At 45.3% G+C, this 144179-nt stretch overlaps 2 protein-coding genes across 6 annotated transcripts; both read right to left on the minus strand.

Moving 5' to 3' along the window:
• Positions 1-5676: 5676 nt before the first annotated feature.
• Positions 5677-108571, minus strand: LOC135909752 (atrial natriuretic peptide receptor 1-like). Of its 5 annotated transcripts, XM_065441816.1 has the most exons (23): positions 107706-108571; positions 67790-67942; positions 66566-66723; positions 62925-63060; positions 61303-61397; positions 60787-60919; positions 60614-60698; positions 50225-50345; positions 48941-48994; positions 48101-48166; positions 40803-40883; positions 38929-39033; positions 37858-37929; positions 36803-36965; positions 35428-35583; positions 34137-34305; positions 29978-30130; positions 29142-29265; positions 26697-26765; positions 11507-11681; positions 8959-9057; positions 8782-8873; positions 5677-6747 (listed from the first exon to the last, which is right to left on the minus strand). In XM_065441816.1, the coding sequence occupies exons 1-23, from the start codon at positions 108448-108450 to the stop codon at positions 6658-6660; spliced, it is 3294 nt and encodes a 1097-aa protein (XP_065297888.1). In that variant the 5' UTR covers positions 108451-108571; the 3' UTR covers positions 5677-6657. The 5 variants fall into 5 exon arrangements, 4 of the variants coding, with proteins under 4 accessions (XP_065297888.1, XP_065297889.1, XP_065297890.1 ...); XM_065441817.1 differs by lacking the exon at positions 48941-48994; XM_065441818.1 differs by lacking the exon at positions 11507-11681.
• A 9845-nt stretch (positions 108572-118416) lies between these two features.
• Positions 118417-132874, minus strand: LOC135909777 (uncharacterized). The gene is made up of 6 exons (XM_065441843.1): positions 132797-132874; positions 130967-131319; positions 130246-130469; positions 127174-127454; positions 125214-125489; positions 118417-118878 (listed from the first exon to the last, which is right to left on the minus strand). The coding sequence occupies exons 1-6, from the start codon at positions 132817-132819 to the stop codon at positions 118533-118535; spliced, it is 1503 nt and encodes a 500-aa protein (XP_065297915.1). The 5' UTR covers positions 132820-132874; the 3' UTR covers positions 118417-118532.
• Between the last annotated feature and the right edge of the window lie 11305 nt (positions 132875-144179).

The raw sequence follows: 144179 nt of genomic DNA on the forward strand, positions 1-144179 counted from the left end.
CGAGGTACGGCTCCAAAGGATGGTCTGCGCGGGGTATATCCGCTCATGAGTCGCATTACCCTACGTGCTGCATTGCGGATTAGATGAACTAGTGGGGACCTTGACCAGTTTTCGTACATGTTAAAAATTGGGGAAATCACAATGATTTCTCGGCGACTTTGGTCAACAGTTGTTCAGGAATAGTAGGGAGTGCAGAATACCTGAGCGTCTTCAGAAAATTTCTTCATTGGCGCATACCTCACATACTATTTTTTGCTGTTGCTAATTCATGATAAAAGAGCTATATGTAGCTTTTTGTACCAAATATTTTCTACATCTCTGTTTACTTGCTTGATGTCTGAATCGATTTAATGTACCGAAGCAATATCACCCATGACGGACACAGTAATGTAGGACCCGGTATATTTTAACGAGTTGGAGTTTTTGAAAGGCCAACTGCAGCGAAATATCGAATTACGTAAAATGCCCTGTAAACATTTGGTGAAGCCAAGCACCACGGCATCCGCTAACCACAAGGGGCCGGGTGCATGCCTAATCTTGTTCGGTGCTGTTTAAAGGTTGTTAATAGGCAATCACCAGGCCTGCAGTTGTGCCAAGTTTGCTTGGATTTTATGTACTACTAAAGTATAACCAATTCAGGCAAAGCGGTATGTCGTTCCAGTTGTCCTCTAGAGCACAGATGCGGTCAGAAATGGAGTTCACTATTTTGTGCTCGACAGCGGAACTATACAGCTGCAAAGCATGGCTATTGTTTTGTTCGACATTGAAGCGGGAAATTATAACTGAACAATGAACTGAACAATTGTTGCGCGCATAATGCTCTGTTGTCTTGGGGAAGCTGTGGCGCAGCTGCACAGCTGTAAAAGTTATCGATGCATTCTCTGAGAAACATTTCGACACTTGCCTATGACTATTCAGATTGCCAAATGTAGCCCCAAGAGTTGCTGCTTGCGTTTTATTTCTCTTTTCTTTTTCTATGGCTTATATGTAAGCAACCATTTTTCATGTGTACGAACGGCAAATAAGCAACAGAAATTTAATTATTCACAATGTGTGGCTGCGACAATTGAGTAAATTTTCTCTGCACTTTCAGACTGGAGGATGACCTGTACGAGGGAAAAGCCGTCTGTCAGAAGTTAACAATTTACACGCAATGTAAACGCGTTTTATAGCCAATAAATTGTGGGCTACTAAACATTGCCTCAACACGTGAGAGAAGCGACTGGAACGTCGGATGATTGAATAATTGATTGATTAAATTTAACACGTGAGATGACGTATGATGAAGTTTAACGTCCCAAAGCAGCAACTGGGCTTCCAGGAACAGCGTAATGCAGAGCCACTGACTATGTTTTATTTTTGTAATTTATTAAAAGCGCATTTAAAATTTAAACCGCAGCCGTGGTCTCGTAGTCCGTTGCCCGCCTCGGCTGAGAGTAGACGTTGGTTCAAAACTGCGCTGCCGCAGCTGCAGCACGTTCGACAGTGAATTCTGATATCAGAATCAGAATCAAATGCTATAGTTTTCTTAAATTTTTGCAAGGTAGGTACAGAAGCTAAAGGTATAGCAATACCTGTCAGATGCCTCTGAACGTGGTTACAAAAAAATAATAATATTTTACATACATTGTAAGAAGTTCGCAGCATGTGGCAAGTGTCTTTTATACAGCAAGAAAGTGGTATATTCAAAATTCATTTTAAGAAATTTATACACTATGAAACAATAGAACTGGTAGAACTTCGTATACACAGTGTTAAAGTCAATTTAACAATATGTGTTGCTAGAAAAAAATACATACGTTACAAAGAGAAAAGTTTATAATTATTGGATAAAGTGAAAGTGGATGCATTGGTTAGTAATACATTCTTTAGCTGTTTCTCAAAGGAGTTTGGATTAATTTCGAAGTCCTGATCTCTTTAGAATTTAGGAAGAAGCGACGTTATCTGATATATCATGGATTGTTTTCCATAATTATTTCTTGTTATTGGCATGTGTCGTTTTTGCTCTCTTAACTAGAAAGACGATTTATCATTGCTGCTGTTTATGTATAATTTTTCATGATGCACAAATCGAAGTAGCTTGGAATAAAATATTTTGGTCAGCTTTTAACATATCATGTTTTAAAAATAAAGGCGGCGTTCTGATAATCCGCGGGCTGCCTTTGTTGCGTTCGTAGCAACGAAGTAATCGTTTTTGCAATGCCAATAATTTATTGTAACTGTGTTGTCGTTTTCGGTACTGAATTTACAGAGCATGATTTGGAAAAAAAAACAGTGCATGATACCTATATTTTATCAACAACACAGGGATGAAAGTGGCGGGCATTTGTACAAACACCTCACACACTTTGCAAGTTCTGTTGCTAAACTATAGATGTGAGCATTCCAAGGTGGGTGTTTTGAAATATTATACCAATAATTTTCTTGGCCTGACTCTAGTAATAGACTCCCCTTCAAATGTAATTTGAACTAGTTTTTAATCATTTTATGAAATGTATGAAACAGGATGTATGTGGTCTTTTCTGCATTCAACTACATCTGATTCACCCTTAGGCAGCATGAAAGAGCCGACAAATAATGATTTACATTTGTTTCGAGTGTTTGTAGCTCTTTCGATGCGAAGAACACGTTTGTGTCGCCTGCATACATGATTATTTCAGAGGAATCAGGAGTATTTAGTAAATTATTTCGATAAATCTAAAAGAGAAGTGGTCCTAGTACCGATCCTTGTGGAATACATTGTGTTAACATTAGTTTGTAAGATGTTATAATAATTACCTTTACTACTTGCAAACAATTTTTAAGTAATTATCAACCAACCTCTACGCCGTGCCCCTTATACTATACCTTGACAATTTATTAAACAATATTTCATGATTAATGCAGCCATAACGCATTTTTAATGTCCAAGAACAAACCAAGCATGTAATTTCTGTTTTTAATAATTGTTATTATTTTATCTTTAATAAACGTCAAAGCTTGGTCCGTTAACTGATACCTTTGAAAGCCATACTGGCTCTTTCTTAATACGTTGTGCTTATTTATGAAAGATATTAATCTACCATGTATGATGCTTTCAAAAATATTGGATACAGTGGGTGGGACTGGCACCGGTCGATAATTTTAAGCATATCCCTTCTACCGCTTTTATAGATGAGTGGCACTCTTGCTATATTTAAAGCTTGTGGAGTGATACCTGTTCTCAAAGTAAAGCTAATAATGTGGAGAAGCACATTGCATATAATGGTGAAATATACCTAATTTTCTACTGCTTCTATCTCATCGATACCAGCTGCCCCATTCTTGCGGGGTCAGTCGGTTGTAAGAAAACAGAAGATTTTGTCGGAACGATATGATTGGAGAATTTATACACGCATCTTCATTGTCAACAGGATATGCACCCGAGCTGATAAAGAAGTTATTCCTGCCGTCCCCCAAAGCCAGACGACTTAGGATTGAACCGTCTGAAGCAGCTTTGGTGACTTCATTACACCTTTGTTTGCTTTTGCCAGTCAGAGTGTTAGCCACCTCCCAAACCTTTTTATGATTGTCAAGTATTCTTCAAAAAAAAAAGGAAATATTTTGGAAATATTCTCTTTTTGCTCTCTTCAGATCAAAATTCACAGTGTTTCTGTGATTTTTATAATTGACAAATAATTCTGAATTTCGTGACTGTACGAGTGTTCAGCCATGAAATCGTACAGCTTTGGCTATTTTGGCTTTGTCAGCGTTGGGTCTTCCCGGTGTTTAATGGTGTCCAGCGCCCGTCATAGAAAAGCAGAGTAAAAGGAAACATAGCTTTACCTGTTATAGTGGCAATGCAGCCCACGTTGCCCTTTCCAGTTGTAACTGGGAGCGTGATGCGCTAACCTTTAGCAGCCAACTGCTATAGAGTTGTACCGATGACCGCGGCGACCGGATACACCGAAGTCAATGGGAGACACTCGAAACGATGGAGACACTCGAAACTCTAGGGGTATCGACGTTTTGAAATTAGGCCAGCAGGAGCGGCTGCACAAGCAGACTGAGACTCCGGTGTATACTTTTCGATGCTCACGCCTGTCTATACTTCTCTGGCACAGATGATGAGTAAATGCTGTGTGTGGGGAGCATTGATTCTACATGTTTCTGCGGCTGCCCGCCACCCGCAGCTATTACGAATTACGCTATAGATATTCGGTGTATGGCTGCTGCTGTTCATTGATTGAATGGTTGGGTTGAACGTTTGAAGACTATGTAAAGAAGGGCTCAGAAGTAATATTGTCCACATGTGATTTTTCAGCATGGGCGTAAAACTTATTGTACGTAATAGTTCTTCGGAATCCCGCAAGGTGAAGAGAAGTAATTAATAAAGGGGAAATCAGACATCCACCCGTTCGTAGCAATTGCTACAAAGGTAACCCATACGGGTTCCTCGAAAGAAAAGCTTCAGAGTTGAAGAAATATTCATCCTGGTCCGGGACTCGAACCCGGGACCACCGCCTTTCCGGGGCAGCCGCTCTACCATCTGAGCTAACCAGGCGGCTAGCGTATGGCAGGGCGAAGTCGAATTTGTCAACAACACACGAAGCAAGGGCAAGTGTTTGACGTAATAGTTCTGCGAACGGGTGGATGTCTGATTTCCCCTTTATTAACTTATTGTACAGTGGCATTTTGTTATGGCATTCCTCCACCTCTGCTAGGAATCCTGCCCTCGACCTTGTCTTCAGCAGCAGAAGACCTTATAGTACGCTGGCAGCATGGGTATTGAGACAGATTCATTCGTTTGAGGAATCACACTTCTGGAAGTGTGATTCCAGAAGTATGAGAAGTGTGGAAGTGTGATTCCCACTACTCCTCTATAGTGTATGCGGTTTCCTTGTGCTCGTATTTATTTATTTATAAATAAATACGAGCACAAACAAACCGCATACACTATAGAGGAGTAGGGGGCGGCCTTCTTAACGTCTATCGTGAAGGCCCGTAGACCACAAGAATATTAGTAACGCGAATAAGGTATTCTGCGCGGATGTTCTTTCCACAATCCACAATCCACAATCCACAATCAGTCCACAATCCACAATCCACGTCCACAATCAGAGCTAAAAGCTCTAGGCTAGTGCCCCCAAAGAACATCCGCGCAGAATACGTTATTCGCGTTACTAATATTCTTGTGGTCTACGGGCCTTCACGATAGACGTTAAGAAGGTCGCCCCCTACTCCTCTATAGTGTATGCGGTTTTTTTGTGCTCGTATCTCTCTCTCTCTCTCTCTCTCTCTCGTTCGCTCTCTTTCTGTTTTTATCGGCCTGCTCATTTTCCCCGTTCAGGGTAGCCAACCGGAACTACCTCTGGTTAACCTACCTGCCTTTCTAGCATATTCTTCCCCTCTCTCATGTCTAGTTGACACACATCCTTGTGAAACGGAGTACGGTAACAGTCAAGGGCCAAACTGAACGTTTCGTCGTAACGCTGAAGGGTGGTGCAGTAGAAAGATGGGCGAGTTGGAAAGCATGCTTTCTTATCAATCAGCGCGAAAACAATAGAAGACACAAAGTTGCAAGTACACAGTGCTCGCCCCATGTCCTTCTAACTCTGTGTCTTCCGTTGTTTTCGCCCTGAATAATATGAAGGGTGGTGCGTGCGCTTAAGTCATGTTGCACAACACGCACGCACGCAGCAGGAAATAGCAACAATGTTTGCATTTTTGTGGCGTTGCCAGATTTTTACTTCTTTCTCACATGAGCGCACGGGGGATTCTGAAATCGCATGAGTGTGGTACATCGCCGAAGCAAAAATGAGCACCATGCGCACGGACTGTTGTTGAAGAATAAATAATTTGTGTGAATATGTTTTGAGAGTCCGCAAGTAACGGCAATGAAAGGTCTACCTCACAGTTTTTTATGATAGTGCCAGTGCGGCAAGTTATTGCGCGCAGGTATATTAATGCGTTGTTTGTGAGGAACATGCGGCCCAATAAGTTTTTGAACTCAGCTGTGGTCTTCAAACATGACCTAGCTAGAGATGCAGTATCCTTGTCCTTGGGGATGCTTTGCTTGTACGACGTCATATACTACACAAAACACAGCATGTGCAGTCGCCCACAAAGGCTTACGCGACACGGGATTTGCGAAAAAGCTGGATACCTGCGAAGCCTGAGCCCATAACCTCGAATTCAGTTTCAATGTAAAGCCGTTTTTGAGACCTACATAGTCTTATTCAATAAATTAACAGCAGAGGTTTACATTTGTCGGGGAACGCGTGTTCCATATACTTTTGTGGCCGCCTATGCATCTTTCCGGCGACAATACACAAGCAGGACAGTAGATGGTTGCACAAGCGTCAAGTCTCGGTCAGTCATCAAGCGTCACAGCAGGAGCGAAGCCGTCGTGGCACAGCTGATTGGCAGTCTTCAAATCTCAGCGTGATTTCAACACAGCTACGTTTCACGCATAACTCAGCACACTCATGGCACAGAACAACGCCTGACGCGCCAGTAAGACAGCGCACGAATGGCGTATAACTCGGTTATTCCAGGTATGTCTGCGCCTCAGGTCCTTCGCCGGCAGGCAGCGGTATCACACCGGGCTTTGGTTGAATCTGCCAATGTGGACGCTCAAGCCGGACAGTTGGAGATCACTAGGACTAGCACCAGTTGGCGCAGCGATGACGGCGAGCCTCAAATCATGACCTTCTTGACACCGTCGATGGCTCGCAGATCCTTGGAGTGCTCGCCGAGAAGCCAGTAAGTGTGCATCACGCCTTTGCCCTGCGTGAATTTATGTACGATGAGGGCGCTGCCAATACACGAAAACAGTAAGCGGAATAGCCGTGCTTATGCTTTCTGAGAAGCAGCTGAATATAGTAAAAAGAAAACAGTGAACTACGCGCAATAATTTCTTCTTAACGGGGCAGCTCCTACGTATGCATGTCTGTCCTTTTGTGGATGGATTTTATCTTATAAATAAGTGACTGTTCAGATGCAGATCTTTCTTCAACCCTACAACTATACTGTGCTCGGGGTGACTACAGTCTTGTCGTCGTCCTGGTGATTACCATCATTGGCCGGTGCTTCCAGCTGCTTTACTTCTTGACAGTTTTCTAGTTAAATAGCCTGGTGTCAATTATTTACTGACTATCAGGTGCCCTTGAATAGCGCATAATTTATCATTAATTGACTTAGTCACTGTTGTGTTTTCGTCATTCAAAAGGGCTAGCACGACGCAGTGGTCTTTACAGCTATGGAATGTTCCTTCATTACGCGACCTCTTCAGTAGTGCTTCTCGACAGCAGTTACTGTCGCCAGGCTGACCGACGCGACTGACGTGCGCCATAGTAATATTCCGGATGCAGCTATTTATGCAAGACAGCTTCTAAGCTCTCTACTGTATCATATAAACTTATGAGCATCTGCACTTGGAGGCGTGAAAAATAAGGTAGGTGTTGTCTAACAAGTGTTGAAATGTTACTTTCGTTTCACGTAACCGTTCCTAATGACTCAGAACACAATATTGAGGTTGTGCCTGGCACCACTATTATGCGCATTTTATATAGACAGAAAATTCGACAAAATTAACCAACGCACTTTACGGCCAATAGCGAGGAACGATTACGTGTGCGGTTGTGACCTTCATTGTCTTGACATTCTTCTAGCCAGCACAATTTCTACTCTTCATCCGTAGCAGTAAACACACAACTAAACTCATTGCAAAAAAAAAAACGGTAGAAATAATCTCACGATGGCTGTCGGCGCTAAGGCGATTAGCATTCAAGCAATACAGCGGCACAGTGTATTGCTAAATACACCATTACTTACAATCTGTAGTGGTCAGATAGAGATGTCTATTGCTTCTGGTTCGTTACCAATTGCACATATGAGGTGCACATATGAGCTGGATGGTGAAGTGTGATGCACTTTTAAAAGTTTAGATTCAGTAATTCCCCTAACAGCTTCAGCGTAGCGTCGTTACCGTTCATCTATAGCTCTGCAGCCCTTTCACGTGGCATCTCCTAACTGCTAGGGAGAACCTGTCACCGGTTCGATAAATAGTCACGATTGGCGTCGTAGCGGGTGAAACGTGCAGCTATCGTATTTTGTATTAGGTGACGTTACGCATGTGCTCGGCTGGGGAGCGCGAAGTTTCAGAGCCTAGATAACAGGCAGTAGCAGGAAGTAGGCTGAGAATGCTAATCGCATTAATATTGACACCGCACTTTGGTTGAGCACATAAGAGTCCTCGCTGAATTCTGCATGTTCATTTCCGCAAGGACGTCGACGCACCTACCTAAAGATTGGCACTTGCGTGGCCACCTATCCAAAAGAAAACCGACAAACTTTTATACAACAAAAGTTACTGCTGCCGTCAAATCTTTCGCTTAACTTAATTGAACAAGGAAGCACCTCGTGCCTTTTAATTCTGATCGGTGCCAACAAGGTTGCGTAATTAAACTGGAGACTGCACAGGACACATGCCAAGAATTACTGCCATGGCGTGATATTTTTCTTGTCTTTCTTTTCTTTTTGTAGAATCACAAACTAGGATGAGTCGTTGATCACTGCCAGCCAGCACAAAGATGCTTAGCTCCTACTTGCACGTTACAATACTGTTATATAATTCGATTAATGTGCCCTTGCTTACTATTCCTACGAAAACGACGTGATTCGAATACTGAATCTCCTAAGACTGCCTTATGAGTACAGTAACTAAATGGACGGAATTTATTTTGATATTACCGGGCTGCATGCGAAAATGGCTTCATTATATAAAAAAACGAAAACATTGAACTCGACTCAATCACACACCTTTATGTCAATGCCCCCTCGTGGTTCCAAGTGAAATGTTCCGAACCTCTCAAGGACCACCCTGGTATCGGGGCTGACGTGAATGCGGAGCGCTGTAAGAAAGCAAGAGTGAGGCATGCACGAAGCCAGCTTGTGTCGACAGGACAGCTGACAGCTTTGCATTGAAGGACAACTAACCTTCGCCGTTCGATTCCATCCTGGACGCAGTGTTGACGGTGTCTCCAAAGAGGCAGTAACGGGGCATTTTCTGTCCCACAACTCCAGCGCAGCAAGGACCTTAAACGAACGCGAAAGGAAGACAATATCAGCTTGCTTATTGTTCCTAAAGCTCGTAAGTATTTTAGAGGCAAGACGTAATACCGCATTATATTTAAAACAAGAGATATGTTCACAGAAAGATCGTAGCTTCAACTGATGAACAGTGGTATAATAAGGAATGTCGCAGTAGTCTACGTTTCGACAAGGATGTTTCTTTTCTTCAGAGCAACAAATGACAGTTCGTCTGCTGTGGTCCGTACGAAGAAAAGCCAAGTCCCCTTTCGAAAGGTTGGCTCTAGCGACATTCCATGTTCTGCCACTGCGCATTCTATCGAGTCATTTCAGAGCCTTCCCATTTGGAAAGATAACGTACAAAGTCCATATATGGCGGGCTAAAAAATGTGTTGCACCAAAGTATGCCTTTGCGCACTCGTGGTGCGTCTAGGATTCAACGTGTATGTTTCATTTTTTTTTATATAGACAATGAAAATAACAAGTAGCGACAACTGTGAATCACGTCACTAACTCTTTAGTGGGTGAGCTATTAGAGGAGAAGCTAATAGAGGAGAAGCAATGCGCAGACGCAACGATGGCGGCGAGCAAAGTTGGCAATAGTCGAACATCTGGTGTGATGGTCAAGCACGTCGGCTTTTATACATGAGTCGTCGAAGCCCCCAGCGTAATAGCTGGTGCGCGCGTGTTTTCCTGAAAGTACTTCACAATTCGCGTCAGGCCAACAAGAAGATTACACAAGGTTCGACGACAAAAGACAACAGATAGAACTAGCGATACCATTCGGGAAACTTTCCATACGTGCAGGCGTTTAACATATGTTAGCTAGTGAAAAGCGGTCACGGGAGCAGGACAAACATGTACACATGTGAATAATCACCTAAGCTATTTTCTCACTCAGGCATCGCATAATTTAGCTGGTACACAGTTCAGTACGGTTAACAAAGATTATAGCGGAAGAATTCACACCTAAAATGACATGGAACAACAAAATGCCTGATGTGATACCTAATAATTAATAAGAACAACTGAATATAGCTTGTACGCTCGTCATTAGAGTCACTAGACGCCTGCGGGTTGTCACTTGCGCATGCGCAGCATGGCAGTGCGCGTGCAGTGACATCGTTTCGGCATGATGATGATGGCAGCACACCCTTAAGCAATATTACACTCTTTGGGTGTTTGGGTCGTATCTTGCCAGACAACGATAATCGTGATCTGTCTTGTCCGCATTTGCTTCCTTTAACGCTGCGAGCCAGGTAGTTCCAAATCACGAACGGCATGCGCGTTATCAGCATTACAGTGCATTCTCGACAGGAAAATAGCGAGCACACCTTTTTTAAGAAAGGAAACGCAAGCAAGACAGATGACCATTATCGTTGTGTGGCAAATCAACACCCCAAAGAGTGTACATTTGCTTAATAGTGCAGACGCTGTGGCTTTGTTGCTGTATCATTGTGTTACGGATATGAAACCGTCGTGGTAAAGAGGCAGACGTCAAGACATTCATGCATTTCTTTATCATGCTGATTTTCCTGCGACCAATTGGAATATATCTCTACTGTATATTCGACCTTCGTTTCTATTCTGTTTTTCTTGCATTGACATTCACGTGGGTGCGCGACAACGTAATTTACTTATATTTTAATTTTGTTTAATTTCCTGTACTGCCGTGAATCGCATTGTAAAATGCAGTCAGGACTGTAGTGAGCTCTTCCCATTGTTTGAGGGCTTTCGTAGAATTAGTAAACATAAGAGGATGATGACAATAAATATTCGCGATCCGTAGCGTGCACACGAGCACGACACGGCTGGCAGTTAGGTTTCTCAGTTTGACGTCTTCTCCTGGTGTGCAGCTCGACATGCAGTGAAGCCGTGACTGCTTTTAGGTACGGCTCCTTTTGTCAAAAGAAAAATTAATTTGATTTGATTTAATTTTGATTTGTTTAATAACTGGACTTGCATAATGGTCCGTGGGCCGCAAGCTTATACTTTATGACGCCGCAACACTGTGGCACTATAAAGCAGAAGCTACAGCTCTAGTCAGTCATAAAAAAGTGTGCTCATGCAAATCCACGTGTGCCTTTGCGTCACAACATCGTATACTTTCTACTCCTACTCCGCGTTATAGGAAAACATAGTATGAATCCGCCGTAGTAACAAAGCGACTATATATAGTGTAGCGCTACTAAGCCCGAGGCCATGGGATGGAATCCCGACCGCGGAGGGCGCATTTCGATGGCAGTGAACTGCAAAAGCGCCCGTATATTGTGCATTGCTTGCACGTTAAAGAACCCCAGGCGGTGAAAATCATTCCAGAGTCTCTCACTACGGTATGCCTCATAATCAAATCGTGGATTTGGCACTTCGAACACGAGAACTTAATTTTACTCTTTAAACATAGTGTGCAGTATAAGCTGCTCAAAGCCGATCAGTACGATTGCATAAGGCTCACCAGTGTGGATGCCGATCCTCAGCTTGAGCGTGTCGTCAGGCCTGTGCCTGATGCGAAAATTTCGTATGGCACGCAGCAGACTGAGCGCCATGCGGGCCACTTCCCGGGCGTGGTTGTGGCCATTGCGATCTGGAAGCCCAGACACAACCATGTAAGCGTCCCCTATGGTTTCTACCTTAAAGCAAAATGGGGAAGAAAATCACACAAGCCAAGCGTCAGCCGTCCGCCTCCCAACAACGACTTGCAGGCAACAGACATGTTTGAGAATCAAGAAAAAGTGAACCTTAAGAGAGCGAACTTGGCAGACTACAGCATAAAGCATAGCACAAACAAAGTTATTCGGCGGAGTCACCGATGTCTTTTCCTACCATTTAATCAATGCAGCAATAAACGGTTGTTTAGGCGCGCATGATAGTCTTCGGATGTTGTGGAGTATACTTAAAGGCAGTGGCGCGTCAACCTAGCATAGGAATAACGCAGCGAGATGATGACATGCGATGAGGATTAGAAGTGCCTCATAGGTCGGCAACAATAAGGCTCTTGTTTCCTGTTTGCACGTTTTCTGTTGCCATTTCTTATCGCCGCTATCGGGTGTCTATCTATTGTTTCTGTCATCCGTGAGCTCTGTGATATCTCTGGGTAACCATGCTACTTTAATAACCTCGTTAAATTGCAAACTCGTAGTAAAGTTACGAAGCACAATGTGGACAAGTGTTGTAAGAGTATGTTTACTATTCTAATATATCCCACCGAAAGAATGAGACAGTGTACGAGCACACACACGCACGCACGCACGCACGCACGCACGCACGCACGCACGCACGCACGCACGCACGCACGAATGCACGAACACGAGTTCGCATCACCGTTAGGCAAGAATGTGCAGGCAAAAATGCGCTCTTGCGCAGCAGATGAACAACCGTGGCCAAATGAAGCGGCAGAAACCCAACCCGCACTGACGACGCAGCGCTTAGTTATTGCGCCGGCACGTGCCAGGCATATCTCCCGGTGGCCCGGTTTTGCACATATCGCGCATTCGCTTTTCTTGCAAGTTTGGCTCCGTGCCTTCATTACTTTTAAGCGGGCAGCGGGAGAGTGAACGCAACATACAGGAGGAAAAGAAAGAGAGAAGCGAACCCGGACACTTATTGAATTTTCGAGCGCAACGCCATACATGCAGCCAACGACCGGCTGGAGGCTTCAGCTCGATGCACTGACGACGGTGTGCACTCGTGCGAAACGCTGGCGTAGCTGCTCACGCATATTGCGCCCCCCAATATGCTCGGCTACATTGGAGCCGCTTTTCCGCGCGAACTGCGTTCCTTCGGTTGCTGATTGCAGCCGTTCATGCCAGTTCGGGCACGTGCTCCGGCGCTGTCGGCGCTGTCGCTGCATAATCGGTGCATCGCTCCCCCACTCATGTCGTCGCTGTAATGTGAGCGTTCTGCACGCAACGGAGAATACCGGCTTTTTCGTGATGCTTTCATGGCGCACGAAGTGACTGCTGCATCGTGGTACCATTGACGCTAGCAGTATCAGGCGAAGCCCGTTCTGAGAATGCAGGACGTATACACAAAGCATCACAAGCGGAAGCGAATCAGTGAATTGAGGAAGATAAAGTCTGTACGATACGAAGTGTGTTAGCGTGTCGGCGGCGAAGGCGTCGACAATTTATTAGCGTTTTAATTTAGCCTTAACCTTTATGTCTCATCAGTCGCACATTATCCGGAAGCCCTTCTACTCAGAAGCCTTGAAGCGAAATCTATCGTCGGCTCCTACTTCAGCAAAAATTACGCAGATACCGCTCAGTGTTGGAATTAATGTTATGCTAAGCATCTTGCAGATAGCTGGTTATGGCACATCGTTAAATATTCTGCAAAGCGTTACCACACAGATGAAGATGTTTGCGTGAGGCGAGCCATCGAGGGGAGGGGGTTGATCGACGCGAGCGTGTGTATGACGACGGCAGCATGGCGACGATGACGGGGACGATGGTAGTATGACCGCGATGACACAACTAAATTGTTATACTCAGCCACGCAAACGTTATGGTCGTGTGTCTCATTGTTACGACATTAACCTCATGCAGTGTTGATGTTTATGCAGCACAGCGTTCACAAGCTATGCCGAAATATGAACACCCAAGCAATAGCACATGCCCATTGACACAACAATAAGGTAGCCCAAGTATAGGAAATCACAAAAAAATGTAATTATGGGGTTTTACGTGCCAAAACTACTTTCTTTCTTATTATGAGGCACGGCGTAGTGGGGGACTCCAGAAATTTCGACCACCTGGGGTTCTTTAACGTGCACCTCAATCTAAGTACACGGGTGTTTTCACATTTCGCCCCCACCGAAATGCGGCCGCCGGGGCCGGGATTCGATCCCACGACCTCGTGCTCAGCAGCCTAACACCATAGCCACTGAGCAACCACGGCGGGTATATATATTTATAGGAAATCTAAGAAAACGAAAAGAGCCGTTGAGTACACTGCGCTGTTCTATTAGAGCTTGTGGGCTTTAGAGATAACTATAATTCCACATTAAATTCACAGGCTTTATGTCGTTATTCATTGTTTGTTTACTGAAAACAGATGCGCTGACTGACACCACTTCGCCGGTCAAGCTTCCGTGCTGTGTAAACCGGAGCACCGGTGGCACAAACCAGAATGCCGCATCCGAGGTATAGAAAATCAAACAAGGGGTTCGATATTATGCTCCGCTTGATTAGGCCGTCTCTTTGCTTTGCAGATACCATTGAATCGAGAAGATAAGTAGGAGTAAAGCTTTTATGTCGTGGTTGATTGTAACGTTATGCGGGACAGAGTTGCGCTCTTCTGGTATCCTTAATTGGTCGGAATTATATCGTACTATCTGGCCCACCATACAAAGAAACCTGGCTATCAATCCCAACAATACATCCAATCAAAAAGTATAACCATATGTCGTATATCCACTGTACACGTCTGAACATCTGTGACACATGATTTATACATGTTGTATCATCAGTGTCACTGACTGTGTAAGTCAAGTAAGTTTTTGGACTACTGTTCGGTGACTGTTGTGGAAGTCTACAGTGCACCGGGCTCGCACCTTCCAGGCAGTGTACAGTGCTCAGCGATTGGAACGCGATACTTTGACAACTTCACGGCGGGTGCTTTTCGCGCCACTGGTGAACTCAAGAAAAAAGCGGGGGGGGGGGGGAGAGGGGGGAAGTGCAGTAACAATGCATCAAATAGGCTCTCGATTTCATGCGATACAAGAGTTCACCAACTTGGTGCCACCAGTGGCTACCGGTGGCGCAGAAAAGGGTCGGCAGCCACGCGCTCGGAGTTTCGCTTTTCAATCGCTGAGCACTCTACTCAGTATACAGTGCGTGGAACTGTTATTAGATTTTATTCGTATCTGAAGCAATACATTTTTTTGCCAAACAAGCAGTGCCGTAACTGGGTGTTTTAGTGGCTCTATCCTTCATCTATGCGGTTATTCTTATAACAGGCTCGCCGTAGTGTACCAAATGTCTTCTTTCTGGTTCTTTAATGATGCTCATTTTACAGCGTGGTAGCTAGACAAAATAAAAAAGGGACGTAGACGTAGGCCGTTTTCGAAGTGATTTTATTCTCGCCAGGTGTATACCAGGTAATTTTCTTAAGTTGTGACAGACTTATTAAACATCTCCTCAGATTCATAGCATAATCCTATCACATCAGCTGGATTGTTTAAAGTGGTGCGCAGTACTTGCGCGATAAATCGCAGTTTGGTTCTAGCAATTGACAGATCTTCAATAACAAATCTTGTAGGGTGCAGGAGGGTGCAATCTTGTAGGGCGCACCGTGAAGGAGTTTGAAAGGAAACAGAAGATCTACTCGATTACGTCGGCATGCAGCGAAGTACGGACAATGACAATTATCCATAATAATGCTAGAACAGGGTCCAGTGTCCGTGTTAGCAAAGTGGTGATATATGTTTAGACACTTTTTCTGGACCCGATCTGTAACGCAACTGTTGATTCTAGAAATGTCATTCCAGAAGATCGACGCGACATATCGTTGTGTAAAACCTGCGGAAAGGTGTAGACCTCGATAGTCCGCAAACAGAGCCGAAAGAGCGCACACCTAGCTATGCAACGCGTTTTGTGTGAACATAAAAATGTCAGGTTGTATTAAAAAGTACACTGAGATCATTGATCTCACGGTCCTTACACATTGGTACAGACTCTATGGAAAAAGAAAAAGAAGTGCTTACTGTTTTGCGGGTAAAATTCATGAGTTTGGCCTTGGAAGCATTCAATATGTGGTTATCTCTGCACTACTTAGAAAAATAAAGCCGGTCGGACTTCAGTATGCGACAGTCATGAACAGGATGAATTTCCTTAAAGTTACTGATGTCGTCAGCATATAGAAGGAAAGAAGAATTCTGAACAGCGGAAAGAACGTCATTATAAAAATAAACAAAAATATCTGGTCCTAATACTGATCCTTGAGGGACGCCGCTAGTTGCCATGTAAAAAGAAGTCGTTTGGCCGTTCACTTTAACATAACAGGATCTATCAAGAAGTGCGCAAGAGCTTGACAACTGACGAGTAAAAACCAAATTGAGTAAGCTTGACCAGAGGCAGTGGGTTGCTAACTACATCAAGAGCTTTGCTGAAATCACAGTTGTGGGGATGCGCGACCCTCGCGCCTCCCCTGATGTTTTTCCCGCATAGCGCGTCTCCTGTTCTCCCGCTTCGCTGCGTGGCCTGCGTGACGCCCGCGCGGTTGATGTGGTTGAAGCGCAGTCCGAGAGATGGCGCGAGTGTTGCGCGGCTAACGCCGCGAGGTTACTTGGGCGCCGAAAGGAAGGCGCTTGCTCTCTTGGGTTCGAGACAGCCAGCAGGCCGCACGAACCTGCCGCGCGTGCAGCGCCCCCTTTCCCGGCGGGGGACGTCTCCCGCAAGTGCGCGGCGACCGATGCATCTGCGAAACCGCCTCGCGTGGCCGCCTTCGAACGCGCCACGATTCGCGTGACTATACACGCGAACGACCAGGCGTTGGGATCCAGCATGGAGCGAACATATTCGCTCACGAGGACGCGGTGAGTCGGACTTCTAGATTTGTCGCGCGCCCATCGGCATGTTTTGTGGATAGCAACTCGGCTAGCAGGCATTGATGTATGAAAGGTGCAATAAATGCGCTTGTGATTGTTTGCACTACTGTGTTGTCGTTCCTTTGTCCCAAGAGTACGGTGTGAGAATTCCCACTCAGACCCCACACAGTAAATGATGTCAACTTTCTCGCCCTGGATTACCGGCGTGGAGATCTGTATCATAAAGCTTGCGAGATTTGTGATAGTGGAGCAGCCAGTGGGAAATCCATGCTGATTCGGAATTAAGAAGTTCTTCACAGTAAAAAAAAATATATATATAGATGTTGTGAAGAGCAAGCACATAGACGTTAGACGTGGCACACAGAAGAGAAATGAGGACACCGAGAAATTAAAAATTTCGTTTTTACCGCCAGACATAAATACAAGAAAAACACGAGCCGTTTTCCTCATCCAGGTAAAGTGGAAGTTTTCAAAGACATATCATATAACGATGCCAATATTAAGGCAAATATACTGCCGTAATAATTTATAATTGGGGAGGGGATAACCATCAGAACCACAGAATAGGGAAGGCTTCAAGCGCTTGAGGCATTTGCTGATGAGCGTTTATATTACGCAGCAGCAGATTAATAATAATAATAATAATAATAATAATAATAATAATAATAATAATAATAATAATAATAATAATAATAATAATAATAATAATAATAATAATAATGCTTTATTATGCACCACTAGAAGAAATACATTGTAGGTGGGCCTGTCGAAGCCTGAATGGCTTGTGTGACTAGGCCCGGCAGAGTCGGCAACAGCGATAAGGTCGGGGTGTGTACAGGCGCTGCCTTAGTGCCGACAAAACATTGTGCAAACTAAAAAAATAAAAAATTAAAGGTAATTAATACATGTTATTTCAAGGGAAAATGAACATTTTTCACACTTAGGGATACAGATGACCGTAACAAAATTACATCAAATAAACAAAATACCTGCACTACGCAGCAATGGAAAACTCAAATGGAAGATGATTTCTTTCAATCCCTTTTTGACTGAACCGAAAAAGTTTCGTGAGGCAGATAATTAAATATTTTTGGCACAAAGACACATTGTCGTGCTTTGTCATATTTTGTTACTGGACGAGGAACATTGAAACGCGTGTTGACCCTCAAAAGTCGCGGGGCTACATATTTCTCTCTGAAATGGTAATTCCAAAAATTACGAAGAAGCACAGCTGGCTTGGATAAAAACTGAAATAAATAAAAACCCAATGCCGAAAAGAAATTGTCATGTGACACCTGGCCACAGCCATTACGCGACACTTCTCAATATATTTTTCAATAAACTGTCAATTCTCATTTGCCATCTCAATGCGCAGAAAGCAAATGCAGTGGTTCCGTATCGTAATATACTGTACGCGATAGCGTACAATGCAGTTTTCTTTACAGATGATGGTGTGAAACCTTTTATATTAAAGAAAGCAACCAAGCGGCACTTCTAAGTTTACCACAAAGATAGGCTAGATGATGCTGCCACCACATGCTGCTATCAAAATACAAACCGAGATATCGCTCACAGTCTACGTACGCAATTAGCCCCGAGAACGAACTACAGGGGCGCTGCGAGCGCTGCTCGCGTGACGTCAGGGCAAGGACTCGCGCCTGTCGCCTGCTACAGTTCGGGTGTTGTCCGGGCGCTTTCTGCGGCGTTTTCGTTTGTTCGCCGTCGTTCTCTCTGCTTGTATACTTCGTCTCTAATATATTTTTACGACGTCTTCCGTTGCGAACACTTATTGAAAGAGCTAATTTCTTAGACAACAATGCTGCTCTCAAAGGCAATGCTACAGTGCCAGCCGAAAGAGCGCAAGAGAGCCCATTGCGGGTTTTTCATGCGCCGATGGACAATCGCAAAAAACGTAGCATACAAGAATCCAGGTATGATACCATACCTGCAGCGATGCAACGAGTATGTCACAAACGCTGGCTATATATGACTTCTACAACAGTTACGTTGATTTTAATCCGCTAAAACAGGTTTGCTCTCGACGAGTAGTTCATGATATATTATAGAATTTTTGCATTTCTTCACAGAAACGCTCGGCAGTAACACGGGGACTTAACTAATACTGGAGTTTAGATTCTACAAGCACCGCTTGCTTCTTTAACTGCTTGTCAATATTAGGCGGTTCTTCCCGTGTTTATTTTAAGCGGCGGAAATTTGAAGTAAAGTTAATGAAGGCTTACAGCTATTTACAGAATACAAATAGGAATGTGCCAATATATATTTCCATTTCCATGATACACGTTCAACTCACTTGAGAAATTTACTGGTGCTTGTTGCTTGAGGAATATACATGACGAATCTGTTTGGCGAACTGACACAGGCTGCTCGGCCCAATTTTTTTTTGTGAAGTGTGCCTATTGGACCACATGGCTGCAGCCAGAAAGAAGTCGAAGCATCAATCATTAGCAGTATGGGACATATTGGAGATATCGAAATCCCCCCCACCGGTGGAGGGTCAAAAATCAAGCGAAAGTATGTGCAAGGCTTGTGGTGCTTTCTTTATGAATGTTTGCGTTTGGATTGGAGCAAACTTTATTTAGTCTGCAGTTGGGCAAGGATCTCTTTTATGTACCGACGAAGCGAATCCGGTTAAGCGAAACCGGAAATTATCCGGTTGTGTAATTAAAGAACGTTGGATCGAGACATGGTGAGACAGAAGGTGCTTGAATTTTCCTTTTCTAGGCAATCTAAGCTGCGCTGTTGTAGCTCGAGAATACTTTAGCCATTCCAGTTGGCGCTGTAAAAAAATGCTTTATGGTTTCAATTCGAAGTTGTAGTGAACTGATGGGTTTCGCGAACATAGCGTGCCTCGCCATACCGACAGTCGATTGCTACCGTTACGTGATCGGGGGTGTGCCATATTCTCGATAAAGGCTACTGAGGGCCACTATGAAACATTTCATCACGATCTCGATTTTAATAACGAAACTTTTCTCTCAGGTGATTGCTACTATGGTGTTTGTGAATTAACTATGTAAATGCTCTACATGACACGCCGTCGTATTAGCAGCCATGAGCAATTGGAGGCCTGTTTCAGAGGAGGATGCAAGTAGCAGCAAACTTTTTCATAAGAAATGCGCGCCTATTTTTTACGCATTAATGAATGTCCATATTTGAATAGAAGTACACATCAGAGTAATAAGAATCATGATGACAGCTTCGCTGGGCAGTGTCTTTCTAACGTCGGGTAACATGCTGACGCCAATTATCAATATTTTTCTTCAATGTAAAATGCGATGTCGCTCATAGCTAAATACTAAGGGAAGGAAGGAAGGAAAACTTTATTTGGTCCTGCAAGTAGTGATAATTGATCACTAAGCGGGCCGCTCCCACGTCGGGACAGGAAGGCCAAGCCTCACGGCCACGTCGTGAGCCTGCTGGACAGCCCAGAATTGTTCATCCAGGTCCGGGCTGCGAAGTGCAGCCTCCCACTTGGACGCATCCTTGATCGCCGAGTCTTCAATTCTTTCGCAAGACCAGAGCATGTGTTCGAGCGTGGCTAAAGCACCACAATATTGGCAATAGGCTCTGTATTGGCAATAGGCTCTGTATACGTCTCTGGATAAAACATGTTCAGTCTCCGTGGGCGAGGATAAGTACCAGTCTGTAGTAAGCGTAATGTAAGTGCCTGAGCCCTGTTTAGTTTAGGATGCGGCAAACTGTAAACCCAGTGATTAAGAAGGTAATACTTCGTGATTTCATTATATGTGGAAGGGGAGTCTCTGTTCTCGGGGAGTACCGCCACGACGTTGCGCGGGGCATAGCGGAGGGTAAGATCTCGCGCTGCCTCATGAGCGGAGTCATTGAGATTCGGAGGGGCTCCCTCGATCATCCCAAGGTGAGCAGGACACCAACATAAGTAGTGTTGAGAGATCTCACATGTCTGCATAATTTTAAAAGCAACCTTAGCCACCGAGCCCTTCTCAAAGGCCCTAACGGCCTACTTTGAATCGCTATATACAAAAGGCCTGCGCCTGTCGACCAGGGCGAGTGCAGTAGCCGCTTGCTCCGAGACCTCTGGCCTATCAGCCCGAACGGTAGCAGCGTTAACGACACTGCCCTCATTGTCCACGACAACTACGGCAAACACCTTCCTCTCCTCGTTAAAAGAAGCATCTACGAAGCCAACCTTCTGATTCTCATCCCGAATGAGTCTCAGTAGGCAAGCTCCCCTGGCCTTTCTTCTACCAACATTTCGATCCGGATGCACGTTCCTGGGAACAGGCTTGACGTGATACCGCCTTCAAGGGAATACCGACATGAAGCTGCGAAATCTTCTCCTGAGGAACACCTAACTCTCTCAGAATCTGCCGACCCTAGTCGTAGCCGTAGAGAGACGCACCATCTGCGTCCTCTCCTGAGCCTCAGCTATCTCATCCAAGGTATTATGGATTCCCAGCTGGAGAAGTTGGTCGATGCTGGTGCACACTGGCACTCCCAACACTTTCTTCGTGATCTTCCTAATCTGCGTGTCAAGCTTCTCCTTCTCTGATGGTTTCCACTTGTGCATGGCCGCCACATAAATAAAGTGACACAACACATATGCGTGCATAAGTCTAATGAGACTATCCTCCTTGAACCCCGTCTGCCTGTTGGCCACCCTCTTCACTAGGCGTACCGCATTTTCTGCCTTGGCAATGATCTTCTGGATCGTCAGAAGATCTTAAATCATCACAGAAGATCATCATCAGAAGATCATAAATACTGAGGGAATGTTTAATGTTTAGCGAGGCATCATACACAACTTCGCGTGTTGAATTTGCAGACATTATGTTTACGCAAAATTTACGGATAGCTATGGCGCTTATGTGCACTGCAAAACCAGTAGACCCCTTTAACGCTACATAGCTTGCGATATCCAAGCCGCAAAGTTTCTCGACTCATGCCCTTTTAAAGAAGAAACTGTGGCTAAGGCATGGCAGCTAAAAGAAGCCGACGTATCCTTCAATACGTACGGCTCGAGCCACCCATATCCCAAGCATACACGAAGGAACGAGCGCGCGCGGCAGCCGATCGCGCCGGAGTGAGTGGCGTCCTCGCCGTGACGTCACTCGCGAGAAGGCGCCACTCCCAATTCTCGCCGCTAATAGGGGTACATGTGCATGAAACAGCGCTGATCATGCAAGTATACTGGGATTTTTATTGCTGTAGTGTTTAAGGGATTTCCAAAACATAGTAATTGCTTCTTATTAATATTTACGTTAATAGATTCTTTTTTTCGCAAACCAGTGCATTACATTATGTATTGTATTTTGCAGGGCGTACATAGCCTTTTCATAATTTAAATGCTTTGTTAAAATGACCGTATTGTCTGCATATTGATAGATAGTACCTTTATAAATTACTGGAGGAAGAACGTTTATGAATATATTAAACAATAGGGGTGATAATATGGATCCCTGGGGAACACCGGCTCTAAGCCATTGTTTGTTACTGACAGTTTCCTTATCGACCATAACTATCTGCGACCTACCACGCGTGCAGTTTCGCAGTACGTTGTGAAATGGTCCTCTGAATCCCATCAAAATGAGCACACAGGTGGATAAGTTGTTTTCAAATGCAGCATATATTTCATCTGAAAGTTCTTCTAATGGGCCAGTGGTACCTCGATTCGCCACAGAACCAAACTGCCTGCGCCACAAAATCGAAAACTTCGTTAAAAAAGACGTCATGCATTCGTACAGGAACTTTTCGACTATCTGAGAAAATACTCGCAAAATTGAAACTCGTCTATAATTTTTTGCATAATGTTTTCTGCCTTCTTTAGACACCGGCTTAACGATAGCCGTTTTTAGAGTCTCGGGAATTACTGCGGTTTCTAAGAAACCATTAATTAGAAATAGCAAGATATTTGAAAGCACATCGAACTTTCTTCGCAGAGTGCCTACTGATATTCCATCTATTCCTGGTGATTTATTCTGCCGAAAACTAAACATATTGCTTTTTAAGTCAGGCGTTGATAAGCTAGGCAAAAAAGCGGACGCCGACAGAGATTCCTGCTACGTACAATGATTTCTCTGTTGGGATAAAGCGTTTTCAGAAGCACGCGAGAAGAAATGGTTGAATGAATTAAGAACTACTGTTTTGTCATCTGGATATGCGTCAGCGAGTTTAGAAGCACGTTGCTTCCTCTCTTAAGATTATTTAATTATGATCATGGTATCGTGGGACTTTTGCGTGATTCGTTGAACTTATTCAAAAAATAGTTTTTTCCGACTGCCCTGTTTCTTGCCATTCTATATTCAGCTTTTAATCCTTCATTTTTAGTAGCACGCTTGCAGCACTTTCATGACCAATATCTAAATGATCCGGCACGCATAATATCAGCATTAGGCCAGCTAACATTATTTCTGGACTTTTTTTGTTACAGTATATGTACTCAGGCGCTCAAAGCGTCTAAGTTGATTGCAGAACTTTTCGTATACGATATCAGCAGCACTGCCATAAATAAGCAAATACCAGTCGAAATTAGAGATGTATTGGTCATATATTTTTGCATTATTGATTTGAATTTCTATTTTATTTGTTTCTGTATTTCCAGCTGAGTCATGTTCTTCAGCTAGAGAAGACATGGAAAGGCGGCATGCTACAAAACAGTGGTCAGCTAACCTCTGACTTATGACCTCTGACGCAAGCAGCCAAGGAATAGTCAGAAGCGCGTACCGCTCTGTGGTCTATGCAGGACTCTACTATTCGGTTATCCAAGCACTCTTCTCTAGTCAGGTGATTTAAGATGGATTCCAGACAATAAGAAGACAAAACGGACAAGTAATCGGACACATTAGTTGGCGTAACGCCATAGCGCTTTATGTTCAAATCTCCAGCTAAGCGTAACTGCACAGCTAAACCCCATTTGCCTAGTATTCCATTGAGGTCCACCAAGGATCGCCTCACACTGTTACACGGTGGACGATTTAACGCAAGAAGGATTTAATCGGCATTCGAAATATTTATTTTTATGGCTAGGCATTCCGCATGTGTGAATGTTATATCTACTGCAGACGCAACATACATGTCATCAACAAAAATCGCTATACTACCTCCTCGCCATCGTGGCCGAGTCACGAAATGTGTACGATAACCAGACAGCGTAAACATATCGGCGCATACGTGTGGTATATTTATTTCGGTAAGAACAAAGGCGTCAACGTAACTGCTGGCCGTTTGACTCCGCTATCTCTCTAAATTCATTCCAATACTTTCGGAGGCTTCTTATGTTTACGTTGCCGAGAGTAAAATTATGCTGTGACCTCAGGCCAAACGCATCTTTGAAACTTCTACAGTAATAATAATAATAGAACAACAACAACAACAACAACAACAACAACAACAACAACAACAACAACAATGTTCTAATTAAAATAATCAGACATTAGGACTCATTTTACCTAGGCTACCCGAAATAATTTCTTGGCAGCATTAGAGCTGTCAGCTCTAGTGCTCTTTCTAAAGCACAAATCCGTAAACAAACACGCCTTCTCTATTCACAAGTCGAGACACTCAGTGTAGAAGTATCTTTTGTTTACAGCAATGTAGCTTGTTTAATTCATGTAAAGACCACTTGTGTACTTTCACAGCAGAGTATAGAGTATGTTTTTTGCCCTGGAAGTTAATAATAATAATTGATTACATCTTCTTTTTTTACTTTTCTTGTTACTCCTGTGCCTGTACAATGTAAGCATCGCTTTCACTGAATTCGATCCCGGTCTTATTGTCCACCGTTCACGTATAACCTATCCCGGTGATCACCTGGCTGGAGCGCCGCTCGGGCCACTGACGAAATGCGGAATGGAATAGCACTAGAATAGAATCGTTTCATCACACTGTCGCATCGTCCATACAAGAACCTAAATTAGTCGGCTCTTTGGAATCGTTTTGAGTGACGGGGTGCGTCTAACGTGCATGTACATTCATATAAAGAAGCTTCTGTTTTTGCATCGGCTCGCCGCCGACGCGATCCAGAATGGAACCCGTAACCCGTGTGTAAGCCAACGCGGATTTGACAATATACTGTGTGTGTGTATGCGTACGTATGCGTGCGTGTGTGTTTTTAGACCATACAGAATCTTTGAAAGTCACCTGTGGCAGATAGCATAATACTATCATTGAGCTGGTTTACTTAGAGGTGGATATTATTACTTCGAACATAAATGAAGATGCATAAGCGACAAATTCACAAAAATTTACAGATGAACTTTTAGTTAAACATGTTAGGCACATATTGCAATTTGCGCATCCTCTTGGAACGAATTTGCAGGATGACACCAGTTTTGAATGACTCCAGTTTCGAACTATTACTTCCCGAAGTGCGCGAAAAGAAAACATAGGTGTTCCAGTTACTTGTTTGCTTCTATGTATTAATGTATGAGTAATGTATGTATTATATTAATCTATGTATTAATGTATGTATTAATCTATGTATTCTATGTATGAAAGGGCGGTTTGTCAAAAAAGTAAGCGGAACAATAATGCATTCTCACCGCAAGTTTCACGGAGCAAATCTCGAAACCCGGGCGATCCTCATAATTATTTGCAAGGGGATATGCTTTGCAAGCTCACCGGTTACAATTCGTAAATTGAAATATGTGCCGCTAAGTATTGACCAAATAGTGAAGTAGTCGATTTTCGTTAATTTGCTGGCTGATCTTTTCGATTTCTCGTGCTGGTTCTGTCCGCAGCTTCGAGTGATTCAGCTCAAGAACAACCATTATGCTATCTGACACAGGCAAATTTCGGAAACTCTTTATGGTCTCAATAAAAATAAAGCGTATTCTGCGGAACGTAAAAGTACTTTTTACGAAACGGCATCAGTCTTCCTTTTGCCCTATTTCTTTGTCTTCCTCCAAAAGTCTATGTATAAAATCTTTTTCAGCAAAGTCATGTGCCTTGCGTGCATTCGCATAAGTTTAAATTCTTCACTAGCTAATGTCAATAACTTCCTCTGCCGCATAAACGCCGAAGAATGCGGGAGGTGCGAATGTTTGCTTGCGAGGGCGGTTAAAGACATCGAGGAAAAATTGAGCGCATCCGCGCATGCGCCATAAGGAATCCTTAGTTGTGAAGTGAATGCCAAACCGTTATATAAATACACCCCATGCGCATTAGCTTCGCAAGCTGTACACAGCAACTATGCATGCGTACATGCATGCATGCGTACATGCATGCGGACTCCCCAAATAACTAGTTTCTGTGGCGCCATCTAGTTCATTTCATGAGAGGCGCGACCGAAAGCAGTGCTCCCTGGACACTCCACCCCGAATCAATACCCCGTGTTGGCCGCCTCCGAGAATGCTGACGCGGCTTTGGAGCAAACGCCGTTCCAGGCCGGCCATGCCACGCTGACAATCTCAGAGGCAATGTTTTCTGAAACACTCCGCACTGCAGCATGTTGCTGATAGAGGGCGCAACCGGAGAATTGACGCTCCTAAGCTAGCTGCAGAATCACAGTTTCGTACAGATGCGTTTATAAGGCAACCCGCTGCATCAACTCCCATGAAATTTTGTGTGTTCAACAGGAGTATAAGAAGCTACATCTAGTGACTGGATTTTGCGAAGTTTTGTTTTCGGTCATGGAATGTTGCACAATGCTGGGAAAAATCGCAAACGCTATGCAGACATGCGCTTTGACATATTTACCACTGAATTATTCAACAAACTATTCATTACATCACTGTAAACTCAGTCTGTTAAGCTCAGTGTTCAAAGCAGGGGCGCATAATCAATATGCTAAATTGTAGTGTATGTAAATTTATAGCAACCACTACCTAAGTTCAACCATAACTATCGCTGAAAGAAAAAGAACATTTTATTTCGGGGTCTGCGCCGAAATTGTCAGAATTTAATGCATCCTACTTCCCTCTTTGGAGAAATCACGGAAGTCCATAATATGCGAAGAACAGCAGCACAGAAAAATATTAGAATAAGTTAGTCAATCTACTGTAAAAATGCTGTTGTTAATGCAGATGAACTTATTGGCTTGCATTAATATGCACCACGCAAGCAACACGTAGAAATGTAGGGACGAAGCACTGCTACCCACCTTGTAAACGTCGAAGTCGCTGATGACGGCGTCAAAACAAGTGTACAAATCGTTGAGAAAATCTACAACCTGATATAAGAAAAAGACAAAAAAAGAAAAAAAAATAGTGTCCTGTAATACCACATTTTATGAAGTGTATGCACATGGCGAACATATATATTCTCGCTTTGAAGTTACAGCTATACTAATAAATATGTTCCCTATAACCACGAAAGAATCTGTAAATCAGAAATTCGTCCGACTATGCAAAAGAAGTGATGTTCGTTCATTTCCTAATTTTGCTTATAGAAGGATGCATTTGCGGTAACGAACGAACGAACGAACGAACGAACGAACGAACGAACGAACGAACGAACGAACGAACGAACGAACGAACGAACGAACGAACGAACGAACGAACGAACGAACGAACGAACGAACGAACGAACGAGCGAGCGAGCGAGCGAACGAACGAACGAACGAACGAACGAACGAACGAACGAACGAACGAACGAACGAACGAACGAACGAACGAGCGAGCGAGCGAGCGAACGAACGAACGAACGAACGAACGAACGAACGAACGAACGAACGAACGAACGAACGAACGAACGAACGAACGAACGAACGAGCGAGCGAGCGAGCGAGCGAGCGAACGAACGAACGAACGAACGAACGAACGAACGAACGAACGAACGAACGAACGAACGAGCGAGCGAGCGAGCGAGCGAGCGAACGAACGAACGAACGAACGAACGAACGAACGAACGAGCGAGCGAGCGAGCGAGCGAGCGAGCGAGCGAGCGAGCGAACGAACGAACGAACGAACGAACGAACGAACGAACGAACGAACGAACGAACGAACGAACGAACGAACGAGCGAGCGAGCGAGCGAGCGAGCGAACGAACGAACGAACGAACGAACGAACGAACGAACGAACGAACGAACGAACGAACGAACGAACGAACGGACGGACGGACGGACGGACGAACGAACGAACGAACGAACGAACGAACGAACGAACGAACGAACGAACGAACGAACGAACGAACGAACGAACGAACGGGCGAACGAACGAACGAACGAACGACCGAACGACCGAACGAGCGAGCGAGCGAGCGAACGAGCGAACGAACGAACGAACGAACGACCGACCGACCGACCGACCGACCGACCGACCGAGCGAGCGAACAAGTTAACGAACGAACGAACGAACGAACGAACGAACGAACGAAAAAATAAATAAATAAATAAATAAATATGGCAGAGCTGGTCTCACGATGACTGTCGACGGTACTGCGAATAGCAACCGAGACATGTAGCGACAGACCATAATACCGACAACCCGTTTATTTATTTAACACGTGTAGTGGCTCCTCTGAGACTTGTTGATTCAGCTGTATGATACATACCCCGATCTCGTTCCACTTTGCTATGGCACTCGCCTACCAAGCCTGTGATTGGAGGCTTACTGTCGACTGTATGCGGCTGATGTAGTGACAGCGGAATGCGGAAGAAGGATTCATATCGATGGAACGACAAAGGCGTATACCGACGATGGGATGGCGACAATGACGTGTCGGTTCTTGAATTATTAGGATGGTAAAACGACGATCACGCGACGACGACATGAGCACAATTAGAGGCCGATGACCGTGTGATGACGACTGCATGACGACAACCGGACGATGAAGCGAGAACGATGACGATCGCACGACCAAGATGACGTGGCAACGGCGATATGACAACCGATGCATGATAGCGTGTGTCTGACAACGAAGAAAGGATGACGATGGCATGAAAACTACGACACAATCACGATTGAAAGACGATAGCACGCCTTTGATATTACTACGAACAAGGAGTGACGTCGATGGATCGACGAAGGCAGTATGACTACGACGGCATGACGGCTATGAGATGATGATACTCACGTGATGACAACGGTGAAACGACAGTGTGACGAAAATGGCATGACGACGTACGACTGTATGTGGAAGATGCAGGGACGACGATGGCAAAACAATGGTATGATGACAATCGGATGACGACTAGTGTATGATGACAATGGCGTGACGATTATTGCATCACGAAACCTGTATGACGACTGTGGCCTGACGAGAATCGTATGATGAAGCTGGAGAGACGACGGTAGCACGATAACGACGGCATCAAGACAGTAGTCTGACAATGGATCAGCTGACAATGACGCCCTGACAAGGACGCCATAATCACGATTGAATAACGGCAGTATGATTACAGTACAATGACAAGAAAAAAATTGGCGTCGTTGAAACGGCGATGGCATGCCGACGATGCCGAGGATAGATAGATCAACAGAGATAGGTAGGCTCAAAACCACTGAAGAAGGCAAACAATGCAATTTGAATAAATAAATAAATAAATAAATAAATAAATAAATTGAAGCAAATTGCTATTGATAGGTGCCCGCTGGCTTTGGTTACCTGAATTGGAGTACTGGATGAACACATGGACGTGAAACCAACTATGTCGCTGAAGTAGATTGTGACGCTGTCGTACAGTTCAGGAATCACAGCTTTACCGCGCTTCAATTGCTCCGCAACAGACCTGTAAAGAAAGCAATGATTTGACGACACTCAGGTGATGTCGTGAGGTTGTGTTTGGACCGAAAGAGTAATCTGAAGCTCCCCACAAAATAAGGCTATTTAAGTACGTGGCAAGCAGTTTTCTTCAGCTCTCAGAACCTCAGAATGTGTTTTAAATATGGTGCGGTTTGAAGGCGGCACAACTACCCTTTCCACCGTTCTCTAATTGATTGCTGCGTGTCAGGACCAGCTGCAATACCGCTCTGTGCTTGTTACAATCTATAGGTGATTGGTGGTAGTTCTACCGGCCCAGTTGTTTGTTACGATTTCTTTTGTGTGTGCGATGGCGTCTCGTTGCGCACTGCTTAGATGGATACATATAGAGGGGCTTGACAAGATGTACTGCACAGTTTCATGGTAGCCCTATAAAAACTGGTGAACAGGAACATCCTTGGTTTTTCATGAAAAGTTATCTCATAAATGAATATATTTATTCACAAACCCCAAAGCCCTGTCTCACTACTTATTTGCTCTTTTGTTATACTTAGCATTGAAATAAAGATGGTAAATTACTCAACGTCGTAAGTGGAAAAATAAACCGTCGACAATTGGAGTTACCGCGCTAACATCATGGCATAATCTCGATATCAACCATCACATTGTAGTCTTCGTGCGATGCAGTTAATCAACATGAGAAACGTGTCTAAGTTTATAGATCGCTTAAAGTCGTATACCTTGGCAGCACTTCGTAGAGAAGCTCCTCGGATTTCCGTTTCTCTTCTAGAAACGCAGCCGTCCTCTGTTCTACCAGAACCTCCAGCTCGTTGGCATACTGCTCCATGCGAGCCATTATGTTGTCCATGATATTCACTTCTCCATGGTAGCCCCTGCACATTTAACCATACTACTACAAAATCCCATCGCTGTACGCCGAGTATTTCTGCGAAGATTTCATTCCAGGATTTCTAGTCATTAAACAGTGGGCTGTGGAAAGCATAGCCACCTTAGATTTCTCTTTCTTCTATAGCATGACTTCGCTACTTCTCAGGTATTGTCGTTACTTTCTTCTATTTTTATGGAACTTCAGCTGTAACGCAAATGTTACGGAAAGGAAACGTTGCTGACCGTTCATCCGCCGCCAAATTTTAAGTATACAGCCAGGAGCTGCAGCTAAATCTTTTTCAAGGAAGGGGTGGGGGCTCGCATTTGACTAGGGGAAGGTGGTACGGGGTAAAGTGGGTGCTGTCGCGTGTTATTTTATACTAGCTATGCTGGTACGCAGAAATTTGTCTACCCCCTCTCCCACGCCTTCGCGCCGCTTCCCTGGCTACGCCTCTGAAGACAGCGCATACAAGTTCTTTAAAAAAGGTGCTTATTACTTGAACAAGAGGTGGTCCTGCTCCGAGAATCGAACTTGGAGACCACTGCCATAGAGTTGGCAGCCGTTTAAGAATCAGCTAATCAGGATTTTAGCAGACGTCCACAACAGTGCTTGTTAGTCCAGGCACCACCACCACCACCACCACCACCACCACCACCATCATCATCATAATCCTCCTCCTCCTCCTATTTATGTCCACTGCAGGACGAAGGCCTGTCCCTGCGATCTCTAATTACCCCTGTCCTACACCAGCGGATTACAACTAGCACCCGCAAATTTCCTAATTTCGTCGCGCTATCTGGTCTTCTGCCGTCCTCTACTGCGCTTTCGTTTTCTTTGTACCCATTCTGTCACCCTGACGGTCCAACGGTTATCTAATCTGCGCATTACATGACCTGCCCAATGCCATTTTTTTTTCTCTTAATGTCTATAAGAATATCGTCTATACCCGTTTGCTCTCTGACCCAAAGCGCTCTCTTTCTGTCTCTTAAAGTTATGTCTAGCATTCTTCGTTCCATCGCTGTTTGCGCGGTCCTTAACTTGTTCTCAAGCTTCTTTGTCAGTCTCCAAGTCTATGCGCTGCATGTCAGCACCAGTGAAATGTACTGATTGTATACTTTCATTTTCAATGATAACGGTAAGCTCCCAGTCAGGAGCTCACAATGTCTGCTGTATGCGATCTAATCCATTTTTATTCTTCTGTGAATTTCCTTCTCATGGTCAGGGTTCCCTGTGATTAGTTGACATAGGTAAACGTACTCCTCCACAGACTCTAGAGGCTGACTTGCGATCTTGAACTCTTGTTCCCTTGCCAGGTTATTTATCATTATCTTTGTCTTCTGCACATTAATCTTCAGCCCTACTTTTACACTTTCCCTGTTAAAGTCCTCAATCATTTGTTGTAACTCGTCCGCAGTGTTGCTGAATAGAACAGTGTCGTCGGGGAACGGAAGGCTGCTGAGGTATTCGCCGTTGATCCTTACTCCTAAACCCTCCCAGTTTAATAGCTTGAATACTTCCAAGCTCGCAGTGAATAGCATTGGGGAGATTATGTCTCCTTGTCTAACCCCTTTCTTTATAGGTATCTTCCTACTTTTCATGTGTAGAATTAAGGTGGCTGTGCAATCTCTGTAGATATATTCCATGGTATTTACGTAAGCGGTCTGTACTGCTTGATTACGCAGTGCCTCTATGACTGCTGGTGTAGAGTAACCTTTCCTGAAGCCAGCTTGCTCCCGTGGTCTACTAAAGTCAAATGTTGCCCTTATTTTATTGGAGATTATTTTGGTAAATATTTTACATAATACTGGGACTAAGCTAATGGGCCTAAAATTTTTCAGTTCTTTAACGTCGCCCTTTTGTAGATTAGCATAATGTTTGCATTGTTTCAGTGTTCTGGAACCCTTGCAGTCGATAGCCACTTCGTATAGAGACCCGCCAGTTTTCCTAGCATTATGTCTCCTCTACCTTTGATTCCATTTTCCCTGTTTCATGTCTTGCAAGGCCCTTCTGACCTCATCTCTAAATATAGGAGGAATTTCTGTATACTGTTCACTATTGTTTCGAATAGAGTGCTCCTGAGTCCTCTGGGTACTGTAACGGTTAGTATAGAATTATTCCGCTGCTTTTGCCATACCTTCGAGATTGCTGATGATATTACCCTGCTTATCTTTTAGTGCATGCATCTTGGTTTGTCCTATGCCAAGTTTCCTTCTCACTGATTTCAGGCTGCTTTCATTTTTAACGTCTTTTTCAGTCTTTCTCACGTTATAACTTCTAATATCACTTATTTTCGCTTTGTTGATCAGCTTTGACAGTTCTGCGAATTCTATCTTATCTCTTGAGTTGGACACTTTTATTCTTTGTCGTTTCTTTATTAGGTCCTTTGTTACTTGGGAGAGCTTGCCTACTTGTTGCCTTGGTGCCTTGCCTCCCACTTCAATTGCTGCCTCTGAAGCCAGCCTCGTTATGGTTTCATTCATTACCTCTATGCCATCATCATCATCTGTTCTAAGGCGGCATATTTGTTTGCAAGTACCAGCCTCAGTTTGGCTGTTTTTACCCTTACTGCCTCTATGTTGACCTGTTTTTTCTTGACCAAATTGAGGTGAATCCTAGACCTACAAACATATATGATCATGGCACATTACCGTACCTAACACTTCTACATCCTGGTGGGATCGGCAGAAAGTATGGAATCGATTTCATTTCTTGTTTCACCATTAGGGCTTTTCCAGGTCCATTTTCTGTTGTTACGTTTCCCGAAAAAGGTGTTCACTGTTCTCAGCTTAGGCCTTTCTACGAATTCTACCTGCATGTCTCCTCCTGGGTTTTTAGAATCGACACCGTAGTTGCCAATTGCCTGTTCACCCGCCTGCTTTTTCCCCACTTTTGCATTGAAGTCCTCCATTACTACTGCATACCACGTTTGCACTTTTCTCATTGCTAATTCAAAATCTTCATAAAACTGGTCTACTTCCTCATCGTCGTGACTGCACGTTGGAGCGTAGGTTTTGTACTACCTTTAATCTATACCTCTTATTGGGTTTGATTACGACTACTGCTACCCTCTCGTTGATGCTGTAGAATTCGTCAGTGTTGCTCGCTATGTGCTTGTGGATTAGGAATCCTATCCCACATTGCTTCTTATCCGGGAGACCTCTATAACAGAGGACATGGCCGTGATTCAGCAATGTGTAAGCCTCACCAGTTCTTCTAATCTCACTAAGGCCGGTAATATCCTAAACAATCTCTGATAGTTTTTCGAAGCGTCCTCCTAAGCTAGCCTCCCTCTAGAGGGTTCGTGTGTTAAAAGTTGCAAGAATCAGTTTCCATTGGCGGCCTGTCCGGACCCAGAGACTCTTAGTACCCTCTGCTGCGTTGGAAATCCGACTTCGGCTTTGGTCAGGTGCTCCGCAGCCGCTGGGGACTGAGGGTCATTGGTTAATTGAAGAGATCATTAGGGAGGTTGTGGCCGAAGACTCAACCAGGGAGGCCAATTTCTGTTCTGGGGAGGAAGCGTCTTTGTTCAAGCTTAATGGGCCTTCCTTATTTAGTTGCACCTCGAGTAGTATAGCCCCACTCGCTCTCGGCATCTTTCGCCGGTGTCAGGCGTCACTCCAAGCCTGCAGAAGTGCACTGGAGTCGCAACAATAGTTCGCAAATCGGGGATAATTAGAGCCAACTGATTTCGGTTGAAATCGGCCCTAATTTTAGACACATCTTAGAAACATCTTCTAGAACCTCACACATCCGCCTTACCCAGTTCAGAAGAAATGCGGTTCAGTGTGTAAGCTGCGCCGTGCCATAGCACTGATAGCACATTTCTGCTTTTTCTGGGATCGCGGAGGCCAAAAGATTTCGCTCCGCAGCTGCATGCTAGCTAGCTACGGCAGCATGACAAAGCACTGCTCTTGTCGTTAATTCGTCCCAGCTTGAAACATTACCTTATGTTTGAGCAGGCGCTCGCGTTTCGAAAAGCATGTATGAACGCGCATTGCTCAAGTACTCACCGATTGATGACGCGCATGTGGACCTTGATCTGGTTGAAGCTGGGCCGATCGTCGGGTTCCTCGGCCCAGCATCGCGTCATCAGTTGGTGAAGCTCGGGTATGCAAGAGTCCTTTTCGACCACGGGTCGAAACGGTGGATCTTCCAGTGACATCACACGCATCAGCATATCTGCATGCCAGTAATCATTTACTTCGCCATAAACACAGCGCTTCAAAATATAATTAACTTGCACTTCTGTTTGAGCAAAATGAATCATCAATCAATCAAGGGCTTTTTTTGGGCGTTTGTTTTCTAGCGCTGAAACTGAAAGTACTTGTTGAAAGCACAGGTGTTGGAAATATATCGAGTTGTGTGACCATGCTCTTGGCCTACAATCATGCCTGGATCACTCTCGTTCTTGTTCTTCGTCTTTTGTTATACCCTTACTTAATTTATTGAGTCCATCGCAGTATTTTTACCTCATTTAGCTACCTTTCCTTGCTTTGGCGTCTTGCAGTGAGAACTGCATCAAACATTATAGGCTGTAAAAGAGGCTGCGAGTCATTGATATTCTAATACTGTTCTATGTGCGATCTGTGCATCACCACTGTGAATGCTTTTTAAAAGCATGATGTGGCTGACAGTGAGAAAGATCAGAAAGTAATGCAGACGAATATATACAATTAGGTTAAAAAGCGCTCTCTTCCTTTATCTGGCCGGCTCGGCTTGTTTCTCCCTTTGTATGCTGCGCTGTACCAGTTCTAAAATGCAATACCTACTCACCCAATCCTCAACCCTAGTTAAAAATCAGTAATTTACCTCTAATTTCGACAACATCCTAGGCTATCTCAAACAACCATATCAAATGTCAGACTATAGCTAAAACGAGAGCGACTCGCCCATTTAGATTTTGTTGCACGTTGTGCAGTGTCAACCATCGACATCAAGTTTTCCTGCAATCAGCTGCTCCTAATGCAATTGTCTAGCATTTGCACTTACTATTTATGGCTAGTTAGTGAGAAAAAATGGGTTCCTTAAATACTGGGTATGCTATGAAAGCTCATTTAATTGGGGGAATGCTTTGTGCTGCCCTAGCCTTGTTCTGAGGGTTAGCTACATATCTTGAGTGGTTCATGTGTAACTGGTAAAGCAGTAGCCAGCACGTAATTGTAAGGTGTGCAGCAATAGCCTTGTTTCGAGAGACAAGTATTCCAACCTGTTTTAGTAACATTGTAGCCTCCATTCCTAACACGCTTTAGTTTAATAAAGACCGCATCAGCGATGGCTAACGAAAGAAATATGCTACTGCACCTGAGTTTTCCATGCGATCGCAGTGCGGATAAAATGCATCCTCTCGGAGAATAATTTCTTGAAGGATAATTCCAAAACTGTAGACGTCGCCTTTTTGTGTTCCTAGCGACGGACACAGCTTGAGCCGAAGTAGTTCTGGAGCCTTCCATAAAAACTCTGTAAAAAAAGAAATTATCAAAATAATAATGCAAACAGATTAGTAGCTTTCTTATTGTTTTCTTGTTTCAGATTGTCCCTTCATTTCTCCGCTTTACTAAGTATATTAAGAAATCAATTGAGAGTAAAATTGTTTTCCGGATTATTGTGAACGAGAGGCAAAAGTCGATTCATTTATACTTCTATTTGCACGTTTCATATTGCCTGACGCTCGTGCATATAGCTAAATTAGGGTTTGGCCTCCCAGATGGCGATGCGATCATGACCAGGTTGAGGATATTGGCAGCAACCTTGTCCTGAGAGCGGCGGTGGGGACGAAGGGGGGAAGGGGGGGGGGGCTTGTAAAAGTAGAAATTTCACGAGCCACGCCGCTAGCAAAGTGGCACTTGCACGACTATCTATAGCGGACGCACAGGATACTTTAGCAAACGCTTTCCAACTTTTTTAATGTTTGCCTTTGACAGATAGCACAATTCTAGTTCATGAGCTGTTCTACTCGAACAGGCGGATGCTACTTTCACAAAAAACTGAAGTGCACAGTTGACTAATTAAGAACAATTCATTAATTAAATTCAATCTAATTACCTTATGGTCCGTATTCCAATGCGCAAATTATAGCCATGGAGTTCGCAAGGTGGTTCCATTTGGAACGAATTCTGAGGATGACACCAGTTTTGAGATAGTTGTTCCCGAACTTTGTGGAGAAATGCGTTGGCGTTCCAGTTACTTTTGTGCTTGAATGCATAAAACGATGCTTTGTTAAGAAACTAACTGGAACGCCAATGTATTTCTCCGCACATTTCGGTAATTAACTCGAAACTGGTGTCATCTTGAGAATTTGTTCCAAGTGGACTCGCCTTGCGAACTCTTAGGCCAGAAGTTCTAAATTGCAATATAGGCGATAAGGTGATTAGCTTTAAACTTAATTAGCGAATATTAATTAGTTGGTTATGCATTTCAGTTTTTGTGCATGAATTCCCGCCTCTTCTGGTAGACCAGCTCATGAACTAAAATTGTGCTATGTGCCACAGGCAACCTTTATAAATTTTCGAACGTGTTCGCTGAAATACCCGGTATATGCTAGCACTAACAACCTACTGGCGAGACGAAAGAGCCTATGTTCGTAAAACCGCATTAGGTCATTCATGTATTTCGAAACCAGAGTGCATTTTCACTTTCCTGAAAACATAAAACAGCGCGTCCTATAAGGGGCACTCACTCTGGGATCCCTCGGTGACGAATGGGCTGTAAGTCTCGTCCTTGCGGAAGCTGGGCAGGCCGAAGTCGGTGAGCTTGAGCACGAAGTGGCTGTCCACCAGGCAGTTGGAGCTGCGGAGTCGGCCGTGTGTGCCGATCTCGCTGCTGTGCAGGTAGCTCATGCCCTGCGCGTTGCGATTACCACGAAGATGGAATCAGTCCTCAACGCGCACGATAAGCCTAATGAACGTCGTGGGCTTCGTGCCTTTTACAGAGAAGCTACTGGCTCCTAGTTGGTCGGGATCGCTCATGGAGTGCTCACAAAAAAAAAAGAACCAAAAAAAGAAAAAAAGAAGCGCGGCAGCTGGTAAATGGGTTTGTGTTTGAGTTACCGCTTAACAAAATTATGTTTTCTCGTATATTCGAATTACAATGCGATGCTCTGATGGAGTTTACTTTGTGAAATTAAATTAGTTCAATAACACACTTGCGCTAGGCGGAGGGCTTACAAGAATGAGGATGTATGCTGTGCAGACGGTACCGCCACCTAACAACCGCGGCCACTCAGACATATCTCAAACGGCAGCTGGATAAGGGCTTCGTATTTCAGTGCCCACGTAACAGATTTATGTTTCCTCGTACAATCGAATAACAATCCGAAGCTATCATGCCTGTACCTTGTGCGTTAGTCATACTTTACACATTTTCTTAAGTAACTTACTTTTAAAGCTTTAGTTAAGTAAGGCACTTGCGCTTGGCGGGCGGCCTAGGGGAATGAGGATGTATGCTGCACTTCCGTACACGTGCGTGCGCGCGTACGTACGTCACTTGTGGTGGTGGTGCTTGTGTGACGTGGTGTAACGTCGGCAACAACTTCGCTGCACGACCACTTTGGCAGCGTTGAATGGAGAGGGATTTTTCTATTGCGAGTATACTTTTCAGCATCTTCGAATTCTTGCGCTGTGTCTCTTCATTAAAGAAATCATTTATGCATTTTGTATTCCATTCCCTGTATTCCACTGCATTGGCAGTAAAATTACACTGTGTAGCTGGTTTTGAAGATGTGAAACGTCTTACCTTGACAATGTCGTTTATTAGGGAGTACCGGAACAGCCATTCCAGTCGAAGGGAGTCATTGTGCAGTACATCCTGCCAACACAACAATGAAAAATGTGCCTTGACTACGCATACTCTTGCTGGTACATAATTCTGATAGTAATGTCAGGTAATAGCGGATTAATTAATGACTAGGGAATCAGTCAATAGAAGCAAAGCCAAATGGAACTTTCTATTAGGAAGAAGGAAAAAGAATTCATTCATGGTGTCATTGAACTGTAAATAACGCAAAACTCGTGGTATTCTTTTATTTAAAATCTGATAATACCAATTATTACTTAACGATTTAAATGCAAGGTATTCCACCAAGTCAGTGTAACGTCGCTCATCTTAAACTTTTTTTTATGACGTAATGAATCACCCGCTCCAGAACGTGCTTCTACGTATTTATGGCGTGGTGTCACTGCGTCTACTTCGGTACACACTGTAATCGCGGCATCAATACGTTGTACACGTGCTTCTCGCAAGCTTCAACTACACGTAACTGCATCCAGCTGTGTCTACACCTCACGGCACATCAAGCAGCGTGATTTCCGCGTGCCAGCGTCTTACCGACAAATACGTCTGAAAAATGCATCATGTAGCTGTCGTGTTAGGTAATTTTTTTTGGTCACAGCCGGTACTTGCAGACTTATCGTTAAAACGGTACTACAGCGTTGTTGCAAGCGACACTTAGAAACAGTTTGTGTGTACGTGCGTGCTTGTGTAGTTTTCCTTAAATATCTTTTTATCCTTCTCTCTCTCACCTATCGCATCCCCTTGCCCCTCCCCCAGTACAGGGGAGCCAACCGTAGATAATATCTGGTTAACCTCTCTGTCTTTCCTTTGCCTTTCTCTCTCTCTTAACTTAGGCGGTCTCGTTTCGGGCCTCGGCAAACTTTGAAGCTCTTTCCCGTTCTGCTAGTTGATATGCTTATCTCGTTGGTTTCAATGCAGATATGCTTGAGTTTCGAACAATGATGATTAATAATCTGACGAAAACAAGCGGGAAGCATTTGCAATTGACGTTGAAGACGGAGAACCAGGGCTTACCTGCAAGCTTCCCTTTGGACAATACTCTGTGATGATGGCAATGTTTGGCACGTCCACACAGGCTCCCACGAACCTCGCTATGTTTTCGTGCTGCGTTTCTCGCATCTATACGTGGGAAAATTAATGAAGAAAAGCGTGATACACGTCGACTTAGGAATTTTAGAACGTGCGAGCTTACCGATGTTCAGGAGTGTGTTGCTAATAAGGGAGCTGTTTAGCAGCGCATTTGCATTATACCCAAAAGGATTGTTTATATAAAATTGTTAGACAAAGAGCTTATACATTTTACGATGAGCTTATTCGGTTTGACTTTTTTCGAAACTTAATTAGTACCTGCGGTCTCTATTAACATCACACCGCGTGCGCACCATTCTTCGTGGGAGATAGACAGTATACTGCACGCACTTTGAGGTCTGTTAATTTATTGCTTTGCATTAATATATAGGTAGATTTAGCTCACGTCGACGACATAAATAATTAGCTTAGCGCTCCCCCGTCTTCTCTTCTTTCATGTCTCATTTTGAGCTCCACGAGGCAAGTTTTCCAGTAATGGCACCAGTTTCTTAGACCTCAACTTTCGGAGAAAACTACCAGGACTGTTCTCTCAAACACCGTGACTGTCAACATTTTTTCTTGAAGAGGTACTGCAATAACATTTTTCGACAATTTTTCTTGCGTTAACGGAAGGTTTTGACCTCTAAACCTTAAAAAAATGTGACACGTCTCAGAATGTCGTGCATAATTTAAAATAACTTTTCTACAGTCGGTTGCGGTCTCGTTTCCAAGGAAGATATTGTGTTGTGACGTCACGACACAGGATGTCCTCACGTGGGAGCAGGACATTGCGTCGTTTTGACACTCGCAGCATAGCATAGCAGCACAGCGGACGACCAAGCAAGCAGCAGTGAGTGTGAAAACGTCGGAATGTCATAATCCCACATATTGTCTCGTGACGTTACGACACAGCATCCTCGTGGAAACGCAACCGAAACTGGCTTAGAGAAACTGTTATATTAAATTAATAACGATGCTTTCAGGCTTGTCAATATTTTTTCTAAGATTTAGAGGCCTCGGGCTTACATTTGACGCAACAAATTAATAGTCGAAAGTGCGATGTCCGTAACCCTTTAAGACCGCTGGACCATTTGCGTCGTTTAGAATATATGAACCGTTTATATTGAAGACTTAGTAATAATTATGATAAACATAGTACTGCCCTCGCATCAACATTGGCTGAAATTATTGTAGAGATTGATTGTAAGGTCACTGGCAGTCTCCGTAGTATGAAATCGATAATTGGTGCTCATGGGTGTTTTCTTCAGCATTTCTGGTCGGACTATTACGACGATTGTCATCGTGTCAGCCGTATTCAACCGCATACACTGAAAGGCACGATTCTTCATTGAAGACAATGAAGTGAAGGTAAAAAATTGTGAAACTTTGGTAAGTGAAGTAAAGCCTTGTTTCATAGGACTTCTGTAAAAAATTGGTGGCAGAGAGGGCAGTTGGTTCTCGCGGGCGCGTACGTGACAACTATAGTGTTTCATTGTTCATTATTTGCAATTCGAAGGAAATCCTTACTTTAGTTATGGTGACCAATCACCACTGTGGTGAACAATTCTCGACCGAAAATTTTATCGCTGTTTACAATAGTAGCTTACTAGGCTTTTTCTTGCCTTGGCTCCTCTTATAACGACACAATTGAACAGCGTGACTGAATCACTAGAGAACAGGAGTGGCTAGTGACAATTTTTTGAGCGAATCTGCATGCCACAAATAAGCGCTGCAATTCATCACATCTCTTGGCTGAAGCTTGAGTACGCTTCGAATCTATGATGACCAGGTTTTAGGTAAGCGCGAAGAAGCTTGCTTACCTGTTTGAGTTCAATGAGGACGTTTCTTGTTAGTTCTATCCTTTTCTGGTGAGGTAGTCTTTTGACGGACACAACAATACCCTGCGTAAAATGAACAGGAAAACATTTTTGGCGACGATTCCTATGTTCTTATAACAGCACATGTATAGAAGCTACAGAAGAATTTTGTGGACCTTCGCAGTACCGTATCAATGAGGTCGTGTACAGGCCGATAAGATGCTCTGTAGGTAAAATTATATTAAAACAGACACTGAAGAGAGAGAGAGAGAGAGAGAGAGAGAGAGAGATAGATAGAGAGAGAGAGAGAGAGAGAACACGTAACGTGGCGCATTTGCCTGTGCCGATCCGCCGGCGCTCCCGAGCACAGACGCCTTAAACGCTGGTATACGAATATCCTTTCGACAGTTACAGCACTTCCCCGTGTTAACTAGCATCGTGAACGCCATTGAACGACATGTGCCCTGGCCAATGCCAAGTCTTACAGCGCAAATGGGTGGCCAAGCTGGTAAAGCCAGCAACGCTGTTTCCATGTTCCTGAAGCTATTGGACGACTCTGAGATATTATCTAACCAATTCAACATAAAAAAATAATTAAAAAGCGCCATCGAGAATATTAGGTCGTGAATGGTTCATAAGTTCGGCAATACAGGTAAATTTTTCCATCCACTTAGTAATCTAGATAGAAGTCGGAGTGAGGAAAGCAGAGTCAGAAAAGATATTTGTGCGAGAAAAATAGGCTCGTAAGCGCAGTTATATGTTTAGTCTTTATGAATTTTTGCGAGATGTTTTCTTCCTTTGCAGGAATGCAAGACAAAAAGGTCAGATCTGTGAAAGAATCGCGTTGTCTGAAGTGGTCTGAAAAACGACAAGAAACGAAAAAAACATGAAGAGAAGTAGTTTTGAGTTATAGTTCGTTTCTAACGAAACGAACAAACAGTCCAATAGTTCCCTGCAGAACCTTTAGTTCTGTTTGTAAAATTTTTGGTTGGAAATTGAGGACCATGTTTTTGACGTGTGTTGAGGCAAGCAGCTTTTCGGGACACGGGTATAAACTTCCTCAGAATTGATTACGTTCGAAAGCGGCTGGATTAACCGCTCTCTTGTGTTTAAAACGCCATTTTTTTTACTATACGAACCAATCTCGTCTACGTGGACCATTGATCCCCTGCCCTGAGGGACAACATCGTGAAGCGTATGAGTCTTAACTTCGCCGGTGGTCTTTGTTATTTTTTTTCTGTGTACACGTATGAGTAATTCGCTGGCAATAAAGCAAGGACGAAACAAGAATAAAACAGGCTCTCTAATCTTAACCCTCATAATACATCAAAGATTTTCGTTCCACTTTGTTTTATTGTGTCGGTTCTACATTTTCCTGAAACGAGTATACGCGGCCATGAAGCAAACAAGTGGCTATAGAGGATAGGCAGCGGGATTGCTTATGGCATACCTTTAGAACTTTCACGTTATGCTTTTTTTATTATTCACGGTGCAAGCTTCTTTGTTCAGGAGGGCGTTGGTTTTTGCGTCGCCGAGGTCTTTTGTAGAAAGTATAGCTTTGCGCTCAATGATACCTAAGATAATGAAGTACACGAGAAGAAAAGTAATCACTAACACGAAACTTCTTCTCTGTCCCTTAATTGCTAAGGATTTATTGCCCTGCTCGATTTCAGGGAACTTCTTTGAACTCTGACAAAGGGATGCTACCGCAGTATGTTTATACTGTGTATGAGCAAAACGTATGTAAATGTTTCGTTGCGAAATTAGGCGTTCGTTGAATGGATAGCTTGTTTTGCATTCACATTGTGTCCATGGAGCTTGGTTTCATTGTTCACTGTTTTTGTTGCCGTGTCTTTCCTGGGCGCTCCTCTTGGTAACGTAGCGTTTCATGCTAGCAGTGTGTAAATAATTTATGGAGTTTCAAGTTACGCGATCACTGTGATTGACACAGTAATGGGGGGGGGGCTGTAAATGTTACAGTTCTAATCGTCTGTAGATATAACGTCCATTGAAACCTACGTGCACGGGTGTCCTTGCATCCCGCTCCCATCGCGATGCGTCCTGCGCTGGCCGGAATCTGGCCCGCTATACTTGTAACGCTGAGCAGGAGAGCGGCGTGTGGCTATACAACCGCCACACTGCATCGATGTTTGTATAATTTGGCAGTTTATGTTCCATTCTTCGATGCCATCCTGCCAAGACAAGTTGTAGAGATGTAACAGTTCTCTCCGTGCGCCATCACTCAGGTTGTTCTCAGTTGTTCCGCTTGGTCTCTCTCCTGAAGCAAGGCAAGTCCCCACTTGAAACCACCTCGTACCGCCCAATAGCGCTGGCCAGCTGTGTGGGAAAGATAATGGAAAAGATGATCCTTGCCCGCTTGGAGTGGTACCTGGAGCACTACAACATGTTACCGAATTGCATGGCTGGTTTTCGTCGAGATCGCTCTTCCATAGACAGTGTTGTTGATCTCGCTACGTACGTCCAGCTTCAAAAGTCAAACAAAAGATTATCTGCAGCTCTGTTCTTGGATGTCAAGGGGGCATACGATAATGTACCTCACGAGGCTATCCTCGATGCTCTTGAGATGGTTGGCCTAGGTGGTCGAGTTTTCCAATGGATCTCTCATTACCTTTTTATGAGATCGTTCTTTGTCTGTACCGGTGATGGTAAAACCGCACTACACTACACGTACCGAGGTGTACCTCAAGGCGGTGTACTAAGCCCTACCCTATTTAACCTCACACTCATTGGTCTCGTTGATCAACTGCCAGCAGCGATCAAGGTATCAATGTACGCCGACGACATCTGTATATGGACCTCAGGTGTGACACGTCCTCAGATACGTGCAAGACTTCAAAAAGCTGCTACTCTAACAGCTCTATACCTCCGGAACCAAGGTCTTGAAATCTCGTCAGACAAATGTGCACTGATGGCGTTCACCCGCAAACCAATGACACCCTACGCCATATCAATAAATGGCCAGATAATTTCTTATGAGAAGACTCACAAATTTCTTGGCATAATCATTGATAGAGATCTCTCATGGAGCCCGCACGTTACCTACTTGAACAAGCGTCTGACAGCAATCTCCCAACTTTTCAAGTTTCTGGGAGGAAAGACTTGGGGAATGTCAGTGCATGCAATGTTGGAATTGTACAGGGCTCTTTTTCTGGGCTTCTTGAGATACAGTTTGCCCTTACTGACCAACACCTGCCAGACAAATCTTCGTGCTGTACAGGCTATTCAAGCTCGGGCTCTCAGGGTTTGTCTTGGTTTGCCAAAATGCACATCGACAGCAGCGACTATTGCGATTGCTCAGGATCAACCTATACAAACACACATTGCGGTAGAAGCGTTGAGAGTGCACATTAGGCACGTTGCCCGTGCCTGTTCCCACCATCTGGCAACACTACCATCAGAAAGGCCGCAGGCAGCTTTTTGTACTAAGATTTCGGAGTATTACACCTGCCTCCCATCAGGCTACACCCCCGCAACTAAGCCATCGATTCCTCCATGGTGTTTGGCTCGACCCGCAGTGCATCTCACCGTACCAGGAATCAGGAAAAAATCTGAGCTGTCATCACCAGCTCTTAAACAACTAACTCTGCTTCTCTTGCACGAGAGGTACGCCGAACACGTACATATTTATACTGATGGATCGGCAACTCTCCAGTGTTCCTCTGGAGCCGTGGTCTTCCCAGCGAAAGCCACCACCATCAGTTTCAAGACATGTCACCCAACGACACCGATGGCCGCGGAACTTGCAGCCCTTCGAGCTGCACTTCGTCTCGTCAACCAAGAACAACCTCGAAGGTGGTCAATATTCAGTGACTCCAAGGCTGCACTGCAATCTTTGCTATCGGCCCTGCGGCGCGGACCACACGAACAACTGGTATTTGAGATTAGAGAACTCATTCATACCTTAACTGAGAAAGGGCACCACGTGACATTTCAGTGGCTTCCAAGTCACTGCGGAGTGATAGGGAACGAACACGCTGATAACGCTGCTCGGTCGGCTCTTCAAGGGGACGAAGAGGAGCCGATACCGTTATCAAGGACAGATGCCGCTCGAAAACTTCGAATGATCAGCCGTCACATCACGTTATCCTTGTGGAACGCTGGAAGTTTTCACAACTACCGACTGCACCATCTCGACTCCTCCCTACGCCTTTGTATCCCAGCTGGGCTCTGTCGTCGCGAAGCTACCCTGCTTTGTCGCCTATAGCTAGGGGTGGCTTTCACCAAGTCTTTCGCTTACCGCATTGGATGGGCCGACGACGCCTCGTGTGAGGACTGCGGTAACGAGGAGACTTTTCAACACCTTCTTTGTGACTGTCCTCGATATACTTTACAGAGACAATCACTTGCAACCGCGATAGCGCGCTTTGACCAAAGACCTCTCACAGAGGAACTCATCTTCAGATACCGCCATCATAAGCCATCGCAGCAGAGGGCGACGAGGGCACTGTTGCGGTTCTTGAGGGCGACAGAACTGGACAGGCGACTGTAGCCTGAACAGATGTTGATAGTGCACCAGTGTCAGTGTGCTGTGCGATGACAGTGTTCGGTGACAGTGACCGATTGTGATTGTGTGTCTATGCTCCTTCCTTTCCTTTCCTTATCTCTACTTTGTTTCCACTTTACCTCCCCCTCCCCTCTCTCCCCAGCGTACGGTAGCCAACCGGATTTTTCTTCTCTGGTTAACCTCCCTGCCTTTCCACTTTCCTCTCTCTCTCTCTCTCTCTCTTGGCAGTTTATGTACTTTCAGTAAATAAGTCCGAGGTCATTCAGTAAGTTAAAGCAAGCTAACCAGGGAAGCCATCTTCTATCAGTTCTATGGTGCACTATGCTTCGGTACACATTTTGCTACAATGCTGGACACATTCACCCTATGCTTTATGCACATCTGTTTGGTATATACCTGGTGCGCATGAACAACAACAGAAACGCGTTGGTTGTAACTATATTTTGATGTAGAACGCTGGGTAGGTAGGCCTTTGTCGAAATCTCAAATAACAACTCAAGCAAGGCGTACGAAAAAAGAAAGCAACGAAAAATGAAGTCACGTCGCTTAATTGACACACAGTCGCAAGATGCGTAAAGGCACACAAATATAGTGTCAATGTAGTAGCATTGCCTAGTACATGCAACAGTCATCCATCACCCAGAAGGGGTGGAGCGCACTCAAGTCCTTTGTAGTCTTTGCGTAGCTTGCCAAACACCTCCATGCCTAAAAGCAATGTGTGGCACCCACCTTCTGAGTAGCTGACTAGCACAATGAAATAATATTTCTTCGTCTGATATCTGCTTCTATATGAGGTGCATTAAATTCGGTTGCTCTACAATAACAAGCTTGTAAGCGTTTGCAGCACATCAGTCATGGCGTCCTTTTGTGTCCTCTTGGAACATCGTGTATAGCCAGGCGCGATAGCGTATGTCTTGCACAAAGCAAGAACAGTCGAAACTGAGAGCAGGAAGCATACTGTAATTGAGAGCCATTAGGGGCTACCTATTGTTGGCGATTGCATCGACTTAGTTCTTGGAACTCCGTTCTTTGAACTTCCAGGTCAGGATCAGATGCCTATAGGGCAACTTTGTTTTGTCCGAGAAAGGATAGACATTAAGGCATCACGGCGCAAATACCAACGCCGATGTGCATTAGTCGGAATGTCCGAAGCACCTTCTGAGCTGATTGGCCATATGCGGATCATAGGCTATTCCACCCGGGTATTGTTGATGCGTCTGTACTATGAAGGGATCGCGGGCAGTCGATCATACTCCTTATTGCTGCCAAATGCCGGCGGCAGATATGCGCCCCGTGCTTAACCGACTCATTTCCAAGTCTGCTGAAACACAGGAAGTGTTTCCACGTGCCAAGCGGAGATAAAAGTACCGCCGAGGGAAATATGACTGACAGAGCCAGACAGCGTGGAAATGAGGAGTCGCAAAAAGTCAATGACCGCGATGAGAACGAAAAGAAAAGAAAAGAAAATAGAATAAAACTAGGTGCTCGATGGTATTAGCTCCGCTTTATCGGTCGCAAAGGCTTCACCGTCGGGAATCTTTATTTTCATGTGAGTAATAAGAGTGACCGCAACGGCTCTTGCACACGCAAGCCCATTTTGGTGGAGTAAAGCTAGCGATATTCCTTGCCTGCGAAATATGACCCTGCGTGCATGACTCACCAGTGGATAGTTTTGTGTTCCTAGCAAGCGCGGAATCTAACATAAGAAGTAATCACGGGGAATCGATTTCATATACTTGTTCGTCAGGATCAGCATATTCCACTTAATGAGGCAGAATGTTGTTGGATTTATGATTGTGCGAATCTAAAAGTGAGTTATAAAGTAAATCTACAAGTAGGCTCTGAAGTGTCATTCTTCACTACGCGTCTAACAGGTGTCGAAATATTCCAAACGAGAGCTTTCCTTTTCGAAAAATCAAGTCTGCCGGTGACATCAGCGGTATTGTGTGTTGATTTTAACGCCCGGCACGATTTTTTAATTATACTGGAATGCTTATTCTTGCTGATGCTTATCGTATTTCAGCGTTAATATTTTCTGAATTATTTCAGTATATATGTAAGCAAACTGAAGGCTTTCGAGCCACGTGCATCAATAATCATATTTTTACCCCATGCCAGGTCGGATATTTATTAGCGTTTTATAGACTGCAGAGGTCTCGGCGAATAAAAAGAAACTCAATCGAGACGTATCGGTCATTGGCCTAAACTTCCAGCGTTTATAAAAACATTCCTCAGTTTTTGTTTTGTTCTAGTGTACTCGCACTTCTAGCGAGGCTTCCTTAATAATAGATATTAAAAAAAAAGCTTTCACTTTTGGTACTGCTCTACTCATGGAAATCACTAGCGAATAACGTTTCTTACATGCATTCTTTATAGTGTTGTTTCCGCTATGCGAAAAGGAGTAGTCGTCACCATTATAAGGTGACGTCTCTTTCTTTTATTTTTCATTTCAATAAAAAAAAATCTGTACAGAAAGAAACGCATGCAAGAATACCCTGGCCGCTCTCTAGTCGTGTTTTCACGGCCCTCTCGCAGTGGCACTTTCGCTGTAGTTATCTTTTTTTCAGGCTTATATTTGGCACCGCCCAGACATGACACAGAAACAAAAGAGAATTCGTTTAAGTTCTTAGTCATCTAGCGCGTCACTCCTGCATGCCAGCTTGTCTCGCGTTCTTCTTTCCTGTCCAAATGTTGCACGACACGCAAAGCTCGCACCGTGGCGGGCAGCGCCGAGTGGAGCAAAATGGAGTGGGCGCGCAGGCAGACAGGAGCTCACCTTGAAGGATCCCGTCAGGATGAACTGTTGCTCGTTGGCTTTGGCGGCCGCTTCCAGGAAGGCGCTCTGCGGCAAGAACGAGAAGAGCAGAGTGGACGCCCTTGTCACGGAGCCAACAGAGAAGCAGTATTAGTTTCGTTACTTGCTGCAGAAGCGCAAGACACAGTGCAAGGCGATAGCATGGTGGCACGGTTATGACAAAAACAGGAGCACGAAGGGGAGGGTAACGCAGAGAACACGCGACTAAATGTGACAGTCTTACGTTTAATACATCTTCGGGCCGTGTTAGAAACAGGCATAGGATACAAGGCGTGGCGTCCGAAAAGGGCTGTCCGTAAAGGTAGGATGTGACACGTAGTTGTACTTCTGTGCACGCCTTGTAGTTTAATAATATCTTGGTTTCGAACATGACAACTGCTGCTTTCTCTGCAGTGTTGGAAATATCACAAGTCGCCAGCAGCGGGCACACCTTTTGCAGGCCTGTTTGCGACACCTTTCTGACTGCATATCTCCTAATTTCAGCCAGACACATTGAATCAGTTAAGTCAGTTACACAAACGGAGTTCCGTCATTTGGATCTCTTCCACTTCTGATTTTCTGTATGTTGAAATTTCGAGACTGTTATTTTTGCACGGCTACAGTACAAAGAAGAAAATACAAGCTGTCATGCTTGTCGCAGCACACGGAAAGCTGAAATTAAACCACACAGGGCAAGGCTATGGCAGGCAAGAGCCATTCAGGCAAAACGTTGTTCACAGCGTGAGTCGCTAATTGAGGCCTGCGCATTCGTGTTAAATCTGAGCTCGGTTAGTTGACGTTGCCTGGAGATGAAATACCTACGTCTCGCTGATCTGGAGCCCAGTGCACCCAGCCTTTTCCCATCCTAGTGGACATCTTTAAAGCGACAAAGACAAAAAGACCAAATAAACACAGGTTGTGGGCCACAGTAGCAGCGCGCAACGTCGTATTCCTTATTTCCTAATTGACATCCTTGCGGAAATCCTAAAGCGAAAATTTTCGCGTAATAAGCCATAGGCCACATCACTTATGTGTTTCCGTATGACTGAAATGTCTAATTAAGTTGCATTATAAGGATGCCGCCCAGTCACGGTGAAATGGAGTGGATGTACTAAAGAAATGGAACAAAAAATAAATGTCTGCGTTCGGGCGGCGGCAGCGAGCCATGGCTACCTGGACTGAGGAGGCCACCCACCTTTGGGCTCAAGAAGCCTGGTCTCACAATAAAGTTTATTTCTCTCTCTCTGCAGATTTTATCTGGCAAATGCATTTCTACTAAGCGAAGGCAATTGACATTTTCTTTCCCACTTTTCTTTCACATATGCCGAGCTGTGTTTGACAAAGTGAGTTAATATGCAATTCGCATACGTTGTTCTTCGCAGCACTGGCAGCGTCAGCACCATTTCGGTAACGCAAACATAATAATGTTGCAGCAATATTACGGAGCTTGCATAAAAAAGCCTCATAAAGCGACGTAAAAATCAAAATTAGTAGCACCATAGCAGTGCAGCGTGAATTCTTCAAACATAGCTTCCTCTGAGCGCGGTAAATTTTGACGTGCTTTCTTTAGAAAAGGGAAAAATACTGTCACGGAAGCTATTATTTGGATGGAAAGAAATTATCGTTAGGATTGCTACTTCTGCAGCGAAGATTCTGCACTTAACGTATTGGCTGAGAATGCTGTTAATCGATTCCTGGCAAATAATGGCCAAGTTCGTATAACAGATACATTTGGTTACTCAGGAAGACTGTGAATAATGCTCCTTTGGTTGCGTTTATGCAGCACCCACCTGATTTTCTATAAAGCTCTGAAAACGTTGGCTGAGACAACCTGTGTACGAGCTCGAATATCGTCACCTTGTGATTCTTGAATAAAAGTTTCTCACTAATTTTAGGAATAACCAGACAAGAATGAAGAGCGAACAAGCATAAAATCAACATTCGCGATGGCGTCTTTGTTCCTTCTTTTTGATTAAACAGCTCCGATTGAAGAAAGCTTAACCTTCCGTCATACTGTACGAGTACCGAATAAAAGCAATGCCCAGGAAATCGAAACATTGCTCCGATAGCACCGCAGAACGTGCATTACTGCTTGGCCCGCCTCACCGCGCTAGTGATGGAAAGCCGGCTCATCATCCAGCTGCTCCGCTGGTTGCGCGTGAAGGTGATCTGCTCCCACTTGATGCGCCATGACATGTTGGCGATGGCACTTTCCAGCTGCATTTTGCTGTTTGGGAAACAAAAGGAAATCGGTTACTCATCACTGGCGATCCCGAAGATCAATACAGAAAAAGCATGCAGGAATGGCTGCCTCTGCGCAAGTCACGATGCATGCAAAGGTAAAGGGACTGTGCAAAATTTGATGTGTTGTTTAGACATGCAGTTCATAACTAAGTGAACTCGTTCTTCCGCTCGCGCAAAATTGTTTTACCTATGGCATTCTGTAAAGGTATGATAGGTTAAACCAAACACAGTGAACGTGCTAAAATCGCGGTCTACAGCGTGTCTAGTTAATCTCATGTCGAAAGTTTTTCAGTGCTTACTCGGAGAAATTCTCCTATCATCACAAGCAAAATATCTCGTTTCAGTTTTTTTTCTTTTTATTTCTGTAATCGCATTTTACGGCGCAACTTACAGAATTCTGATATCTCTCTTTATCGACAGCTACGCAGTTGCGAACGCACCCCCCTTCCTCAAAAGTTTTCGGAACGCGGGATCCGAGTCAAATCTAAGTTTCATCGCAGCCTAGGCACAGGTCCTTCAACCGGAAGATACAGTTGATACTTCTCCATACAGTCACCCCATTCCTGAAACACCTGTTACACTCTGTCACGAGAAAATTTAACTTATTAACGCAATAGCGTAAAGGAGTCCGTGTCGCAGAAAATCCGGCGTTGGCGTCCCGCGTCCAGCCGCGAACGCCGTTTTAGCAAAAAAAGATTTTCGAACCACGCATGCCCAGTCCTTCCATGTGACGCAAAGAATTGATTGAAATAATTTAATTTCTCGAACTAAAATGCGCGGAAAAACCCTAAACGACGACTTAACCTACAAACATGCTAGCTCTCGGATTGTAATTTGAATATATGAGAAAACATAATTTTGTTACCTGAAAACTCAAACAAACCCCTTTTCCAGCGTTTCTACAATGCTCACGCCGGCGCGTGGGTGTCTCGGGGGCCACGGAGCGGCGCGCCCGGTTCCTTGCAATGCCTCCAGCTGGCGCTCGCCTCCGCCGCATCGCGGCCCATGCAAGAGGCCGCGTTTCTACCAGAAAGCTCGCCTTCGTGCATAGCGTTCGCGGCGAGTGTTTCCGCGTAAGCATTACTCTTAAAGGGACACTAAAGGTTACCAGAAACTCAAGTTGAAGTGGTAGAGCAATGTTCTAGAACGTCTAAGGCGTCAATTTAATCGCGAACAGAGCTTTAGTAACAGAGAAATTGAGGTAAATGCATGACACGATTTCAGACACCCCAGCGACATTCCGGTACTAGCCCGATGACGAAAGGACTCCTCATAATTTGTGTTACTAATACTCAACTACTCGTATTAAAAATATCATTTCATTCGATTATAAGATGGGAAAAAATGCTGCTTGTCTACGTCTATTCGATTCGGAGAAAAAATAACATTTTGACGTTACCCTTCAGTAATATGGGTGTTCGAAAGGTTTCGTTTTCGCTCGACTCTGCGCCGCGCACGCTTCGGAGTTTCAGTACTTTCGTTATCGCGTCGTGCTGTGAGGATTCTGCTGGCTCGCGAAACTTTCATTTGGAACAAGCAGCGAGAATGGCACTTCCATGTGATGTCGTGGGAAGCCCTCATTGCTTTCCCGCTCCGGAGAGCCGGTGTCGAGGCCGCCGTCGTAGTACGCAACGACGCCGACAGTGCGAGCCCTCAGCAGCAGGTCGCGCTCGTCGGTACTCAAATTGCTGAAGTTGAGCCCACCATCGCGAGCCAATCTGTCGGTGTCAGGGTCCATTGCGACGAGCGTCGAAGTTTGCGTCATAGAATGAAGTACCAGCTTATGGGCGTCTTGCGCTGGAGCTTGAGGTATAGTAGCGGCGCCTGGTGGCGTTGCGGGAAACGACATCTGTGTCGGCTGTAGCAAAGCGCGTTTCTAGGCCGAGTTTTGCGTCGATTCGCACTTTTTTATGCCCTGTTGCGAGTGCGAAAAGGCTCGTCACTTCTCACAGACCACGCCGACCACGCTGCGAGCTCGCCGCAGCCTATAGTTTAACGAAAACGGACTCTCCGTGTGCCGTGGGACGTAATGTGGGACGTAATTCGTTTCTCCTTCCGCTAGCCACCATACCAATTCCCTTTCTCTATGACCATACTCCCCCGCTTTCGCTCTGCTGTCGGCTCTGTCTTGGCTCTGTTTCTGGCCGTGCGTTTGCGTTTTGCGCGGAAAAGCCGTAGCGCCGTCTGCGAACGCCGCTCTACTCACCGATGGCGCAACGTCACTTTGAGACCATGATGTCAGTACTCCTCGATCGGAGGGCGGGCGATTTGAACTGCGCTAGAGGTACGCGGATGCTTCAGAACACATTTTCTCTTAAAATAAGTCTCTCCTTGGCACGAAACAAGCGTTTCGAGGTTTCTGTGATGGTATTTCAACAGTCCACGTTGACTTAATAGTAACCTTTAGTGTCCCTTTAAAGACGCTGCTGTTGCCGGGAAGCCTGAGATGCAGTCAGGGATCCTTGGATGCTATCGCGTTCAACTCTTAGGGGCGAAGCTTAAGCGTTCTCCAGGTTTTCTCATTTTCTGTGCTCGGAAAGATTCTGAAAGCGGCGGTACGGCTTCAATAATTTCGGATTTTGTGATATTGTTGTGTTTTATATTTATATTTGCTGGCCCTATTAAAAAACGTATTTTGCCATCATTGTGGAGAGGAAGAAGACGACGTTTTCGAACGCACATGTGCGAGCGCGTCGGCTCCCGTTTCTACAAACCTTTTGGACCAGATTTCTTGCCTCAACCCACAGGAACTGTGCATCAATCGACGCAGTTTACTCCACGGAACAGGCGGCTACGGAAATCTTACCGGTGGGTGGATTTTTCGGACTTTTCCGAGACTTTTCCACCGCACGCCACGTTGGCGCGCAGCTACGCCTAACGAGCCAAACCATACGGGGCGGTCGGGCAGGCGTCGAGCCTAGGCCCAACGCGTCGTCGAGCTAGAAAATGGCCTCCAACCCCAATACCTCGGTTGTAGAAGGCATGGAAATCAATCCGGAGCAAGCGGAGTGCTCAGGCTGGATCGAGGTCATGAGCAAGAAGAAGAAACTTGCCGAGCGGTGTGATCCTAACGCGCCCACGTCAGCGAAAGGAAGCGGTAATGGCGGCGCCCGCAATGCCGCACCGCAGAAGGTATTGAGACGAGTAGTGGAAGCTTCCAGAATCGCGAACCTTCCTAGGAATCACTTTAAGACCATTATAAGGCCTCGTGGGGGGCTGGATGTTAAGAAGACGGACCTTATTATTTTCAAGCGTGCGCTCGCCAAGGCGGCTTCCCTAACAGCGGAACAGGTGTTCGACGACACATTGTGCACGAACCCCTTCCAGAACATTCTCGTGGTTGCCACGCCGTTCGAGGCGAACGCGCGCGCCTACGCCAAGGTTCAGCAGATTTGTATGGCAAGTGTCGTCATAGAAGTGGCGGCCTACGTGGCTGCGTCGGACGACACATGTAAAGGAGTGATCCGCGGAATCAACGTGGACATCAGTGACGCAGAACTGACGGAAATGATCGTCAACCGGAGAAACCCCGGCGCACTGGGGGTTCGAAGAATCAAGAAGACAACAACAGTGATCGTGTTGTTCGACGGACACAAGGTCCCCCTAAACGTCGTATGTGATGGTGTTCGCTACCCTTGTTCCTTGTATCGAAGACAAGTAGACGTTTGTTATGCGTGTGGAGAACTGGGCCACAGGTCCGACGTTTGCCCGAAGGGCGAAGACCAGAAAAAATGCCGCGGATGGGGCATGCTCACACCATCAGAGGATCATCAATGTGATCCCAAGTGCGCCATCTGTGGTGGGGCACACCAAACGGCAGACCGCAAGTGCAAACAGCGCTTCCAGGTGCCATACATCGTGCGCCAAAGACGGCTGCGCCGCAGGCGCGCACAGCACGCGCAGCGGGCGGCAGGACCGCGTGGTTTCGACACAGCTAGCGGCGGAGAAGCAATGGCGGGAGAGAAACCCTTCTACTCCCCCCACCGCAACATATCGGCATCGAGAGGACGCTCCCGCTCCCGATCCAGAGGGCGATCCAGCAGATCGCGCTCTCGCTCCAGAGGGCGCGACAATAGCAGCAGACGCTCCCTTTCGAGAGGACGATCGGGTTCCAGGGTCCGAATCCAGGAACCAATGTCCTGGGCAGACAAGGCCAGGATGAGCATCTCAAGCGGCAAACAGGTAACACAGGGCATCTCGCCGGAGCATAAAAGAGAGCAATCTGAGATTTTAATGCTTAAGAAGGAAAATGCAGAGCTAAAAGAGGCACTACGAACGCTGAGGGCTGAGTTCGAGCTCTTCCGTAACTCGCGTGAACCCCGCGAAGTAGCCTTACCCATCCCAGTACAAGCAGAAGGGTCGAATAAGCGCAAAGCTATTTCCCCCCCTGCGACCACGGAAAGAGAGCCAATGCAAACTGACGAGTCCCCCGCTCAGGACCCTAAGCCAAAACCAAACATACTCGCGTCTTTGAAGGTAATTGAGGAATCGCTCACGCAGATGAGAGAGGCCTTAGCTATTCAATCTAGCACTCTCGGGCATATGGACAGTAACATCTCCCACCTAACACGTAAAGTTGGCATCCTCGAGTCTAAAATGAAAATGATAGACGCTAGCAAAATCAAAAGCATCTCCACTGGCACCACTGCAAAAGCTAAGAAAGTACAGCAGGATCCCGATAACATGAGTCCCCTGCAGGCTCTGCTAGCTCAATAGAAATCAAAATGGCGGGACACACCGGAAACCTAATTATCTGGCAGTGGAATTGCGCCAGCTTCTTAAGGCGCAAGGCTGCTCTATTGCAGCTCATCAAAGCACAAGCGATAATGCCGCACGTCCTGCTCTTGCAAGAAACACTTAGTGAGAAGGTAAATTTATCGGGCTACCGTTCGGTTAGCCAAAAAGGAGAAAATGGCAGAGGTATTGCCACATTCGTCAGGAAAGACACCTCTTTTCAGGAGCACGAAATCAAAATTTGTAACTCGGATAAGAAATCCGGTCTCGAGGCACAGTTAATTGAAATCATCCCCCACGGAAAAATTCGACGAAACATCTTCATTCTCAACCTGTACAGCTCTCCTTCCGCTCATAAGCATAATCTCCGCTCACTACTAAATAGGGTCGCAACCGCTGCGAAATCGCAGCCCTTAATAGTCGCAGGAGATTTCAACGCTCCCCACCCGGCTTGGGGTTATATAACACGAACAAAGAAAGGGGTCAACCTAGTTGCAGCGAGTACAGACCTAAACCTGACGCTGGTCTCGGACCCACGTTTCCCAACGAGGCTGGGAAACTCGGTCGCCAGAGACACGACCCCTGATCTCAGCTTCACTAGAAATGCTGTGGCCACGTGGTCCAACTTACAGGAGAACTTGGGGAGCGACCACTACATAATAGAACTCAGGATGGAAATAATAGCAGCTCCTCCCAAAACCTATAAGTACACAGACTGGGACCTCTTTAGGAAAATAAGAGGTGAAGATGAGGCAGTATACGACACGTTCAGTGAACTGCTTGTACAGATACAAATGGATGTCGAGAAGGCCACCAAGGAAATAGTTACGGATTTTGATGCCCCAGGGATGGATGCAAGGTTAGCGCATCTCCTGGAAGCCAAGCGCTCTCTCCTCGAGAGATGGAAGACACAAAGACTCAATCGCAGGCTACGGAAAAAGATCGCGGAGCTGAATAAACTCATTGAGGAGCATTGCTCAGAACTTAATAAACAGCAATGGAGAGACGCCTGCTCGGCAGCGGATGGAAAAATGCGCAAAGGAGGCAAATGGACCCTCTTCAAACATCTCTTAGACGATGGACAATCCAAATGTAATCAGAGACTAGTCATAGACCGATTAATTAATAAGGAAAAAATGGAAGGCATCTCAGAGGCCTCCATATTTCGGAAACTAGCGAACAAATACCTTCCCATTGGCCAAAGCCCAGGTTCTCCCCTCCCTCAGTATGAGGGCGCGCCTGCCCCAGAGCTGGACGTTCCCTTCTCGGAAGCTGAGATCAGGGAAGTGCTGCACAATTTAAACGGAAGGTCTGCCCCAGGCCCCGACGGAGTTACAAACCGGCTCTTAAGAAATTTGGACGACAAAGCAATTCAAGCTTTAGTGAAGGAGATAAATGAGGTATGGGAGGAAGGCGTTGTACCGGAGAGTTGGAAGAAGGCCACAGTGGTCTTAATCCCCAAGCCAGGTAAATCACCCAGCTTGGAGAACCTCCGTCCTATCTCCCTTACTTCTTGCATTAGCAAAGTAGCGGAACATGCAGTGCATAACAGGATATCGAGACATATTGAGTGCAACGAACTATTCCCGTACAATATGGTTGGTTTCAGGCCCTTGCTTTCAACGCAGGATGTCATGCTCCTGCTCAAAACACAGATAATCGACTCTCAAAGCAAAGATGTAAAAGGCGTCCTCGCACTGGATCTATCCAAGGCATTCGATACAATTGCACATGACTATATCCTTCAGGAGATATCGGCCTTGAACTTAGGAGTTAAATTCTTCTCCTTCGTTGCATCCTTCCTCGAGAGCAGGACGGCGGCCATAAAGTTGAGGCAATCAGTCTCGGAATACTTCACACTCGGAAACAGGGGTACTCCCCAAGGGGCAGTTATCTCACCCCTTCTGTTTAATATAGCAATGCGCAAGTTGTCGGAAAGCCTTGCAGCAATTCCTTACGTAGGTCATGCATTATATGCTGACGATATTACAATCTGGTGTCCTGGAGGATCGGAGGCTACGGTCGAACAAGCTCTACAGGAGGCTCTGGATGTTACAGAGTCTTTCTTGAAAGGTACGGGACTGGCACTCTCGCCTGGAAAGTCGGAACTCCTGCTGTACAGACAGGCTAGACGAGGTGCTAGGGGACTCACCCCACTCGATCAGGTGCCAATTAGCGTTCGTACCAGAGATGGGCACACCATCCCGAGAGTAGACTCTATCAAAATACTAGGGCTTTCAATAAACTCAAAGGGATGCAACGCTAAGACTATAGCCCAACTCACCACGAAAACTGAAAACATTATTAGATTAATCATGAGAGTGTCCAACAAGAAAGGTGGCATAGGCGAGGATATACTCCTTAGGGCTCACCACGCTTTCCTCATCAGCCATGTCATTTACATAGTCGCAGCCCTCAATTGGACGAAAACAGAAATGGATAAATTAGACACGCTTATGCGCAAAAGTATCAAAAAGGTGATCGGCGTGCCAATCACGGCTAGCACAGAGAAACTCATGACATTGGGAGTACACAACACAACTTCGGAATTAATAGAAGCACAAAGATCAGCACAAATTATTAGATTATCAAACTCCAAAGCAGGCAGAAGACTTCTGGATGCGGCCGGCCTCCGTCCTAGCTTCAATCAGGAAAATATCACGCAACTTGATATTCAGACAAGGAACTCCTTTATTGTAGACCCTTTTCCAAGAAATGTCCACCCCCAACACAATAAAGGTCGAAGGTTAGCGAGGGCTAGAGCTTTCTTAAAGAACATATCCGGAACGGAGACCTTTGTTGACGCGGCGCGACACGCCAGTGCCAACAAGTTCTCCGTAGCCGTAGTCAATGACAGGGGAGAACTCCTCTCGGCAGCCTCGCTGAAAACCTCCTCGGTCGATGTGGCGGAACAGGCTGCTATAGCTCTCGCATTACTTGACTCAAAACACACTACGGTGTACACGGACTCCCGAGCAGCTGTTAGAGCATTCGCATCGGGATTGATAGCCAAAGAAGCAGCCAGGATTCTAAACGGTAAACACCCCTCTGACACTGTTCACCACATAGTCTGGTTCCCAGCTCACATGGGACCAGACGTATTACCGGGTCACCTGAACCCCAATGAGATAGCCCACGACCGTGCGCGAGGTTTCGTATGCCGCGACGGGATGGTGTCTCGGGTGAGTTCGGGAGAGCTCGTCCACAGTGATCCACTGGTTACCTTTCAGGAAATCACCTCTCATTACAGAGGGAATAGGCAGAGTTTTCCTTTCCCCCATCATAAGCTCAACAGGCCACAAGCTAGCACGCTTCGCATGCTCCAGACGGGGTCCTACCCCTCTAGGGGCTTTTTGAACAAGCTCCACCCGGACATCGATCCACTCTGCCCAGATTGCGGCACAGAATTTAGCTCACTAAACCACATGCTCTGGCAGTGCCCTGTGTTGCAGGATTTTAATACAGAAGACTGGACGAAGGCCATCACAGACCCGAGACAGGACGTCCAGCTCCTGGCTGTCCAGAGGGCCCGTGAACGAGCGGAGAGGCATGGCCTCTCTGTTCCGACATGGGACTAGCCAGCGGCTGGGTAGGGACCTGCAGGCCCCCGCTTAGCTCCTCAGGACCACAATAAAGTCGTTTGCTGCTGCTGCTGCTGCTGCCATCATTGTGCTCGGCCACATTTTATAATAAATGAGAGTAAAATGACATAGCTCCGATTAAGACACCTTGTGTGTGTGTGTGTGTGTGTGTGTGTGTGTGTGTGTGTGTGTGTGTGTGTGTGTGTGTGTGTGTGTGTGTGTGTGTGTGTGTGCGTGTGTGTGTGTGTGTGTGTGTGTGTGTGAGAGAGAGAGAGAGAGAGAGAGAGAGAGATAAGTCGCTGAGACTAAAAAAAAAAACGCCCGTGTCCTTTGCATTGGGGGTACCTTAAGGAACCCCAGGTGGTCAGAATAATCCGGAATGCTACGGTGTGCCTCATAATCAGATCGTGCTTTTGGCACCTAAAACACCAGAATTTTATTTTAGCTTGAATGAAACCGGGCGTTATGAGCTGTAAACAATATAGTGACGTGATAGCGTTAAGGGCCCCGTGTCACAGAAAATCCGATGTCGGCGTTGTAGCCGGCGTTGGCGTCCTGTAAGAGAAAACTGTAGTATATATTTAGTTATATGTATGTGCCGCGCCTTGCTATATGACATGCGGTATATGCGGAATATATTGCCACATATCACTAACGTTGCTGATACCTCGTCTCGCATTCTTGACAAAGTTCTTCCTCGGAATTTTGGCAGTGACAGCTCACAAACAAGGGAAAACACGGGGAAGGCGAGGGATGGAAATTCAAGACGATAAGCAAAACGACAACAAGGTAAAAGGGGCAGCCAACGTTTCGACAAGTGCACTTGTCTTTTTCAAGGCGACATATGCTTTCCTCGGGCACAGTTATATTGGTAGGGTTCTTCTAAAGTGGTAAGACGGGTGGGTGAGGCAGCGACCGAAGGTGGGTTAGCGGCGAGGGTGTAGAAGCAGGGTTTGGGTAAGGACCAGTTGGTATTCCATCGTAAACTTCACTTACAGCGCGTACATAGGCAAATGGACCGAAATAATTCCCATTTCAGTAATTTTCTTTCTAGTCTTTCTCACGATCACCTTTTTCTGCCGCTCCTTCTATTACCCATTTCAGAGACAGGACAACCCCCGACCACCGCCGAAGCAGGTAAGAGAGGGTGCTGTGCACACGACCGTTCACACGCTGGCTGACACACGGTCGTGTCATCGGCGTTGTGCACGGCACTCTTTTATTCTCAGTTCTACACCATTGTCACTAACACAACTTCGGTCGTTGCCGTACCCACCCGCCTAACCTACTCTTCCCTTTAGAAGAACCCTACCGATATGTACTGCGCCAAGGAAAGCATATGTCGCCTTGAGAAAGACAAGTCCGCTTGTCGAAAAGTTGGCTGCCGCTTTTACCTTGTTCTCGTTTTGCTCATAGCCCACGAAGAAATGTCATGAAACAAAACACCGACAGTGCGTGCCTTGTATGTTAAATCATCTCAGACTGAAAATTAAAACTGCGAAACAATAACAGAAACCTGAAAATTATGTAATTTTCTTGGCGTGGTTGTGCAGTATTTCATGAATCGGCCCACGCAAGCGAAATCGTTTCTACCAGAAAGCTCGCCTTCGTGCTTAGCCTTCGCCGCGAGCATTTCCCGGTAAACGTAAAGATTACTTAAGCTGCAGTTGCCAGGAAATGTGAGAATCAGTCAGGGATCTTTGAGTGCTTTCGCGTTCCACTCTTAAAGCAAAGCTTAAGCATCCTCCAAATTTTTTCATCGTGTCGCATGCATTCGAATTATTAGATTGATTGTTTTCCGAAGCTAAACGTTCCTATTGTGAGTACCTCTGACGTATTGAACTATGTATTGGAGATGCACTACTGGTGGCTACTGAAATTTGAAAGTTGCCAACTCATCCGGCGAACACCTCATTTTCCTGGACAGCGGACTTACCGATAAATGAGAAATGCGCAGATGAGTATGATGACCAGGAACACCAATGCAGATATGATCACAGTTTCAAAAAAGGGAAAGTCCTCTGAAATTAGAAAGACATTATAGATGTTCATGGGACATTGGAATTCCAAGTAAGAATTGCAAGTGCCGCAAGAAAAGGCACGTCTTACCAGTTTTTAAGCACTTTGGGTCCTTGCCGTCAAAGCCGCAAAATGGGACATCCACTGGTGGACCCTTCCCTGGCCAGTGAATGGCATTCACCGCTTGGTAGCTTTGGTTGGCTCCGAAATATTGTAGTACAACCTGCGTGTTGTTGCATGCGTTTTTCCGGAAGCAAATTGAAGGCATGGCTAGAAGCTGTCATCTTCTTTCATAGGACTAGAAATTGCTATTAAAAAAAGAAAACAGAACTCGTTGGCGCATACTAGAAATCATCCAAAATAAAAACAACTAGAAAACAGGCTTAAGAAGGCTATGAATATATTTGTACAGAGAACACAAGCGTCCGTACTACCGTTTATCTTCTGAAAAACTAAATTAGCAGGTGCGCCATAGTATAAACAATGAAGGATTTCGCCTTGAATAGCGTACTTCGCGGAAGTAGGAGTATGCGTGCGAAAAATAAGGCAAGGAAAGTTGCATTGAATTGGTGTGTAAGGGTCGCACTAAAAGTGCAATATCCTTACATCGAAATGCCCCGTTGAAGGGTCCACTTGGTCCAGGAGAGCATAGTCGGCGACTCGATCTCCGTTCATGTCAATTACTACTCGGCCCGAGACCCCTGGTAGTGGCGAAAAGCAAGATTTATGACATCTTTAGTTTCATTATAATACTTTTTTTTCAATAGTTTATTTAGTATCGAAATAAAAAGGCTTCACCACTCACTCACTTTAGGCTTTCATTACGCGCACCGCTTATCACATAACATGGTTGAGCGCGACACCAGAACAAAAAGACAGGAACACACAAACAAATCAACAAGCATGCCCTTGAGCACGTTACGCTAAATTATACTTCAGCGTCACCAAAAAAGTTAGCGGAGCCAAGCATGTACTAATTAAGGGCCCTTTATTATTTTATTTTGTCATCTTTCTCTGCCCTCATTTCTTTTGTCACCTTTGATGTACTTTGTGACAGTGTAGGTGACAGTGAGTATCTCGCCGCTAAATAAATTTGCACGCTTGGCCGCAGGTTATGTGCGACGAATTGCAGCGAGAGGTCGTGGTTAAAGCTGACAACACTGACACGCTGTCAAACACAATGTGTCAGTGCTTCACCCAGTAAATGCCCGGCACCTGTGTACACGGCGAAAGATTTCTACCTCTTGTGGCTGCGCTCTGGTACTAAGGATATTAGGCGCAAGATGCCCAGTTAAGCTAGACTAAGGCCAAATGTGGCAGATTGCGTTACACGCTGGATAACGGACAAGTGCGCTAATTCACTGCAATAGTGCCTGCACCAAACAGGGCTGCATGCCTTTACTTGATGCCTTTTGTAAAATTTTGGTATATATGAGTTGTGGCAAGTTTCCTAAGAAAAAAAAGTACAACTGCCTACAAGCCTTCTAATTTTAATGCGCAATTGTTGCTAGTTGGTAGAGCTTCCACGTGCTTTAGTTGTGACTGCAACTCGGGCGTGTTCGTATTTGAACGACAGAAAGCTGAGCTAGTTGGTATGGATTCATTATGCAAAATAGAAGTGAGGCGTGCAGACAGGACACAAGAGTAGAGAAGTGAACAACACGAACGCCGGCGTTCGTGTTGTCCACTTTTCTACTCTTGTGTCTTGTCTGCACGACTCACTTCTATTTCGTATTTGAATTTCGAGCAGGCCAACTAGTTTCGTTTCTTTTTTTTTATTACGATAAAATTGATGCTTTAGTTTTGAACAATGTGGACAATGCTCCAAACTGCAAATATTCGAAAGATCGTCTTGTTAGCACTTTGCGTAGGAAGCATGACCCAGACAAAGTTCTTTCGTGCCCCAGGTTGCAGGTGAGCTTTGTTGTATGGATAAGAGTGGGAAGAAGAGAATATGTGCAATTAATGGGAACATCGTTAGGTGACCTAGTATTTCAGAATAAGAAATGCTTATGAAAAAACGTCGTTCATACGGCTTCTGGCAAGCGTTGCATATAATCGACAAGAACCAAATTTCCGACTGCACGTCGCTTAGGGCGTCAAGGCCACCGCCTGCTGCAGTGTAAATCAACACTTGTGAGACTATAGACAAAAAGTGCTAAGAAGAAACAGCATGAACCTGCTTGCTGTTCGCACCTCCATTATGTAGGGTTCCAAACTGTGCTCACCGTTTATGCTCGCGTTTCGCATTTTGTTCACCAGGTTTTCTCCGTCGTGAGGGTTGAGGCCAATGGTCACGGTTTCGTTTATGGCCTTGCAGAGCATGACGACGGCATCGTGAAAGCTGGCCGTGAAGTAATTTACCTGCAATAGAAGGAATTTATCAAAATACACATTCTTCAATGAATAACTTGCTCAACCTGCATAGAGTGGAACGATTTCTTTCATATTATAAACACCCTGAGGGGTGAGAGGGGAGGGGGCATGAGTTCTGCTTGCCGATAAAATGTTGCGCTGGTGCTTTCGTACTGCGTACGCCACGAAGTACTAAGGCCTAGAACCGACAAATACCTCCTTCTCCCCCCCCCCCCTCCGCCTCCCCTTCAAAAATACACTTTTAAACATTTTCCCCACGATTCCTTGAGCCTGTCTGAATATAACACATTTCAGTGCTTCTTGGAACATTTCGGTACATGTGGAGGGGCTCAGATTATTGTCCTCTCTTTTTTTTCTCTCAAGTCTTCAACAAACGTTCTAAGCGTGAGATTAATTGAATATGACTGCAAAAAGCGCACGACCATGTCAGCTTCGCAAACTATAGCCAAGGCATTGACCTCTGTCCTTATACTGGCCGTCGCATTTTTCTCTGTGCATAATAAATTGACTGATAGCTGAGTGAGTTGGTGTGAATTCATAGCTAACTTAGGCAGCGCATTGCAGCGAGGTCGGAGGTTTGGTGGTAGTAGAACAATCGCCCTTTGCTGGGAGTCGAACCCACGAACATTTGTGTGATATAGGCGGAGTGAATTAAGGTACAGTTTATTAAGATATAGGTAATTAAGGCACTTGAACCACGACCTTTGATGTGAATTATGGCGGCGCTAATTAAGGTACAAATAGTTAAGCTACAGTTAATTAAGACACTCGAATCCACGACCTTTGGAGGGAGAAAACAAGTAATATGAAGCAACAACGCATTCGAATGAGAATGTCGAGTAATTTAATGAATGTCTCGTGAGCGCGGAGGCTTTCGCCCTCATCCTCTTTAGCATTGGCTAAAGTGACTGTCACCTTTTCGTTTAGTATTTTGTTTCATTAGATAAATTATAGCTTAGACAAATAATAAAACATACAAAACGAATGTCTACGTCTTCTTGATTTACCGCGTACAGTAGCGAGAGAGATGTAGTTCCCTTTCGTCTGTTCGTTCCCAAGTCGCACAGTCGCCCTACAATCGTGCAGTACCGTGCTACAGCGGCGCGATCATGTTCTTTCATCCTCTCGCGGGCTCCTTGGTGTTCGTGATTGCGGCACTGACATATACCGCTAATCAGGTGTTCTCTTGCAGAGCGCGCCAATTCGTTTGCTGCGAGAGACGGGACCGACGCAACAGCTCGTGCGCGAGACCGTCACCGGAAATGCGCCGCTCAATTAAAATGCAGGAGTGGGAAAAAAGAAAGGCAGCAGAAGAAGGCGGGGCCCGTGACGTATTCGTCACGTGATTATTCGGTTCGGTACGGGAGAACGCAGGGAAGAAATTCCTCTTGTGGAGGCTAGACGGGACAAGTGGAGAGAGTGTCTATGTTGGCGGTTTTTATTTCTGCAGTTCTACAATGGGCGTCAAAGTGAGCGCCAGTCACGTGCAGCCACTTGTGCTGCGCCGAAAGGAAAACAAAAGTAGTTGGGAGCGCTTGGTACTCTTTTGGAAACTGGCTTGAAATGGCCAGTCTAAATGTTCAGCGGGACAGGGTTAGCACTGCTAGAGCAGCAGAATCCTCGAAGGAAGTGTTTGCTTTTCCTTGAGCAATAGATACGAGGGAGCAGTCGTTCCGAGTGTCCACACTTGCCGCTTGTATTTATATACGCCTCCTCTCGGAAAGTTTAAAAGGAAGCAGCGGCAAGGCGAGTGTTTTTTTTTTCCTTCGCTGCCTTTCGGCCACTTACGACGAGGTAGCCAGCGTAAGGTTGTTGCGGAAGAGCAAATGTCTAAATTTATGCGACAGCGTCTTTGTAAACTGTGCGTGTGAGAGTGAAGCTCCCGGAAGAGTTTTCAAGCTGCCAGGAACCACTGTGGCGAAGTAGTGGTTACTACGTGACGCTGTGCTTAACATCATCAGGAAAGTAAGAATGAGTTACAGTGGAAGTCGTAGGCCATGCCATCTAATGAACAGCAATTTACCTACGGCCCTGAGCAACTTAAACATCGCCTTGTGCTCGTACTTGCCTGTGGTGTTGAAAGTTAGGTGATGAGAAAAGATAGAAGGGAAGACAAGTACTGCGCTATGAACTATGAAAATAACAGCTAAGAGTAACTCTGGTACGTCATAAGTATAGGACAATGTGGAAATGAACGATAGTCGACGGTATACGCTGTCCTAGTGCATTATTACTCTACGCATCTACCCCAACCTTCTGTTACCCGATGATAACAGTGAATGAGCAGCTGTAAAGTTTACTATGACCTGCCGCGGTGGTGTAGTGGCTTTGATATCGCACTACTAAGCCCAAGGTCGCGGCATCAAATCCCGGCCGCGATGGAAGCATTTCGATGGAAATGAAATGCAAAGACACCCATGTGTCTTGCATTATGTGCACGTTGAAGAACTCTACATTGTGAAAATGAATTCGGAGTGCACCACTACGGCGTTCCTCATAGGCATATCATGGTTTTGAGTCGCAGAATCTCAGAATTTAATTTTAGCTTAACGTTTACTATGACGTAACAACTGGCTACCTTCTTTAACCTACACGTCCGCATTTGGGGCTCAAATCCGCAGCCGTTCCCGTCAATGACAGCCTTCATCTCGATGGACTAGCTTACTTAGGTCAATCATTGATGCCAGTGTGCTTAGTCAGGCAATGCCTATCGCCATGACTTATATCATGGTTTCGCAGCTACAGGCAAGGCATCATCAGCTTTGTGTGACACCTTCGTGTGGAAAACCAGAGTTGTGGGGTAAACAAGACTTAGGCCTAAAACCCCGGTTTCTTGACAATCTCGTATTCACACTTTCACTTCATGTGTCCTCCAACTCTTTCATGAGACTCTTCACACACCAACTATTCTGCAAGACACTGATTACTTTCCATTGATCCTATCCCTTAGAAGGCCCGTCCACTGCGAAGAGCTTCAGCTCCGAACGATCCGCGTTGTACTTACAGCTGCCGTGATGCATTTACGGCTTTTCAGTAATCGAGAGTGTGTCGGGTTTGCTTGCCGTCACATTCAATGCCACCGGAATCCTCTGGTCATTCACCCGCGCCTCCACTTGTCTGGCATTGTACTGAGCAGATAAACTCAACCTTTCCAGCCGACCTTGTGGCTTAGTCCGAAAGCCGACCAGATACCACAACTATGGGTGCATGGATCGTAAGGGCGAACTTATGCATCACGAGAAAGTGAATCATGCTTGCTCTAACTCAAAGTAAATCAGTTGGCTTCATAGAAGGATACGTGATCGACACACAAGTCAATATTTCTTAAAATGACTTGCTAGGGGCATACGTAGTGCTTGGTTAGTAAGTAAACGCAAGCTCAAACGTCAACACACACACACGCACACATGCCCTTCTTTTTTTCCACTCGACATATTTTCACTCGCATTTTTGGCAACTCTGCAACTACTACGTCTATTCCGTGGCAACTTACCACACGTTCCATGTAGTGAGGAAATTGATACTGCGTGCGTGCGCGGTGCTTCACCTCGTTGGAGAAGCGCATGTACTCGTCCGACACTGGCTGATTCAGGCTGATAATCATCAGTGACTCGAACGCTTCCCGAAGCCGCGCGCGCCGCTGCGGGTCATCTGTGCAAGTCAAAGTGGGAAAACAATGATGTAATATGCAGAGAAGCTGTATTGCACATTACATGCTAGGTGACCATCTACTTCTTCCACATATTGTTGCTTGAACGACTAACTGATAGCAAGGCTTCGAGCGATAAAATATAAACTTTGAGAATGCGCCTTTCTTGCGGGACGAATTATGATATTTATGTCATGCTCGTCGGCTTGTGGCCTAGCATTTGTCAGAAAGAATACTAAGAAACAAAAAGAAAGAAAAAATCTTGGTATGTAAGTGATAACTTACTGTTAACATTTTTCTTTTCCTTTAATTCCGGGGTGCCGTCCACTGACAGGAGGTGTATATATCACTTAAAAATGCTCTCATATCACTTAACAATATAGACATGCAAAGGCTCAATTAGCAATCTGATGTATACTTATGTGTGCTTTACTCCCAGTCCCTGCTTTTCAACGGTTCCCCGTATATTTTGTAGTACCAAAGAGTAGGAATTATCCACTCGAAGAAGATGCACTCTTCGAGACATGTCACCATTTCGTGTCACAGAGACTGCAGGTTCTTTAAGTGGTTATAATAAGAACGCAAGTAATTGTAGAGTGCACTTCCGCTAATTTGACTCCTACGAGACTCACGATATCGTTTTGACCTGTCTGACGACTGGCTTTAGAAGGTGCTAACGAAGCGTGAAATTTTTTAGGACATTTTAGTCTTGAAAGTAAAGTCTTCGACGACTGCGATGCCTTCCTGACAGTAAAAGCGTTTGTACATGTTCTCCGAGTGAATTCATTTCCATTGACTGCGTTCGGGCAGCGTGTGTCTTCTATGCGCCATTCTACATACTAGACACGTTTTCTCTCTCTCTCTCTTTCACTCCCCATTCCCCTCCTCACGTGTCGGGTAGCAAACTGGACTCAGTCTCGTTAACCTCCCTGCCTTTCCTTCTTCCCTTCTCTCTCTCTCTCTCTCTCTCTCTTTGCGAGCCTGACTCTTAGCCACGACGTCTCAACGCTCCAGCGTTGCCACTTATGGGGACGGGTAAGTGAAGAAATATGCTCCAAGTGAGCTTACCGACGCCCTTGGACCACGAAATGTTCCCAGCAGCCTCGCCCTGGAAGAGCTCCGGGTAGAGGAAGGCATACTCGCCGGATGACGTCATGCCCAAATCCTGTGCATGCTCCAGCATTGTGCGCACCTCCTTCTCGCCAGTCAGCAGGACCACGACTGTGTTAGGCCAAGAAGAAGCCAAGTCAGTGAGCCATTAAAGCTTACAGAGAGACGCTCTAGTGTTCATAAAGATGTGTATCATACCACGACACAGCAGGCACGAAAAAGAAAAGAAACGAACTATAGCTTTAATTTTCTATATAGACGAAAAACAATACATAGAAAGATATGCATTTATTATGACAGATAAGCTGAGAGATCGGCCTCAGTCATAGTTCTGACTTGCTACTCGGCATTGGGGAAGGGAGACGGAGGTAAAATAAGAGAGAGGTGTTTATAATGAGGATTAAGGGGGGGATTGTATTGAGTGAGCCTTAACGGCGAAGGCTGTTCAAAAGTGTCAAATCTAGGCCGCTCTCGTGCAAGAACTTGATGATAGCCTTTAGGACATCACGCAGGCAAGAATCCGGCCAAGATCCCAATAGAGCCTTTTCAGACAAAGGTTAATTGGTAAACTTAAAAAAAAAAACTCTACCAATGATTGCCTTTGCACAGCATACAGCGGGCAGGTGCACAAGACGTGTTCTGTTGTCCCGTGTACCTCGAACTCCTCGCAGTCGGGACTGTTTGCACGGCCAATACGGCGCAAGTATAGTAGAGTAAACGCCACACTAAAGCTTGCATAACTTCTTTTGATTGTGAGCGGTAATATTACTTGTACGTACAGGTCGAGTGCGTGAAGGCGTCAATAACGGTGAGTCGTAAGCGCCCAGTATTGTCTAGGGTTGCCCTGCTAGATAATTAGTGTCTGGTCGAGAAAACGGCATGGACACTGAGGTGGCATTATAGCGAGCCATCTTTGCCTCTTCACCGGCAAGCTCACTTTCATATAAGCCACAGTGCTGACGAATCTGTTTATATGCTGTTCGATGGCCAGGTTTGAGGGTGAAATCGTGTCGTTTTACGACATCTTCAGCAAACAGATAAGGTTCTTGTTCAAGGGCAGAATCAATCACTTGACGTACTTGTATTGCGTCACAACATATAGTCCAGTATTGAGGTGGTTCCATTGGTATAAAATGGAATGATTCACTACAATTTCGGTCGCCGATGATGTAGTTTGGTGGTCGAGTGGAAAGAGCCTCCAGATTGGTATTACGAATGCAGCTATTGAAGTAGTCGGAGACACCGATCCGTCAGTATATATATGTGCATGGAAGCGGTATATACTGTAGAAATATGCGATAGGACGAATTTTCTAAGGCCATATGAGGGTATTCTTAACTTTTTAGCAACTCCCGGAATAGAGAGGTGCAGCAGAGGTCTTGACAAAGTCCATGCTGGGACGCTCGCTACTTTGGCTGGAGCAAAACGTGATGGAATGGCGCTCTCATGATGTAATGGAGGTTGTGAAAAAGATATTTCTGGACGCGAAATCTGAATCGTTGAAAGTGGGTGACGTTCGGGGTGGGTCAACAGCCAAAGATAGGCCCTAGGTAGACTTTCGGCGGAGCGGTAAACCTCTATTAGGCAGACGCGTTCTTCATAAATCGTGCCTTTGGTTGGCGTGCAGCGTAGCAGACGGACATATTCGCGATGCTACTCGCGATGTCAGCTTTCAAATATGCGTAGGAAAGAAGGGCGAATGTTTGCTATGATAGGTAAACTATATCGTAGGCAGTAGGCAGTCTACAAGAAGTGCTACTTAAAATTGGAGCAGTGATCGCTGTTATGGGCCCCACTTCACTTATGCAGCATATCTGAACATGTGTACGAAGTTGTCTAGCTTGAACTTGACCGTTTTCACGTGCTTAGACTAGAACGTGTTTCGGTAATTAATGAAACCTAAGAATCTGTGATGCAATACGTATGGTATAGGTGTGCAGTCAATTGAAATCTGATGTCGGTGCGAAGAACAAGAGAGATAGAAAGGGAATGCAGGGATGTAAACCTGGCTGCTCCTGGTTTGCTACCGTACACTAGGGGAGGGAGAAAGGTAAGAAAATCGGGAAAATAGAACGGGAGAGAGGTGACGCGAGCGCATATACGACAACGTTCACTGCACGATGTTGCCTCAGGGCTTAATGAAAAGTCAATAATTAATTCAAGTCAAATTGATTCATTGCTTACGCGGAGCAGATATATAAGAGAGTGAGAGAGAGTGAGTGAGAGAATGAAGCGATGGTAATATGCGAGAAAATCTGTTTAAGAAATAGTCGATATTGGAGGAATTATTCTCCAGCGATCGTGCACCTCTCTCTAGTCAATCTTTCATCCACTTGCGCGCTGCTGAAGAGTACTGAATAAAAAGATGTAATATTGGGGTTTCAAGTGAAAAATACATTACCTACGTTTCTAAGTCATAAGTTGCTGCAGTTTATTTTTTTTAATTTTTTTTTTGTGATACTGTCTATCCGAGTGCATGCTGATTGCAGTAAAGGGACAGAGATGGACCGCATTTCGTTTATTGACGGTGCCGTAAAGCTCCACCTTCCTGTTTGTTCCTTTCATGGAGCTCACTGTTGCCTACGTTTCCAAATTCGTGTGTGGGTAGATGTCTGTATTTATTTTCTCTCTCTCTCCCTTTATCTTTTATGATGCATTAAAAAACTTTCTAAGATTTTGTAGGTGTTTATGTTGTGGATATGTAGAACTTTGTAAACGTTAGATGTCTACACTATTTTTTATGAAACGTGTGACGTGTAAACTCCTACACCGTTGCTTTGTGCTGTCTTTGGGCTTTCAAGGGATGGCGGGGCCAGTTAAGCTGCCGGAAAGTAGCTTTTACCTCGTTATCCTTACCACTCATGTACAACTTTTAAATGTACCGAATTGTTAAAAAAACTGAACTTCAAACTTCACACATACGACAGCATTCCAAAACGTTCTCTTGGCTACCCTCTCCAGTTATCATTGTACTTTCTCTCGCTTGTGCGCATGTATATTCACAGAACTGTTGATGCATGCGGTTTCCTTGTCGTATATTCTTGGAATGGGGAAGTTGTGAGCATGATGGGTGGGCTATGCGGTGTAAATAACATAAAATGGCAGTGAGTGTTAAGGAGGCTATTGCCCGAGGATAGCGGTCTTTCATAACGCAGCGCAAGCTTTCTGAGCAGTGTCGCTCAGTGCATCCAAAATGCAAAATATCCTACTTTTATTCACTATACTCCTTAGGGTTGGGACTCAGGACTCAGTAAAGTTATTTCCTCCTCCTCCTTGTTCACAGGGATATACAATATTAGGGACTGCTAACAAACTCTGTCACTAACCTTACTTCTATTCCAGCGCCGTATCTCAAAGCGCCGTTGCGGTTACGTTACGTTCGGCTGACGAATACTGTGGGAAGAGAGCGATGGCGGCATCAGCTTCATTTCCGCGACCACGGCAAATGAAATTATAATTTTCATTGCTTGGTTCACTGCTTATTTCTCTTCGCTATTTTCTTCATTTCTGTAACTTCGTAATGAGAGTCTACTAATGGAGGGGCGTTTTTTTTTCTCCTGATTCTGGATACCTTTCAGGCTGACAACTGGGAGCCAACGAAGTGCATGAGAAACTGTTACCTCGTAGACACTCATTACGGGAACCCATTAGGACTTCTGGTGATTTGATGCTCGCGTCATATACACTCCACTCCACTCAGAGTAAAGTGGTAATGACTCCGCACTTCTACCTAACCGCGGCCCGTCGAGAATAATCTGTTCTGCGAAAGATCAGAACGTGACCATGAGTGAGGTTTTTGCTACAAATATGAGTGTTGATGTGTTTGTTCGCTAGAGCCAGTCACATAAGCGTGACCATGAACAACAGTTACAGTTACCCTTAACGGAAAGTGCGGTAGCAATGACCTCGTCGTCATTTTTTTTGCTGGTCTCATTCTTTCGGTCTGTCACATAAGTCAACAGTTTACTAGTTGATGTTCATGGTTTTCTGCAACTAATTATGCGCTTGGCTGATAATACGCGCAGATCTAGCATGCGGTGTTAGAGAATCCTGTGTTACCATTTTTTTCAGTGTAAAAACGTTTTTTTTCTTCAAGGAAATAAAAGAGAATCAATTGTTACGCCGAAAAACGGGATACTGTGGTTAGATTTTATATACCAGCTATACACATAGCATGTGCACAGTATACTACAAGACTGACACGTCCCTATAAAACCTGATACAATATAAATTTATATATATATATATATATATATATATATATATATATATATATATATATATATATATATATATATATATATATATATATATATTCAAAAAGAAAGCAAGACGACAGTTATGGCGTATATGTTCACTTATATATTTATATGCGACTGTTAATCGAGCCAGCGACATTTGGAAACCGCACTCCACACATATCAAGCAAGCATAAGGCAGAAAAAGGAATATCTGCGACAGCCGGCGCTATCCTGATACAAGAAAGGCCAATTTCCTGGTCCCACCGCGATGGCCCTCCGACTAGTTGCGGAGCATCCAAGCCAGGCGACGACTTCGGAAATGGCCAGCACTGGCCGCGCACTTTATAGGACCGCTGTTTCGGGTGAGCGCGCCACGAAGTCCTGCCATTACGTGGCCTCAGAGGCGAAGGCAGCAAAAGCGAGGCGCAAAAAAAAAAAGCTGAGAAGTTTGGTAGATCATCCGAGCACAGTCGCAGCACGTCGACCCGATGCCTGCGTTTATTGCTCTTGCGAGAGGAGATCGTGAATATATAAGGGCCTTCGCAGCGGTCGAGTGGAGTGTTCCTGCGAGCAAAAAGCTAAGTTTGCAGGAAAGCGTTGTGTTGAAATGTAACGCACAGATAACGCGCAGACGTACGCGAAACTTTGAGCGTCTTTGAAGCGTCTTTGAAACCTGTTTGAATATTGATGCAGGGTTCAGGTCCACGTGTAGGGTATCTAGTACGTATCATCTCGTATTAATTGTTAACAAAAAGTATCCCTTTGTTGCACTCATTAACAGGGACTCATTTGCGCCAAGAACCTGAGTAGACTGGAACCACCTCTCTTCCTAGATCACTGCCATCTCTTACTTGTGGAAAAAACCGGTGTACTTAGGTTTAGGTACACGTTAAAGATCCCCAGGTGGTCCAAATTTCTGGAGTCCCCCACTACGGCGCGCCTAATAATACGATCGGGGATATGGCACATAAAACCCCACAATTTAATTTTTTGTTACGTTAAGAACTAACAAGACAGCCACTATATATAATACTCATATACGTCCTTGCCCCTCCTCTCCGTGAAGCTTTCGCGCAATTGAGAGTATGAAAGCAAACAAACAAACAAACAAACAAACAAACAAACAAACAAACAAACAAACAAACAAACAAACAAACAAACAAACAAACAAACAAACAAACAAACAAATAAATACAGGAAGCGGTTGATCTTAAGCGCCAGAGAAGTAGAAAATCCGAAGCACGAGCCTGATGCTTGACATATGAGCGTAGGCGGCCATCCAATGGCAAAGAGCACTTACGAATGAAAAGCTTCGTGAATTCGGCACCAGGGCCGGTATAATGCAAGACCTTGTTTCGTTCTATTCTATTGATTTCCCATCGCTCACCGTTCACGGCCGGCAGATCCCGGTGGTAAAGTGGACGGAAGACCGCTCGGACCACTGACGAGGCGCGAAAAGGAACAGCAGTGCTGTAGAATCGTTACAATATCTCGGCGTGTTGCTGTTTATTGTAAAGCAAATTACTTCCATGAAACATTTACGAGAAATAGGGCCTGCTTCAGCCTGTGACTGTGGCCATGAATTCTTTAATAACTTGAGCGTTAAAAATCCACCAAAATGTTATATTCAGTTTCGCAACGAAGTAGAGAACAATGGATATAGAAAACTCAGAAACTCCTTTGATCATGACTCTGACGCCACCTTACTATTTAAAGGTAGTAAAAATGAATTCATTTTTTTTTCTTTTTTCTTGATTCTTACTGATCACATCGCAGTTACGCTGCCTAGCGTTTCTAGCCTTAGACAAGAACAGTGAACAAGGTGCTCCCGCATAGGTCAAGCATAGTTGTGGGACGCGGCTTTATCTGCGTAGTCATTCCCGTTGACGTTCCACTGTCCTGGAAGCCATTGAAAGATTATGCTCTGTCCCTTATCATGGCTGCGGTGATAAATTTCTCGAATTTCTGAGGCCAGTTGTTCAATGGTTCCGTGATGCATTGGACTTTGTATGCGGTGAAGGGCTGCCCTTAAATCACTTAAGACGGTGATTCCCGTTTAATCAAATCAAGTGCAGCACGGATTGCCGGAGGTTCTGCACCCGTCGAGGTGGTAACACATGAAGTCTTCGACCTGATTTCTTCAGATTTTGCCGGGATGACGACTGCAGCAGCAGAGCTGTTGAGTTTTACCGACGCATCTGTGTAGACATGTTGCCGAAACATGTGTACGTTGTAAATGTGATCTGAAGTTGCTTACTTCAAAGCTTGCAACGGCGCTCCAGCTTTCTTTCTGATGACCGGAAATGTCAATTGTACTCGCTGCCGGTGCAGCATCACAATGGGTCTGATAATCGTGTAGCAGGCATGGATTGTGAGGGCAAGTAGGACTGATGCCTTACAATACTTTTGGCAAATGTAGAACGTGACCTTTTTGCTGGCAAGCGAGCAAGATGGTGTTAGGGAAACCGAGTAACGTGTCGGATGTCTGCTCTCAGGACACTTGTATCAATGTAGACTGTTAAAGGAGCGTCTCTGGCAATGACCAATGTCGCAATCGATGACGTAGTTTTTGGGACACCGAGACAAGTTCTGAGTGCTTGTGCTTGCACCATCTGGCGTTTGCGGATATTTGTATTGCAAGTATTTCCTAGTACAGGTAAGCTGTACCGCAGGAAGCACAAAAATAGTGTTTTACAGAGTTGCAACATTGATGATGCAGTTGCGCCCCAGGACTTCGATCCCTCTGAGAAACGCGAGACGGTCCACAATGGGGGCCAAAATCTTTGTCATGTACGAGACGTGAGGGCTCCGAGACAAGTCTGTATCAGTGATGAAACCACGTCTGGTATATATAGCTGGACGGCATTGGTCCGTCTTCAGTCAAAATAAAGATATTCCATTCAAATAGTCGCATATTCAGCGAGCGATGTGTCCACCAATCCCTACAGCTTCTAAGGCGTCCAGAATTGCATGATTATCTACATTGTTGTAGGCACATTTAACATCGAGGAATAATGCCGCCGAAATTAGTTTCAGGTGTTTCTGGTGCTGTACATCCGTTACAAGATCAATAACGCTATCTATTGACGAGCGTCCGCGTCGAAAGCCAGCCATTACCTCTTGATAGACGTCGTAATATTCCAATTACCATTCTAGTCGTTTAAGGATCATTCTCTCCATTACCTTGCCGACGCAGCTGTCTAGTGCTATTGGACGGTAAGACGACAATTACTATGGAGATTGGCCTGGATTAAAGAGTGGAACAAGGCGACTGTATTTCCACATCGTAGGAACCAAGTCGTCACGCCATGATGTGTTGTATAGGCCAAGAAGTGCATAACTGGCCCCTTGACCAAGGTTTGCGAGCGCAGAGTATGTGATGCCATCGTGTCCTGGTGACGAAGATCGCCTACACCCAGCGAGTGCGGCCTCCAGTTTTTCGATCGAGAAAGGAGAGTCGATACGAGGATCCCCGGAGCAAGGGGGGACAATAGGAATATGTGTGCAAGGCTCGAACGTCGGGCCCGCGATCATGGCACAGTAATTGTCGACTACGTCGACTTCTTGGCGTCCTTGATGGTGGGCTAGAGATTTAAATGGACAGCGCTGTTGAGGAGCTGTTCGAAGTCCACGGACTGTTCTCCAGACAACCGGCAGAGGTTTACGCGAATCAAGCGACTCACAAAAAGATTTCCAGCGTTGATTGTGCAGTGCAGCAATGCGACGCTGAATTTTCTTTTGAATGCGTCTGACCTTTCTAAGGTCGTAAACTGATTTAGTCCGTCTGTACCGTCGCTTAGCTCGCCGGTAAATAGCATAGAAGCTCTGTATTTCCGCCTCGAAATCCGTGTATTTCTCTGTTGACCGAAATGAGCTCATAGCATACTGCATGGCGTTGGCGATCTGAATTTTCAGTGTGGACGAAAAGGATTTGTGGTACACTTCTTCCATAAGTGCATTAAACACGGACCAATCGATTGTTTGTTGAAATTTTGATGAAATCGATTTGGTTAGCCCTTTTATCTTCAGATAAGTAGGAATGCAGTCGCTTCCGTGAGTTTCTATATATTTTCGAACCAATGAACGCAGCGAGTGAGGCATCGCGAGACAAAAGCTAAGCCTAAACAACTGCTATACGTCCGGCCGCGCAGAAACGTGGGACTGCCATGGTTTTAGGCAGCGAAGGTCATGGTCGCAAGCAAAGGACAAGTGGTTTCTTCCTTTGGAATTTACCTTGTTGCTTCCCCAAAGTGAATGATTTGTGTTGAAATCCCCATCAACAATCCATGGACCAGGAGTCGCGCCTAAGATGTCACTCAGTCTCTGTATATCGAAACGACTTGATTGAGAAAGGTAAACGCCCACTAGAGTAAACGAAAGCTTTTCTTTTTTTACATCAAACAGACATATTGATTACTGTCATAAGGCGGTACTGGATGAACAACATAAGTCAGTACGTGCGTTTGTAGATGATCACCTTGCTAACGTCATTACAAGTCAATGACACGTAAGGTTCATATCCTTAGAGCCGAATGGCTTTCTGTAGGTTCGGTTCACAGACAATAATGGAACATCGATTGGCGAAAAAGTAATGGCGGAAATCAGCAATACGGTATTTCACTTCACGGGCATTCCATTGCATAATGGACACTTCCTTGACTTGTCTGAAGAAGGTCTGAGGTGGTAGAGCCATTGTGCTTGCTATTCGAGGCTCTCAAAAACCGGATCTAGACCGTTCAGCACTTGCAGGGTACCCCGAGCAGATGGAGTCAGCATGTCATTTATCATCACAGGAATGACTTTCATTCGAGACTTGATTATTTCGATTACTTGCTTGTTTTAACCTTGCACCTGAGCTATGCCGTCATTGGTGCGTCGGTATAGAGTCCAGCATCGATCTTTGTTCTGTTGGAGGATTTGATGCCGAAAGTGCAGGTCAGGCGTTTGTCGTGGACGTATGCACTGTGTCACTAGACACCGTGCTGTCAGTGCGGCTGATCGCCTTGGGAGCACCAGCTGCAGGAAGTAGCGTTTCTTATGACGGTATCAGTATTTTTAGCTGACGATGATCGTCTGCGGCGGGTACGACGCCGTCGCTCTTTGGCGGCGGCCCCTCTATGCGTCAAGTTGTCTCTCATCATTTGTTTGAGGGCTTTCAGCTCTGTCTTGTGTCTTGGGACGTCTTTCGACGATGCTTCTTGGGGACCAGGGCAATTGGCACATCTGAAGTCAGTCGCTTGGTAAGCAGCAGCGCGGTGATGCTTTGAGCATTTATGGCACACAGCCGAATTTTTGCATATACCGTTGGCATGGCCGATCTTCAAACAATTACGGCACTGAAGTGGTCTCGGAACAAAGGATCGCACTGGATGACAAAAAAATCCTACTTTCACGTGTGAGGGCAAGCTTGCCCCCTTGAAAGTTATCTTCACACAACGTGATTCTCCTAGGTGACGAATTTCAATAATAGTTACATCCGCTGTGGCGGGTTTAATCAAAATAGACAGGTCCTTGTCGTTGATTGGCTCATCGACATCATAAACGACGCCTGATAATGTATCGCTGTCCTGTGGTATTATGTTGCGAACATATATCGAACAATACTTTGTTTAGCGCAACACAACGGACACAAGAAAGGCGACAGGACAAGGCTCTACTCTCAACTGGCATCATATTGGAGTATTTATGGATCTGCACCAACTAGCCCGCCAACGCACTGTGCTGCACGATCGTGCCTAGCACTTGGATTGTGCACAAGACATCCAGCGCTGCTCTGTTCTTGACATCGACTGCTAGGATATTCTTACGGCGTTAATTCTCACATCCGTAATCTCACTCGGAACAAGAGCCTCTGGTATGACAGATATGGCTTGCCTGTTTAGCAGATTCAGGTCGACCGTCGGCGTCTCGGGCAAGAATAGGATGATACGAGCCTTGTCATTGTTCTTGGCCATCGCCGTCAATCTTGTTGAAGACAAGGAAGCAGTGACGATTTTTTTCTTTCCTTTTTGCTGTATGACTGTCAAGTAGTCACCGTCATCCGACACATCTTCTGAAGCAGAGTAGTACAGATTGGTGTCCTCGCTGCCTGTGTCGCTCATGAGGTGGTTGTTCTTCCTCGGAGCTCCATGATGGTCGTTGACGTTGCTGCTTCTCCTCAGTACCTGGGTTCAGGCCAGCTTTGATGAGGATACTGAGCACAAGGTTACAGTGAATTTGGCAAGGAAATTATTTTGTGGATGAGAGTGACGGAGCCGTGCTTCTCCTAAACCCTGCTTCTATAGCAGGATTTTTTTTATTATCACCTCCTTCCCTCTTCATTTTGCGTGTTAAGCCCGTTAATCACCGTCAGAGAAAAGAATGCTCGCGCTAGCAGTGGCGTAGTGAATACAGTTGTGCAATCAGTATATTCATCTCTCATGCGTGCCTAGCAGGGGACTAAACAAACGCCGCAATTGTGCGTGTGCTAAGGAACATGGAGCAGCATGCTTCGAATGCCTGCATCTTGGAGTCTAGAGTGGAGACAACAACAAAGTGGCCGGATTGTGACTGAGTTCACAGAAGCTCTCAGTGTTTGCGTCCTGCGGTGCCCCTTATTCCGACCCCCTGCTATTCGTCCGTTCACGTCGAGCTTCCCTCCCTCAGCCACCGGAGTTCACCAGCGGGCTCGCGTAAACGAGCCCGGCGCACCAGTGAAGCTTCTAAATGCGCTGAGAGCCCTTCCCCATTTTCGTTGGCTTTACAGAGTCAGCTTGCCTTCCGCAACTCTTGAGTGCGTATACACTAGCGAGTCGGGGTCGACCCGTGGAAACGGCCGAACTTGACGCCTGGCCTCTCGAAATAGTCGGCGTCTCCCCCGTCCTCCGCCCTCTGGCGACCGAAGCCCCGCATACGCCGGCGTGCACAACTTCCGACCGGGGCTATGAACCACTGCCGCCTTCGCCGGTATAGAGTTGAAGCACCCGTTCGGGTTGGATGTTTTTCTCTCGGCAGAGGCAGGAGTGGCGCTCTCCGAAAACGCTAGCGAAACGAACGGTAGAGGTCTCTTAACTCTTAGGAACAGCACAGCTTCCCAGTGTAGTGATCAAGTTTGAGCTTTTGCATTTGTCACCATTTAGCCGCATTATAAAAGAGCGATCCATGCAGATAGAAGAGTGCAAGTTCTGGGTTCTTTTCGTGCCAGAACCACGATCTGATTATGGGGCATGCCGTAGTGGGGGATTTCGGATTAATTTTGATCACCAGGGTTCTTTTAGCGCGCACCCTGTGCACGGTACACGGACGTTCTTGTATTTTGCACTAATCGAACTGCGCAAAATGCCGCATTTTGATCATGGGGGCATGCGGGATTATGAAGGCATGTGGGATCATGGGGGCATGCGGGATCAAATCCCGGCGACGGCCGCCGCGGCCGGGATTTGATCCCGCGATGTTGTACTTAGCAGCGCAACGTCAAAGCTACTTAGCAACCACGACGGGTAACCGCAGATTTCATAGAGCAGTGACGGTCCGCACAGGTGTCATCTACAACCTATTAGCGTGTTCTATCAACCATTCTTGCTTTTGCATAAGTACATAGGTACAGCCGCGAAAGAAGCAACACGAACTCGCTGTGGATCATTGATGAATAAGAGAGAAAGGTAGCCAACCCCACAAAGCTGTTAAAGAAAAAAAAAGAGAAGAAGCACCGCTTCATGCTTCTAAGCTTTGTTCCAGATATAGCTCATGATACGAAATTGACGTGCCTATATTCGGAGCAAAGCTGCGTATTATACGCGGAATTTCTTGGTGTTCTATAGGCACCACCTGGCAAGCGAAATTGCATAGGTTAAATTTGTTTCATTGTCGTTTTCCTGCCTTTATTTGTAAATATGATACGTCACATAACACATCACTTGGAAAGTAGCACTGTTTCGGGATTGAGCTTTTTGTATTTGGCCTGTGTTCACTTTCAGTAGGTTTCAAGAATTGCGTCATCACGATATGGTTCAGGAGAAAGGATCAATTGATTATTCAAGCAGCTTCCCAGGTTGAAAGAGTCATTGGTGTCAAGGAGAGCCGAAACGTATATAATTTGTTTATTATTGTATGTTGCTATCTGTCCGGGAAGTTAACCGCATGGGAAACAACCTCAGGAATCAACTGAAATCGTAGTTTTGGCGCATAAAACCCCAGAATATAAGTTCTTAAGCAATCATTTATCGAAGAACTGGCACGCAGAAATCCAAGAAAAGAGGAAGCAAAGATGTTACCGTAAAGTTGCGTGCAGTCGCATTCTGCACGTTCTGCGAGAAGGCCTGCGTGTGTGCATTATTTGAACGACACTTCCAAACTGAGCTTACTCGCAGCCTCGCAGACCACACCCATTGTATGAGGCAGAAGCCAACCAAGGCCCGTGTTCGCAAAAACGTTCTTACGCTGTCACCGCTCGTAAGAGCAGCTGTCAGCTTATGGAGGCACTGGAAGTCTTTATTAGCGAAGGCGGACGTCCCACGGCAATGATATATCTTACTCACGAAAAGCTTTGTGAATTCGCCCCGAGTGAATATAACTTCAATGGTTTAACTCTTCTTCGCGTGTTCGGCACACATGTAATTTACGAGACCTGCGATAACACGGAAAGTCGTTACCGTATATGTTTTCGCAGAAGCCGTCTTGAAAGAAGAAAGCTGCTTTAAGGAGACACAAACTTTTTCTGAAAGTAAATACTCAGGAAGGACAAAAAATATGTACGAAAGCTAGAATCATAGATTTAATACTACTGCAAGATGTGCCACGTTAAGATAGCGAGTGGACACAACAGAAAGCAGGCTGAAAGAAGGAAAAAAAAAACGATGATACTTCAGCTCATTGTATATGAAGAAACGGAGTCAGGAGATACGAGAATCGGGGACACAGGGAGAAAGGGGGCGGGGGGTAGGGGAAAGAGAGGCTACTGAGAACATTGTCTTAGCAAACACCAAGCAAGAGGGTTCACAGAAGTGGAACACGAGCACAAACTGCAAAAGGGCAGTTTACGACAAGTTGGTATTACTAACTAGATTTCAGGTGAGCGAAGCACTTGGCACCTTTAGTGGCAAGGTTGTCTTCCAGGTTCCCGAATTTTGCACCGTCGTTTCTCAGACATTGTGTTGACACGGTCGTTCTTCTGCGAATAGTCGTTCTGCAAAACAGCGCTTTTAACGCAAGAACTTCTTGCGAACTCGGTTTGAGAAATGGGTCCTTTCGAGGCGTACGCAAGCGCCCCCGGAGACCTTGGCGTGGAGCCCGCAGTTCTTCGAAGGAGTGGGAGCCAGTTGATCCAAACCTAATTGAGCAAAGCGTTATGAATTGTAGACCTGAGGCGGCAAGCACATAAAACGTATTTCCGTCTGATTATCCGTGTGATGACGTTCAGTGTAAATTCTTTTAACGTGTGCCGGTCAGGGTAGCTAGATATAATCTGGACAACAAAGCGTGCAGAAAAAAAGTACGAATTAGATGGAAGGCTTCTCGAAAGATAGCCCGTAACAAGAGGAACCTTTAAGGCCAAACCCCATGAGCACGATTTTGTGCGCGACAACGACGAGCGACGGCTTCGAGCGACGGATCGGGCCCTCGCTTGAACAGATCGCTCGATCTTGTCGCGCGATCGCTCAATTCTGCAAATCTAAAATTCGTCGCTCGTCGCCCGGAAGTGCTATGAGCGACTAGCCAATAACGCCAAGCCGCAACTGGATGTACATAACTCGAGTACTTCCGATTGCCGCACGGAACGAGCAAACGATTGAATTTTTATACGTGCAAAGACAAGAGCCTACTGGAAGACCTTCAAAAATATTTTACGCTGCTTTTTATAGTAAATCACATCAACTTAAGTTAACAAAGCACGCATCCCCCTAGTTTCGGCGCCTATTTTGCTGCCCTCATATACTGGCAACACTGGGGAGACGTCGCTCGAAGTCGTCGCTCGCATGGGGTACGACTTGTAGGCGACGAGCGAACGCGACAGTGATCTCCATCGCGTCGCTTGTCGCTGTCGCGCGCAAGATCGCTTGCATGATGTTTATAGTTAAATGTAAAGAAGCTGCTTAAAAAGCTGGCTCTCTTGAAGTAAGCGTATTGTTTTTGTGTTACATACGCGCACCTCTACAAGATTATATATATACATACTTGTCTGTTTAAGTGCATGTAACGGCGTTTTGTTAACAAATTAACTGAAACGCTAATGCATTTCTCCGCGAAATTCGGGAAGTTATATCTCGAAACTGGTGTCATCTGGAAAACTTGTTCCAAGTGAATCCGCGTTGCGAACTCCACGGTTATGATTTGTAATTTGCAATATGGGTCATAATGCAATTAGTTAAAAACATAATTTAGTGCATTTTTATTGATTAATCGATTTCGCATCTCAATTTTTTGTGCGAGTATTGTCCGTCGCTCCGAGTAGACTAGCTTATAAACTAGAATTTTGATATCTGCCACAGACAACTTTTAAAGATTTTTGAAAGTGTTCGCTGAAGCACCCTGTATATGTGTACAATGTATGTGTGTTCCCACTACCCTTTCAGAAAGTCTTAAATCCTTGTTTGTGTGGAATTAATGATGGCTACTGCCTGGTAGTGTCGAAATTAAGATTAAAGGCGGAATATCGATGTTTCATGGTTATCTGAGGGTGCTGAAGGTGGCAATTCAACAATCTTTTTGTTGTCCTTGACTGCGGCACTTCATTGAACAAAAATGACCAGTTCTGCCCTCAGCTCTTCATGAAGGAGCTATCATAGCTTGAATTTGGATTTATTGTATATTCTAAGTACTTTGAACAGTATTTAAGAGCCGAAGAAAAATAGCGTAAAGACTAAATTGCAACGTCGTACATCATGAGTGAAAAACGATGATGGATGGACTTGGCGATCTTTGACATGTCTTTGGCGTCATCGTTCTTTAAATTTCTTTTCAGAATCAGAATCAGAATCAGTTTTATTCATGACAAAATTAGGATAGTTACAACATATGTATATACAGAAGGAGGTCCCATAGTTAGAAACTGAAATGGGACCTCCTCCTTCGTGGTTATCGTCTTCAAATAACAATTTCCTTTAGCTACCTCCTGCCGCCCGATTCTTGGCCTATTCCTCTTAGTGGGTGCGAGCCATATCAGAGGATCATCATCGTCATCATCACCACCACCACCCCCTCCTCCACCACCACCACCACCACCACCACCACCACCACAACCATCATCATCATCATCATCATCATCATCATCATCATCATCATCATCTTTGGCGTCGAATGTCCAGACAAACTCAATCGCTCGGGAAGCCCCATTTTAGCTTCATCTGAGCTATTTCGACTAAATGAAAACGTTCAGCTGGAATCCACAGTCTTTTGTTAGACCAAACACTACTACTTCATCCAGTGTCACAGGATATTGGATCTCTGGGTCCTGCGATTCAATCTTCTTTAATTATCGCTTGTAGTTGGCGCTAATGTTAAGGCAAAATCAATGCCAATGACGCTCATTTATTCATGATCAATCGCAAGTATCTTTTGTGGATAGAGCCAGGGTTATTCCAGCTAAAATAAAAAAAAACGAAATTCAAGTACACGAAAGACCTAATCATTACGAAACTCGCAGCGGTGACGCGGTACTTACGGTGCTCTGATGCGTAGAAGAAAGACGCGGGTTAAGTTACTTTCGTGATTAGCCGTGATTGGCAGCTACATATTGCATCGCATAGCTGCATTATGATTATAGTGGCTTTAAAAAGATGCACATGCTTTAAAAACGTCAAAGAGCCTCAGGTAGTAAAAAGTACTCTAAAGCCTCTCTCAAACCCCAATTGTAGCATCTCGACATAAAACGCCATCAGTTAACATTCTTATTTGTTGGGAAACCACTAATGCCCTCAAGAAAAAGAATATTCCGGCAGAACGCATCTCACTATGATTTCAGATGTTAATGCGATGACCATTCAAGCAGTGTAGCGAGTAGCGATACACCGTATTGCTCGAAACACCTTTATTCATAATCTGTTGTAGGGGATGGCGGCCATATGAGCGCAGCAAAACAGGTGAGCTGCAAGCCAGCAAAAAGGCAGCTGACTTGTGTGGCCTTGCAGAATCACAACGCAGTTTCCAGCCAAGCTGTTTCTTTTGAGCAGTTGCAATAGAAGTATGAGCTGCCTGCAATTGAATCACAAACTTCAAAATGTTGCTCAAATATAATTTATGACTGGTTCGCTTGAAACCTGGGCTGCATATAACGCTATCCAACTCTTATAATCCTTCGTTGCACGAAGATCATGTGGTTACCATTAGCAGGGTTGTTCAATAATAGTATTGAAGGAACCTGCTATTAGTTTTCTGTCAATGTGCGTCCAGAAAAAGCCAATAAATGTTTCTCTGGGCTTTCAAATATTTATTTCACGATATAAAGAATGTCCACTACAGTGGACAACATCTGCACCAGCTCCACACTGTTTAGGTGCCAAAAGTTTTCGTTTGCTCCAAAAGGCGGAGTTCTTGCCAGTACTCAGACAAACTTAAGCATGAATGCAAAGTATTGGAAGTGGCGCACGTTATTTTGCGTTCTGGAAGGCGTAAACACCATCAGTTCTGCCGGTAATGCTCAAGTATACCTTGCAGTGGCGTAGTCAGTAAATTGTTCCATGGGGAGAGAGGGGGGGGGGGGGGGTACGCGTTTGACCAAGGTGGGGTGGCTGGGCAGGGGAGTGCTGTTGGACATCACTTCATGCTATGTAGATACGCAGTAAACTGGGGGGGGGGATGTATGGGTAGAAGAGGGGGTGCCCGGTGCCCCTCCCCCGTGCCCCCTACGGGTTGCCTCTCTGATACCTTGAATTTCGCGCAGTTGCATGCTGCTTCGCACTTGCCAGCCGCGATTTTACTTCAATCTGCTGTACATTATTTCTGACACGAAAACATTATTGACATCATGGCGCACGTCGGAGGAAACACGCGGCGGGAGGGGGGGACGGTATGTTTGCGCGATGCGAGGGATGCGATGCGATGCTTCACTGCAGAAACCCTGCACTGGAAGGTGCAGGGTTTCTATCATTGCTACTGTGCGTACCATTGCTACTGTACCATTGCTACTGTGCGTGGGAAATTCATGGTAGCCCACCGCAGAGTGCTAGAACGCACGTCCCCAACTATGGTGATACAGCGTCTTCGGTGAACGAGTCTGACAGACCGGAACACGAACGCGCCCAGACATCTTTCGCCACCTGGCGTTCGAATTCTGACACACAGGGGAAATCGTACGATTAATGTGCGTAATGTTCTTCAGAAAACATACTAAAACTAAAGAAATCAGTACTTTTTTGTGTACTTATCGACGGATGCAAGAAATCGCGTCGAGTGTTCATAATGGATGTCGCAATAAAACGGCCGCAAGCGCCTAAGTGCGCTGGCTTCCCCGCCAGAAGTTCTTATTCCGCTTGCTGAAGGATACTGCGTCAACTGAAGCCGTGCTAAATGAGTGGCAGAAGTGTGGAACCTTTACTGGAAAGTACAACGCTAAGCTAGAAGCTGAGGGTGCTATGTCCTTTCTGACAAGCTGAATGTTGCAATAAAGACAAAAGAATGTGCCCGTGCCGTAATTGTCATAGCATCATCGGACTGTGGTGCTAGGAAATGGCTGGTGTAATCTTGCCGTTGGACAAATTAACTTATGTTTATGAATAACAATAATGATTTATGAATAATACAATCGAGCCTCTCGGTTCCCATTCTTCTCTCGCTTATATATATATATATATATATATATATATATATATATATATTACCGGCATCGGCCCACAAAAGCAGCTAGACAAGTATACCAGATACGTAAAAGTGGCGGTACCTCGGTAATATTCAAAATCTCACGATGATTGCCGATGTTTCCATTACAATTCAGCCAAGAGAGCGATACACCATATTGCTGAAGACAATTTTATTTATAAGCCGTAGATTTGCGAAGCAGGCTAAGAATGCTAATCGCATTAATACAGTCGTGCACCACAACCCACACCATTCATGTCTTCGTGCTCCACAAAAAAAAAAAAAAAAGCTTCACTAAACGCGGGCCTCCTACCGCAACCAGTTTTGTCCCGCTGGCACATTTCGAGTTCAGCTTATCTGGCTTCAAATGAATTACGGCGTGATTGCATGAACCTTGTTTCCTGGCGTAAAACGTTTCCTTTCATTGTCAGCTAGAAGAGCGCGCGTTCTCACTATAAGCAATAGGACATGCACATGAGGAGTGTGCTCCTAGCAAGTCGACAGATGTTATAAAGATATAAATATATCGGCAACAAAGTGGGGGTAGTAGGCTAAGAATGATATCGCATTTATATGTAAAGCATTTAATGGAACGCATGCAGTTAAAGCCATCGACTTTATGTCTCTGCCAACAAACTGGTGTTTTATGCAAAATATAATTGCTACCCAGGGCAGCCTTTTTCATATATGTACCGCACGACTTGCGTGCAGTAACGCTTTGATAAAGATTATATCTATTCGAGGCCTAGAGAGAGAGAAAGAGAGAGATGAAGAGGAAAGGCAGCGAGGTTAACCAGCAGAACGATTGGCTGGAATTTACTCTTACGAACACTTGTTGTGTAGAGATAGCTTTGTGTAAATACGGTCCGAGCTTCGGCTTTGTATCATAGGAGGCGCATGTGGCGTGACGTCATAACGCAGAAGGCCGACGCGTTGTAGGCTAACATCAGGACTTTTTGACGCTCACGGCGTCCTTTGATATAGTCTGCTAATCGTGTCGCGATGCAAAGTGGCAGCATGGGAGACGGCCAGACGAGCCTAGGTGAATATTAGTCCCCGGTTTGCTACCCTAAACTGGGGTTGGGAGATAGGGGTTAGAAAGAAGACAGATAGGAAAGGGTGAAAAAAGTGCACACACAGACACACACACAAGGGTGTTCCTAATGTTACATACTGGTTAGAGCTTAGATATAACCTATGAACTTGCCGTTTGAAATAATAAACCCCTCATGTTAATATGGCGCTACTAGGTCCGCCCTCTATATAAAGCGCATCTGAACAAACCGCGCTGTCCTGCGCCAATTTGTTGTAAATTGTAGAAATAGTCCGTGTGTGTGTGCTAGAAATTTCTGTTTCATTTTCATTGCGTGGGTCTCAACGCAAATCTGAAATAACTGTTTATCGTTTATGATACCTGAAGTGCATACTTCTCTTTTTCTCCGCAATTTCCGGAATTTACCACTTCAGATACCCGCGTAGCTTAACAATATTACTGGCGCATAGTTGGATTCCTTATAATATCATAGAACGAATATATTTTCGTTATATGGAGAGCGAGATATTGAAAGCACCAATCGCAAGTCACGATATTCCTATTGTAATGTGCCTTGTACATTTGTTCATCAATCACTGTGGTAAAATTGAAAGTTTTGGTAAGAAATGTGTCGCTCGTCAGTGTACAACGTTAAGCTATTTAAGAAGTGCAAGGAATACTGAGATGAAATGCACAGCTATTATAGCTGTAAATGGATTCACTAGCACGCGCAGTGCAGTCATTTGCATGCATATGAAAGAACCATAAACAAGGAGCTTCACGGTGTATTTTGAGCTCTCCCAAGGCTAAACACAAATATGTAAGAAACGAAAGCTTATTTGTCTTTCTAAGAACTGTCACGTATTTGCGCAGTTAATATAGGAAATACATTTAGCTTTATTTTGTAATATATTTAAAGTGTCCCACGAGCATTGTAGTTAACTATTTGTTTTAGGAAAGGTGTTTTCATAGAAAAATATAATAAAATTATCTTTGTTCCTGGGCAAACAAATGGCACGATGGTTGCGACAGTTGTTTTGTACATTTGAACCCAAGAAAAGTTTTGAGAAACTTGCTTCTCAGTCTTTAGCCTTTAACAACACGAGTCTTCGATACCGGTCTAAACCTTAGGGAGCTCTAATTCATTTTAGGAAACGGAAAGCGCTGGAACCCGGCTAGAGTAAGGGTTGTAATTTCTTGCGTCAATGAAGCGGTAGGAGCGTTTTTGTCTGTAAACGTTGGCAAATGTTTGTCGTAATTCTGTTAAATTTCGTTTGTTCCTAGGTGCGCCGCCTTGCCATGGACGTGCTCTGCTCGTTTTGTTTTTTATGTGACAGAACATAGTCATTACATAGCCAGAGCGATTCGCGTGTAGAGAGAAATAGAAATTATTTGTCTGTTTATCTTGTATCTATTTTTTTATGTTCTTAATTTACGCTACGCTGGCGAAAAGTTTCGGGGCTGGGTTTACACACCGTTTCGACAGCGCCCAATGACAAAGTGAGAATTTGTCAAAGCTCCTTTGGGATTTCAACTCCAGCTCTGCTTTAATATTGGCTTAATCGTCCTCGGGAGAAATTCACAAATCTTTCGTCTCTCTCGCTCATCAGAGCTGTTTATCACTGGCGGATGTCTTATTGACTAATGACATGTACTTTATCATTGCTTGATGTATTTAATGATTCACAAATTCATACGTATTCTCATATGAATGATCAATTTATTTGTAAATAAAACTCGAAGTGTTGACTATTTTTTGTTAGATTCTGACTGGAAACCTAAAATGAAGCGAACGGCTTTATTTAATACGTTAAACATGAATGACCAAATTTGATGAAATCGTTGATGGCAGCCATCCCTCAACTGCGCATTTTTCACTCAAGAAGAGCTAAAATTAATCCTCATTTCTTATTTCCTCCTTTAAACGCGTTTTCTATTTTGTTTTTTACTGTAAGGGAGGGAAATGAGTGTGGCCACTCCATTAACGATGAGAGCCTTGAAGAGCGCCGCAGTCGCAAGGGGCCGGTCGCATCGACCTTGTTAAAAAATGAAGCCGAACGGTGTCCGTCAACAGGGTACGGACATTCAGACAGCGTGCATTACAGAGTAGAAAAGCCGGGAAGCAAAAAGATACTGGTGCAAAGGCCACGGCCTTTCTGTAGAGTGCGCTGCTGACGAAGGACCTGCGCTTCAACGCTGCTGGTCCTACTGCTGCATCGCTTGCATCTGCGCGAGCGAGCTGTGTGCGTGTCTACAGAGATAGCAGCGTGCGCATTTATTTGTGCCGATGCATTATCTATCACCGCCAGGCACACCCTTCTGGAGGCGGTTCACGGGGACGCTGAATATTTCAGCGGGAGCGCCGAAGCGTTGCTCATTTGGCCGTGTGCCACTGTGAGCGGACAAATTCCAGAGACAGCCGGCGTCTTTTGTGTCAGGAAAAGGCAGGTTACAGTTGTGTCAGCAGAGTACGCCGAAATAGTGCTACTCGATTATAAATTCCAGCAGCTTGAGGTTCAATGGTTCTGGCTGTTGTTGAGTCTGATCTAAGTTACACTATATTACTCTATGAAGCGTCTCTCCAGATGATGTGTACTGGCTTCCTTTGGTTACTTGCTGGTTTTGCCTTGTCGGTTTAGCAGACAGACGGCACAGAAGCATGAGCTGAAGACTGCCAGTGCGCTGCGTTTGTTCCTGTGGCATTCTCTTGGACTAGTGTCCCGGTGGTCAAACGAATCTCCACCGGCAATAATAAAGCCGTGCTATGAGATACTTAAATAGAGGACGCGATGCGTTCCAGAAAACTCTAGACAATGCGATAAATTTTTTTTAAGAGCCGTTATTGAAAATTCTGGCTCCAAGAACGTCATGCTCATTGAAGTGCTCGAACACACAATTATAGAGTACGATATTAGTCTGAAAAGATAGCCGTTGGCTGTGGTCGTTAACTATCACAGTACCTTGCTTTTGTATTATATAGTTATAACGATATGATTTGGAATGGTTTCCGCGTTTCTAATTGCAGAAACACTGTTCAAAACCGTCTTCCATTCTCGTCTACCTAGCAAGAACCTAAGGCTTTCGAAGCGGAGAATACACCCTCTTGCTCTCTGGAAAGTACCGAAAGCATTGGTGAAAGAACTAGAAAACTTTGAGTGCAAGGCGAAAAACAGAAATATGCAAGTGCGTTGTCAGCTAGCAGAGCTGACTCGATAGTTAAGGGCGCTATTGGATAGCTCCGATTTACTGTTCACTGTAGCTGAGAGAATTGATAGAATGGTACAAATGCGACCATGAATTGCTTGGTTTAATGCAGTCGCTACACTATAGTAACTGCGTCTTATCTCGGGCTTCGTTCGCCTGTCTAGCACTAGTGCGCTAAGAAATACTCACTGTGCACCAAGTGTTGAATACATCTATCGCATCCTGCAGTGTTCGCCTGCGCAAAACAGTGAAGGCCTTGCTTATGTGACGTCGTGGTTTTCATTGACGGCCACTGGGCTCGTATCCCGAATGCCCACCGGTGTCTTTGCATTAATCTGGAGAGGGCATGCATCGCCCGTCTTTGACGTCGGCTCGAGAGAGGCGAAGGTTCCTCGTGAAAGCTCGTGGGGCGAAGTGTCGACATCCTAAATTAATGGGGTCGAACTTTTCCAGGTCTCTTGGCAGCCGTTACCTGCTGTTGACGGCCATCAGGGAAAACGAGAGGGTGCTCTGTTTTGACCTTCACAAGTGGCCGGAGGCGAAGAGCAGAGACAGCGTCGTCGCACTGATCTGTTGAGTCATTACTGGAACGGTTTGTTTGGGACATTTGCCGTGGACACATTGAAATATAGGTTAAGCGCCAGAAGTGTCGCGGCTCTGGTAGCTTTCATATTGCTGAAAACATTGCTTTCTTGGCAGTACTGTCGTGGATTCGTGTGTGAGCATAATAGTATTAGTGACTTCTCACTGCGTTAGCTCCGTAACGTTGAATTTCGGAGTTTTCAAGCAATCGGGCAAACTTGTTATGGCCTTCATTCCCTTCATACTTCCAAAGAGCTTGCATATGCAGCAAAGTATGAAGTAGTGCCTTTCTTCGTGCCATTCCCAGAAATAATCTGATTTTGTTTAATCTCTCAGTGAGAATGATCAGGCACTTCACAAACTACACAATTATAGCTCCTCAAACCATCCTGTACAAATTTTCACATGAACTTAATTCGGTTGTCTGTCGGAGCGGACTCATTTATTTCATGTATAGAAACTTATTACAAGGTAGTGTTTTATCGTCTCTTCTCATCGTGCTGATACCTTTCCAGGCAAAAGAGAACTCACACTTGCATCTCCGACGTCAGTGCCACCCACATTAAGGGGACGTACTTCGTTAGCACTTGGTCCTATTCATCTTCAACAATTCATATACTTTACGAAATGAATGCCTTTCTGAAAGAGAAAAGCATTTTATTTTGCAGAGGATGACCTAACTGGGCAAGGGTGGATGGTCTAGGCGATGGGAGAAACGAGATTGCAATGGCCCTCCGGCAAGAAAAGGTATCCTAATCTTTTGTTCATTAAAGTGCTGCTCTGGCGCTTTAAACGGTTATTACTCACAATATTAGTCTCGATCGTTCATGCGGAATATAAGATGCGCCTTGAAAACTGTTTTAGCTCCCGAAAAACGAAACCGAAGAGAGAAGACAGGACAAAGCGCTACCCACATTTGAAATATTGCTTTTGAAAGGAGACATGTGTATGGACGCGGAAGGAAAAAAATGTGGGGGGGGGGGGGGGGTTAAACCGAGCATGTGTGTCAAGGAGCAAAAGCTAAAGCATTCATAGGCAAAACTTAAAAATTAAATTTGGTCTAAGTATCAACAAGATCTAATCACTTATCACGCAGCAATACAGAAGGGTTGCTTACGGCCTCAATGCTTTGCCTCTGAATACTTTAACCATTGTTCCTTTAGACGCATGCGCGGTTTAACCCTCCCCCCCCCCTTCTTTTTTTCTGCGTGCGTTTGCAAGGTCTTCTACTTAACTCTAGCCAAACATTATAAATATGTAAATTCCACGTATCTAGACAGAACCAAGGTAATATTGTTTGTCATCACTTGGAGATACAGAAATTATTTTTCACATTCCACATAATTACATATTTGCTCTAAATCAAATATTGAACTACTCAAATATTTTAATTAGATGAAACGTGTCAATGACAAAATTGTAGGGCAACATGAAAAGCTCCTCATACAGGTTTCTGTTGCTCAATACGTGCTACGCAGAAGTGTTTTTCCGAACATGAAAGAAGCCCATAAATACGCGCAATACTGCTGCACGACTGCCCGCTGGCGGCACTTTGCGTGTATTTGCAGCTTATGTAGCTTATGTACTCTTATGTAGCACGTATTGAGCAACAGAAAGGTGTAACGGGAGTTTTTCATGTCGCTGTGCAATTTTCTCATTGACACACTTAATTTAATTATAGTATATGAGAGGTTGATTACGTAATTAAGACTAATTATGAAATTAGGCGGAATATAAAAAAAATAACCTGAGTATCTTCCTACGACGGTAATCGACATTACTTTAGTTCTGTCCAGCTACGTGCCATCCGCACATTTTTAACGTTTTGCTAAAGCTACGTGGGTCACCTTGTATATGTTTTCTTTGAATAAAATATTTTAATTGCCAGTAGTGCTTTTGTCCGGTCTTCTACGTTTTCATCTTTCGTGCGCTAAAACAGTTTTCAAGATGCAAGCAAACAAACTAGCCCAGTTGTCCATTTTGCTATAATATATAAGATGTTGTGAGTGCCGGAGTTTGAATGGGGTACGAGTATTTTCTCTAGGGGCGATAGGAACCACTTCGCACGTGTGGTTTTACGCATAACGATCAATGCAACTTGCTCGCGTGCTACCCAGACAACGTCTGCCCACATTGCACCATGCCCCTGTACCAAGACCTTCCTGGCCGGATCGACTTTACAAGCTGCCATTCCTATTAAAAAAAAAAGGGGGGAGCCGAAACCGCCCATCCTTTATGTGCGTGCTCCGTTCTATAACGGCCATCTCACCGTCCACGTTGCTGGTAATGCATGTACCGGTACTGTTGATTTATTATAAACGAATTATAAATGCTATGTGAAACACTAAAATATTAATACGCCTCAGGCAGAAGAGCATTGTCTGCTCAGTGTCGCAAACACATAATTTGATGCTCGTCTGAAACATGACTAAAAATAAGGTAGCGAGCGAACCGCCTCGGTGAAAGCCACCCGTGATGTTTTAACATTAAAAGTGGTTATCAAAATTTGTGCACGCAATGTTCTGCGCTTTGTGCTGTACGCACAAATATGGTTGCCGCTTATTTTGTCATTTTCTTTTGACGAAGCAGGTTCTGAACATGCAAGTGTTGTTAGGTGTAAATATTGTAATATAACTTGATATCTACAGAATATCACGTTTTCACCCTCTATAGAGGAGGCCGCCACATTAAAGAAGCTGATATCCATCCGAAGCCACCTTGTTTCAGCAGAACGGGGTTCTTTAGTATGGACAGCTGTGTCAGCTCGTGTCAAGGCTGTTAGAAGCGCACGACGCTCGTTTATCCGCTTAATTCATCCATTTTTCATTTAAAGCTTGTTTTTAATATCTCTAGCACGTGCCCTTCGGCTTCCCGCACCTTTTAAGAGGGGCGCGCGTTCCCAACCTTGCTTTTGACTGCTGCCGACGCATCGGTAGCCGCTAATGCAGTGAAAGAAAACGAAGCATAGTCTCAAATATGTAGCAAGCAAAACGTTGAGGCTAAAACAGCGCTTGACTAAATTTCAGAGGAAGAATCTTGATGGGTGAATGGGTGGTTTAATTACCAGAAAGTATCGTTAAAGTTATAACCCGATGTGCCGGGTTGAACTGCTTGTAAAAAACCACGCGAAGAACTTTACTCAGACTCCGTTTCATTAATGCACGGTCTGTATCGTTACGTTGCCTCGAAGGCTCTGGGCCATTTAAGGTTAAGAGAAAGCTTGCCTTGATTTGAGGGAGAGAACGATTTTCAGGTGCAGAAAAAAAGGAAAAGAAAGAAATGAAAAAAAATGTACGAGAAAGAAATGAATAAAGGAGGAGCGAGCGGAAAGACTATGAGGACAGAAAAAAAAAGCTGCTAGGGGGAGTGGAGGATACTAAAAACTTTAAGTGCGCAACCGGACTAGGACGGTGAAAGAAGACCGGAGACACACAAGCGCTATGTGCTTTCACATTCCTCGTTTAGTTGAGCGCTTAAAGTTTTTTTTTGTAACGTAATAAAACAATAAGCCCAAAGAGCCCCATTAGTGAACAATTACTACGTTCGCATCAGCTATTGTAATCGGCACCATCGCCATTATTTTAAGCCTAAGTAGTTCACCGCGGCGGAAAGCCTCCAACTAAAACTGAATCAACACCTGTATATAAATAATTTAGCTTTGTTTAATGATTTCCGCTAGATCTGTGATTGCCTGATGTCACTGATTCCACTAATGTAGTGCTTGTCTAAGAATATTACAGTGTGTGTTAATAAAAACGAACGCTTGTTTTTCGTCGACCAAGTTTACTACGTGAAAACCGTAAGGTAAAGAGCCCTAAAAGATAAAGACCGTAGGACCGTTTCCGAAATACGTGAACGCGAATTTCTTAATCGAAAAAGTATTTCGAGGCTAGCGCCCTGTGACTGATTTTGCTGCCCTTTCCTCGTTACTTTGCAAGGGACGAAATATTTTTTTTTTGCTGTTTTTGTCTGTGTACATCCTTCTGCGATTAGTGCCCGATCTGCATGTTTCTTAAAATCATTTTTGCCTTTTCGTACGTGTACGTTCTTGCTTTACTGATGTCTTTGTGACCTGCCATTGACCTGTCTCTCTATTCTTTACTTACCTTTTCCTTATCTTCAACTTTCTTTTCTATCCCCTCCTCCCCTAAATTGTAGGCAGGCTTTGTGTTCCTCTCGGTAGCAGCCTGCCAGCCTGCTTCTTCACTATTTGCCTCTTTGTGTGTGTATGTGTGCGTTCATATCTAGTAATAATAATAGTTGTTATCCATACTGTTTTCTTTATAACCAAGGGCAATCTGTTTTCAGCTTTGAATACGCTGCCAAACACCATTTCTATTCACTACAACACTAGGTAAAACAATCTATTCATGCTCAATGTCGACGCTGCTGTGTCCTAAAGCTACGACTATGTTTACTTACTGCTACATACACTATATTGTTCCACTCTGTCGCTTTGTATTTGCGTTTAGTGTGCTGTTAATTGTAGGAATGCATTACTAACTTTGCAAACTGGACCACTCATTACGCTCAATCACTCGCTGTGCGTCGTTGAACTTCCTTTTTTTCTGTATGTATTGGATACATGCAAACTAAAGAAAGTTGGTTGGTTGTCTGGTATCGATGTTTCTTCTCTGCTTCTTTTTCCTTCTTTTCTTCTTTTTTCAGATATAGCAACTTCTTGCTAATAGCTCAGCGTTCAAGTATCTCTAGTTTTCTTCAGTTCGCTTGGTATGTTTTTTTCTGCTCATTGAGAGGGACTGCATAAACAGCCCGCAAACAAGACATCCACAAAAACAAAACAAAAAGATTAACGATGGCTTTCGGGAAAAAATGTGTGAGTGGAACCGGCTAGGAATGTTGTGCATGCAGTCGCCATTCCACACGAGCGGTCCACAAATATAGAAGATGGCATTGAAAGAATATATTGCATTTTGGCTGCCAGTTCCATTCTTCCTTATATCTTTTTTTCTGAGGCACAGAGGGGCAGGTGGATAGACGGCTAGCAGGTTATCTCAATCAGAAAAAACTTAGCGGCGATTTCGGTTCTTTGTCGCTGTCACTAAGAAACAATCCATAGGTTGTTCAGGGAAAAAAAAAAGAAATTTTTCTTAAAGCTTACATTTCAAAGCTTCTTAAAGCGACCTTTTGAAGCGTCTTAAAATCTCTTAAACTTATGTTTTTAGCAATCTTATGGAATAGCAGATAAAATATTTCATTGATAAAACAGAAAGTTCAACGCTTTTAAGAGGGTAAGAACAGAGCATTCAACTCTGTCGCTTTTATTTGCCTTATCTCGCATTTGAGACTAATCTCCCTATCTATATGCAGACATCTTTCTCCGTTTTCCTCTCTCTTTGGTTGCACCTGCACAGATGGTTTCACTATTTCTTGCGCTTGACAATTATCCAAGAGGGATGCAGAAAAATTGTGAACGGCGTACGGAACAGAATTTGTATCCATGATCACCTCTTTGGAGCTACCGCGGTAGGAAACGCTGCTACCTGTGGCTTAGGTTTTCAAATTCTCGAAAAAATTGTGGTTCAGAATGATATTCCCTGGGCGGTGCTTCAATCAAACGTTGAATTCATGCTATTGTCTACGAACAGTCGAGGATGATAAAGCTCTTCGAATACGTAAAAAAAAAAAAAACTGATTTATGACGAAGACGGATGCTATTACGGTGACAGGAGCACTTTGGCAATCTCTGCGAACTGTGATGACTACTTCCGGGTATACGCGGTAAATTCTTGTTTCAATCGTGCGTGCAGATCATAGATATTCCCGACGCTGTAATCTTCTCCTTTGCCTGCGGAAATGAAACGCGAAGATTGGTTATAGCCTCGTGAGGCTGCAGGGTATATATAGAGTAGCAAATAAACGTAAAAAAAAGAGGGAGCACGTGCTGTCGTGTTTCTCACAGACTCTACCTGCATTATACGCTCCTATGAACATCTCTGCATGTGATGTCCGCGGCTGCGAGAACATTGACCACCTATTGTGCCAGTGTCCTCAGTTTGAAGCACAAAGACGATCTATGACCAACGCCTTCAGGGAACTAGACGATCGTCTGCTGAGTGAACAGACACAATTAGAAATCCGTCCCCACCGATCGTCGGCTCAGAAAGCACTAAAGGCACTTTTGTGTTTTCTGAGGACGTCTGGCTTCTGCGAGCGCATTTGACTCTGCAGTGCTGTTTGTCCACGTGTCTGTACCCCCTCTCTCTCTTTCTCTCCGCTCTTTCTATTCCCTTTCTCCCTTCCCCCAGCGCAGGGTTGCCAACCGGACTCTGGACTGGTTAATATCCCTGCCTTTCTTTTCTCTCTCTATTTCTCTCTCGCTCTTTCTGTTTGAGAAGTGCTGGAGTCACCCTGGGCAGGCTTCCATTCGCGCTAACAGAATGAGGAGTATGCTTCAATTTTTTATTTACGGGCTTTCATGATGACGATGGGAATCATCTAAGGTAAATGCCATTCACACCGCTTCCTCAACTTCACCGCATAAGCTAAGAAAAGAAAATTGAGGGGTGCAAGTACTTGTCTATACGATTGAATTCTTCGTTATGCAGTATTGTGCTATGCAGTTGTTTATACACAACGAAAGAAATAAGCAGTTCTACCTGGATGGTTTGTTGAACTGAACGTGAGTACGAATCCACACGTAAATAGCGTCTTTTGATCACGGTCGATTCACGCAAAAGAAGTTAGCACCAAACTAGCATTGTCAACTGATGTGTTTATTGAAATCTTATTCCTCAATCTTGGTATTATTTTTTTACCTCTTCATGGCCGATTCCTCAGAGTCTGTTGCGCCACGTCAATAACAACAACAATAACAATAACAGTGGTTTATGAAAAAACAGACTTCGAACGAACTTACGATGTTTAGTTTTGTAAGTTATTCCAAACACTTTAAAGAAAGCACACAAGACTTCTGAGCAAATCATGGAGCGTTGATGAAACAATAGCTTCCTATTTTGCGAAGTTTCGTTCTTGTGTGAAAGGTAATACGGTGTAGTTTGGTAAGATAATTGCAGACCATAGACGTGGTATATTATTTCGTCACAATAAACTTTTCATTATTTTTGTTCCATTTCTTGCCGGGGCCGTTTTATTTTTAAGTTTCTTCCAGCACCTTTCATCTCTTCCTGTTTTAATAACTTGGCCTTAGCGTCTGAAGCTTGCTAAGAGAAAGAAAGAAAAATGTCGCGAGCGGCGAAGTACAAATTACTCATAGCGTATTAATCTTCACTCCTAACATCATTCCACGCCATATAAACCAGCGTTATTCCGACTATCACAGATATAGTTGAAAAATTTTCATATGCTTGTCGAAATTAGACAATCATTTCCCGCGTTTATCTTTCTTGCCAAAATATTTTTTTCTAGCATTTTGGCGAAAATTTATTTTTGCTCAGCTGAGCTAGAAGGCATGAATGAAGTTTTTTTTTCAATGGTATGTTGTATGATCCAGACATTCATAGGGTGTACGGCAAGACATTGAAGCGGTGTAACTGCCAAAATGGCCAATTTTTTCATTTAAGTACTTGAATTGCACCGGCGAAGCGACTAAATTTGAAAAGTTAGAATTCATGGGTGCGATAACGCAAAGCCGTTCTAAACTTTTCTATGCCAATTTTACAATCAGCCCTCCACAAGTTGTCAAAAAAAGAATTTCGCCCCCCCCCCCCCGCCTCCCCACTTCGCCTGTCTGTCACGCGATGTCACGAAAATCGCGATAGCTCCCTTTCTCATATGACGTGTACACGCCGATTATGCATGAATAGGCCAAATAAAATAAAATAAAAATTCTGATTCAGCAACCTTTCTCCATTAGCCCTCTGCTATTTCGTCAGAGTTTTCGGGCTGCGCCTACTTCGCGTGTCTGTCACGCGACGTCATGAAATCGCGAAAACTCACCGCGTCAAAGTGGCGTGTACGCGCTAAAGGTGCTATAATATGTCGAACAAAACTGAATTTTTTTCTGAATAGCCGGAGGCTGTCCCGTGCCGAACGGAATAGAACCTGGCTGTCTGCCGATCGCTCAGGCACTGACTACTCACACCTGCCAGAGGGCATATATTTATTTTCATATAAAGTTAACTTTATGCCTGGCAGTATAATGTTATCGAGCCTTTTTGGCACGCATGCGGCATCACTCTATGAACTCTTCTTTGCTGAGGATCTATTTTAGCGGCATTCTTAACCTTTCATCGCACGCCGCCGCAATTTGCGACCACCCACCGCAAGCTGGCTTGGCCCCATCGAACCCTCTCCACTTAAACGTGCTCCTCACCTCTTTTCAGTCTATCAGATAAGAAAAACTGCTCAATGTAGGCATTTTTATTCGTTTGGAAAGCAAGCGAAAGTGACCTCCTATAAACGAGGAGAGCGTTATATTGGGCTCTTCAGAGAACGCTGCCCAATGCTTGCGTCGGTGGTTTTGTAAATTTGACATCTAGAGATTGGACTAAAAGCAGATTGGAATAGTTTTATGTTATAGGGCCCCTTTTCTCGGAACGTAGGAAATTCCAGAAGGCACAAATTAAAATCAGGATGGTAGCTCGGTTGACATAGCATATCCGAAAAGTGTTTGACGTTTGGAAGCTTCAGCAGATCGCACGAGAAAAAGAAATCTGCAAAGATAATGTTTTTTTTTTTTGCAAGAAGTTCATGTTCCAGTTCAAAAAAGTTGCTTTGGTGGTCGTCCTAAAGAATGGCTGTAATGCATCAATATGTAGCCATACGTGACTGCTTCGCATGTGAGAAGTTAGAAGAAGGTATTTTTTAAAGGATTTGGCGTGGAATGACCCAGGTAATTGTACCCCTCATCCCCACGGTATGAAACGCGTAAATTTAGGCCGAATACAAGTCGTTCCGTTTCCGCCATGTCGACTTCGTGTTAAAATGGTGCAGTTTTGGGTCTTTCAGAGTTCATGCCACATAGAACTCTAAATGGGTAATGTCGTGACACTTCACTCCTGAGTAATTGCGCTGACTGGTTATTCTATTTTAAAATTCCCCTCTCGTATTTTATTCCATAGGTACAGAACATTCAACGCCTAAAATATGAAAGGAAACTACGCGTGGTCGTTATAGACACGAGTGACGGCTATCACAATGTTCTCAGTTGCAGGGTGCAGTAGGCCAGCGTCTTGCTCAAAGAAAATGTTTGCGTTACTGTAAAGCTCAAAATACCTGCGTCGTATACTGTCACGCGCGTTCTGGTCGAGATTATACAACGGGCAGCTGTCCTGCTTCTGACGGCGGTTAAAAATAGAGCTGACAACCGGTGTCGTAGAGGGGAGCGCTAGTCAGAATTTCCCCTTGCGACGGTGTGCAAAGGAAATGCTTGTTCTAGGAACGAGAACAACGACCACACGTAGAAAAAAAGAAAAAGAAGCAGCTGGAACCAACAAAAGAACACCCCAAGGTTACCTCATGTGGCGGCACGGGCACTATTTGAAAGGCGCCAAAATTCGTAACTGTGTAGAGTGAGAAAAGGTTATGGCCCTAGAAGTAACAAAATTACTTATGACCGTTATTTCTTGCCCTCTTTCTTCTTTTTCTCGAGTGATCGCCGGCCTTGTTTTACTCACACAAGTAATAAGAAGGCCTTACCAACTATTGTTCAATAATATTTCATTTTTTCGAAGTCAGATGTGCAGCTCATACTAAATATTGGCCTTGGGTGTGCATGAATATCGGCTAATAAAGGCACGCACCTTGCGTTAATAAGTACATCTGAGTACTTGTACGCAGACAACCCCAGTAGTGCCAATTAGACGCTCTGATTCGCAACATGGCAGCTGAGTCACGTAATATTTAGGTAACGATACTGCCGCCAATACATTGCACTTACTCGGTTACGTGGCATATGTCAAAAGCAAGGCGTTTGGTGGATTTCAACTGGTGTCGATAGCACATTGAAACACGAGGAATTACAATTAGGCGCTACTGATTACGGCCAGCACTCAGCACTCATGCTCACTATGAGTTAGCTTTAGCTTCCATTGACTAAAGTTAATAAAGAAGCTCGAGAACGAGTAGGGGACCGCGCAAAGAGCGACGCAACGAATAATATTAAGCGTAACGTAAGAAACTAGAAGAGAGCGCTGTGGATCAGAGAGCAAACGGGCATAGCCATATACTAGTGGACATTAAGAGAAAGAAATGGAACTGGGGAAAGAGTATAATGCTAAGGGTAGACAACCGGTGGACCATTATAGTTGCAGAATGGGTGCCAATGGAAGCGCAGTCGAGGATGGCAGAAAACGAGGTGGGGTGATGAAATGAGGAAATTTGCAGGCACTAGTTGGAATCAGCTAGCGCAAGACAGGGGTGATTGGAGATCCTAGGGAGAAGCCTTCATCCTGCAGTGGACAGAAAAATAAGCCTGGCTGCTGCTGCTGATGGCGATGACGTAGGCTGTACGTATGCAGTCAAGTCTGACTGACTGCCTTTCCAATGAATGGGCACATATCGAACAGCTGAAACCAAGGGTCTTAATACGCGTTGCAGCAGGTAGTGCGCAAGCCACCAGACTACCGAAGTCTCGAGTCCTCGTCGCGGTGAAGCGACTGGGCAAGCGAGAAAGCAACGCCGCCCGCTCTCCAACACAAATATTTGGCCGTCGGCGCGCAGTTCGCCGCGCGTGGAGCATGCGATTCATCTCTCGCGCTTCGCGCCCTGACGCGCTACGGCGTGCGCGGTTTGGCGGTTGCTTAGGAGATTTACTGGGCGTGGCGTATCGCACACTTTCTTTGGCCCGATTTCTCGCTCGCCTTCTTCTTGCTTTCTTCTCTCTTTTTTTCCTCCATAATCCACAGAGCAACCATTGGCTTTGGCCTATATGCCGGTCGGCTGAAATAATTGCTACAAAGGCTTAGCGGCGTGACGCCCTGTGTGTATTTGTTCATCTAACAATGAAGATCGATTTTAGTGGCTAGGAAAAACGAGGCGGCCGTAGATTAAGGTTGCAAAACGTCACGGACGATGGGCTTAGAGGCAAGAATCTCAGCGCCCCAGTTCGTGCATATGGAGCTGTATTCGCAGTGCGATTATTGGGCATATCTGCTTTCTTTATGTATGCATTTTATATTTCTGGACCTAATCGACACCCTAAAAGGTGCTAACATTGGGTAACTACAAGTCAAAGAAAAGAGGAATGGAGAATCGAATTAGTTAATAAGAAACCGAAGTGGAAGACATTCATTAAATGTAGCGACTCCATAGAGATACCAATTAAACAACTGATTGGCGGGAAATAAGATCTATTTATTAATTTATACTCTCTCAAGCCCCTTATAGAAAGGAGAGGGAAGATGCAGAGGGATGTATCTTTCACGACACATTCCAATAACTGATTTGCGTAAAAATAAGAAACTAGAAAAAAGAAGCCGTAGATCGTGGCCATGCTGCTTCACGTTGAAGTGTGAGGGGTAACATTAATGAATGGTGGTTTCGATACAATATAAGCGTAAAATGAGCGTAAGTTTAATGCTAAGTAAGCGAAACTGTATACACCTTTTCCTGACAGAAAGGTGAGTTAACAGTGATTGTCACTGTTGAAAGACAAGCGCATCTTGGCGCGATAGTGTACTGCACGGTTTATTGTTTAGACTTCGCTACCTTCTGGGTCAACCCACACTGTAGACTGCGCTATCTCCAGGATCGGCCCATACGTTGAGTAGGCCCACATTTCTGGTTTCTGTTTTAGACGCGCAGAGTTTGAACGAGCGCATCCGGTGTAGGTTCGGATTTCTTACGTCTAATTACACATTATTACTGCACCGCACATAGCTATGCCCTGACTTAGAGCGTAGTTTTTGTTTCAAACTTCCCTTTTTTACGACTTTAGCATTGTCTTACCTGGGCTAGAAGGTCTCAAGTTGTCTCATTTGATGAAACGAAAGTGGCCAGGTACCCAGAGCCCACGAATCCAAATTGATCTGAAGTAACTAAAGAAGAGCTTGTATTCAAAGAAGTTTAATGTTCTTGGACAGTAGATAAACCTGCAGAATATGGCTACCGCAAAATTAAAAGCTCGCTTTGCGGTACCCCGTGAGCGTGTACATTATTTAATCAGTCTTCCTGTTGGTGGTTCAAAGCTGTCCAAATTACCCGGAGCATGTCTTTTGGAAATAGTAGATAGCAAGTTATATCCTTTATTCTACCCGCGTGTTTTATAACACTCTGCAAGCATCAGTGACCGAATAGGTCAGACGTTTAGAGCACCTTTAAACAACATGCAATTGTATTCGTTTCAACGATGCTTTCGTGTTATCGATGCCCGAAGCTGCGCTAAGTTTCGCGATGTGTAACATGCCGAAAAGAAAGGCAAAAGTTCACGGCCCTATATAGTCAACAAGCCGATGCAGACATTTGACAACGTTTACTCCGTGCATGTGGCGAGAAGCGGCGGACACTTACTACATCACACGGCCAAGCAATTTCCTCTGACGTGGAAGGTCGTCCTTCCTAGAAGGAGACAAACGGTGCGCGAAGGAGTTTGGCTTAATTAAGGGTTTTGCGGCCACTCGCCACGACCGATAAGTGCACCGTTTCAATGTCAGCGAGTGTGCCCGAAGTCACGCTCGCACGCGGTAGGCGGGCTGCCAGGTTCGCTTCACGGTGCCGAGACCAAGGGACGGTGAGAGCTATTTGTGGCGGAGGAGGAGCGGTACCCCATCGTGAAGAAGTCATTCTGTTCCCAGAGCACGTTCCGATCTCCCCAATAGCATTGGCTAATAACGTCTCCACGTCTGACGCCTGGATGCGCAGGTTTGTGCTTTCCGAGGCTGCAGCAAAGTGAGGAAAATTGCTTCATGTTTGGGATAAAGTGAACCGAGCGCATCCCAAGTGATTGCCCCCTTCTTATACAGTATACTCAGACCACACCTGCTGGGCGACCACACGTCTCTAATCTTCGAAGTGTGACTCCATACGAGACCACCGGTAATGTTTTTATTTTAATGAAGAATGCTGGCTACGCTTATACCGATTTTATCTTCAGGGCAAGGTCGTACAATGGCAGCGTCGCTTTTTCTAGATGACGTCACAGTGACGCCGCGTGCGCTTTCCGTTATATAGGTGAAGTCAAACGCAATGCGATGGACGGAATTCAAGGTGACGCGTCACGTTGCTAACTTATTTGACTATTTTCTTCGTTGATTGATTGATTGATTGCTTGATTTGGTTTAAAGCTCAAAGCAAGCCAGGGGTCTCTGAGAGACGCCGTAGTTGTAGGCCTCGGATTAATTTCTACTACGAATGGCACATTAACGTGCACCAAAAGCTCGGTAGGTGGTGGCAGCGTTTTTGCTGCTGCCATCGAGACTTGGCCGCGGAAACGCGAATCGACCCCGCGGCACATAGTACACTTAGTTGCACATAGTAGCAACATCGTACTCAGCAGCTCAGCAGCAGAATGCCACAGTCACTGACCCACCGCGATGTGTTTAACTTTGCGTATAGACCCCGACGTAGGTGTTGACTGTAAGAAATCAGACGTGCCCGTTGTATGACTTTTCCCATTCAGTGCGATTCAGAGACCTTTGTCACTCTGAAGTTTTTAAAGACCGCGATCGCGCGTTATCTATTGCAAAATAAAGCTGAGTGAATTGTACTGATACAACGCACGTGTATTACACCTGCCATCAGAATCCTTATTTTATACTTCGTTCCGAAACTGCACAAGACAGCCTGGACGAAGAATGAGGCTCAGATTTAACAATATTTAGCCACCTTCTGTCTACGCTTTCGAAAAAATTAGTCTGAAAGTGATTTCTGGTTTCGAAAGGCCTGCCTTAAGCTGCTGGAGTACATGTATTTACGATGTCTGGTGCATAAAAAAAGTAAAAATTAAAAAATAAAGCTAGACAAGAGAGAGAGAGAGAGAGAAATGTACGCGTATGGATAAGGAGCTCGTTTCACTTGATTATCACCCCGAACAGCCCTCAAAGCTGTCCGTTACCTCGGAAATAAAGTTCGATAAGTAAATGTCAGGCCGCACTCATCACGCAGATTAGCCGAGCGTACACGCCTCTTTCAGCCTCTGTACACGCGCGCTCAGTATGCAGAGATCCCGCGCGCGGCGCTCAGAGCCACGGTGGTGCGTGACGCGAATATATATATCACTTATGCTAGTACAAGCCCCGCTGACTAACAATGAAATGCTCCGCGTCCCTAATGGTGACTTCATGTTGTCTCTGATGAGAATTTAAAGAAGCTTTTCGTGGAGACAACACGCTATAACATTTTCCCTGCTTGATTCAGTGCAAGCATGATCTACAGCTCACATTTCTTGCTCACTTGTAAATGTAAGCCTGTTTTTCGTTTTGCTTCGTACACGCTGCAATATTAGAAATAGTGCTGATACCATTATATGCGAAATAATAAATTCTTTTATAGGTTTGGGATAATAATGCACCCTAGTGTTACTAGGCAAGAATTCATTCTCATATTGCGAAAGTCTTTATTAGATTATAGCGTATCAATTGTAGTCTGACAACACGCAAATAGCCGATTGGTGTGCTCAAATGAACTGACGCGTAAATGAGACGTGTTCTGTACTGTTAACACGGATACAGTTAATACGGTCTGACAAATAAATAAAGGATGAATAACACCGATAGACGGTGGCATAATTTTTTTTCTTCTTCCAGGATGGTGAGTCGAGGGTATCGGACTGCAAACTTCTGCGGTCCCTTCATACGTCAAGTCAACGTCATTGTTTGTGTAGTATAAACATCATGTGAGCGAGATAGTGCATCTCCAAACTATCAGAACAACGCGTTGTAACATGCATAACCAACAGCGTGTCTTGACCATTGAAAAGAGATTACTAGTCGACTTGGTAGATCGGAGATAATGGCGGTGCGCGATGATTATACGCGACATTTTTCTACTGTGTAAGAAAGCTGTTGCGGCAGATAACTGATGGTCGCAAATTTCTGCGGTGAACATTATCGTTAGATAAGATAATAACTTGGGCCTGTTGGTGAAGGATACTTCACATTTCGCAAAACCAGCGCTTAGACGAAACACAAAGAAAAGAGGGACATATGCATGGCGCTGACTATCCATCTCTAAGTAATATCGCTTCTGCCTCGTCTACGCGCTAGTCGTCCGCAATTTGGAACGTCTTCGTATGCAGACAATAGACAGTTTTAGTTACACGTACGTAGAGGCTTTGCGTACGTAGAGCTTCTACGTGTCAGCAGTGCGCATGCGTAAAACGTAGCGGGCGCGCGCGCGTCTCACGGAAGTACGTGAGATTCAATTCTTTGCGTGCGTTTCTTGCGCACGTAGACAGCTTCGCGTGGGAGTTCCGCGAGATCACGAACAAGCGATAGCGGGCCGCGCGCGCGCAGACGGCTCGCATCGAAACACGGCGACAGGATCGAATTGGCTGCCGCCATGTTCACATTTCCCGATAGATGTGGCTACGGGGTCCCTATTGGCGTGCGTCGCGTACGTGTAGCTAAAAGCGTTTCAGATGGCGTGCACGTAAGGTACGTAGGCTTTTCACGTTTGCGTACGTGAAGCCTCTACGTACGTGTAACTAAAACTGTCTAATGACAGGGGTTTGCTAAAAGCAAAACTGTACACTACAGAGAACACTACGAACATGAAGTTTTAACTGCTGAACTTCATTCTTAGCCAAAAAGGAACTATATACATCCTCTTTCCGTGCCACTACACTGTACAAAAAGTAATGGTAAGAAAAGGTATACCTGAAATCAATAGATTGAAAGCAGGCGCTACGGGTTGTCATCAGGGTCAGCAGCGGTCACCTATAGTATCCTCTAAGTGTTCCAAAATAATTTGCTAGCATTTAACCGGGCTCTACATCCGCTTACTGCTAGTTCAATGTGGCCGCCGCCATGGACACGCAGGTATTGTTACCTCTCTTTGCCCTTGGCAGCTTATTCGAAGATCACTTTAGATCCCGCGACGCAGCGAATACATTTTCATTGGGTCTCCTCAACAGTGCATTATACGAACTCCGCCAGTACTTCTTGAAATGTTCCATCGGGAAAGAGGCGTTGCCCTTATGTTCGCCAAATCGTCTGAATAATATGAAATCTGTTCTAAACGTTGCACAGTTTATGTGTTGCTGGCAGTCATATCGCATCCAATATATCTTCTCGCGCATTCGTGTTCTGACCTATGCAAAAAAATGTATATACTTGAAAATGTAATTAGTCCACTTCACTTAAATCCCTCGCTTATTCACAGCACACTGCGATCCAGCAAAGTGTTGCGACAAAACTTGGTAACTGTGAGTGCTCACTCACTAATGCCGTGATGGTTGACTATTAAGTACACCTAGTAGCGTTTGCTGAAGACTTAAATCATGCACAGCAATTAGAAAGTGATTATTTCCGCAATTAGGGAAGCCGTCGGTGCATTTCATGACGTTTTATGACAAATATAATCGCACGTTTCAAAAGAATGCATCATGCTAAGGCCGATAGCGCACAAACTTGAAACATTCGTAGAACTTGACATCAGGAAGGGTAAATTCTAAAGTTAGTGCCTTAGAGGTGTAGCTAAAATAAACCTGTGAGACGATCAGGCGTTTAATTGTTGTTAAAGGAGAAACATTACGACTGCATTTGATGATAATCCGGCGCGTGCGTGCGTTTTTACAGGCGCGTGAACGAAACATCCGAACATTGCACCTCGCTCACTTCGCATCAAAGTTAATAAGGAAGCAACTGGATAGGAACGATTACCCGGATCCGTTCGTGAATAGACGCTGTCAGATATTGTAGAAGCACACTTTGATTAGTTTACTGTCCTGCTTCTCTAAACATCTGTTCTACTACCGTTTCTTCTGCATCTTGTATTTGTTGTACCCAACTCCCACAATATTCCTGAATATGGCTGCAGTATTTTATCATGAATAAATAAATAAATAAATAAATAAATAAATAAATAAATAAATAAATAAATAAATAGTCCGCTTGTCGTGGCTGAAAGAAGGCATGCATTAAACATTAGTGCACTCAACAAGATTCTATTAAAGCTGACTTACTCCTGGCACATTCCTTGATGTCAGCCATGATGGCGCGCAGGTCGGACATGACCACCTTGGTCTTCTCGTTGCGTAGGAAGTGTCTCTTGCAGGTGATGCTCATGTTGAGACCCTCGGCGAGATCGCTCAACTCGTTGAAGAGTGACTCGTAGTAGACGTTGCGGTCACGGTACACGATGCCGAACCTGCGCCAATCGAAGTGACCCAGGAAGGCCAGTATGGCCCTCGCCTTGTCCCTGAGGACGTACGACGTCCGTATCAGCGTCGACGTCTGGTTGGGCGTCCGCTCAAAGCCATCGCCGAGGCCGGTGACGATCGGGATGTGCCGGTAGCCGGCGTAGCTCTCCACGATGAACAGGTCGCTGCTGCACGATGGTCCCACGAACGCCGTGACGTGCGGCTCGCTCCGGACGAGGTCCGTCGCCTTGCCGATCGCGTAGCGTGCCGAGCAGCGGTGAGGGTAGTAGGCCGGAGTGAGGCGGAGCTGGGTCCCGTACACGCGGCGGCAGGTGTGTTCGGCCGCGATGTCGATGGCCGGGCCGATGCGCTGGATGTCGAAGCGATTCTCCTCGGAGCGTGTCACCATGATGACCCCGACGATGTACTCCGTGGAAGAGCCGATGCTGGGAAGCAGAAGCAGCGCGGTGAATAGGACGCAAAGACAGCACGAGGCAGAGAGCGAGCGGCCGCAACAACCCGCTGTGGCAGCGCGGTGAGACGAAGCAGCTTCTTGGACGCGATCCATGAGGCGGCTCGACCGCCACGCGCACGCCCCACTTGAAGCACGCTTACTGCCAGGGTGCCGTGGCCGGTATAGCGTGCGGGCCGGGGACTGCTGCTGGTGGGTGCGCGAGGCCCGTTGCCGAGGGGCGGCTGCGGCTGAAGTGAACTGAGCGGTGCCCTGTTGCCGTTCGCGAGACGCGGGGCGACCGAGGCGCCGCCTGAAGCAGCGCCGAAACGGAGCGGGGGCCCGCCGAAGAGGCACCAGCCCGCCCTTTTTCTCTGTGTGCCGCTGTTCGACGTGCGCGTGTCAGGCTCGCCTTTCTACTCCGCGGGCTGCTCTCGTAACGGCGACTGCTTCAGAGGGACAAAACTGATAGCTTCCCGTTTCCGTCAAGAACACGATGTGCTGATGTACACGAAGTGCTGGTAGCGCTGCAGCGGCCGCTTTGCCAGCCCCATTCATTTCCAGGACTAAGCGGGGAATAATCGCACCAGTACTCCGCTTCCACTGGAGACAATTAGTGGCGAGAGAGGTATTTATCTCGGTAAGAAACAAAGCCGAAAATAAGGAAGAAGCTGTACTTCGGCCACGGAGTCGTCTAATTAGAATCGTCCGACGAGCACTCGTTCACTGACTGCACTTTACTTTCTGCAGCAGTAATGGTGCACAATGAAGGAAACGCTATAAAAGTTTATGCAGCTAGAAATAAAGAAATGCCCGAACTTTTGTTTAAACCTAGGCAATGCTCGTTTCGAATCTGTCGGAAAGATGTTGACGTGATGATACAGTAAAGTCATTTTTTTTCGATGGCATACTGTGAGCACGCACACAAGTGAGCGCACGTACGCACGTACACATTCAAATACACACACACACGCAGACACCTACATATGAATGCACATAGTAACAAGTGCATTGAAGGCGACTGAAGAAGTTATCTCTGCCGCAAAGGTAAGAAAGGCTATATAAGACGTGCGGCTGTGTAAGTGGCCCTGAAACATGCGGCTGCACAGCACAACTTAGAAACTAGACATAGCGAACTAAACAAACATTAGAAACCGTACGACGTGCTTTACCAAAACATGTTCACTTTATCTTTCGTTAGCGAAATGCGTCAGTACGAGAGCGCTTTCAGAAATCAATTGAATTATCTAGACAGAATAATAAGCACGATTTTAATAAACACAATAACGCACGGTTACTAATAAACACACAACGCACCCATTGACGTCAAATGGGTGCGTTGTAACAACTACTAAATTTGTCTTTCTTATTTTTCAAGTTGCAAATATGAGATGTAGGCTATATGCCCGCGGTAACACGATGCACAATACTGCTACCACACCAAAAGAATTGTATGGTCATCTCAACATGATCTTCTAATGTCTAGGTTCGATATAACAATCTTGCAACAGCGTCTAACGGCAGGTGTTCTAGCTTAGCCTTGGTAAATTTTGGTAAAAACTGCCCATCGCCATTTGGACATCTGCGATCGCAACTTTATATCGCTGCAGTTTCACCCTCTTTGCCGTTTAAACCTCGGTAACAGCGGGCATCATAACCAGGTAGCCGTCCCCTCTGTTGCCGGGCACAAACACGATGTCACCAGTCCTGGTTACCTCGAATATTAATATTACACTCCTCGGCTTCTTAGGTCCCCTCGTAGATATCATTGCCTTCTTCCCAGAACGTATGAAATAATCGAGAGCCTGGCGTATCCATGATGATGATGATGATGATGATGATGATGATGATGCTGATGAAATAACATTAGCAGTCATGATGTATCCTATCTACGGGTTTTAATGTCCTCCTCAGTTTGTACAATATCGGGACGTTTTCTGACGTATTTGAATCAAAACAGAACTTTTGATTTTACATTTATTGTGCAATGTGCGTAGAATTATGAAAGAAACAACACTGGCGTGGAAAACTTGCTTCAGAAAGCGCCTTCAATGACGGCTGAAGTCGTTTTACTTGCAGTAAAGGAGACGGAGACTGCTATAACTCCAATGATAAAACGGCCTCTAAATGAGCAATGACTTAAAGCTGAAAGAGTGACTTACTCTTCCGCGAATCAGAAGCGGACCTCCCACATCGATGGATACGCTTTCACTATATTCACAGGCACTTTCCACATCATAATACGACGCGCATCTTCTTCTTCAGTATAACTTCTATTCTTTCCTATTTCGCACTGTAACTTGAGATGACAGCCTACCGTACAAGAGAAATCTTCAACTCAGGCTTTACTCCCGCTGTAAAGGTGGGTTCTAGAGACGGAATTTCACGTGGACCTATTCTTAGCACTGTTCTGTACGGTGGTGCCTTTACACCCTGCTCAGAGGCCAGGCAGTGACACGCAAGACTGCGCGGACTTGTAATACGTAATTAGGGACCAGAAACACTGGTTGACATTGCATGTAAAGGATGTACCAATACAAAGGTATAAATACAAAGGACTGCATAATTTCAAACGCCTAGTATTATCACTCCATACACATTCATTCGATCTAGAGGTAGTGAATGAGACGCACTGTGTGATTGTTAATTATCGTACCAGTAAATACAGTCAAGACTGCTTCATAAAGGCCCCAACCATGGTGCCTTATTTATTTTCAATAACGTTTTTTTTTTTTACTCACTCACTCGCTGCTTAGTCGCGTCAAGCGCGTGAGTTTGTTTTGCATCACCTCGTGAGTGGGAGCGGCGGGGTTTCTCCACCTTCAGCGCAGTTAACCTTGCATGCCACATCAGCAAGTGCGTGTAGAAGGTTATCAAGAGCTCTTGGTGCTCTATAAAGAAAAGAAAATAATGGAGGCCAATTATCCTGTGGCGCGTATGACTTCACCAATAAGGCGGGGACATTGGCCTAGATTCTGACCGATCGCGTGGTAACGCACGGATATTAAGGCGAGAGTGAGTGTCGCCTGAGGTGGTTCTTGGCAAACAACGGCCCTCGAGGAGTGTGTTGACCGGACGTCCGCTCGGCGCGTATGTGACCTGGAAGGCCACGCCCGTTTGTCAAACATGTCCCGTGAGAAGCAGGTTAGGAGGAGTGTGCCGACGGGCCGCGCTGATCACATTACCGAACCTTTGCGGACGATCGCACCACCCGTCGTGCCTGTCCTTCGTCTATGAAGCTGTGCTTTTATTACACGTATGGCAACACGAGTCCGCTGAAGTACCGTTTGTCTTATGGGTTTATTCACAATTTGTTCGAACAGTCCTTTAGGACCAGGTACAGGCAAATAGCGATAACGAATGAGATGAAGTTGAGGGATTCAGCCAATGACAATGGTCACTTACGTTGAAAACAAACTGAAAGAAACGGAAGGGCGAATTCTGGCTTTTAATTTCCAGCGGTTGGCAAACAGTTCAGCGCCCACGCAGCTTGCCTTCGCCGAGAGAGAGAGAATAAACATTTTTATTAGGTAAATGCAGCTTTGGAGAGGCGTCCTCATTCCAGAATGCCTTGAGATCGGGCCGTGTCTTGGGCCCTCGCAATCAGCCGTTGCTGATCCTCGAGGTCGGAGCTGGCCAAGGCTCTCTCCCAAAGCTCGTTAGTGAACCTACGCTCCGCGGGAGGAAAACAAAGGATCGCTCTGCGTGAACTAAATAAACCTTTCCTAAATGAGCAGGAACATTTGCCAGACGGGGCATGCAAATGCCAAGAGCAGATGCCACGCGTTTCCTACCCATTCGAAGTTCGTATCTGTCAACGCCAGATTCCCCTTCGAACAAAGGCAAAAAAAAAAGAAAGATGCAGACTTGTAGGAGTATACTGACCACAAAAGAAATTGATTGGCGCTGCTCAACCAACTGCTCTGCAGCTGTCTGTGCTTTTGTAACTACAGGAGCTTCCTTTTATATGACTTTTTTGTTTTTCTTTAGAGATAAAGAAGCCTTGTGCATGCTTACATCGCTGGTCGTGCCTTGTTTCCTTGCTGGCGCATTCTCAATGCGTACTCGAAGCCAGCAAAAAGCATGAATTTGCTGAATGTCCTATATTACTATTGTAATGGAATTCTACACTTTACTATTACATAAGTTAGAGAGTTCACAATGCCAACGGTGAAATGCGGTCACCGGAGCTCCAATCGTTACAGATAAATCTCTATAGTATTCAAGATACTAGCGACATAATTTTTACGGGTGCAGAGTCAGTGAGCAAAAAAGGAGAGAGAGAAATAGAAGAGAGGAAAGACAGGGAGGTTAACCAGATGCACGTATGCTTTGCTACCATGCACTAGGGGAAGGGGTATGGGGACGAAAAAAGAGAGAGAGGAGATAGAGAGAGCACAGTTTCGCGCACATTTGAAGGTTCGCACCGAGTCTACACACGGTTGCCAAGACCTCTCGACTTGAGGTACTTTATCAACGCTTCCGTGGCTTTCTGTACAATCGACGCGTACGGTCATGGTCCAAGGATCTTCATTTCCAAAGATGGTCAAGAGTACAGCTGGTTCAATGATGTCCGGAGAGCGTCACGCTCGACTTCAAGAAAACGGAATACGAGACGAATGGATTAAGATGACACGTAGCGACTTCGAAGGATAACGAGGATTGTGATTCAGTATGCAGCAACAGGGCTTATATTTGTTCGTTTATTTATGACTGCACTGTAATAACTACGACAGATACGATACTGTACACTCTTCAATGCACAGAAAAGAAGCTATGTCCATAGACTTTCGCGCGCACTGTGATGAGTAAACGGAATCGACGAAAGTATATATATATATATATATATATATATATATATATATATATATATATATATATATATATATATATATATATATATATAGTATTTTAGTGTACTCTATGACTGTACTAACTGTATACGCCAACGAATCGCGCGTTCAAGTTAAAGCAGGGAGGAGGGAGAAGACGTGAGGTAAAAAATAGGAAAAAAAATTACGCTGATCTAACCCACATGTAGGCTTCTGAGAAGTGAAGCTTTTCTGAAGCAGTCAAATAAATGTCATGCAACTTATTATAGTCTGTACATGCGTTTTTCACTATAGTGATTACCTCACTGCCAGTAAAGAGGGCAAGACGTGGCGATCCCCACAACGTGACCCACTTGACCGCGCAACATGATGTCTCCGGGATTAGCCTCCTTTGATATATAGCACACTGTATCCAAGGTCTGCGCGCCCACTAGGGCAGGCCACTCCAGGGGATTATGCAGGAGTAAACTGCACTTACTCGTTGAAAGACCAACCAAGCAGATGCGCAAAACACGAAACCCTAGAAAAGTAGGCATAAAAAAGTTTCCTTTATTAAAGGAATTGCGCTCTTGATGACCTGCATTTCTTGCAATGAAGATATTTAGGTTTAATTTGTTTTATCGCTTCATAATTCCGTACAAAACAAGGCCTGAAGTAAGGGGCAGCAAAGATGGTAGTCCAGTTCTGTGTGTAAGCTATTCGGCATGACAGCAGCACCCAGCAGGAAGGCTGGGTCACGCTATCGTTGCTGAACGGTTGAAAGAAAGGTTCAAAAGTCTAGAAGGGTTCGCAAAGAAAGCATCCCTTAACAATAATAGAATCTTTCGCACTTTTATGCCAAGCTGAGCAACTGATACATCAAGGACAGCGAGCGAGCTCTCATACCCTTCGGAAGTACTGCATTCGTGGACAACTTTGTGGGGGAATGAAGGGAATGCTACAGAGGCGAAGCGTCGGCACAAATATTATTGCACCAAGTGTTCTCGTAGCAATGGAAAGAGCGCCTTTCGTTCCTTGGAACTGATAGTCAATCAGCCTATAGCTTCCACGGGCGACGGTTTCGCATTTGCGTAAGAAAAGCAGGAAAATAAGACAAGTTTAACCCCCTGTATTGTAGTTTGTCGTATCTTGCAGATGTAAATAAGGTATTTATATTTTTTTCTTCGCCAGCTTAAGCTAAGACGGGTGACGATGTGGTATTTTTTGAAGTGCACACTTCTGCGCGCTTCGCCTTCGTTGCTTTGCCTTTATTGCCACAGCAAGTCATTGCCACAGGTAGGAGTCTGTTTGACGGCTGCTACCAGGGCCACGCTAAAACGCTGCAGTCGTTAGTATTCCATGGCGGCCGTGTTCCCACGTAGGCTGCGTTGCAGCAACTCACCAAGGTAAACTGGTAGCGAGTCTTCCACAAGAGCCCACATGCCTAGAAAGTGGCGGCGTGTTATAACCGTCGCCATTTGTGTGTCGGAACAGAACTTCTTCTTAAAAAAAAAAGCATATGATTTAATGTTGGGAAATAGGAAGTGACGTTGATACCTGATGCTGCTTGGCGCGGATGTCGCAGTTTATGCAGGTTCCTGCACTTCGACCGCTACGCGAACAGTTATCTTTCTTTTCTGAGCTTGTGGCTCGCCTCGGCTGAAGCGCCAGTGAGTGATTAAACTATAGGAGGTCTGTGTCTCTTAACGTGGACACAACTTGGGTGTTATCAATAATAATTGCTTCTATACGCTCATTAAGAAAGGGAAGAAATATAATGGGAGTGAATGACAGCGCCGGAGAGGTTTCAAAAGCAAGTTCTCTTTTATTCGTCTAAAATTATGCACCCGATATACATGACCCCCCCTCCTCAAAAATATTTTTGAATGAATGAAAAGTACTATAGCTAACACACTGCCAGATTATAGCAACATTTGCAAAATATTTTCACAGAATCTTTGAAGCTTTCACTATTCCGCTAAGCACGATGTCGCGTCATCGAATCCCGGCCACCGCGGCCGCATATCGATGGGGGCGAAAAGCGAACGCACCTGTGTACTGAGATTTAGGGGCACGTTAAAGAAGCCCAGGTGGTCCAAATTTCCGGAGTCCGACCCCTACGGCGTGCCTCATTATCAAATCGTGGTTTTGGCAACGTTAAAACCCCGTGATTTAATGTTTCACTATTACATGCGACACCGTGTGTTCATATCCAACAGTTATCAGACAAGACAGCGTTGCACCGTGTTATCATTCAGAAAAATTTCAACGCACCAATTTTGCTGTCTGTAGGGTTACCAGAGCCTGTGTTACGGAGAGTGAACGAATATGGCGTGACGTTTCTTCGCGTAGCGCTCCGGATTTGTCGTCACGACGAGACAGCGTGCCGGATTCACCAGCGTGAACGTGCGTAATAACGAACTGACGGCACTGACACCTTTCGACAACTAATGCTGTGCGCTGGCTCAGCCCTAATTTGAAGCGAACTGCACGCCACACCTTAAACAAATAAACAAGGCAATACTAACAAAAATTGAGAGTCACTTTAGCATACGCCAAAGAGGGTGAAGGCGAAAGTCTGCGCGCTCAAGATACATTCAATAAATTACTTGAAAGTCTCATTCTCACTTCCCACCAAAGGTCGATGGTTCGACTTCCACATAAGCTCGAGGATACGACTCCCACCAAAGGTTGTGGGTTCGAGCGCCTGAGTTAACTCTATCGTAATTAACTTCGCTTTTTTTTACATGATGAGCGACCTCGGAGCGAGCTGTGGAAGAAGACGACGACGAACGCGTGAGCAGTGGCACGAGCGCGTGTATGCGCGAGGCGAGCTCAAATGACTTTGTGTACCACGCGCCGCGTTTTGCAGACTATCGGGGGTATGAGCCACTTAAGGTTTGCTCCTTACAAAATGGCAGACGAGACCACCGCGTTCGAGTGAGAAACGCCATACCTCACGACATAATAGCTGTATACAGAGGCTTGCACAGGCCGGCTATCTCTTGCGCCAGTAGCACTGGTCAGTAGGCGTCACCGAGAATGAATCGTTACACTGTGAAATAGACAAAAAATAACGTTTGTTGTTTTAGCGCAGGAAAACTATGTGACGCGAGATTGTTACGGCTTTTTTTTTGGCAGCATTCTCATAGCATATTTTTGAACGCTTTTTTAAACATACCTTTTCTTGTTTCGGTGTTTGTCGACCTCTCACTTAGTCGCGCTTCAATCGTGCTATCCTTCGTGAAATTACATTATGTCTCTGACAATAACTTTCGCCACTCTTTTCGTTCCAAGCTTCGCGACCTATTCAGATCGACCTTGACCGCAGCGTCAGCTATCACCGCCGCAGCAGTAAGAATCTCTGAGCTTACCTCTGTGGAAGAGCCGGTTAAATGTGAGGTGAGGAAAGAAATTACAGATTACTAGCCACAGAAACCGCAGAAAGTTATCCATTCGAATGAGGTTTACGCAAGACGATATTTATTTTATATTAATTGATTATTACATTTCAAAGGAAAGATCCGGAATGTTGGTTTTCACATATTGTCACGTTAAAGTGACGTTGAAAAACACGGTAGGGATGTGACATGTGCGCCGCGTCGTCTCGATCGCTGTGTTCACTCTTCGGTACACGTCATGGCGCCTCCTCGCAAGGTACGAACCGCTGCGGAAGAAGTGAATTGTAGTGCAACGTGCACGGCTGCAACCAGGCAACGTCTAGCTCAGCAGACCGCAGTGCAGAGAGCAGGCAAAGCCGCTGCTCGCCATTGACGGTGGGCGGTCAGTTCAGTTCCTTCTCGTGAAAACGAGGCAATTTCGCCGCGAAAACCCTGCAGTGCGTGCTGCCGGAAATGGAGCTCCTGTGGAGCCGCTTCTCCAGCTTACGCCGCGACGGTGCTGCGTGTGTCGCGTAGGCCTGCGACTTTTTTATTGGAGATTTCATGTCTTTGCAAGCGCAGATGCATTGTTATAGCTGGGAGACGGGAACCCGTAGGCGTTCGCTGGACCTTGTATATAACTGGAAGGCGGAGCGTTTGGGGAGGCTTCCTCGAAGGCTGATATAGCGACAGGCCCACGTATTTTCACATGTGCAAGAGCGTGCCCATCAACATGCCGTGGTAGCTTAGTGGCTAGGACATGGCACTGCTGAATCGGATGTCATGGGTTCGATCCCGGACACGCCTGTCGCATTTCAGGGGGGACGAAATGCAAAAATTATTGCATACTCCGACGTAGACGCAATTGAAGTGTGCCCCGCTGTGCAGCTTGCCTCATTATCAAATCAGCGTTTTGACACCTAAAGCACCATAACTTTAGCGTGCTTAGCACAACTATTTTCTCCTGGATTGAAGCCGTTGTCAGGAATACTTAGAGGCATGGAATTGTGTCCTAATAACGAAGCTCTGAAGTTTTGCTCTGGCTGACATCAAACTGCTTACTTTCACACATGGTAGGGTAATTACAAAATTAGTGGCAAGGCTGCCGCTTAAGTGCTCGTATAAGAATTATCGCACGGTGAGCTTGGCAAATAGGTGTCCATCGTGGAAGATAGGCGGAATAGGTGACCATCATTGAAAAAGACGAAGTAGTATCCGCGCATTTGAAGTCATGTGCATTCGCTGGCACTGTAGAGAACGCGCAAGTTTTTCAAACGTGCAGGTGTGCTTTACTGGTATTTATTCATATAGGTGTTGGGACCTGCGACCTTCAGCAGTTCGTGACTTCACCGGATTTTAATCTGCTCACATTACGAGATCTGTTTTAGAGGCAGCACGACTGTCACCAGGTTTTACAGCGTGGTTTTATGCATTAGTCGGTGCTCTATTTAGTTGCAATTCCTTTTATTTTCAATATCGCTCGGTTAGGAGTCAGTAACCGATATTTACGTTTCTGCTTCTGCGCAGCCCGTTCTAATGTTGCTACGAAAGACGGAAAGAAAAAAAAATGCCGCTCTCACAGCGCACAGCTTGGGTATCGCATCAATTCAAAGCTCGCCGAGATCGTGTATTCCGCGGGAGGGAGCGCAAGGGCAGGCAGTCATTTTCAATGAGTTTGCCTACCCGCGCACCTTCACTGTTCGCGATATTGTGGTAAAATACTGCAATATTAGAGCCCATTTACAGTTGTCGTATTGAGGGCAATAATTATTTATAAAATTCGTATATGATTTTTAACTTTTTGATGTATAATTGATACTGATTGACACAAATCAACGTACGTTTGGAGAATTATAGTATATCGCCTGCTTTCAAAACGAACGTGCGTAGCACTGGTTTAGCTTTCAAAATAAAAAAAAACGCCAATCTAAGGTGACCTATATCGGGAAGGTCGGCACTGCGGTGTGGAGTCAAAGGAAACGTTCGACAATGATCCGGCCAGCCGTAGTCACACGCCGCCCTCGATGGCCAAAAGTGTGCGGCCCTCGGTTTCGGGCGTCGCCATTGCTGCTAGCGCGGCTCCAAACACCAGGACGAGGCCAGGCACGAGTCCGCTGCTGCTCGACGCGACCGCGCTCAGCCAGGCGTCCTCACGCGCCAGCAGGAAGGCGAGCAGCCAGCGGCCGGCCCACGAGCTCGCCGCTCCGATGCAGCGCACGCGAGCCGGAAGGAGCTCCGACGCGAGCATCGCGGGCACGTGGCCCAGACCGAGGGAGTGGCTGGCCAGCAGGATGCCCACGGCGTAGATGCCGTTCCAGTTGGTGAGCCGGGGCCGATGCTCCACCGTCCAGTGGCTGCCGTTATTGCGCGCAGAGCGAGCACATATGCACAGTGAATGAAAGTCACGTTCTGGCGTTGTGAGTGTTACTAAAATATTGCTCTGTTTATTAAGTACTAGGTGTATTGTTGTCCAAAATCAGGAAAGGGGCTGACAGATGGAATAGCGCACTGTGGTATCAAAGCTATAAACAGGGATAAAGCGCCTCAGAAAGTCGTTAAAACGGACGTTTGGGCGAGTTGCATGGTAAGCCATTTTAAACAGAACAGCGCGTATTTTGACAGGGAAAAGGTGGGAGACACTACAATTGGACACGACACGACACGGACAGCGCTGGTCCGTATCGTGTCTTACGCGTTGTGCCTGCCAAAATATGCGCTGTTCTGTTCAAAATGCCTCAGAAAGGCTGGCCAACGTTTCGATAGTAGGACCTATCTTCGTCAAAGGCGGCCTCGTCATCCTCGGCATGTTAGTGTATTGTGGGACATTCCTCAGGCAGTCCAACATATAAATGACAGGTTATCTGTGTCTTCGAAATGAAAGCAAAGGAAACATAGAGGGTTTATTTATTTTTAGCTGCACCAAATTTTTTAAACATTGGCCATGGTAGATAGCACAATTCTAATCCTTGATCTAAATTACTCCATGAGGTGGCCATTACTTCTACTAGAAATCAAGATGTTCAATTGAATAATAACAATACTTCACTAATCATTACTTTTAATTACTTTACGTCACATATCTCAATATACGAATTAGAGCGGCTGAGTTCGCAGGGTGATCCACTTGGAACGAATTCTCTGAAAGCACCAGTTCCAAGATATCAATTTTCAAGGTGTCCAATGAAACGCATTTGAGTTCCAGTTGCTTTTTAAGAAACCGCTGTTTTATGCATTGAAGCACAAAAGTAACTGGAACGCCAATGCATCTCGATTAACACTTTCAAAATTAATATCTCGGAACGGCTACTGTCCAGAGAATTCGTTCCAAATGGATACACCGTGCGAACTCAGCGGCTATAATTCGTAGATTGAAATATGTCACGTAAATTAATTAATTCAGAAGCTAATTAGTGTAATTGCGTTAATTATTCAATTGAACATTCTGATTCCTCGTAGAAGTAATGGCCGCCTCATCGAGGAATTTATTTCAAGGGTTGGAATTGTGCTATCTGCCACAGGCAATGTTAAAAAAATTGGTGCAGCTAAAAAGAAAGGACTAGGTTGATTGTATTATACCAGTTATGACGTCTATGGGCCGGTAAGGATGCGAATGGACGTGTTGGTAATCAAGTGCTGAAGCTACAGAGCTTTATGTTCGTACGTGGTCTTCGCCATTGAACAGCCTCCTCCACTAATGATGTGTCCGACATCACCATTGGCTGGAATATGCTCAGATTTAGCGTAAGAACATTTTTGTGAATTCGGGCCTGGTTGCGCTATGACGTAAAGCTATACCAGTGTTCTTTTATTCTATTTCCATCATTTGCCCTCCGCCATTGGTCAAAAATTTTCTGGCCACGCCTACTTCGCCTATCTGTCATGCGATGTCATGAAAACCGTGCAAATTTTCCCTCCCGAAATGACATGTACACACTTAATATGCGTTCTAGTTCCACTCTTTCACGGTTTCCACCCGCTTGAATGAAGCGAATGTGATATTCCTTGATATAAGGTAAACCTCAGCAGCCGAGTCTACTGTCCTTCTCGCAGAGCTATGTGGAGTGTGTAGCCGCACGAAATTTTTTAAAAGTTACCTGTGGCTGATAGCACAATCCCAAGCATTGAGCTAAATTACTCGATGAGGCAACCATTACTTTTACGACAAATCAAAATGCGTAACTACGTGATTACCATAGTTACACTAATTAACTTCTTAAGTTATAACAGTCGGACAGATATTTCTATCTACGAACTGGAGCTAGTGAGTTTGCGAGGCATATCGACTAGACCGAATGCTAATGAGGGAAGCGGTTTCAAGATCTATGCGTTCAAACTTGCGTTCAACTGTTGTGCCACCTAATTTTTAAAGAAAACGCTGTTTTATGCATTGAAGCACAAAAGTAGCTGGAACGCCAGTGCATTTATTCACACATTTCGAAAACTAATATCTTGAATCTTGTGTAGTCCTGAGAACTCGTTCTTGGATACGCCTTGGAAACTCATCGGCTACAATTCGTAAATTGAGTATGTAATTAATTATTCAAACTTAAGTATTTATGTAATTAATTCAAAAAGTTTATTCTTGTAGCTATATCAAATATTCTATTAAGCAGTTTGATTCCTTGTTGGAGAAGTGATGGGCCGCATCAACGAGTAATTTAGCTCACTCGTTGGAGCTCTGCTTGTGCCAGGGCTGATCTTTAGCAATTTGGTGAAGCAAAAAAACAAGAACAAAAAAAAACAAAAAAAGAAAAGAAACAGAACGTTTTGTATTCGCAAAAGTGAACAAAACGTGGTTCTTAGTAGCGGCCAGCTGTTTCCAGAGTGCCTGCCATCTTGCACATACGCTAGCTGCGGAATCGACGCGTATCTCGCTATACGGCTTTAAAAACTGAAGTAAATGCGTTTATATTGGAACGAAACGGGGGGGGGGCAGGGGGGGAGGGAACCGCCATGACACTCAAAAGTCATGTTTTGCTCTGAGTGACACGCAATTGTTCATTAATTGAACGTTTCTGTCCAAACGCTATTGCAATATGGTCTCTCCAAGAAATGAAAGCCACACAAAAACCATCGAAGATGGCAGTCTAAGTAAGCGAATGGCCTTGTTACCCCGCTCAATGATGCGCGTCTGAGTGAAATGCAACAGATATTAGCGGGAGTCTGAAGGCAATCCTGCTTGAAGCTCTTTAATGAGCAGGTTTTAAAGTGAGCTTGCTGGTACATATAACTGGACTTGGAAGTAAAGTAATATGCTTGAATTACTTTTCCATGATATATCCATGAATTTGTTGTGACATGTTTTGGATGAGTAAATGCAAAAGTTTTCGTGGAGCACTCAATAACGTTAATTTATTTCTTCCTAGGTTACGATAATTGGAACCGCAGCGCACCGCGCAATCCCGCCGAAACAGTTATTAACTAAACGTTTCTCGAAGTAGTTGCTAGCGCAGCAGTCAAACATTGTTGCTGACGTTCGCTTCACGGCACTGAGCTCTGAAATTTCACACATGGCCCAGTTCTTGCCATTCGTCGCTATTCTTAAAAGCATAACGCTGTAGAAGCTTTTTGGCATCTAACGCCCCGTTGCCCGCCGCTGCAATGCTAGAGAAGTCACCGCAAGCTATAAGCGAGAGGCAGCGGACCAACCGGACACGTCAGCATCGCTCTGCTTACTTCTGCCTCTCCTGTGCAACGCCGGTGTGACTTAGCGCTGCTCGGATGACTCAGAGACGCTGGCTAAGCCCAATACATCCCCTGTTCATTTTCGCTCTACTAGTTAGGCCCCACTCAAACCCTCTCCACCCTTACGCGTTCCTCGCCTGTCGTCAGACGGTGAGTTAAGTAAAACCTGTCACTGCAGGTGACGGTATTTTATTTTTAATAAAAAATTGACAACCTAAGTCGAAAATTCGAAACGAACAGTCACTATATTTTAAGTTTTTCTCTTAAATGCCACAAACCTTGTCAAATTTGGTGAAGTGGCTGCCGAAAAAACGAATTCTCCCTTACATGTATTTAGAGAGGAGCACCCGAGCTAAAGCTTGCTCTTAAGTTGAAAGCCTTAGATGGCTCATGAGTCGAAAATTTGGCTGGCGTTATGATACCACAATTCATGGCACCAAAATTCATAGGGCGGCAAACCCACGGCCTTTGGTCGGAGTCGAGCCTTCCACCTTTGGTGTTAATTAGGGCGAAGTTGATTTAGGTACAGTTAATTAAGGTAGAGCTAATTAAAGTACTCGAATCCACGACCGTTCGGGGGATAAAACGAGTAATAGGAACTAACAACGCATTCGAATGAAAATTTCAAGTAATATAATAAATTTCTCATGATCGCGCAGGCGCTCGCCTTCATCTTATTTTGAGTACGCTAAAGTGACTGTCAACTTTTAGCTCTTATTTATGTAGGCTGTGCCAACTTTCCACGATTTAAGCTATCAGGGGTGCTATAACGCAAAGCTTTTCCAAATGTTTATATTCGATTTCTACAATAAGCCCTCCACCATTCGTCAAATTGTTCGAGCCACGTCCACTTCGCCTATCTGTCAAGCAACGTCACGAAAGTTTGAGAACTTCCCATCTGCTGTGATGTGTGCAAATTGACTGCACATGATTAGGCCGAACAGAAGGAATATCGTTATTTCCGGTTCTACACCTTTGTCGCCTTTAGCCTACCGCTATTTGTTGAAAGTTATCGGGCTGCGTCCACTTGCCTGTCACGTGACGTCACAGAACTGCGAAAGATCACCACGTTAGAGTGACGCTACGCATTAAAAATGCATTCATATTCCGAGCGAAACTGAGCTTTTTATTTCGTTATAGTCGCATACTGCTGCATTCCGATAGGAATAAAAGACCACTGCCCGCCGATCACTCTGGTACTAGCTGCTCGGAGCTATTTATTTTTATTTATTTATAGTGCCCTCAGGGCTTACAATGAAGCATTACAGAGGGGAGGGGCTAATAAATACAGATAAGTATGCAAGAAAGGAGAAAGGAAACACGAATACTATTATCTATTACCGCGGAGAATGGATTTATTTGCGTGTAATAGGCTTTTTTTTTTTCGTGGCAGTACGATGTTGTGGAGCCCTTTCGACACGTATACAACATGGCTCTTCCAACTCTTCTTCTCTGAGGATCTATTTTAGCGGCGATTCTACCCATATATTGCACGCCGCCGCGATTGGCTGCAAGCCACCAGAAGCTAAGTAAGGAGGCGCGGGCCAACCGCAATTCCCGCAACGCCCTCCTCATCCGGTTATCTTCTTTCGCTGCTCTAGCTCGGTCCAACCAAAACCCTCTCTTCTTCGTGTTCCTCGCCTCTTGTCTGTCTGTCACGGAGAACCAGTCAAGGTAGGCAATGCTATTCGCTGTGAAAACATATAAAAGTAACTTCTCACAAAGAAGTAGAGCGTTTGATTGGGCTCTTCAAACAGCGCTACTGGTCACCGTCCGATGCTTACGTCGGCGGTTAAGTAAATTCGATGTCAGAAGATCGAAAAAAAAGAAGAAAACTCAGATTGGATTAGTTTAATGTTATACGGCCCCAGGTAGCACAGCGTAATAAAATATTCGCTGTAAAATAAGATATTCAGGGAGATTTAGGCAACTTTCAGATCTTGCGTATTATAAACACGAAACAGCTGTTATGCTGCAGAATTGATAGGTCATTGCATACCGCAACTACGCTCGACTCTCTTGTGCCCCCTCATGTTGTTTTCCCCGCATAAAAATCGCGCCAGTTGCAATCCGGCTTCGCCGCGTTGTTCGGTCGGTGTTGTTGCAGAATAGTACGAGAGATGGCGATAGTTGCGCCGCTAACGCCGCTCAACGGCGGGCTTGCTCGGGCGCGAAACGGAGTATTTTTTAAGCTCTTTGCTTTCAGGTGGGCGGAGTGCGCCGAGTGGGAGCGCGCCTGTCGGCACTCTCTGCGGGCCTGTCCCGCGAGAGGCTTCGGAGGGGTCACCTGAATGGAAGACGGCCCCTCGAACACGCTACCGTTCGCGTGACTGTACACGCGAACGATTACACGTTGCCGACCAGCATGGGGGCGAACATATTCGCTCGATATCCGGTCGCCGTGAATCTGGCTTCCTCGATTCGTCAGTGTCCATCGGCAGATTCTATTCTTACTAATTCGGCTGGGCAGAGTGGTGTATTAAGGCTCAAGAAATGCCCATTTAATTCTTCCCACTACCCACAGGAACGTTTGAGGCCCCACAATACGCACGCACCATTTCGTCCCGACAGCAGCATCGCAAACGGGGGGTACTGTCGGGAAGTGCCACAGGCGGGGTTTCTCAGCCCGATGTTTCACGGCACCTAATCTTAGCAGCAACTCTGGCTACTCTGCACTTCTTGAATCAGTTCCCTTACATTACAATACTGCAGCAGTTGTGTCAAGCGCTGCGGCTTGAACTACAACAGGGGCGTTGCGATTCGTTGCTGCGTTTAGCGCATGCGCTGCAATGATTGCGTTCACTTCAATTGGTCGGAGCGCAACTTTTGAGAAGGCTCTCCCACGCTTCGCGGTACCTTTCATCTTCGTACGCACACGCTTGACCCTTGTCGTGAGGTCATGATGGGTCTCATTTCTTGTTACGGACGGCACACAAGTGGACAGCTTTTTTGCGTCAGGTATGGTACCAACACCTTTTCGCGCTATGAAATAATTGGCAGGAACCTGAATACGAGGTGCTGGAGTGGGCTGAGTGTGATCATGCAGATAGCCGTGATGACGGCGGACAGGAGCAGAAGGTGTCGTCGTCCAGCTACTCTGGTGAGCGAGGCGAAAATGCCGGACAGCGCGACGTGGCCTGCGACCAGTAGCACGCCTACTGAGTCCCAGGGTTCCGTCTCGGCCATCAGTGAAAGCATCACTTGATCGCCGCGCTGGAGGAGTAGCCGAACGCCCGACAGTTCGGGCAGGAGCTGCAGAAGCAACGCCAGAACCATACACCTGCACGAAATGCCGACATATTAAAAGTGTCTACTAGTGGCCTGACATGATAATAACAACTCCTCAATTTCGTCGTATTTCTTGTTTTTTGATCTCTCTCTCTCTCTCTGTGTGTGCGTGTGCGTGTGCGTGCGTGCGTGCGTGCGTGCGTGTGTGTGTGTGTGTGTGTGTGTGTGTGTGTGTGTGTGTGTGTGTGTGTGGGTGGGTGTGTGTTTGTGTGTGTGTGCGCGTGCGTGTGTGTGTGTGTGTGTGTGTGTGCGCGCGCTGTAAATGAAAGTCCTAGATCTCAATACCCTACAAAAGCACTGGTGAACCTCAGAGTGCCCTAAATAATTTAATGTACCAGCATTTCTACAGTGAGCTTTGGTTTTGTTTCTCAAGAAGTGACTGTCGTGGGGTCATAATACACCAGGTGGTCACGCAGGAGCGGGACATGGCGACATTTTGACACTCGCTCCATCTGGCGCAGTAGCCCCCTATAGTGCGATCGCGGTAGCGTCCGATGTAGCACCGTAGCAGACGACTGAGTGAGAGCCGGAGCCGGTGTCGAAATGTCGCCATATCCTGGTACAACGTGAGCACCTTGTACCTGATGACGCCACGACAGTCACCTCTTGAGGAGCAAAACCAAACTGGCTGCAGAAAATCTGGCGCATTAAATTATTTACAGCGCTCTGGTATTCGCCAGTATCTTTTCGAGGCTTCAGAGGTCTAGCCGTTCACCTATCGCAAAAGCTTATTCAAAAATGTATTCTCAGTACTCCTTGAAGAGCTAGTAGTACCTGAAGCCAATCTCGACACTAAGCGTGAATATTTTTTGAGTAATTTCAGCAGGCAACAACTGCAATAATTCAAGAAAATTGGTTCGCTTTTGAAAAACAAACCTAATTCCACTGGCTATAAAAACTAATATCATTATTTCAATTACGCATATGTGACAGAAATTGCCTAAATTGGATTTCTAGCATAAACCTTTAAAGCATTAAGCTGAGAACTCCGTAGTTCACCACTGAAAAGAGAGAGAAATTCTGTAAGATGAAGTTATAGCGCATATTCATTTAGCATATCCGTTTTCTCCGCTTTGGAATTCAGAATATATGATGTTTATAGAATTGGGCGAGCTTTTCCTTTGTTAGGGTGTTGTGCACTCTACTAGGTGCACAATTCGAGGTTCCGAGGTTCGGAACACAGCTTGAGTGTGAGTTAATTTAATCACATGACACGCTAAAAATGCACTCAGGTGGTTAGGTGAGGGGAAGCAAAAGTACCGCCTTACAGCAGCGTGACGTTCCACTGGCTTAAATTCAAAAAGAATAAAAAAAAGGAAAACGATAAACACAAGAGGAAAAAATAGAGTTAAGAAACAAACCAATATGTGGCATTTGCGGCCATGAAACGTAAATTGTCGATTGTGAATTACCACTTAAGCACATTTGGAAAGTAGAAATGCAGTGTCTAAGAGCCATAATTTGCGCGGAAACATTGTACACAGGAGTAGTCTGCATCTTAAACACGGAGAGAAGCGGCATTTGCTTGTAGACCAGCGAAAGTACGCACGTGCCTACTATTTCCATATACTTGAGATGCAAGTTTGACAAGGGTTAACATTGTTATAGTGAACGGCGACAGATATATCGATTACTGAGAAAAAGAAAACGGCAAAACAATCCGTTTAAATGCTCACCTTGCGCACTTGCTGGTTGTGGCACTGGATTTGGCTTTGGCGATATCCTCGGCCGATCGTATCCTGAACTCGATGGGGATGTCGAGGCCATAGAGGCGGGACAGCGCGGCCAGGGCTTCGGTTCTCTTGCCGTGACGCATGAGCCACTGCGGGCTGTCCAGGACGTAACGCTGCAGGCACACGAGCACCAGGGGCGGCAACATGCACAGACCGGCCTGGATCTCCCACGTGAACAAATGGCCCAACACGTAGGCCAGCAGCATTCCCGTGTACCTGGCCACCTGACCGTGCAGGAGGAGGAGGAAACATTTGACTGTTATAGAACTCGATCACCTCAAAAGCCACAGAACTGCCCAAGTGCCTTGGAGTTGTCACATTATGATTATAATGTGATAATCACGTACTGACATGCTAATACACCAGTTCTTAAGATATAAAAATCTTTACTACATTTGGCTTCACGGATGTTCTGTTCTGCTGCTATGCAGTCTTGTCATTTAAGTAAATAATATGCATTTTTTTTTTGTTCATAACAGACCACTTCAGAAAAACACTTCAGAACGTAGCCACCTCACTACGTCATTCTAGCGAAACTGTCTTTTAGAGCACAGCTCTTAGGCGCCTATTCCTGTGCCTATTCCGTCGGTGTGCCTTGTCCTCCCTCGGCGTAACCGAGAGAGCGAGCGCAGTGAACGATGAAAGAGCGAACGCCGAGTGCACTGGCGGATGACAGACGACGAAAGCACAGAGCGCGCGAGGAGGAATGCGGAGGAGGATGGTGCAGTGGAAGCTTGAGGAGGAAAGCAGAGGAAGCCATCTTGAATCGCCACCGAATGGCGCTCATGTTCCGCGGCACCGGTCATGCGGGGAAGAGAAAAAAGAACCAGAAAGCAGTTCGCCGCAAGCGCTTCCCGGTAAAGATTATCGTCGCATAAAGCTGGACCCGCATAGCGCATTTTCCTCGAGCGAGAAATATGACGCGCGAGCATCAGCATGAAAAAAAATGGAGCGGTGCTTTCACGCCGCGTTTTTCGGGTTGCCAGAAAACCTAACGCCCAACGACATCAATTGTCCCTGTTATCGCATATATAATATGCCCTTAAAGTTACAGAAGACTACAATAAAAATAATCTTCGTGTAATTAGAGAGCGAATTTTTTTCCAAAGTGTATTTATCACGCTTCATTTCAAACAGAAACATTGTGTGCGAAACTGCGACTATGTACCTTCCGCATCGCGGTAGCACGTGTTTCCTTCGACGCGCGCGCCAGTTCTGCCGAGAAAAAAAATTCCGCCAAAAAAGTTCCGTCGAGGATGCATGGATGGATGAATGGATGTTATGAGCGTCCCCTTTGGAATGGGGCGGTGGGTTGCGTCACCAAGCTCTTGCTATTATATTGCCTAATGTCCCACCTAGGTTAAACAATAAAGAAACGAAAACTCTACGAACGCCCACAACCAAATTTTTTGATCCCCTATTGCGAACTGTGCTTTTGTACGTCTCCGTTTTTTGTCGTTTCCCTACTTTTCTTCCACCAATCCCCCAATCGCCTCTTACTAATCCCTATTGCGGACATGTTTACTTTTCCACTGCTCTCGCTGAACCCAAGGGCTTCAAGGAGGCCAGTGGTGCCTAAATTGACCGCAGGGTAGACGTCTTCACATTCTAATAAAACATGCTCCATAGTTTCCCTAGCTTTACCGCGGCAAGCGCATGCTTCATCTTCCTTCTTATATCTCGCTTTATAGGTGCGTGTTCTGATGCATCCCGATCTCGCTTTGCAAAGTAATGAGCTTCCCTTTGAGTTATCATAAATTGTTTTTTTCCTGATTTTGTTTTTTCCTCTTAAGTAGTTACTCATGGTAGGTTTCTTTTCCATTGCCGCCACCGATGAGATTATTTCAGCCTCTTTGACTTTGCGCTTGACGGTCTTCGTTGCTGTGTTGCCCACCCTACAGGCCACATACTTGCTGGTAAGCTTGCTAGTTCTTTTCCTCCACTGTGATCAACGTTTTTCCTGTACAGATACCCGAACACTGTCCCAGCCCATTTACTTTCTTGCATATTCCTCAGTCGTTCTTCATACTCAATTTTACTGCGAGCTTCCCTCACTTCAAAACTAGTCCAGCCCATATCACCCTGCACAGCTTCATTTGTAGTCTTCCCGTGAGCACCCAATACGAGGCGACCCACTGACCTTTGGTTCCCATCGAGTCCTGATTGTACCCCTGACCCAAAGCAAACAAGCGCATTTCCAAAAGTAAGTCCTAGAACCATTCCGCCTTTCCACATACTTCGGAGGACCTCCTACCTATTGTATCCCCATAGCGCTCTGTGCTTCATTATGGATGCATTTCTCTTCCCCTTCACTGTTAGTTTTTTCCTGTTTCCATAGATCTATTGCCTTCGTTTATCCATATACCAAGGTATTTATATTCTGTTACCCAAGGTATTTCCTGGTCCTGACGCGCAGAGAGTAGGGCCATCTGGTGGCAAAAAAAAAAAATGCCACGTGACTTACCTGACCTCTGATTGGTGGTCGCGCCCTGCGAGGCGTGTTTTTCTACTCCTAGCAGCAGCACGCGGCGGCGCGATTTGCCCAGCATGATGCGATCATGCTGGGCACTCGTCAGAATTACGCGCGCGTCTCACTATCCGCGCGTCAATCGCGCCTGAAATCGCGCCATACGGTTCCTGCTAAAGCTGCAGTTGCCGGGAAGCGGCTTCTGTGTGGCCGGACTACATATAGCGCCGCGCGTCGCGGCTCTGCCGGTCCTTGCGGTGAAAGCAGCGATGCTTCAATACATCGTCTAATGAAAGCACATCTAGTACTGCGCTCAAATTTCGCTTTAGGGAGTATCGTAATCATTGTTGAATTTTTAGTTCGTGACAGACTAGACGGCTGCAAAGCCTTCTTGAAAAGGCAGTCGCCTATCCGTGTCGTTTTGATCAAATAGTTCTCTCAAGCTCGCAAGAGGCGAGTTGGCAACAAAAATATGCCTAGAAATTCAATCACTGGTTTTACTCAGTTCAAAGAAGCGATTAAACAGCAAGCCTAATTACGCGACCCACCTCGACGAAGCCGAGGAAGAAAGCTCGGCGTTCGCTGGGGCAGATCTCGGCAACGTGGACACCGGCAGAGCTGGAGGTAGCGCCCAGGAAGACGCCAGCCATGAAGCGCGCCACGAACATTGCCGTCGTGCTGGACGAACAGAGCAGGCTCAGCCAGCTGCCCAGTAGGCCGAAAGCGCACAGCAGCAGTATCAGCCGGTTGCCCACCATTTCCAGCAGGAAACCTGTGGCATGACGGCCGTTACTGAACCAATGGTTCCATGAATAGTGGCCAGTTAGCTGCTGTAACACTCGGATGCGTTTCTCAAATATTAATCCATGGACCTCCGCATCAGACCTCCATATGTGCCGCAGGGATCAACGCAAAGAAGTGCCACCGACACGTATCGCCTGCTGAAGGACTTTGCGATATGTCTGATAAAGGACTCTCGACAACGTGTTCGTACGCACATGTGCACGACGTGCTCCGCATCAAATCAGATATAAAAGACATCGATTACGTAGACTCGTACTTGTGGCTGTTGCAGTTTACAGCGGCAACGCTGACCTGCTGTGGGAGGCCGCTCTTGGGGCCACTTGCTCGGATGACCAGCTCTGGCTGGTGGACCGTGCTTGCCTAAAAATGTCCGCCAGGGGGCTCCCGGACGTCTAGGGGCCCAACCACATTTAAATAGAGCCAATAAAGTCTTATCCATCGGTCCTATACGGTGCAGGCACTGACCGGCTGTGAGTGCTCCGGGCGCCGCGACCAGCGGGAGGAGGTCGGCGAACCAGCGGCTCTCCTGCGTGTTGTTATGCACGTCGTACCAGGACTCGTTCTCGATGGAAGGCATGGCCGCCGACGCGTAGCCCAGCGTTGTGCCGGCTGCGCACGAGCCCAGGCAGGCGACAAGCGCGCACATCACGTGGTGTCCAGTGGTCGTCATCTCGGTGACCGTGTCACCCGAGACCGGCGTGCCGCCGCGGACCGAGGGCTGCCAGTTGCGCAACGCCTCGATGGCTTTCTGGCCGGGCTGCTGCTCGCTCGACATCTCGACCGACTGTCGCCCACCTCGGAGGGGGTGGGCCGGAGACCTGCGCCGTTTGAATTTCTTCTTGCGTCTGCTCTCTTTTGAACACCAGAACTGCGCGGAAAATCTTACGCATCTGTGCAACTACGTAGCAGGCTCTCAAACACCAACTACGGATGCACTGCTTTCATTAGAGCGTAAATGTTGGCCATATTCGGCTCTTGTCACGACCAATAAATAAAATAAAACGAAATAAATAAATAAATAAATATTCTGCGTGAATTCAGCGCTTTTCAAATCTATAGTTCTGCGTTCCCTTGCCACACGCTTCACTGCGCCGATATCCGTATTCTATTGCCGTATAGAGCTTTCTATTAAATTTACTAGAGGGAAGTTTGACTCCGCAATCGCTTAGCTACCACGAAAATGGCGGTTTGCTCATAGATAGCAAGTAGCTGTAGCAAGTTGGACGCCGGCAATAAAAATTATAAACAAGATGACGTTTCGGCTCCTACATGGGAACGTTGTTCACAGTTAGGATTTACCTTATTAGATTCATCTGTATTGTGAGCAAGGATCCCGCGCAGGAGCCGAACAACTTTAAACTATTTACATTGTCTCCCCCCTACCAAATGGGTTTCCGTCCAACTCACCTCAGTTCATAGATTTCCCCGAATTCGTGCTACTCACTTGAGACGTGTTTGTGGCTTCATTTATTACTATTCACCTGCCTTTGCTGACCTAAATGTTGAAGCATTCTTATCTTTCCAAACACAGAAGGTGATAAGACTTGGAGCGCATGCATAATAATTGCACATTGTTATATTTATAGCGCAATATATTGTTGAAGAGCATCAATTTACAAAATCTGACAGCCGGTTGAAATCACATGCATGGACTAACTTTAGCCAAATTAATAACCACCATTCTCATGCTGGCGTAAGTGCCATTCTTGCAGCACCTAGATACGCTAACACCAGAGTTCCCTGTAACAATTTGCGCAAGAAATTCCATGCTACGAGTGGGGCGCTTTCGATGACGTCACGCATCACACCGCCGCTCGTAATTATAATCTCTCGAACATCTGTGCGCTGGTTTATTTTCAGCCGTTAATTTCACGTTTATCGCGTCGCTTCTAGCACCGACAGCTCGAACGTTCTCGCTGTCATTCGTGCTATTTTTCACTTATAATAGTACGAGGCTTTTTTTTTTTCAGTAATGACAGCGCATGTATGAAATGTTTCAGCGCGATACCGTTACCTACCTGCGTCTGTACCTATCATTTACAAAGAGTACGTACCCATGAATACTTATTTAAAGACTCCCGGTATAATGGGCTACCGGTACAGCAATGAAGATCTGAAAGGCTACGCATTCAGCGAGAAATCAAGTCTACCTGACCGCGCGAAGTCCGGTGGACCGTGCAAGAGAAGAATGTTCGCTACTGCGTATTTCCACGCCATGGAGGCAGCATGACAGCCTGTCGTAGTACTAGCCCTCTAACCAAGGTCGAATCAACGGAGACGTAGGGTCATGCTCACTTTGCAGGTTTTTCCTTAGTCATCGGGATGATGAAGCAGGCAGTGCGATGAAAGCGCTGTTCCTTCTTCCCACTTCTTCTTCTTCGCGAAACGCGCACACGACCCGCGTGTGACACGCTCATTCTCATTACATGGTTGGCCCATCCGCACTGAAAGAACGAAACCCCCCTGTGGGGACTAGCCAAGGATAGCACGGTAGGAGCGATCTAGAATACCAGAAGAATGTTAACAGTTAAGAACTGTTGTAAGTTGTTTGTAAGTTTAAACGACACCAACATTTGTAGGTTAGGGTTGTCCGATAAAGATACGTATGCACCAGTGGGCAATTTGCTTTTCCTTCTTTACCTTCATCTTATGAGAACACCAACTACGCATTTCCAGATTAGTTTTTGTATATTATGATTCATTTTTGAGATTAGATTTGTATTTTCATTAATATTGGGGCTAATATAAACATTACTCCCACTACCCGACACGTTAACCTACGACAGCGATTTCTGGTATATTTTAGGAGCAATATCCTCAGTTGCATTAAAAAAAGAGCATTCAGTGAACGAGTTACCTTTTCATGCAGGTTTCAATTTGTATGAATTATAGAAGGTGATTCTTGTATTTTTTCTTTAAATATAGAGAAAGTGAAAGTGCGCTTTTTTTTAGGAACTTAATATCTCAAAATACTAAATACACTACTGAAGCAAGAACAATGAAAAAAAAATGAGCAAACAACACGCACAGCACTATACCGGCAATCACAAGACACGAGCACTCAAATAGTGTTAATATAACGGCGTTATCACCAGCACCATAGCCCATTAACCCAGACAGTCATTCATGACACAGGAGAGGTGGAGCACACGCAAATCATTTTATGTATATATACATATGCATCATATATATTTGCACATAAACCTGACCACGAGGGACAACTCGGGCGCAACATCAATATGTTCTTTAAGAAAATGAAGAAGTACGGTGTAGTACAGGCAAGTCATGTATACATATGACTCATACGCAATCTATCAGATTAGTGCTCACTGAAAGATAGCGAAGGGGCTCTGATCAGGGCACATCCACGGTCATTTTGATCACTGTGACATTACGTCTGTCAATGATGCTGAAACTGTCACTCAGACAAACGTGCTTCTGGTCATACTGCAGCGATTCCATAAACATGTGCTCCGCTTTTAAGCGATGCCTCTAGGCTAAGTCTAAACGTGGTCGATAAAAAAGCCACAGTTCTGCCGCAAGTGCGAAGCAAGAAATGCGATAGCCACACACGGGAACGTTATACGAAGTAAGGCTAGCAGCTTTAGGAGCAATTCGAATGCTTGCTAAGTAAACAGGTGTGCCGCGGCGTAGCCAGACTGGTATGAAGAGAGAGGTAGACTCGATGACCATGACTAGGCGTGTGTGAAATGGTGGTGTCGAGAAGCGGCTCCTGTGGGCAGCGCGTGCAGGTGCGAAGGGCTATCTCAACGTTCTATACACGTTCTGTGTTGCCGCTCCGAGCAGCATCGCATGTGTGCCGCGCATCAGAAAATGAGCAGATGAGATAGCCTTCGCACGGCGCGGCCAAAGACATGTGCACATAAAGGTAGGACTGGAGCAGCGGTCTTACACTGAACCACACGTGTTGAGGTATTCTCATACGGATGAGAATTGCGTAACTACAGACCAACGGCACACAAGTTCGCCACCGTGCGTGGCCTGTCGTTTGCGGGCACTGTGTCGTAACGCTTTCTCAGTGGCTGCTCGTGCGCATGGCGACAGCTGCGGTCAGGCGGCTGTGGCAGGGGTAGTGCATATGCAGCCGTGTGCAAGAAACGAAATTGTATTTACCGTGTAGTTGCAGCCGTGTGAACATAAAAAGCGTCGCTGAAGGCGCGCTTGTGTTTGCCTTGTAGCGTCCATGCAGGTGTTCGTGCGCGACCAAGTAAATTTTAGTCGGCGCGCGTGGAGTTGAACCAACGCGGTAGGGCGCGTGGCGATGGTGCTATCACCCGTGGACTTTATAGGGAACATCAAGGTGACGGCGGCAGCTCAAATACGTCTGGAGTGTCCATATAATTGTTTTCGCAATAAAATATACGTCGAACGTTCGGTAAGAACCGCAGGAATGGATCAACTCTGTACGGCAGTAGGGACTTTCTGCGTTCATCAAAACGCATACCTTCCTAAAGTGGTGCCGCAAGGTGCGAAGAACATTCTCAGCGTCTGATACGGAAAATGTAGGGGGAGTCTGGGCACCTAATTGGTACGCTGCAGTGGCTAATCTATCATCTCGTTTCCTATAATGCCCATGCAACTTGGTACCCATTGAAAATTTACCTCACGACTACCAAGATCGGCAATCAGTGATTTCTAATTAATTCTAATTATTCCAGAAACTTCACTAACTCAACTTTCAAGTAACGGTCAATGTTTCATAAATCTGTAGCCCATGGAGTGGTCTATATGATAATAAAGATATGTTATGGCGTACAAAACACTTTTTGAGTCAGAATATACCATCGAGTTCCTATTGCAATCGCGCTCATTCATTAATCTTGATGTTTGTAAACTTCAGCACAGCTCTGTCATTGTGATTATTCTTGTTTCTTTGTGGCCCGTCTCCGACACAACACCATCCGTATCACCACCAGCACCACCACCACAACCACCACCTCCACGGCGACGACGATGAAGAAGAAGAAGACGACGACGACGACGACGACGACGACGACGACGACGACGACGACGACGACGACAACAACAACAACAACAACAACAACAACAACAACAACAACAACAACAACAACAACAACAACAACAAGAAAGAATTAAAGGCAAACAGCAACGAACTTTTTGACCGCGTAAGAAAGCCTATAGTTTAACATAGTGCAGATGTAAAACGATTCCGTGCAAAATCTTGCTTTTGAAATACGAGTGGAAGTGTGACGGAAAATTCGCAAAGTTGCCGCATTTCATTATTTCATTAGCCGCCCTTATCTTTGACTTAAGTGTCTCTTAGTGGCACTCGCGCCATGGCGTTGGTGTTATTTAAGTTAACTTCAGGCGAACGCAATTCACGAATCGAACTCGGATCCAGCTGTTTTACATTATTTAGGCGGATAAATATCATGCCGCCTTCTTGTGTGTGGCGTCATTAATGACGTCATTACTTTGGATTTATAGTTCCGGGTTTCCATGAATTAAGCCAAAGTCGTGCTCACATGTCGGGTCTCCAAAGTCTACGATTCTATGCTTTGGTCTGGGGAAATCAGTGATTTCTAATTAATTCGGAATATTCCAGACCCTTCACTAACTTAACTCTCAACTAAACTTATGCTCTGATATCATATCTATAGTTAAACTCATGAATTTTGTACTGTGTATTTTTTTTCTATTATTTCTCTGAGTTGTCTTGAATTTCCTCCCTGGTCGTCTCAAGAGGTGAACTGGAAGTGTTGCGCAAGAAACGAGATTGTCACTCGATGCTCGTGCCACTAAAAGAACGCCCCCATTACCGCTCGCCGTAAGTGACGCATGACCTAGAACGCGCTGTTCTTCAGCGCAACCTCCGAGACAAGGCAGCGCCTCCGGCTGCCCGCGGCACGCTTGGAAATCTCGGAGGTCACGTGTTGGGACATTCGTCATAGCTGCTAACCAGCATCGTCGTCTGCTAAGGTGCTGTTTAAAAGTAGCTAATAAATAAGACAAATTTTCCGTGGATAAACACGATTAAACCAAGATTGTAGAGTGATAGCACGGTTTTGCTTGCTTTGCGAAAGGACACCGACGCTGCTCTGCGCCGTCAGCAACTAGCGCAGCTACAAATGAAGCAGAACACAAAGACGCTGCTCGGCACGGCAGCAGCAGCGAGCGTCTCGCTTCAACCTCAATTAAGCGTTGAAAGCACAGCGCATACGAAGCTACCAGCACTCGGCGCACTTTGTACACATCGCGGATCGCTTTGAAGATTAGGCCCGCACGATCGCGCACTTTGTCCATATCGCTGATCGCCTTCAAGATATGGGAGCCCAGGCGACGTACCCAGCAGCCGCCGGCAGTGGCAGGCCAGCTTGACCTTGGCTGCCCGGCCTCGAAGCTCACGTATACAGAACCAGACGTTTCTGGGTTTGTATCTGGAGTAGAGCTGTCGCTCTACAGAAATATACGTTTACCAGCTCTGTGGCTTTGCCAAGGTTGCTTCTATACCATATATAGTAAGCTATGAGCTATTTAGCCAAAGTTAAATTTCGTTGAAGTTGTCCTTTAAGGAGATCTAAAAAGGCGCAGACATGGCCTACAAAAGTGCTTTATATGCTGCTCTAAGTATGGACCGGAGAGACGGGCACGTTTAGCAAACTGTTGGATGAACCGTATTCGTCCTCCATTTGTGGCATTATTAAAACAGTCTTTGTGAATGCAGTAGCGGAACGCCAGTCTATTTCGTAGCTGGGCACGACAGCGGATATGTAGAACATAGTGTCGTCCTACTGCACGATTAACGCTAAATGAATAGAACATAATCTCTACCGGAATTCACTTGCGTAGTTAGAGCAGGTGCTTCCGAGTAATTATTTAAAGGGGTAATGGATACAAGCATCATATCTGTTGGGTCGCTCTGTAATTTCCGAACACAGTTCCACATCCATTAATGAAAAGTGACGCAAGTTTTTCACCGTTATTATGTCTATGAATGCTACAGTCCCAGCGGAAAAAGATTAGCGCAAGTGATTCGTGGCAGGAGCGGCTCCGCGTGTTGCTATTGCCGCTCCCTATTGTCGCTATTGCAGCCGAGCGCGCTGATAGCGAGAGTGCCAGGCTCGTTCCATTTTCCAAAGCAGGTGAGAGGCGGCAGAAAGGGACCCATCTTAAAACCCGCCTGGTAATTTGTATCCTATGCGTTACTTAGCGGCAGAATCATGCGCTACCATGGGTGCGCACATGAACCCGTTCTTTTCTTTCTTTTTTTCACGCTGGCATTGTGAGCAGTGGTGTTTCTTATCGCGGTTTTATCCAAAGCAAACAATTTGCTGGGCGACGCACTGGGATAGGACACGTGCGACAGTGCCTACGTCAGAGGGCAGCAACTACCATCGCTAATAACGTCCGCGTATAAAAAAAAATCGGAGGACGCTTAAGCTTCGCCTTCAAGAGTGGAATGCGACAGCGTTCCCGTCGACCCGCCAAGGGGTGTAAGACAATGCGCTACGGCGCCGCGATCCCTTACGAGGCGCCCCTTGCGCCCCGCATCAGACTTTGCACGCACCAATCACGCCGTGAGCGTCAAGCAACGCAGCGTTCGGCGCGGCAACGAAACGTGCGCCTGAGCAAGCGGAACGAACCAAAGAACTCGGTGTCTCGGAACGTCGTGATCGGCACGGACAACCGGGTGGCGACGCACCTCGCACCGGACCCCGCACAGCCCCAATGCGCGCGTGGCGCGCCAGCTGTCAGGGCAGCGCCGTACATTGCGAGGAGGGGGTCTTCTGTGTTTGCCGCAAGATGGCTCCACGTGTGCGGAAAGCGCAGAAGAAATGTAGCGGAAACGTACTTCGCTACGCATTTAACTGCGACTTCTGTAATTTACATACTGATAATTACCGATATACACGGCAGTATAACTTTCTACGGCACGTTTGTAAGTCAACACCGCATTCACTAGAGGCGTTTTTGTCCCACTTTGAACGATCCAACTCATGGCTGAGTGGTAGCTTCTCCGCCTCACACTCCGGAGACCCTGGTTCAATTCCCACCCAGCCAATCTTGCAAGTTGTTTTTATTTATGAATTGCCTTCCGGGATTTTTCGATCACGGCCAACGCCGCCGACGCCGACGACACAGGCTTTTCTGCGACACAAGCTCCCTAACGATGTCGCGTTGAAATTAATTAATAGGCTCACTGGGGACCGCCTCGTTGGCGCGCATAGCTTGGCCGAAAAGAGAGGCCTTCGAAATGCGGGTTTCAAGGTGGCTCGGCGTCTGCCGGCCATAGTTGCTTTGGAAAATGGAATTTGCCTGGCACTCTCGCATTCGGCGCGCTCGGGAACAACAACGCCACGCGTGTTGATTTTGCCGCTCTGGCCGCGAGTCACTTGTGCTAATCTTCTCCTGCTGGGACTGCACATTTCCACAAAAAACAAACAAACGATGAAGTGATGTATCAGGAAATGCCTAATTAGCGCAGCAATGCATGAGTAAATAATTACTTTACTGGACTATCTTCAACTAACAACTTGCTCCAGCATATAAAAAACTCTACCATAGGCTGTGCGTTAAGTTTCAGGTGCTTAAATATAAATTTCGAGGTATTAAACTTCGTGCAGCAGAAGAATGCTAGATGAGCATTATGGCTTTAAGGAGTGGCGTTAGCTCGAAGGCTGCTGTGCAAATACACAGAAAAGGAAAAATAAATTTCCTCGGCAACCACTGCACCAAATTTGATGAGGTTTGTTAACTAAAAAAAAGTAAATATGTAGTTGCTGTTGGTAGCGAATTTTTGATTGTAGCCGTCAATTTGTTAATAAATATTGTTGAAGATGGGCATGATTTCAGAAAACTAAACTGTCAAGTTTACTACTTTCTAACTCATCAATGACTAACGATATTACAACTTTGTAAATTGCATCTAATAGTACATCTAAAGCGGGCAAAATCGGTCTATTAAGCATGGCTCTCAAATAAACCACTAATATATGAGTAGAACCTTCGCAGAACCATTGTGAATAAGGTAACAAATTTACGTAAAATATAAGTTGATGTAACGGATTTATCAGCTTTGTAGGTTCTATGGCATTCTGTTTACAGAACTTATATATCTGTTCTTGGTGCAGAGCTATGAATTTGGAAACGTCGTGCTTCTATCTAGTATTTTTCTTCAAACTTGCCAATCTATTTAAATTGCCTTTGGAAAAGTTATGGCCTTCAAAGTTTCCATTCCAACTGTCACTAGAATTCAACTTTCTCCCGCAAATGCCACAAATTTGATTAAAATTAAATTATGTGGTTTTACGTGCCAAAACCACTTTCTGGTTAAGAGGCACACCGTAAAGGGGGACTCCGGAAACTTAGATTAGCTGATGTTCTTTAACGTGTACCTAAATCTAAGTACACGGATGTTTTCGCATTTCGCCCCCCTCGAAATGCGGCCGCCGTGGCGTTGATTCGATCCCGCGACCTCGTGCTTAGCAGAGCAACGCCATAGCCACTATAAGCAACCACGTCGGGTAACAAATTTGATTAATGTCGGCCCTGTGGTTATTTCAGGAAAGGGTTTCTGCGTTTTACATGCGCTTGAATAGGCGGCATCGCGGTTCGACCCGAGTCCCGTGGCACGAGCTACAGCTTCTTAAGGGCTTCCGCGTACTGTATTGCAAGTAAGCGCGCTCATTTCAGTAATACGGTAGAATAGTCGCTATCGAGCTACTTTGCGCTGGTGGTTTTTGTAATACCGGCGTCACACGTACACATCTGATCACGATCGGTCTCGATCGTGATCAGATGTGTACGATCATTTTACGATCAATTTTCATCGTGGCTCTAGGATAAAATGCTTCCGTTGGCCGAAGTCTACTTGAATGCCGTTTCTCCCGGAGACAATGCTGAACTGAGACAGCAGTGGCGGATTTCATCGGCAATCACTACTACTGCTAGAGCTGTTTTTTTGCCGAGTTACATACGGCGAAAGGTGGCAATGTGTACCCTTTTGTGTTCGGTAATAGGTCTCAGAAATCTGACATGCCAGAGTGGGTACGAAACACGCATATGGAGGATATACCGTATGTGCTCGGAACACCCTTTTTAGAGGAGGCCAACTAGACAGAAGATGACCAGAAGTTCAGCGCTTTCTTAATTGAGGCTGTTGTTTCATTCGCACGAGAGGGGTAAGTTACTAAACAACTTGTTTTCGAAAATTTCCTTTTGCGCGCGTAAATATAAGGAACTCCAGAGAGAAATTTAACCGGTCATGTAAAAAAAGAGCAATACAGTGTTTCCCGATATATTATTCTGCGAATCTGTGTTTCAAAGGCGCTTTGCAATCATTTCAAATATTTAAGGTTAGCAAAATATTCTGCAAGTGTTCTTGACAATATTTTCACTCACTTACTTTGATTTCGTGAATGAAGAGCTTATACCGAGGCTTTCAAAACACTTTGATTAAAATGTGGATTAAGTGGCAGTGCTGAATGTCAGCTAAACTGCGTCAGAGAGCTCAAAGCGCGAGGTTAAATAATAATTATTTGTTATCCTTTAAGAGCCAAGCGCATATGAAGTGCAGCCACTAAAACTTACGTAAGATCATGATTTGAGTTATGCTATATGTGTGTGGGGCATAGTGCTATATGAGAAATTAAACAGAGGTTCAGTACGGTGCAAGCGCACTTTAATAAAATCAATCAATCAGCATTTTTTAACCATAGGTGTTGCGCCGGCGCTTCTCGAACAAACTTCTGTCTTTCAGTGCTAAGGGTGTCGCGGGACGCGTCATTTACGAGAGAACCGCTTATTACAGTTATTTATCAAACCGAATGAAAAAGAATATATTTGTATAATGAACCGCGCAGCTTCTAAATAGTGCAGCCACATCTGAGAAGATCGAGTGAGTTTATAATTTTTTGATGGATTTGTTGCCTCTTCACGCAAGACATTGATTCCGCATGTTGTTAATCTCAAAACTTTTCGATGCGAACAACATTCTTAGAAACTTCCTTATACGCTATGCACACTATTGATTACAGTGTGTATAGTGTTTTACAGTGTTGTAAATTAAATTAAACAATAATAGTTGTAGTGCATGAAAAATGACCCGTGGCAATCGCGGAAATCCACAAAGTGGAGGATTGTTATGAAAGGGAAAATTGTCATCCACTCACCTCAGCTGGATGAGCCTTGTTACTATCAGATGAATCACACATTCTCTCTTTCATGAACCTTCTTCCCCCTTGAGGGCTTCCGCATAACTGATTTACTGCTTCATGTTATCGATTAATATTGAGCAATTCTTTCCCACCATTTCCTCTAGCGTCCTGGTTTGCTGAGGTGGTAAAGCGATCGCCCAGCAATGGCGGCGGTCCTGGGTCCATCCCCAGAAAAAGACGGATTTTTCTTCAACTGCGAAGCTTTCTTTCTGGGACCCGCCGTGGTTGCTTAGTGGCTATGGTGTTGTGTTGCTAAGGAGGAGGTCGCGGGATCAAATCCCGGCCACGGCGGCGGCATTTCGATGGGGGCGAAATGCAAGAACACCCGTATACTTAGATTTTCCGGAGTCCCCTATTACGGTGTGCCTCATAATGAGATCGTAGTTTTGGCACGTAAACCCCAATATTTCTTTTTCTTTCTGAGAAACCCGCCTGGGTTTCCATTGTACCTTCTTGCTACTGTTAGGTCGCTGACAATATTACCTTTCAATTGTATTGTGTACATAATTTCTCATAGGCTGAGTTGTGCGTTTGTGCCTTAGTCTTTTTCTGTGACCTTATTATACGTGTTTTATGTGGCATGACTTCTTGAGTTACAATGTCATGTGGCTTAGTGTCTACTTTTACTGCCTTAAGTCTGTTCCGTGCCACTGTGTGCTATGCCGCGTCATGCACTTTCGCATTTCTTATTGTATGTGCGCTTTGTGTGTAAATAAGCAGCCGGTTTTAATTGAAGGCGCCCAACGTATCCTACAGTTGTGTATCAATGTAACATGTCTTTTTTCTTCCACATCAAGCCTATATTACCGGATGGCATAGAGCAATGGCCAGTATTTTCTCATGAGCATCCAGATTTTCTATGGCTCGAGCAAGGAAACAGCACTGTGCTGACCGACTTTGTTAATACGACATGTCGTCTGTGGAGAAACTTTTTATACTGCAAAAGACGTTCACAGCAAGCCTTACTATATTGTAAATAACTCACCTTCTTATGTTTGCTACTTTAACTTCTGAAAAAAGAGAAATAGAAAGCGTGCTCTTGACACCGAAGAACTTCCCCGAAACTCTGAGTGATTGTTAAAATAAATGCGGGATGCTTTTCTGAAGGCGGCACTGTACCTTCAACGGGACTTGAGCTTGGCACTACAGCACATCCTCATCTCACGGCAAAGCACCACCTGTGCGTTACGCGCCACGAAAGCGCTGCTGTCGTTCTTGCGTGCCACGAGCCTTAACGATACTTTGAAAATGTTTCTATAGTGTGTGTGTGTGTGTGTGTGTGTGTGTGTGTGTGTGTGTGTGTGTGTGTGTGTGTGTGTGTGTGTGTGCGTGTGTGCGTGTGTGCGTGTGTGCGTGTGCGTGTGTGAGAGAGAGAGAGACTGTATGGGCTGTTAAGTGTTTATCACTTTCCATATCATAATCATCATTCAGCACCTGGAGTAGCATGTCAGGCGAACAGCCAGGTTAACAACTTCAGCATATCATTAAAGCTTGTTCTTTTTCTTTCTCTCTCTCCATTTCTGATGCTTTTTTGTGTAGTTTGTGCAGTTTTTATGCATGGCACTTTCAGACGTAATATGCTAGCTTTCGACAAGAACGCGTCTCCGCCGAAGTGCGACAACCATGCTGTTGGTTCCACATGGCTGTGGCTGGTAGTAAACTGCCTTGACAGAACAAATTATTTGTCTATGGAACCTCTTGTTAGGGATGAAACGAGGACCAATTTATGTGTACATAAAACCACTTTAGCAGGAAAGTAATAATTGTCAAAGGCAAAAAAGAAATAAAGGGACAATCGATTTTTCGGGTCTATAGCAGAGGAAGTGCTTTGGGAATGTGCCGCCAAGTCGAGATCTTCTAGGAAGCATGCGCACTCTGATTGTGACGTCATCAAGCGAAGCCGAAAAATGCTCTGGAAGAACTATCATCGAGCTAACCATCCCCCATGTAACCCTTTGAAATTTACGTGCTCACGGCCTTTGCGAATGAAGCCGTGGTTCGAAGAGCCTCCAGATTCACTTATGTTGCGCCCGCTCGCGCAATATTTTTTATAGTGATAATGATTTAATGAAATTTAGTGAGTGACCATCAGAAAATTGATGCTGTCCATTTTCAAGGGTAGTTGCTTGTCACTGCACAATTTTAACGGCCACCTTCAAGAAAGCGTGCACATGGCGGGTAGGAGTACATGTATAGGGCGTTCATTCACGCCGTGTTTGACAACGTGACTAATGAGGTGCATGAATGTGCTTTTACGCGGCTATTGACGATAAAACAGCGCACAAAACGACAACAGGCATTACTTGTGTTCATTATTTCTGTATTTGTTTCATCGGCTGTTTTACCGCCAATATTAATGCCGAACCAACTAGCGCAATTTCTTTCGGAGAAACCCCTACGGGTTTCCTTTGTAGCTTCGTGCTACGATTCGGGCGGATGCCAATTTTTCTCTTTCATCAACTAGCGCAACATCGCACATT

Source organism: Dermacentor albipictus, chromosome 4, assembly GCF_038994185.2.
Source record: "Dermacentor albipictus isolate Rhodes 1998 colony chromosome 4, USDA_Dalb.pri_finalv2, whole genome shotgun sequence".
Classification (NCBI taxonomy): Eukaryota; Metazoa; Arthropoda; class Arachnida; order Ixodida; family Ixodidae; genus Dermacentor; species Dermacentor albipictus.

Excerpts from the sequence above, each read along its gene's own strand:
- LOC135909752 (XM_065441816.1), bottom strand. The coding sequence starts at position 108,450 with ATGGATCGCGTCCAAGAAGCTGCTTCGTCTCACCGCGCTGCCACAGCG. Across the intron at positions 63,061-66,565 it reads CTCACTACATGGAACGTGTG|GTAAATTACTTCACGGCCAG; the intron begins GTAAGTTGCCAC and ends CTTCTATTGCAG. Across the intron at positions 30,131-34,136 it reads CACATGCGCGTCATCAATCG|GGGCTACCATGGAGAAGTGA; the intron begins GTGAGTACTTGA and ends TTAAATGTGCAG.
- LOC135909777 (XM_065441843.1), bottom strand. The coding sequence starts at position 132,819 with ATGACTAAGGAAAAACCTGCAAA. Across the intron at positions 127,455-130,245 it reads TCTTCCTCGGCTTCGTCGAG|GTGGCCAGGTACACGGGAAT; the intron begins GTGGGTCGCGTA and ends CTGCACGGTCAG. Across the intron at positions 125,490-127,173 it reads ACAACCAGCAAGTGCGCAAG|GTGTATGGTTCTGGCGTTGC; the intron begins GTGAGCATTTAA and ends CATTTCGTGCAG.